The sequence below is a fragment of the Haemaphysalis longicornis genome, unplaced genomic scaffold, assembly GCF_048455015.1.
Source record: "Haemaphysalis longicornis isolate Haplotype H1 unplaced genomic scaffold, Haemaphysalis longicornis Haplotype H1 scaffold_8, whole genome shotgun sequence".
Classification (NCBI taxonomy): Eukaryota; Metazoa; Arthropoda; class Arachnida; order Ixodida; family Ixodidae; genus Haemaphysalis; species Haemaphysalis longicornis.
Genome location: NW_027526445.1, coordinates 26242061 through 26386239, shown reverse-complemented (window position 1 = coordinate 26386239; position 144179 = coordinate 26242061). Strand labels below are relative to the sequence as shown.

Genomic DNA, 144179 nt, shown 5'->3' with positions numbered 1-144179 from the left:
CAGCCACAAGTTGCTAGTCCGCGTACTGTTGGATTCCGGCAGTCAGCGCACGTTTACTCAGCGGGACCTGTCACGCACATTGCGCTCCCAGTTCGGGGTGTAGAGGACTTGTCGCTAGTTACTTTCGCAGACTCCCGTCCGAGGTCATCCGTGCGATGCAATCGCGTTGCAATCAATCTGAAGAGTCAGCATGACGGGAGACGCACCACCATCGAGGCTTTGGAGGTCCCCGAAATCTGCGTGGTGACAACTCCAACTGTAAACGCAGAAGTCCTAAGTAAGATGGCAGGACGCAACCTGACTGCTGCAGAAGTTCGCCTGGTAGACACCCACATGGAGGATCGAGTCAGCATCCTCACTGGCTCCGACTCGTACTGGAAGGTGTCGCCGGGAAGAATGTCTCGCCTCACCCCTCACCTCACGGCAGCCGAAACAATCTTCGGGTGGACTGTACAGGGAGCCGACCTTGACAACGGCAGCCATGTCGGCACCGAACCATCCTGCGCAATGTTCATCACTCTCGCAGACTAATCGGGAACCAATTCCGATGAGGTGGACCCGTCAGATCTGTGGCGCTTAGAAGCCATTGGCATCAAGGAAACGCCAGACGGTCTTGGGCTAGACGCTGACGCGAAGAAGTTTGAACGGGAAATCCGCAAGCAGGACGGGCGCTACGAAGTCTCACTCCTGATTCAAGAGCCAGGACTGGAGGCCCAACAAGACAACTATGCACCATCGGAGCAGCGATTGCGCATGCAGCTCAGGCGTTTCCGCAGGCGACCGGACTTGTTGTCACAACAGGACAAGACAGTACGTGACTATTTCAACGAGGGCCAGGCTGAGCGAGTACCCACTCAAGGAACACGCGGGACGCCGAATACATATTACACGCCGCAGCATGGAGTGGTCCGACAAGATGCAGTCACTACTATACTTCACGTCGTCTTCGACGCCTCCTCGCACGCACCGGGCCATGCTTCAATAAATAACGTGCTCCTAAAGGGAGCCATGTTGGATGCGGACCTTCTACGACTTCTGGCTTTTCGAGGTCAGCGCGGGGCGCTAGTAGCGACATAAAGAAGGCATACTTGCAAATGGTCATACGGGAAGAAGACAGACGCGGCCAGCGGTTCCTGCGGATTGAGCGCCTTCCAACTGAGGATGAACCATGTCGACCTATTGCAAGGTGGCAAATGACAAGAGTGCCATTAGGCGCCTTCTCCAGCCCGTTCCTGTTGCCAGCCACCCTTCATCATCATCTGCTGGCGTTCAAAGAGCGGTTCCCGGACACCGTGGCAAGCCGTTCCAAACGTTTCCGTTTCCGTGGCGTGGAAATCTTAGGCGAGAGCGACGAGGGGCAAGCCGTTCCAAACGCTGCTTGTGCAATCGGCAGCATACATCCTGTTCCTTTGCTTCAAATTAACCGGTACAGCAAACACTCCTCATTGCTCTGGGGTAACTGCCTGGGTTCGCCGCTTCACCAACAACTCGACTACAGGCAGACAGTCGACAGCCCGGCCGCTGACGATGGAAGAGTTGGCTCAAGCAGAGAACTAATGGATTCGCCATGTTCAGAGAGAAACCCTTTTCTGAGGAGTTGGAGGCGTTGGCAAGTAACCAACCCCGTACGGCGACGACCTGCCTATCGCTGCTTCGCCCATTAATTGACGAAGATGGGTTTATCCGCGTCGGGGACCGCCTGCAAGAACTGCAGGCGCCTATGAACGTCCGTCATCCAATCGTTTTGCCGAACAGAAGGAACTTCACGCGTCTCGTAATAGCAGCCACGCATGAGCGGTTGATCCACTCCGGTGTAGATCTAACACTCGCTGAACATCGGGAGAACTTTTGGATATTGAAGGGCCGTCAGGTTGTGAAAAGTGTTCTCCATGCTTGCCTGCCATGCCGCCGACGTAGGCTCAAGGCCGAAACAGCGCCTGCCGCCCCTATAAGCAGCGATCGGATTACCAAAGCTGACCCCTTTTCCGTAGTTGGCATTGACTTCTGTGGACCCTTATACTACCAGTCGTCGCATCCGGAATATGAGAAATCTTACATCATCTTGTTCTCTTGCGCCGTCAAACGGGCCATCCACCTGGAGCTCTCATCTGGTATGACAGTATCAAGGTTTCTTCTGGCTCTGAGACGCTTTATATCTCGGCGTGGAGTTCCAACAACGATATACTCCGACCACGCCCTTACATTCCACCACTGCGCCACGTCTCTCCACACCATATCTGAGGCCGTGGTCCTCGACTTCCGCAGCGGCCACCGTATTCAGTGGAAGGTTAGCGCCGAAAGGGCACCGTTTTGGTGCGGATGGTGGGAACGCCTCATAAGGATCACAAAAGAAACACTCCGGAGAGCTCTTGGACGTAGTCGACTGTCCTCGGAAGAGATTGAGACGGTTCTCTGCGAAGTGGAGGCGGCCGTCAACAGCCGTTCGTTGACGCCGTTAGCAAGAGATGGTGAAGAGCACTCTCCTCTGACCCCGGCTCACTTCCTAATTGGCAGGCGCACAACCTCTTTGCCACAAAGACTGGGACTGTACGAGCCGCCGTCCGCCAGCGGAGAGATACAACGTCGTGCACGACATCGACGGGTAATCATGGTTGTGCTCTGCTTCTGTTGTGCTGCACATGAAGCTGCATCTCCATACGGACCCGAGGTGCAGACCGACGACGTGGTGGTCATCCAGGACGACACCTCGTCCCCAATGCTGTGGCAACTAGGTCGAGTGTAGGAAACTTTTCCAGGCCATGACGGGATCGTACGGTCATGTCGTCTGCCCGTCTCATCCGGACAAGACATCAGACGTCCAGTTCAGCGCCTCTATATTCTTGAGGCTAACCCGCCAAGGTCATCAGAATTGGTGGCGGTGGAGGGTGTTGAGGAACGACAATGATGGCGGCAATAACAAGGCCGCTGCACGAGCACAGCGGCACGGCCTAGCTTGCGCCTCGTGCTTGGGGCAGTTGGTCCTGATCAGCACATCGAACGGGTGACCGGCTGTCGGGCTCTTTTCTTACGTCGTGATCCGCGACATTCCCTTCGTCGGAAATGAAACGGGCACACTCGTACTTCCTTTAGCTCCCTTTCTCGTCCGTTTGCAAAGTTCACAAAACGTAGCCGCTTGCTTCGCCGAGGTTCATCGTTGGGCAGCGCATGAAAGGAGATCTCTCCACCGGCGGGGATGCCGCACTCGTTCGACAATTTACCCATTCTACATGGACATTTCAGGACGCAACAACGAAATTTCGTTGTAAAGCATTCGAAGAAACTGAAGTTTTTAGTGGTTTTAAACTGAAAACGAGCTCGTAACGACCACAGCAAGCCAACACGACACACATAACGAAACTTCTGCGACGAGTGGCACTATCTCATCCCTGCTTCCTGTTTCTTACTCCAGTCGTTTCTATTTTTACCTTTTCTGGTTGGCGATATGACGCCAACTTCCTGTCAAGGGATTCAGATACCAAGCAAAGTAGCTGTGCGTGCTAGAATGGTTCGTTGGCCCCAAAGAGCCTCGAACCCGAAAATTTATCTGCGCGATGGCGAGATGTCCAGCTTGGCCGGCACTAGTTTGGTACGCGTTGGCGTACATGTTTGCGTGTTCATTCGGAACTTAAACCATCTACTCCACCGTTGTTAGTGTCATAAAAGAAAGGAATATCCAGTATGTTTCACGGGCATATAGCTCAGTATGCAAACTGGTAAGCCATGCTTAACTTGCGTTTGGTTTTGCCGGCCTCCTCCAATCGCAGAGCATTCTAGTATGACATCATACGTTCTGTTGCGGGAAATGAACTAGTGGGTCGCATGGTCGTTCCCTTTTTCCTAATTATGTCGCTTATTTGACCGAAGTTTTTGTTAAAGTGGTGTCAGTATGGTTCTAACGAGGCAATCTTTTGAATTAACCAAACTTGTGTTTTCTCTTCATGGCTCCTTTAATCAGTTCTGCTACAAAACATTTCCAAAACGCCGCAAGCTCGATGCTGCTCATTTAAAAGCTATGATTGTGGCACCTAAAACTGAGAGTGACCAAACGCTGACAGCGACCCCTTCGCCAAATCTACAACCTTCCTAGATGATTGAGAGTGCTCGCTGCAACTGAAACGTGCTCAAATAAATAAATAGCGCATACTCATCTCGGTACGAATTATAGTCTGGCAAACCTCGCGATCGCTTTATCATTGTTCTTCATGGGCCTGCCCTTCAATAAATTATACGCGTTTGGCCCAATATATTCTGCTATTTTTAGAATAAATTCTCGTGAAACATCTTGATACGCTTATCATGAATTTATCGTCAGCAAGTGCCTCGAGCTTCAGATGTTGCTTTCAGCGGGGCTGAGCGGGTGGTTACGGGCGGAATTGCAAAATTCAACAGCAACTTCAATAGCTGGTCAACAAAAGATCAATATGGCTTTCGCTTTTTAAATATTGGAAACTTGCAAACATACCCCATAACATTGAAGTCAACTTCGGGCTGAAAAAAGGACAGCTTTTGGGCAAACTACCAGACGCACTATATGGCTTCATTCGTCTTTGCTGCAAGAAAAGTGCCCTAATGGTTCTTTGAAAAGTTTACTGATTTTCTTCATTTTCTTACCGTCTTCTGGTGAACGGAAGTGAAACTACTCACCGAATCGTTCATTTTAAAAAGCGAAACCCTCCAAAGGATTCATTCGATGAGAATATAGAAAGTGTATCAATGTACAATCAAAATTACCTGGCTGTCAAGCGAGTATTCCCAGAAAAGGGACGGCGACGTGGTATCAGAAAAAGTAATGTCCGATTTTATGCTCCCGGCAAATCAAGCCAATCGTGTATATCTGAGGCTAGCATTATGGAATATATTTTCTCTGTAGCTTAAGTCTGCTTTCATGATTTCAAGGCGATAGGGTAGCGACTTTCAGGCTTCTCTATTGCTACATGACGTTTCAGCTTCTTTCTCCGCTTTCGCTTCTTCGTCTTTCGGTGCAAATTGGAAGCTTTTGTTTTGGAAGCTCAATGACACCTTACAGTAGGCGCATTCACTGCTGTTGAAAAAGACGGCGCTCAATTTAACAATGCGCAGCAAAAGATCTCAACAATCTTTGACCAAAGCATCGCTTCACTCCATACGATGTGGGTGCCACCCTGTTGATAGGTATAGGGACTCTGCAACACTGCCGATAAACGCTTTAAATTATTCCTTCGCGTCCGGAAGCACCGCGGAAGCTAGTTATCGCCAGCACGGAGCGGCATTGACTGGTTAGCTCGCCGCACCAGATACGCTTTCAGTTTCGGCTTTGCTTTTGCGGCTGTTTCCTCAAGTGGCAATCGAATGAGTTTAGTGCTGAAACGCCTGCCGGCCTTTAGATGAAATGAAATGAAATGAAATTACTCCGACAAGAAGACTAGCCCCGTAACAGAAGCAGATCTCCTAACAGTCTTCGACCTTGGGGCCTCTCTGTGTGTATAACTCTCAAGTACAATTTCTCCGGTAACAATAAATTGATTGATTGATTGATTGATTGATTGATTGATTGATTGATTGGTTGATTGATTGATTGGTTTATTGATTGATTGATTGATTGATTGATTGATTGATTGATTGATTGATTGATTGATTGATTGATTGATTGATTGATTGATTGATTGATTGATTGATTGACTGATTGATTGATTGATTGATTGATTGATTGATTGATTGATTGATTGATTGATTGATTTAATTGATTAATTGATTCATTGATTCATTGAATTCACGCGGCGGATCCCCTACAGGCACAGCTCTCCTCCGTGTGCACCTGTTCTTCGCACATGCTGCCACGTCTGCTTTTCTCGGGGCATACTTCAGGCTAGTTCCAGTTGCACTTGGCATGCTGCCGAATTGGAGCTGTGGTTAGAGCACTTGGTTGCTGCGCCGGCCACCACCGTTCCAATCCCACGCGAACAGAAATGTGTCTTTATTTTGTTATTTTTTTCTTTACCGAGGTAGCCGGGTTTCTACCATAAGGCCTGACATCCGGGACAACTACTGTCACTTTCAGGTTTGATAAGGCATCTGAGGCTTTCGCCTTAAAAATAATTACCTCGCGTGCAAATCATTAGCTGCCGCTTCTATAGGCAGCATGTTAACGCCTTTGCGTGGCAGACAGGGTCTTGTGTAACCCTTTTTGCATATGTTGCCTTCCAGAGTGAGCAGGACCGTTCCCTCAAAGACGCGTTGAAACAGGCGTTCGTTCTAGCCCCTCATCCGTGCATATTCGAAGGGTAAATTGTGCGAGATTACTCAAAAAACGACATCCTCTGCAGTTTCCTCGGAGGCAGCGCAAAAAGGCCAACTGGATACTGGGTCCCACGTGACGAGTGGTTAAAAAAATCCTCCAACAGTTTTTTTTATCTTTAGTGCTAAATGCTAAATGCGTTCAGAATGTAGTCAACAAGCACATCCAGTACTTAGAATAGGAGGTCAACTTGTGCATCATCCGAAAATTGCTGCTCTGTGCCCATTAGATAATTTAAAAATTGCTAACAGGGATTTTTATTCTTTCCCGGTCTTGACGTTCATCAAGCGCTCGAACTATGTCTTTAGAACGGTGCACCGTCTAAAGGCCGGCAGTCGTTTCAGCACTAAACTCATTCGATTGCCACTTGAGGAAACAGCCGCAAAAGCAAAGCCGAAACTGAAAGCGTATCTGGTGCGGCGAGCTAACCAGTCAATGCCGCTCCGTGCTGGCGATAACTAGCTTCCGCCGTGCTTCCGGACGCGAAGGAAAGATTTAAAGCGTTTATCGGCAGTGTTGCAGAGTCCCTATAACTATCAACAGGGTGGCACCCACATCGTATGGAGTGAAGCGATGCTTTGGTCAAAGATTGTTGAGATCTTTTGCTGCGCATTGTTAAATTGAGCGCCGTCTTTTTCAACAGCAGTGAATGCGCCTACTGTAAGGTGTCATTGAGCTTCCAAAACATTCGCTGGAGGAGATGACAGTCGCGACGAAGAAGACGGTCAGTCTGAAAGAAGTTTGAGGAGTTGTATCCAACGTCCACTGGCCGCAGAAGGAAATTTGGTCGGTGACGGATGCAGCCCTAAATGTACATGCGATAACAATTAGTTTTCGATATCCGGGAAGGGGAATAAATGGATTTTGTTTGTACTGAACACGTTATTTAGGTTTCTTACGGTCAAGATGGCTTCCCGTAAGCGGGGAACTTTACTCGGCATTATTCTCGGGTCTTTGACCTCCTGACAATGCATCGTCACTGGTTTAAATAATCCATAAAAAGGCACGCCCGTTCTTAATTCTTAGTTTACTTTGAATTTGTTCCAAGCCGTCTAGCCTACTGCGCCACAAGTTGGGGTTATATATGCACAACCTTTTTCAATCGCTGTGCAACATCTGCAACCCCAAGTCATTCGTAATATTACTTTCAGCCTATACCTCAAACATAGGTGTCATTTCTACTTACAAAATATCGTATACTCACGGCCGCAAATCTGCTAAAATTCAGCCTTTAGTTTACCAGTACATAACTGCAAATAACCATACTTTGCAAAAATATTCAGCCACAATTCACTCAAAATATGTGTCCGGCAAGCTTTTCTTAGGTAAGCAACTTACTTCTACCAAAATACGCCCCTAATACGTCCAACAAAATTTTACTGCTTCCGCCACTAACTAGTATTTTCTCCCAAAACGTGGAAAGCAATCCCTATCTTCGTCAATGTTACCATATTCTTGTGAGAGTTCGGATAAACTAAAGTAATCATTTCTAAAACTTCTTGAGTTTTGTGTTTCTGCCGTCTTTGTTATTACACTCCTCGCCTGTTCTTCCCGTTAATTGCTTTTTGTACACTGTTACACGATTGGTATTTATTTAATGTTGTATGGTGGTCATGTTTAAATGCGCAACAAAATTCGCTTGAAGTGTCCGATACTAAAATAAGGCGCATTTATCACTGCTAGTACTGCGACGGCATTGATTCTATTTTTATGTTTCATCTGTAATAGCAAGCACCTCTCCAGCCTCGTGCTCCGGGACCTTCTTCTGTATATTTAATATAAGTGATTGTGTTCGCAAAATAATCTTGCGCTTCTCCTTCTGTTGCTTAAAATACAAGTTTGCTTCAATAACAAGCCTGCCCTGTCCGATAACGACGACATCAATTCTATAGGAAACTTTATACAAATAATGGAGATATTGCCGTGAACCATGCACTGGGTTTGTTTATTTGTGTTTTGGATTTGCCGCCTGGCTACGCCGGCCTGTGTTATCGCTGTTGTCTCTGTGCCAAGGTAGTGTTCTGTTCTCTCTTTTTGGGCCGCATGTGTTATCTCTTCCGATAGGAAGAGCGTTCCGAACGAATTAAACAGCCTAGAATAATCTTAGTTGATCTAAGTGTTCTAGCTACAATTCGACTATTCCAGAAATCCTAAATAAATTTTTTATTTAGTGATAAATTTCCCGAGTGATAAATTTCAGCTGAGCAGAAGCTGCGGCTCTCTAATCGCCGACACCAGTCTACGCACGTCACTTTGTTGACTGCTGTTTCGCCGCCTGAGTATTCTTTGAGTTGTTAGGGGAGCACACGTTCGCTAAAATAAACTTGTTTTTTTTTTTCTCCAAGACAGCTGCGTCGTCTTTGGCTACGTGACATCTGGTAGAGGTGCTGGGTACGCACCCTTTATGCTAACAACAACCTCTGGAAACCACCAAGCCAGTCCAACTAGAGCCAGCCGCCGCCTGCAAGGCCTCCCACCCGAGTTTGGACTACTGCCAGATAAATTGAAGGCGGAACACGTCACGACGGGTGCAATGAACAACGCATCCACGATGACCAACGCATCGAGAACCCCCGTAGTTCTGCAGCAACCCTGGGAACCACCATCATCCATGGGTCATCTACGAAAGATTCTGAGGAATGCCTAGAGCATCTTGAGAGGGTCCGAACGTTTAACCGAAGGGATTACGACGAAACACTCAGGCAAGTGTTTTTCTTCCTTGAAGACTCCGCACGGATTTGGTTCGAGAACCACAAACGTGCGCTGACAACCTGGGAGTTATTCAAGACCGAACTCTCGAAAACGTTCAGACACTGGTACGGTGTGGGATTGTGTATGTCCATTGTGAAAATGTGACCTGGTTCCACCTTTGTATTGAAGTTCTCCACTCAAATTTTAAATTTGGCATGCCTTCTACGGTTTTTAGGTTAAAAACCGTATTTCGCGCCGTGAAAGGAGCTTAGTGTGTTACCAAAGGCTAGTTGTTTCAAACCGAACAAAGTTTTATTTTCTCTGCATGGCCCGTTGAAGCTGCAAATTCGGACCGACAGCGTAAGAAGTGCGCCAAAACTTCTCACTCATCGCGTGTGGCATTGAAAAGCTACGGAAAATTCTACTCAAATGCTAAGCCTCAAGGGGAGTGCAAAATGGATCGGTTAGTTAAGCCTAGACTTCCCGAGAGGGCACTCCAGCAAAGGAACTTCTCCATCCAGGACGTTCAGAGGGGCCATAGGGCACTAGTTGGAGGTGATGGTGATTATAAGGGTTTGTGGCGGCCCGCCCATGTATTCTGAGCGGCTTCACATTTCAAGCTCATTTCCCGGATTGCACAGCGGGTGGTAAAGACTGCTCTAGCGGACCTGATATTACAACTAAGCGCATGTAACTGTGCCTGACTATTACATTGACTTTTTTCCAGCCTTATAGGCCTTCATCCTAAACAGTGACACTACTCCGGACTTAACTCTCTCCACTCCAAGTCCCCTCCAAACATGGAAGACACTTAACTGCACCTGGGGTAGTGATCACTATCCCATCTTTCGCTGTCTCGACAGTAAGAAATTTCGTACCCATTACACTGCGGATCACGCAAACTGGACTTCATTTAGAGAACATTTTTCTGCCGATTCCTGCTATGACTTTGTTGATTTTGTTAGATTCATTACCTCCGCCCGCAACACGGCGACCGAGTGCATCACCTGTACGGTGGATGTCGGGCAACCTGACGCGCACATATTTCTGCTTCTCAAAAAAGCAGAGCGCCTTGCCCATCGTTATCGCAGGGGTGGTAAGCAATAATATTACTTAATGCAGCTCAAACACCATTATAACATAAACAATATCAGGTCAACCTTCAACGTGAACATTGGCACGATCTCTGTTAGCAACTTGGCCATGAATCGGGTCTCTGGTCTATGGCGTGTTTTCCGTAGACTTAATGGCCGCGCCAATGAAAAGCTTCCCATTATTGATGACACGTGCCTCAACAAAGATTACTCTCAAGTAGAACATAATCTCATTCTCGTCTTCTTCCATCATGCTGTGAAGGATCCATCGGTTCTCCCTGACATTCCCGTTATTGACGTTATTGACCCCCTTCGAGAGTTAGATTCTCACTTCACTACGGGAGAGCTTCAGACAACTATCTCACAGGGCCGCACAAAAGCACCACCAGGGCATGATCATGTCAATCGGCAGATCTACGCAATTTTCACCAGCATGCTCTGGACATTTCATAACCTTGTGAACGATCATTACACCTCAAAGGCGGTAGCTTCCCATCTTAAAACTGCCATCATTCGTCCAGTATCTAAGCCTGGTAAGGACACAAATCCCCACAGAACTTGCGCCACGTAGCATTAATTCTGGTCCTATGTAAACTGATTGAGAGAATGATAAACAATAGACTAATGCCCCATCTTGAGAGCACAGGATGGCATTACCCCGCTCTCACAGGCTTTCTACCCCATCTTAGCACTCGTGACTACCTATGGCTCCTACGTCACGTCATTAACAGAACTACTCGCACGGATTTTCCAGATTATGTGATTGCACTGAACTGCGCTATGGGAGAACGTTTCGTGTGTAGTTCAGAAATATTGAGATGCTTATAACGGGATCGTGAGCAAGTAGCATGAAAGCGATGCGCTTCCTTATTATGTTGGCGCACGAACGGCGCCAGGCAGCCTGAATTGTTCAACTAACACCTACTTAAACACAGGGATTGGTTTTTTTTCGCAGCCACATCTGATATATTACCAGAACAGTAGGTGAAGGACTTTTCGCGACCTTTTCTTTTTGCCGCCTATGAGCTATGGTACTGTTTATTTTTGTTGCCCGTCAACAAATCTTGTGTGAGAGGACGTAGCTTCTGAACCTGATCGGGCGTTGGGGTGTTTGCTTGTCTTTGAAGCACGGGGCATTCCGTAGTGCGTCGTGGGTTTTTGTTATTCCGTCTGTCTGTATCTCTGTTTGTTTGTTTTTTGTTTTTGTTTGCTTGTTTGTTTGTTTGTTCTTTCGTTTGTTCCTTTCTTTCTTTCTTCCTTTGTTTGTGTGTTTGTTTTATTTGACTCCGCCCTTTCTCTTATGTTTGCTTGTTTATTTGCAAGCTTGCCCGTTTTCCTTTGGCCACGCACTTTCTCTGATTCAGCAAGTTACCATTTCCCAGTCTGAATTTCCCTTCTCTTCTGCCGTCGTCATGTAGAAGCCGCGTATACATCCGGAAACCCGGACGCAGGGGATTCCCACAATCACCAAGCATGCGGAACGTGCAAAAGCGTTCCTTACTTCCTTCCGATGTGGTGTAATTTATATCAGGCAGATCTGACGACTTCCCCATGTCCCACTTGTGCCCAAAATTGTATCTGTCAGGCATACCTCACTTGTTTTTGTCGATTCTCTAATCCTCGGAGAAGGCTGCGGGAAACTTTGCTGCGACACCTGGTGCCGGCATTTCCTCTTCCTGTGCTTTGCTTCATTAAGCTAGGCTAGTGTTTAACGCCGCCCACTCACTGGTTACAGAGACGGCTCGTCTGCCGTAAACGCTATTCCGATCACGGGGATTTTTCTTGCATTCCTACTCTTCTGTTCTTTTTTTTCTCTTTACCAAATTAATAAATCATTTCTTGTACTCTCTATTTTCGTATCATCTCATTAGTTTTCCGTAATAAACAAGTTCTTCCGTGGTATCCCTCATCAAGAGGCTGTGCGGCATTTTTTTATTGGCCATCACCACCAACCCCGCCTGGAGGTCTTTAGCTTTAAGGTTTGTCCTTGAGGCTTACGGAGACCTGTCGTCTGGGCGGCCTGAACCGAGGTGCCCTGCGGGTGTCGTCAAGACTCGAAGACTCCATGTCGCCATGGCCACTGGAACCGCCATGCCGTGGCAAATCTTTCTTGCCCCGAACACCTACCGTCCTTGGCGTGGCGTTTAACGCAAACTTATTCAACTGCTGCCTCATCGCTGTTACTCCGACCTCTGAGAATGCAACCCTACCAAGAAGTTGAGCAGTCCTCCGGACACATGCTCGAAAACAAAATCTCTCCCTCTCTCTCTCTCTCTCTCTCTCTCTATATATATATATATATATATATATATATATATATATATATATAGATATAGACTGAAAAGATAAAAACTCACACAGAGCGCGAAAAAAATAAGGTTAGTAGAGACAGAGACAAACGAGAAAGACGTAGAAAATAAAAAAGACTTTACTGACGTTTCAGGGAGAGGACTCCCTTTCTTCAGAGTACTCTGAAGAAAGGGAGTCCTCTCCCTGAAACGTCAGTAAAGTCTTCTTTATTTTCTACGTCTTTCTCGTTTGTCTCTGTCTCTACTAACCTTATATATATATATATATATATATATATATATATTGTAGACTACCAAATATATATATATATATATAAATATATATATATATATATATATATATACATATCAAGGTTGCAGTCGTCATTGCCAGTGCTATTCGGCTTTTTTTTTTTTTTTTTTTTTCGAAATATATAATAGGGCCGAATGACGTGTGCTTGTCACGTTTCTTTGATTCATTGATAAATAAGCGAAAATATAAGTCGAGAAAAAATCCGCCGTTTTCCGGGAGCGGGACTCCCGCTCCCGAAAAACGGCGGATTTTTTCTCGACTTATATTTTCGCTTATTTATCAATGAATCAAAGAAACGTGACAAGCACACGTCATTCGGCCCTATTATATATTTCGAAAAAAAAAAAAAAAAAAGCCGAATAGCACTGGCAATGACGACTGCAACCTTGATATGTATCTTTACCGAGTCCCTCGTCCCGTATCTCTCTGTTCTGCTATATATATATATATATTTATATATATATAAATATATATATATATATATATATATATATATATATATATATATATATATATATATATATATATATATATATATATATATATATATATATATACATATTGTAGACTGCCGACCTATCTTTCTGTATTTCCTGAACGAGCCCCTCATTTCCTTAATATATTATTCTGCGAAAGCCTAGCGAGGGTCTCGGTTCTGGCAGCCTTGATGCCTAGGTAGCATAAGAGGGCTTCCCGCCAGTAACCCGCTCATGACAGGCTGTAGACGATCGCGTCACGCCCCGGGGGTTGAAAAGAAGGTCCCCTTCTCCCCGTGTAGTCAGAGTGGCCCTGGCTACCACCCTCAAGAGTCAAATACACTTCTAGTAAATATAATTAGCCCAGAAAGTGAAGGAGAACACAGTCGCCCAGATAGCCGAATTGGTAAGGCATTCGACATGTAATCGAAAGGCGTGGGTTCGGTCTCCACTCTGGGCGCGTGTTTTTCTTTCTTTCTTCTGTATCTTTAAAAAAAATGTTTACTTAATTAACCGTAGTGAAAAAGAAAAGAGCCTAACCCCACCCCTCTGCCTCCTTTGGCATTGTAGACTGCCGACCTATCTTTCTGTATTTCCTCAACGAGCCCCTCATTTCCTTACTATATTATTCTGCGAAAGCCTAGCGAGGGTCTCGGTTCTGGCAGCCTTGATGCCTAGGTAGCATAAGAGGGCTTCCCGCCAGTAACCCGCTCATGACAGGCTGTAGACGATCGCGTCACGCCCCGGGGGTTGAAAAGAAGGTCCCCTTCTCCCCGTGTAGTCAGAGTGGCGCTGGCTACCACCCTCAAGAGTCAGATACACTTCTAGTAAATATAATTAGCCCAGAAAGTGAAGGAGAACACAGTCGCCCAGATAGCCGAATTGGTAAGGCATTCGACATGTAATCGAAAGGCGTGGGTTCCGTCCCCACTCTGGGCGCGTGTTTTTCTTTCTTTCTTCTGTATATTTAAAAAAAATGTGTACTTAATTAACCGTAGTGAAAAAGAAAAGAGCCTAACCACACCCCTATGCCTCCTTTGGCATTGTAGACTGCCGACCTATCTTTCTGTATTTCCTCAACGAGCCCCTCATTTCCTTACTATATTATTCTGCGAAAGCTTAGCGAGGGTCTCGGTTCTGGCAGCCTTGATGCCTAGGTTGCATAAGAGGGCTTCCCGCCAGTAACCCGCTCATGACAGGCTGTAGACGATCGCGTCACGCCCCGGGGGTTGAAAAGAAGGTCCCCTTCTCCCCGTGTAGTCAGAGTGGCGCTGGCTACCACCCTCAAGAGTCAGATACACTTCTAGTAAATATAATTAGCCCAGAAAGTGAAGGAGAACACAGTCGCCCAGATAGCCGAATTGGTAAGGCATTCGACATGTAATCGAAAGGCGTGGGTTCGGTCCTCACTCTGGGCGCGTGTTTTTCTTTCTTTCTTCTGTATATTTAAAAAAATGTTTACTTAATTAACCGTAGTGAAAAAGAAAAGAGCCTAACCCCACCCCTCTGCCTCCTTTGGCATTGTAGACTGCCGACCTATCTTTCTGTATTTCCTCAACGAGCCCCTCATTTCCTTACTATATTATTCTGCGAAAGCCTAGCGAGGGTCTCGGTTCTGGCAGCCTTGATGCCTAGGTAGCATAAGAGGGCTTCCCGCCAGTAACCCGCTCATGACAGGCTGTAGACGATCGCGTCACGCCCCGGGGGTTGAAAAGAAGGTCCCCTTCTCCCCGTGTAGTCAGAGTGGCGCTGGCTACCACCCTCAAGAGTCAGATACACTTCTAGTAAATATAATTAGCCCAGAAAGTGAAGGAGAACACAGTCGCCCAGATAGCCGAATTGGTAAGGCATTCGACATGTAATCGAAAGGCGTGGGTTCGGTCCCCACTCTGGGCGCGTGTTTTTCTTTCTTCTGTATATTTAAAAAAAATGTTTACCTAATTAACCGTAGTGAAAAAGAAAAGAGCCTAACCACACCCCTATGCCTCCTTTGGCATTGTAGACTGCCGACCTATCTTTCTGTATATATATATATATATATATATATATATATATATATATATATATATATATATATATATATATATATATATATATTAATATATTGTAGTGGGGTTCATTTAGACAGCCAAGGAACCCACGGGATCAAGCGGCGGCGGCCGAAGAAGCTCGAGCAGCAGAAAAAGCAGGGCAGTCAGAACTGAACACAATCACGCTGCGCATGCTGCGCGCTTGATGCGTGGGGATTGTCCGTGGGGATTGTCCTGCTTCAGTTTGAATTTCAGCCTGAGCTTTAATCCCGTGACCTGGACCTCTCTTCTTCGTTACAATATATATATATATATCTATCTATCTATCTATCTATCTATCTATCTATCTATCTATCTATCTATCCATCTACCTATCTATCTGAGAATGTCTCCGTTGGTCACCAACGGCTTACCCTATCCAGTGCTGTACGGAGCAGCATTCCAATCAACGCCGTTCCTGAAACTAGTTCCTTTTGGGAGCAACGAAGGAACGCCACCGTTCGATTAAGAGTGGGTGGAACTATAACGGTAACTCATAACGGTTACGAAGTAACGGCAGAGGGAACGGCGTTCCTTGTGGAAACGTTGCATCGCTAGGATTTCACTGTCTTTGATGTCAAGGGTTTAGGGTGTTGATGCTAGTACAAAAACCACAGGCCGCCCGCTACTGTGTTTATCTCCCAGTAAGCTGCCCGATTTGCCCGTCCTTCGGCAGAACGTGCTTTCTCGAAAGCGAAAGACAGAAGAAAAACCACGCAACGGGGCCGCAGCCTATCGAGCAGGCTGCAACGAGTGCGCACGGCCTTGCCGCCACGTCGGGTGCAGATACGCATGAGACAGGTGTTTCGGCGCCCCTTTGATTTGTCTTCTGCCGTGACCTCTTTTTTTGTGCATAACAGTGGAACGCGAAAGCAGAGCAGGAGAAGACCCTACTTTACAGTATTCATCGCACACGTGTTATCTACAGTGGAGGCAGCCGTGCCAGCCGAAGGGACGGTCCGAGTCATTTTGCTGTCTGTCAATGAGCAGGGTCGCCGGCGTGCTCTCACAGCGTGTAAAATGAAGGCGTCAAGTTTTCAGCCTCAGAATCTTGAATTATTGCCGCTGCCACCCAAAGCATCAACCACCCCTGATAGCATCAAGCCGAATCTGACCTCGGATGTTCTACCACTCTACGGCACGACCATGGCGCGCGAACCCGTCGCCGTAAACTTTCTCATGGACCAAGAGGACCATCAGTTTCGTGGTGTGCCCCACTGCCAGGTTTTCTTTGACGATTGTTTTTGGAATTTGGCTGGGAATTCTTGCGACACCTTTCCTTCGCATCCCAGCAGTGCGACGACTGTGGTATATTGTTACGCACCGGTACCGACCAGTGATTCAGCCGGGCACCGATGGCGAGCCGAGTAGCGTACTATGACATAGGGTTACTAACCATCCCGGATTTTCCTAGACTGTCCCGACTTTTCTTACAACGTCCCGAGGCCCCCACCGTCCCTGCCGGGACAGCTATATGTCCCGCATTTGTTTCCGACCGCCCAGTTAGGAACAGTTTTCGAACCAAAGCACGCTCAACAATTAAGGCGCGTCACACTCAGGAACACAAAGTTAGTGAAAACTTGTCCCGGCAGAGCTTCAGGTAATGTTGAACTTCCACGTGAAGTGCGACAACATTTACGAGTACATTCTCCAGCAAGTGCAATTGTTGCGAGCAGCATGTAGCCAGATGAAGTACCACTTCAAGAGGCCGCAACCATAAACAAGCAATGAAGTTGTCTGGATGATACAGCCACAAAGAAAATTTATTTCGTTGCTTCCCTGTGTTCGAGTAAGCCACCGCCCCCTTCCCGACTTACTTCTTTGAAGAGTTGGTAACCCTAAGCTGGTGACTGTTGCCGCGCGCAGAGTTCCTCCATTCCGACAACGAGAAGCCGGAAGCCAAACTTAAAAACTCTAGCATAAAGGTACAGCAAACAAGGTTGCGGCAAAAAGGCGATGATGAACACTGACCCTATCAACCTGTACAACCGTTCTTACTCTGGTAGCTGGTATGAGGCTAACGTTAGGAAACTTTGCCGTTCAGATCTTGTCGCTTGTTTTACTCCGGCCCTATTAGCCGTTTTCAGTTTATCTTGTTTATCTTTGTTTATTTGGCGTGCCTTCCGTTCTTTCGTCTTCTTTAAAATGAATATGAATTTTACTCCCGCCACCACGCCCCTGCGCTATTTCTGAATGCTGCATCCCGCTTTCGTGTCGTAAGAACTCCCGTAATATTAAGAACATCATAGATATTATCCAAATCAGAATGTATCGTCAAATTAATAATGTCACAAATACACAATCCTAATCATATTTTCTGCTCACATCCCGATCGACACAGTTTCGATGAAAAGCAACAACTAACGACACGGTCGTCACCAGCAAATGTGTCTACGAGCTCACGTGAGCCGCCTTTTCGTGTATTTAATGACACGCCGTCTACAGAAACCTGGCGTTCTTGCAAGGGCGACCTCAGCGGTAGAGCAACACTTGCGTAATCACATACGCATCCGTACAACGTGTGTGATCTTTTTTTTTTTTTGCATTGCACGTACGCTGCATTATGACGTGGGAAGCCGTTAGTGGCAGACTTTTCCTTGTTTCCCAAGGAGTAAACATCAGTGCCACTCGCTGTGTGTCCTCCAAGACAGTTTCGTCCAAGGCACTCACAAAATATTCCCACCGGCGGTTCCCCAAGTGTTGCGTGCTCGCAAATGTTAGGCGTGTTCTTGCAGTCACGCTGACGTAGCTCAACACGGTCGGTCAATGCAAAGAGCATTTTGATCTGCGTGCTCGGAGTTGTTTACAGTCACAGCTGAGTTCCTGGCGTGTACAGGAAAATACTGCGCAATTTTGAACTTCTCATGCGTGCGATTGTACGAGGCGTACCTGAACAAGCAAAGAGGTTGTAACCTGTGCAAGATCGCACGAACGCGGTTTTCAGCGCTTGCAGTTTGTTAACTGCGCCGAATGTAAAAAACATGCAAAAAGTGGCCTTCGGGATCACATTATGCATCACGCAAGAGGCACTGAAGAGCTATTTTTAGGTACGAAATGCCTTTAGCAGGGGCAACAGATTTTCAAGTATTCGCGCATGCGTGTGTGCAGCCGTGCGGAAACGCTTCCGACGCAAATTTTGACAACAAACCGCCTTTGTCTGTAGAACCAATTCAACCAACACTTGTTGAGATGTGCTAGTCATGAGCAGTCGAGCATGACTCCTCTGACATCTTCTAAGAATACAGGAGAATTTTTGCGCAAGTTTATGACTTTAGCGACTTCCAATGGCGCGCAGCGTAATACCGGATAATTTCCTTTTCCTGCGTTTAAATTCACACGGGATCCGGGCGTTTCGGTGTAGGATGTTTCGGTGCTGGAAGTTTCGGTGCGGACATTTCAGTGTACGGACATTCCGGTGCGCAGACATTTGGCTTCAGGACGTCTCGGTGTTGACATTTCGAGGCATGGGATGTGCAAGGCATTCTTTTCAGATTTTAGCTTTACTAATGTAATCTCGTTAGACGATAGGATTTACTGTTCGACAGTTGTATTTGGGCCGTACTGCGCTGAAACGAACAGTCAAACGGGGCGGAGCCTCCGCGCGTAAAACCCCACTTCGATAGTACACGTTAAAAATTAACGTTGTTAATTTACTTCCGTTCAAACTTTCTTTCATTTTAACATTCATGTTAACAGTCTAATCCTTTCAGCTGTGTTACTGGAGAGCTTTGATGCCACTCACCCAACGCTGCAAGACGCTGCTGCGTTTAGACCATTCCTATTTATCCCACTTTCACCTCCCCCCCCCCTTGACCTTCAAACCACGGTGAAAAAAAAACATGAAAAGAAAATGAGCTAGCTTCAGCACATGCGTAGTCCCTTTTCATTATTTTCTCTATCAACCTAGTCTCCGTTGCGTTCGGTGTTGTGTCCACTTGAAAACTAGCCAGTAATCGAACTTACACTGGCGTCGCAGAAGGAAGGGAAGGGGTGTAGCGAGCTGGAACCGAGTATCAGCCCCCTTGGTAGAGACGGAGGGCAGGATTTATCACTTTATCACGATTTATCACGATTTATCACGAGCGAGACCAGTGACGGCATGGAACAAAGAACGTTTAATGAAGAAGTATAAGTAGCACCCGCTCGCGCGAAGGAGCAGTCATTTTGCTCCTTGTCTTCAAGCGCCTTGATGACGGTATTTTACAAGTTCCCGCCCGGCAACTTGAATCGCGCTGCGCTTTGGCGGGTCATTTGAAGCAGCCCTCCAACGGATATATGTGATTCGCCGATCTTCTGAGTTCTGTGTTTCCCGCCCGAATGAAGCAAGCCCTTGTCACTCCATCGCGTCCAAGTCGATTCGGCACATTTTCCAAAACGCCCCTAGGGCCCGGTCTTCAAGTAGCACCATCTCCTACGAACAGTGGTTTAGCGTGGGGTGACTTGGCCTTGACAGTTGGTACTATTTCTTTATGCACTCTTGAGGCCATCCATTCCACCAAGCTCTTACAAGGCGTCATCGACTCCTCCATTCCTCTACAACACCTACTCCGTGTGTCTTCGCTTCTCCGTCGTGTGGCTGTTGCCGTCCGCCTATGATGTCTGCCGGCGTTGGTGGCATGGGCTCATTGGGCTCGCCAGGCACTCAACTCAAGGGGTGATTGTTGAGAGCTCTTTTAACTTCGGCGACAATTGTTCGCAGCTCCTCCACTGAAGTTGTCGTTCTTGATATTTTTCTCATCAACGTTTTCAGGCTTCGAATTAGGCGCTCATAAAAACGTCCCCAACACGTGGCGCACTCGGCTATCGTTTTCAACTGTGTGTTTTGAACACTACAGTAATCCTTCACTTGTTGCTGCCTAATAGTTTGGAGCATTCTGCTGATCTCCTCAGTTCTTTTAAAGGTTCTTGCGTTGTCCTAGTTGATTACGGCAGTAATACCCTGTCGGGCTGTGAACCGCCTGAATGCCTGCAGAAACCTGCTCGTGGACATGTCGTTTGCCACCTCCAAGTACACTCCTCTAGTTACCGCGCAGGTGAAAACTACCACGTATGGCCTTTTAATCTTGTCTTTGTACTTCGCATAAATCGTTCCTGCGAACTCAAGGCCCGTCACTTGAAACGGTAACGATTCGTTGACCCTGTCCGCCGGTAGTGGAGGCGCTGGTTGACTGGCAGGTTTGGTGTTGTGCTTCTTGCAGAACATGCATTTGTTTAGGGCTCGCTTCCCGGCCTGGCGACCTTGCAAAATCCAGAACTTGGTCCGTAGCTTCGCGAGTGTCGCTTGAACGCCGCCGTGTAATGCTAGTTAATGAGCGTGACGTATCAGTGATTCCGTGAACATTGCGTCCTTTGGGAGTACGATGACATGCTTGCTTGATACTTGGCTGTATTCCGAGCGTCCTGTTAGTCTGGTGAGTCCTTCACCATCCAAGTAGACTTCCTGTCCACCGATTTCAAAGGTCTTCGCGCTTGCCGCTATTGCAACTGGGTTTTGTGGTGCCAATTGATTACAGGCCCCAGAACTTCTGTAGGCCTTGTTGAACTTCTGTTTACGCAACTCAACTTTCAGAACCATGACTGATTGGGTTTGTGTTATTGATATTTTAGTTTTCTCCGAAGGACCTCGCACTACCCAACCTAAAGTTGTTTCAACTGCCGTTAGTCTACTTTCAAGTCGATGTGTTCTACCAGTAAGAAACTCCCAATAATAATTGTAGCAAACTTCCTATCGCTTCTGTGGCTGTCGTCTTGGTCCGGTCGTCCGCTACTTGTAGCTGCAGTTGTTCGATTTTTTCGTTGATGTTCTTATTCGGAGCAGGCAGCCTACTGTGCGAAATCACGTCAACCTTTGGAGCTTCGATTACTGTTTTTGTTTGCTTTTCTCGGGGTGCTATAGTCACTTGAACTACGTCCATGTACTTGATTTTATCGTCTCCTCCTAATCGACCGATTGTTAGCCTTTCCTGTCGTATTACGTTTGCGCCAATTTCTTTTGCCAATCCAGTGTCAATGAATGACCGCTGACTTTTGCTGTCAAACAGCCAACGGCAACGTCAGCCAGACGTGTTTCCTCTATAATAATGTCTAAACTGGGCCCCGAAGACTTGAACAAGACTGTCGCAGCTCTTGCCAAACCAGCCTATTCGATTTTTTTTTCTGAATGCTTATTTCTTCTCTTTGTAATTTAAGAAAGTGAGGTATGTCTTGAGTGCCAATCATACACGTGACTTCTAGAGTTTCGTGGAGAGGGGACACCGTCGGTATCACCACGACACGCGGAAGGGTGTAGCCTGTAAACTTGTTCTTCGAGGTGAGATAGAGGGGCCAACGATACTGGTCATTGTCTCCTCAGGGGCTTATTGGGGGTTTTTTGTTGCGCATTCGAAAGGTTGTGTGAGGTCATGGTGAATGTGTCCTTTTTTGTTCCATCAATGCGTTGACACTTCGGAGACCGTGAACTCCGCTAGGAATGTAAAAATTGAATATGACTGATCTAGGGGAGATTGAAACATGAAAACGGAGGGCATCAAGAATTTAAGTGAAAAACATATGTAAGCGGGTAAACACAACACGAAGGTTCTTTGGCCAGACCACGGAAATGAGGGTAGTTGCGCGCACAACCCGTACCTGCTTTAACATTTAGGAGATAATGCCGGGGAGATGTTTCAGTCGCGCCCCCTGACTCTGACGTTACCTTAGGGACTCGCGCCGCTGCTACACTCGCGCCGCTGTCGTCCACTTGTAAGGATCAGCCGTGCCCGTGCTAGAAATCACTCGCTTTGATGTCTTGGTGCACTGAAAACGCGTATTTCCAGTAATTCAGTTATTTTGCCAGCTTCTGACACCTGTGAATAATGTCAAGCTGTATCCCGCACAAGTTCTCAACACACAAAGACAGAGAGCAACTTTCTTCAGAGCATCGGTCGTGTGTAACTCATCCTTTCTAGCTTATTTGCGAGGTTCAGTGCACAGAGCTCCTCGATAAGTATTCAAAATGCGTAGGCTTCCTCTAATGAAGAAGTGACGTGACCTGCACACAGTGCACGTGTCGCATACTGCTGTTTAATACACGTTGCACAAATATATACATACACAAGGACACAGTGTTGCAAACCCAAACACTGAAACCGAAACTGAAACTACGTAACTATGTACACGATAGAACATATTTTCCTCCCTCAAACGTTTAGCAAATTGTGTTAATACGTTAGTACAGGTTAATCGTACTTAGTTTCTACATGGCAAGAGAATACACCGCAAGAAAGAAATATATACACCTAGTTACAAATACTCATAAAAATACTACATCAGAGAATACACTGAAAAATAGGCACAACAACACTGAGATAATCCCTGAACACATTCACAGCTCGTGTTCATACCTAACCGGGGGCAGTCTTTCCCGGTGCGGTTGAATACGACGGCCGGATGGGCACGACACAACTGGTTGTTGTCTCGTAGTGTTCACGGGCGGGTGTTACACAGTTTCCGATGCAGAACACTGTTCTGCGGCTGACCTCGTTGGGGAAGCGGGAGCGCATCCTGCACTAGGCACAGGTGGCGCTGCGGGAACATTCGCCTCTCGGCAGACGCTGGCGGACATGTTGCAGCGAGAAGTGTCGCATCGCCGGGGTCGTGATGAATGGACGAGTCACGCCAAACGGGAACGGGATGTTGCTGAAGGCCATTGCTGCCCGTGCGATGAGCAGGCACCTTGCTCAGCTCTGCCGCGTTCCATGTTCTGCCGTCGTCGAGGAGGAAGGATGCTGGACCACGTTGCTCGATTACTTCACTGGGCTTTGAAAAAGAAGTGTCACCCTTGAATGAAACCGATGGTTTTTTCACACCCACACAATTTCTCCTACCGCCACCACCGTCGGCTTTGCCGCTCGCCTCCTGTCAGTGTAGGCTTTGCTATACTGTTGCTTGTGCTTGACATGCTGCTGAAGCATGGCCAGTTCCTGGAAGGGAGTCTTCGTGAACCACTCGGGTGATAAGCCGAAGATGTCAAGCTTGGTTCTTGGCAGCCTTCCATGAAGCAACACTGCAGTGGCCACTCCTGTTGTGACGTGTAGTGTACACCTTTAACCGGCGAGATAATCCCGTACAGCAGTTCGCAGAGAACGCTTTTAAAGACGAGCCAGTTGGAGGTACGTCTTGAATGTGCGGTGGAACCGCTGAATCTGTCCATTTGCCTGCGGGTTATAAACAAATGAATGCGACAGGTTGTTCGCTCGTTCTTTTAGGAAGTGGAAAAATTCTTTTGAAAAGAACTGGGGCCCATTATCGCAGACCATCTCTTCAGGATATCCTTCCCTCGCGAACATATTGAGCAGGAACTTGTTCACGGCTCTTGTAGAACGTCTCTGCACAACTGCACCTCAGGTCATTTTGAGAAGTAGTCCGCGAGCGTCAGTGCAAACTTGCAATCTGAAGGCGCCCTCTCCTAGGGACCAACGATATCAATCGCAAGTTTCTGCCATGGTCTCTCCGGCAGCTCGACAGGTTGCAGAGGGGCAGGGGACGTCTTGGCCGATTTATCCACTTCTTGACAGATGCTGCAATTGTGGACTGCTTCTTCCACGTGACTGTCCATGCGGGGCCACCAGAACTGCTCCCTAAGTCTCGCTTTGGTGCGTCCGATACCCTGGTGGGTTTCATGCGCTGTTGCCACCAGTTGAGCCACGAGAGATAAAGGAACGACGAGCCTCTCCGCACGCAACAATAATTCTTCTACGACTGAAAATTCCTCTCGAACTATCAAATATGGTTTCAGCTCTTCAGGCAAGTTATTATGCAAGGTCCAAGACCCATGCACGTACGCCTTCACCTTTAGAACAGTGGCGTCAGCAAGAACTGCTTGTTGAAACTGCTCTTTCGTCAGACAAGTGGGTTAGACCATGCAAACAATTTCTTCCTCAAAAGTTAGCTCCGAATCTGCCATATGAACTAGTAACCACGGAAGAGCATCGGCTGCTCTGTTTGACGAGCCTTTCTGGTACTCTCCCGTAAAATTAGAACGGAGTTACCTTGCACAACAACGTGCAATTCTGAGTGGGCGGTGGCCTCAGCCCTGCGAAGACAGAAGTAAAACGAGTGCCTGGTGATCTGTTCGGAGAGCAAAGCTACGCCCCCACAGGTAAGCGTGCCAATGTTCGCATGCCCAAATGCATGCAAGTGCCTCTCTTTCGCCAACTGCGTACTTCCTTTCAGCCGACGAGAGCGTGCGCGAAGTAAAAGCGACAGTACGAAGTTTATGACCGGCGTGCTGCTGAAGGACTGCTCCGAGTAAACATTCAGACGCATCAGTGGAAATCACAATTGGAAGTGCAGGATCAAAAATCTCCAAGACGAGATCTGAGGACCATAGAGACTTTACCGCGTGAGAACGTTTATCCACCTCAGCAGACCAGGCGATCGCTTGGTCTTCCCTAAGTAGAGCTCTCATTGGCTCCACCATCTCGGCTAAGTGGGGCACGGACTTTTCGTGGTATTCTACTAACCCAAGAAACGCACGGCGTTCGGTGGCATTGTTTGGAACTCGAGTTTCCACAATTGCGTCGACTTTCCCTGGCAGTAGCGAAATACCCGAAGGAGTCACCTTGTGGCCCAAAAATTCAAGCTCTTGAACTCCGAACACACATTTACTGTTCAGCTTCAGACCTGAGTCTTTGATACGCTGTAGAACTGTCTCAAGGTTCTTTAAGTGCTCCCCAGCCGAGTCACCAAAACACAATGACGTCGTCACTGTAAAAGAGAACACCAGCACAATTGCAAAGAATGAGAGACGTCATACTCTGGAAAGCCGCAGGTGTAGACGCTAGCCCAAAGCAAACGCGTTTGAACCGGTATGGCCCTTCATGTGTAATGAAAGCCGTCAAGTCCCTACTCTCAAAATCCAGGAGAACTTGGTGATAGGCAGAAGCTAAGTCTTGCTTCGAAAATGCGTTGCCTTAACCAAAGCATGAAGCAACTCATCCATGTGCGGCAGCGGGAAGCTGTCCGGAAATGGTCGCCTTGTTAGGTTCGCGTAAGTCTACACAAAGCCTAATACTGCCATATTTCTTCTCAATGACTACAATGGGGGACACGCATCCTGACGCATTGATACGTTCACTGACGTCCAAGCTTTCCACGCTCTGCAGTTCAGAAGACACGCGTGGTCGTAACACCAAAGGAAGACGGCGAAGCTTTGATGCTACCGGCTGAACACCCGCACGTGTCTTAATCTTGTGAACAAAACATTTTGCAAGACCCAGCTCATTTGTGAAGACGGAGCCAAACTTTTGCAGAAGTGCTGGTGGCAACTGTGTGGACGGCTCGAAAGGACATCACACAGCTACTTCGGCATTCGGTACCACGCTGGTCTGAAAGCACTGCAGTTGAGACCCTTCTATGCGCAGCTTCAATTCCTTAATGCCATCCAAGCCTATGAGAGAATCCCATCCTCGTCGCCATTGTAATGAAGGAGTGACGTGACCTGCACACAGCTGCACGTGTCGCATACTGCTGTTTAATAGACGTTGCACAAATATATACATACACAAGGACACAGTGTTGCAAACCCAAACACTGAAACCGAAACTATAACTACGTAACTATGTACAGGATACAACAATTCCCTAAAGTATTTTCAGATGCTCTTATGAAGACTCAACAGTCTAATGATACGTACAAACCAGCGGTCCCCTGCATGCGCATCGCATAGCAGGAAATAAAACGGCTGTCTTCTATTTCATCCGTTGTTGTTGACTTGTATCAGGTACATGCTTTTTTCTATTCCCAACGCATTAATTTTTCCGCACCGCCACAAACATCTTATAAGGAGGCTTCGGGGTGTTTGGGAGGCTCACAAAGTTCATGTGGATATTTTCCTCAGGCTGTAAGGCATACAGTACCTTCTTGAGAAATTCTCTTTTGTTCTGGCTACGTACAAGAAGGTGCATATCCCCAGGGCGCGTTGTTTATTCACGTGCAAATACAATAAGAAGGCGCGTTCTATGCTACCGCAAAACGGCGCAGACAACGTTGTCGAGAGTACTCAAAGGCATCTTTTCCGCCGTGAATTTCTGTTTTAACTAATGAACTGTTTGTCAACCCGAACATTTATGGCATGATTACGGTGTTGAAGGCTTGAAATACTTGCTAAAAAACGCAATAAATAGCATTCGTGCCGGTTGTCAGTACAGTCTGTATAGCGAGAATCGAAACCGATGGACATGTCCAAGCAGCTCTTTATTGCTTTTAACCCCTTCAGCCGTAATAATAAATTCTGGATTACTCGGGATGACGTTCACGAACTGAAGAGAATTATACTTACTCTCGAGACCTGGACCGAGTTGCCCGCCCGCTAACCTGCTCGATTTTACTGTTAAATAACATTTTCTCCTCCGCTCCGCTCTTGAGTGCAGTTTTCCTATAACGCTATTCGAATATTGGGAAGACCTGGCTGTCGGAAATGTACCGAATATCCCTTCAGGTTTGAACAAACATAGTGTTATCGTTATTTGAAGTGTCTGTTGGTTTGCGATGGTGCATATGTGTTTGCATGCATTATGTGAAGATACTTTGTGTGTGTACATTTGTGTACCTACATACACGCACCCTATGTAAATAGTCGAGCACATCCACATATACGACGCGTGTACAACCGACGGAAATGTATTGTGTCCACAACGTGCTCATATACGTTCCCGTGCATACATGCATGTGTGCTAACGTACATGCACACAACGCGCATATGCGAATGCACTTGCGTCCATACAGGTGCGCACAAGTGCACATGCTTGGCAGGCAATCCATGCACATGGCCCCTGGCGCCTTTTCAGCTTGCCAGGTCAAGGTGCTAGGTGCCAAGCCGTTAGGCAATAGGCCCCCTTTGGGGAACAAGAAAGCGCGGGGGAAGCGTTGCCGCTCTCCTCGCGCGTTCTATGCACATTCCATGCTAGGCCTCTACAGCGTTGTTCCAGGTTCCAAATTTTGCCTGGTCCGGCATATAACGTTGCCGCATACCACGGGAAGCTGTACTAGGTAGTTTCAACCATGCTACGTGAAGCTCTCCCTGGAACACAAACAGCGTTTCCTCCCCAGGCAAGGGTTTAGCAACCCTGGTTGAGCACATTTGCTAAAAACATCCCAGCCATTATACAATCACACTTTCTGATTTAAAGCACTCGATATGCGTGGCTGCAGATCCTTGGGAGAGGCCTTCGCCCTGCAGTAGACATAACAAGGCTTAAGATCAAAATAAAGACAAAGTGTTTCTGTATTTTTAACCTACACGTTACTAGTTTTTCTCAGTAAGCCTCTATACTGGTTTCAAGCCTGCACCAATGCACACCGTAGGTTATTTGAAACTCAACCTACATTTTTGTTCGAACCATTATGCATGTCGGCACACTTTCATACCATGACAACGTAAAGTCATGTGACACAATACTTTCGAGAGTGCGGCAAGGTTGCAAAAACTGTTTTACCTTACATACGATTACCGGGAATCGCATGCCTTCTGCCAAAGCCGAGAGCTCCGAAGGCCGGAAATTTACTGCGGTCTTGCATTTTCACTGTTGTTGGTTATTAAACCCTAGCTGTTCCCTTGCTTTAAAGATTTCTGAATACATAACCTGAAGACTAACTCCGACTCTCCGCGCTCCGTATAGAACCGGCTTCGCAGGAATGGGGCGACGCCAGCAATGTTTCGTCCGAAGCAGTATGAAAACTATTATTTATATCACGGATTGAGCTAGTGTATGAGGTTTCATGTCTTTTCTTAAAACAAAAGTTGCACATACGCAAAATCTTGTGCGGACAAAAATCAAAAGTCAACCGATCGCAAAGAAACAACAGGGAGAGTGAGCCCGAGTGAAGCAGCCGACAAATACGAGAATCCCTAAGCCGATGTTACGGAGATGCGCTTCGCAGCGCCACCCGAGGTCGCGCTCACCACCAACGGAAGCTGCAGCTGTTTTCAATAACGCCCATTCATTCTCTACGGCAATATTCTAAACGGGTGAGTAAAGAAGCGGTGGCACTCTCTGTGTTTTCAAATTCATTTTAACATGACAGCCATCGCTCTAGCAGCGACCATGGCTTCCTCTAACTACGTGGCAATCGTCACAGATTCGCAACAGGCTTGTCGCAACTACTGTACAGGCCGCATCTCTCCCTCAGCACTGAAGATATTATCCTCAATCAATGATGCCCCCACATCCAGATTTTGTGGACACCAGGCCATTCTTCCCTCGAGGGAAACAAGGCGGCATCCACCGCTGCCCGCGCTCTTACATTCCGGGAGTTTTCGTGGACGGAAGAGAACCTTTCTGAACACTCCATCTGTCCCCCGGTCCCTCCCCGATACACTGAAATCTTATATCATTATCGCCTACTGCGGCTTCAATACCCTCCTCCTGACCCATCCCTCAGCACACAGGCGGCTCGCATTTGGCGTCGACTGCAGACCAACACGTTCTACAACACGACGATACTCCACTACATCGCTCCCTCAACCTACCCCGACAACTGCCCCTCTTGCTCCGTCCCGAACACTACCTACCACCTGGTCTGGGAATGCCCCTACGCGCCAAACCCCCTCCCTTCCCCATCCTCTGAGGAGTGGGAGCGCGAGCTGGACAGCTCATGGTGCGAGGACTAAGAACGCCTCATCACTCGCGCCCAAGCAGCTGCGCTAGCTTGTGGCCATCTAGACTAAAAACGCCAACCACTTTTCTGCTCAATAAACGTTTTCCAATCAATGACAGCGTAGCCTAAATAAAACTCTTCAAAACTCTCCATTTTGGGTGCAAACTGAATGTTTGTAAACCAGCCTTCTTTGCACAGTGAGAGCCTGCATTTTATTTAAAGAAAATTGCACAAGCACTACGTCATCGTCACCATCGGGTACTTGCCCTCGATTATTTGCATGCCTCAAAAAAGGGAGAATGTGAAACAACGTGTTGTCCTAAATTTAAAAAAAACATATGGTAAAGCACTGAATCAGTTGGCTGCATAATGGTCGTTTCCTCAACGAGGTAATAAATAAAAATATACAAATGATCAATTTCTATAAATGTCTGGCAAGAATCAAACAGGGCATCAATCTAAAAATGCAACCACTGCGTTATATTGTTTCCTGTAACCTACGTTATTCAGAAATAAAAATATAATGGCTGCTTCAAACAAACATACACCGATAATTCGGTGGCCGAAGTGATTCCTGTCGTAATGACCGTACACCGCAATGTCCGTCATCCAAATGTCCGTACACCGATATGTTCATACACCGATATCTCCGTGCACCCATATGTCCCCACGGAAACGTCCTGAACTAATATGTCGTAGATTCAATTTACTCGAAGTCTTCTTAGCTGACCCTACAAATGCTGACTCTACCATGCACGCTCTCTCCACCTGGCCCTTACTCTCTCATTCAAAAATACTGTGATTGAATCATGGTAAGGAAATAAACACACTAGCAAAAGACGAGAAAGAGACAAATACACCAACCACGGGCGTTCATCGAAAGCGGTCCAAGCCTTTCTGAGCCTACTCGGCTCCTTCATTAGGGGTGATTGTGTAAGACCAGAAGCAGCATTTTTTAAAAGGTGTCTTCTTTTTTTAACAGGAACGTGTTTTATGCCGGGATACACCAAAATATTACTGACGTCATATCCGTCGCAAAATTTATATCTCCAGAAATGTTTAATTGAGGTGTATGCGCCCAGATTCGAGCCAACGAATTCTCTCGCCGCGACGTGAGGGTACAAAGAGCTATCCTAACTGCGCCATGACCCGACGCCCAAACATGTCTACGAATTCGCCTTATATCATTTCCTATGACCTCCATTTTTAGAAGGACCTGCCGTGTAGGAGAGGCGAAGCGAAGTAGTGCATTATGACGCTAATGAACGCTACAGTTTGTGCCTCGATGCCAGTGCCTTTGTGTACGAGAGACGAAGCTGGATAAAGGCACCCTCCGCCGATTACATCTTCGGGTGTGATGGCCTTGTGTTAGAATACTGTTGCATTAAGCGCCGAAGAAGGGCAACGACGCCAACTGGCAAATGTCGTGCTAGTGACTGCTTTGGTGCGACGAGACACACGCCAGCGGGAAGCGGAACGCATTCATGCATTCTCGGTACAAGGCACGAACTCTGCCTGTTGCGTTCCACAAGCTGAGCTCGTCGCAACGCAATCGTCTGCGGTACACATCACGGAGAACGCCCGAAGTGGCCGCACCTTTGCCGAAACGAACCGCCAGCAGGACGTCGCTCGCCAAGCACACCCACAAGACTGTCACCTACCCGGATGTCCTGCTTGTTTCGCTGCAGTGGACCGTGTGTTCACCAAACTATTCGCTGACATCTCGTTCGGTTTCGTTCTCACGGTTTTCAAGCGGCTGTGGTTTCATCCGGATTTACGCAATGCTCCGGTGCGTGCAGTCCAGTGTCTAACGCTGATGCGTGTAACGGTGACATGCCGACATAATTTAAATAGCTATTTGAAAGTTCATATCGATGCACAATTAACAATCTAATCATCCTGTGAAGGCACATTCACTCTTGTGTTTTACCGATTAGTATTGCGGTGAATCCTCACCCCTAACGGAGAATCCTAACGCACTCCCTCACCAGAGTAGGATTGGCCACCCTGGTGTAGTAACGGCCACAACCTCCTATGAATACGCCAATTAAACCACGGCCCTCAGTATCAAATGATACTGAGCAAATGACCACGGCGGCGGTCAGACCTGTGACGCAGCAGAGGGTGCTAAGAATACCTGGACCCGGACAGGCCGCCATTGGCATCTGAACCTGGCAACGTTTAATACGAGAACTTTATCTAGTGAAGCGAGTCTAGAGGTGTTGTTCGAGGAATTAAAAGGGCGTCAAATGGGATGTCACAGGGCTTAGTGAGGTTAGGAGAACAGGTGAAGCCTTTACTGTGCTGAAAAATAGACACTTTCAATGTTACCGCGGTCTAGAGGACAAAAGAGAACTGGGAGTGGGAATACTAGTCAATAAAGCATAGCTGCCAACATAGAAGAATGCTATAGCATTAACGAAAGGGCAGCAGGTCTTGTAATTAGGCTCAATAAGAGGTACAAGCTCAAGGTGGTACAGGGCTATGCCCCCACATCCAGCCATGACGACCAGGTAGTGGAACGCTTCTATGAAGATGTGGAATCGGGAATTGCTAAAATAAAAACACAGTATACCGTAGTTATGGGGGACTTCAATGCTAAAGTAGGCGAGAATCAGGCTGGAGACAAGGCAGTAGAGAACTATGGTCTGGCCTGTTGAAATAGCAGGGGGGACCTACTAGTTGAGTTTGCAGAAAGGATTAACGTACGCTCAATGAATATCTTCTTCTGTAAACGGGCGAGCCGGAAGTGGACGGGGAGGAGCCCGAATGGGGACCATAAAAATGAAATAGACTTCACATTATGCGATAACCATGGCGTCGTGAAGGATGTAGAAGTGCACAGAAGGGTAAGGTCTTACCATCACATGGTAAGATCTCGAATTAAGCTAGATTTCAGGGGGGACCGTAACAAGCTAGTACGAAAGAAGCCGATTAATGAGCTAATAGTAAGGCGTAAAGTAGAATAATTTATGATCGCACTGCAGAACCGATATTCAGGTCTTACCGATGAAGCCGAGCTTACGACACAGGAAGCAAGCTACATCCTTACACGCATTATCACGGAGTGTGCAGTAGAAGTCGGGGGCACGGTGGCTAGACAGGATACTGGTAAACTTTGCCAGGAGATGAAAGATCTAATTAGGAAACGGCAAACCATGACAATCTCCACCCCAGCTGACATTATAGAACTAGCGGAGCTTCCGAAGTAAATATATAAGCGTAAGACAGCTGACATACGGAAGTATAATATGGAGAGGATCGAATACACTGTAAAGAACGGAGGTAGCCCGAAAGCAGTGAAGAGGCGTCTTGGCGTGGGGAAAAATTCGATGTATGCACTTATAGATAAGCAAGGCAATGTCATCACAAATAGCGATAAAATAGTCACAGTGTCCGAGGAGTTCAATAGGGATCTGTACAGTATCCGGGACATCCAGGATAATGCCGAACGAGAAAGTAGTTCACAGGAGATAGACATCCCACCAGTAACGACCGAAGAAGAAGAAGGCTTTGAAAGAAATGAAAGGGGGTAAAGCACCTGGTGAGGATCAGATAACAGCAGACATCTTGAAGGCTGGCGGTCAAATTATACTTGAAAAGCTGGCAAACTTGTATACGCAATGCCTAATTACCGACAGCGTACTGGAATCTGGGAAGAACGCGAACATCATCCTAATCCATAAGAAAGGTGACATGAAGGACTTGAAAAATTATAGGCCGATCAGCTTACTCTCAGTCGTCTACAAAGTATTTACTAAGGTAATCGCTAACAGAATTTCTGCAACCTTAGATTTCAGTCAACCTAACGAACAAACAGGGTTCCGTGAAGGTTGTTCAAAAATTGACCATATTCACATGATTGACCAGGTGATAGAGAAGTGCGCTGAGTATACTGAACCCCTATATATAGCCTTCATAGAGTATGAGAAAGCGTTTGACTCGGTCGAAACCCTAGCAGTCATTCAGGCATTACGGATCCATGGGGTAGATGAGCAATATATAAAAATACTAGAGAATATCTACAATGGGTCCACAGCGACCATCATCCTCTATAAGGAGAGCAGTAAAATACCAATAAGGAACGCTGTCAGACAAGGAGACACAACATCTCCAATGTTACTCACAGCATATTTACACGAAGTATTCAGAACAATCGATTGGGAACAGGAGGGAGTCACGAATAATGGAGGATACTTCAGTAACCTCAGATTGGCTGATGACGTTGCCTTGCTAAGTAACTCGGGGGTGGAATTGCAAAGCATGATTTCCACACTAGACGAACAGAATAGAACCGTGGGCCTGAAAATTAATATGCAAAAATTACGCCCACCTCCCCTCGCGGGAAACCTGGTGTGATGCACCGCATCTCATGGGGGGTTCTATTGGCATTTTCCATCGTATTGATTACGCTTATAGCAGGGATACTCACGCGAAGGGGAGATGGGCGTAATTTTTCATTTTCACCATGCAATGCACATGCAGTACACGTATGCTCACGTAGGGTATTTATTGCAGACGAGAACGAGTGCCTTGTGGTCCGCAAAGTGCCCAGTTAGAGGCTCGACGATTGCATCAAGTGATCGTCGAGTACTGCGAGAGAGTGCAAGCGTAACGCGGACGACCGTCGACTGAGCCCGTCGGAGCGCGGCATGCCGCTTTATATTCACAGCGCCCGACGGAGAGGAGAGCGCGGAGAGAGAGAGAGTACTGCACATGCACAGCGCGCCTAGCGCCGAGCGCAGCGCCGCTCACCGGCGCTTAGCAACGGAGTGAGAGCGCGCTGCGGCAACCCGCAGCTGTTTGGGAGAGAGTGTTCGCTATCGGAGAGAGGAGAGGAGGAGAGGCGCAGCTGTGCGGACAACGCCGCACAGACGCATGAAGGACATTGGGGCGAGCATGAGAAGCGGTGCATCTAAAAACTAAAGTAATTATCAATAACCTCGGGACAGCCCAGCAGTTTGGGATAGGGGGCGAGGTAGTAGAAGTGGGAAAATAATATATCTACTTAGGTCAAGTTGTGACCCCGGATCCCAACCATGAGGCAGAGGCAATTAGAAGGATCAGAATTGGGTGGAGTGCATACGGCAGACATTCTCAGATAATGAATACCAGCCTACCATTGTCCCTGAAGAAGAAAGTGTGAGACAGCTGCATCTTAGCGGTAATCACCTACGGGACAGAAACTTGGAGGCTCACTAAGAGGGTTCAACTTAAATTGAGAACGACTCAGAGGGCAATGCAGCGGAAAATGATAGGTGCAATATTAAGAGGCAAGAAGAGAGCAGAGTTCGTCTGGGAACAAACGCGTGTTAAGGACATACTAGTAGAAATTAAGAAGAAGAAATGGACGTGGGCAGGGCATGTAATGCGCCGGCAAGATAACCGTTGGTCATTAAGGTTAACAGAGTGTATCCCTAAAGAAGACAAGCGTATCAGGGGGCGGCCGAAAGTTAGATTGGCAGATGACATCAAGAAGTTTGCGGGTAAAAATTGGGCACACTTATCACAGGACCGGGGTAATTGGATAATAATGGGAGAGGCCTTTGCCCTGCAGTGGGCGTAGATAGACTGGTGATGATGATGATTATGATGATGATGATTATGATGATGATTATGATGATGATTATGATGATGATGATGATGATGATGATGATGATGATGATGATGACACAGCAATCAACATTTTTTTCGAAAACCGTATTCGCTGTGCTTACGGAAATAGCAGCCCACATCACTTGGTTGAAATATTCCTGCTTGTAGCAGCAATATGTGTTCTGCAGTCAGAACTACGAAATTTGTGCTATTTCACTGACGCTGAATCCTCGAGCCCATGCTGTCGTCGTTCTCTAAGGCAGTTGGGGTTCTGAACTTAAAACCGACCGAACTTGAAACCAGATGAAGCCGCAGCAATCCGTATCCTACCAGATGATAATAATGCTGTGATCCTTTCTGCAGGCAAAGAAAACGTGTACCGTCATGCTTGACCGACAAGCCTACGAAAACAAATACCAAGACCTCCTCGATATCTCTACGTACAATAGACTGAGAAAGGGCCCAACCCCGCAAGTTCAAAGCGAGCTGAACAAACTCTTGGCTAACATTTTCATGAATTATCCCGATTTCCGAAGCCTGTATCTACGACTCATCAACAGGAATGGCTCAGCGCCCGGTTTTTATGGGCCACCCAAAAATCATAAGTCTGAAGTTCCCCTCCGGCCCATTGTGGACTTTAGGACTTCACCTCTTCGAGCCCTGTCCAACTTTATTTATCAGGTTCTCTCCCCTCTCGTCGGCAAAACACCCATCCACGTCAAGAATGCTAGCCGCATCGTCGAATTTCTTTCCGAAGAGCCGGTCGACCAAGATGACAGACTCGTCTCTTTTACGTCGTATCAATTTTCGCCTATGTTCCTGCTTCCGTAGCCGTGGCAACCGCCACAACTGCCCGAGAGAACGACGAGAGCCTTAGCTCCAGGACCTGCCTCAGCACCGGCGAAATAGCGCAACTTTCGCAGTTCTGCCTGCAGAGCACATATTTCTTCTACAAGCAGGAATATTTCAAGGAAGCGATTGCACCTTCAATGGGTGCTGCTATTTTCGTGGTCATAGCGCATCTGGTAATAGACGAAATTGGCATGACCGCTTCGTAAAATTTCCCCCAAAAGCCCAAGTTGTTTCTCCGGTTCGTGGACGACTGTTATTGTAGAGTCAAAAGAACAGCGGACAACTTCCTGTCACAGATAAACACGATCAAACCAGCCATCCAGTTCATTAGGAAAAAAGAAACGAATAGCCCATTACCATTTCTCGACGTTTTGATAAAAAGACAGCCAGATTGACTGAATTTCACAGTGTGCAGGACATTTTCCCATACCAGTAGCTACCTAGTGCCTACAATTTAATCCTTACCACCCAAATTCACACAAGTCTTTTGTAGTCTCAGCTTCCTTACTTAGAGCTAAAAGTGTATGCTCAACAGAAGACGACGGGAAGGACGAAGAAAAAGCCGCCGCCGCGGAACTGAAGAAAAATGAACGCACGAGCCACTTCATATGGCACGTCAAACACCATCTCCACCGATCGAGCTCCAATCATGAAAATTGCGCTCTATTGACGCCGCCGGACAACCCCCCCGCTGCTGCTTCCCCCGCCTACCCACCTCCCCTTCCCGCCCTACGACCGACCGGTATTTCCGCCCCCCCTATGTTAAAGGAAATGAGTGGAACATTATCCCGCATTCTTCTGAAGGAAGGCATTGTCGTCTCCCTCAAGCCAGTGTCAACGCTTGGACGGTTGCTTCTCCGACCGAAATAACGTCCGCCAAAAGCAAAAGCCCAAAACGTCATCAATAAAATTGCTTGCGCACAATTACCCGCGAGTTACGTTGCGCGACGAGGAGCTTCCCAGAACGCCTACCATAGCACAAAAATGACGTTCGCCAGTCTGAGATTCAGCGCAGTGCATTGGCCGAACACTGTGAAAAAGTTGACCATCCGGTTGACTTCGACGAGGCCCACGTGATTGGCACGAAATCAAATTACTCACAAAGAATACTCCTTGAGTCCTGGACACGTACAGGGGGCTTGGGGAGGCCTGCATAGATCACTCAGAGCCCTTCCCACCATCTACGCTCACGTCATGCAACGTGCAAGGGCAATGTGCAAGTAAAAAAAGGAAGACACCTTATATACCTGCTTTTTCTGGTCTTATACAGTCACACCGGATCAAGGAGCCGAGTAGGCTCCGAAACGTTGCGACCCCTTACAATAAACGCCGTTGGTTGGTGCATTTGCAGCTTCGTGAAGTTCGTGCGCTCCTGTGAAGGCACGTTTCCATTTTGTGTTTTACCGATTCGTATGAAAGAGCGATCAACATCTTATTATTATCAACTTTAACCTGCATAAACACCCTTGCATCTTTTCTTGTAAACAACAGCCCAAAAAGATATACTAATTTACTTCCATTCTTCGCACTTTTTCCGACATAATCACGCAATCGACCAGATTTAGGGGAAATCCCCAAGGTGGGGTAAGTTTTGATTTTTCAACTGCGAAGTTTATGAGGAAGCTATATAGCTTTCCTTTGTAGTCGTTTGGCTGCATTCAGGTGGATGTCGAACTTTATTTCGCATTATCGCGCAAGCAGCAATAAAGAAATGCTGTGCGCGGTTGCATCCACTTGCTTGTACCGAAATCTGCTTCGCGCCTAATCAATAGTCGTAAAAAGTGGGCAAACGATTATGCGAGCATGGGTGTAAGTTTAACATCCTTTATGAAACCTGCAGTACCAACATAAACATTCCAGCAGTGCGGTTGGCTGGTGGCGCCATCCGGTTGCAGGCACAATACCTCGAGGCTCAGAAGGTTATAGGTGGCCTCGCTGAAGCCGTAAAACACTATGTGACAGGCGTTATAAACTGCTTCGCCCTCGACGAAGCACCTTCGTGTCTCATCCGCAAAGAAAAAGATGGTCTAAAGAGATACTAATGGGCTGGGGCGGACTTTTCCTCCAGACGTGCGCGCGTACGCTACGTCCCGATCATCGTCCCGCCCTCCATCCTGGATAACATCGCGCCGACTATATTAGGGGCGAAGCTTTTCTTGTTCGGACCCTGTCCCGGCCGTACACGGCACATTGTACATGGCACATTGCTGATGGTTGTGGCAGGAAACCCCTAGGGATTGGCCAACCAAATATTGGCCGAAGAGGTCAAAACGTTCAACGCGTTCGTTGCTACCCAACAAGGAGGAGAGGAAGAAGAAGAGGTTGTCGTTCGTCGCCTGCGAACTGAAGACGCGTACCGGGGGTACGCGACACAAGAGGCTCTGCAGAAGGCGACGGCCAAGTGGCTAAAATATCACAAACCGAATTCGCCAACTTACCCATGGAGACTCCCACCGTCCCAAACAAGCCCTACATAATCACCCCAAATATTGACGTCGTCGACGGGCTTGTCAACGGAGCGGTGGAAAGCTTGACGTGTCGAGTCTTTATATAATGTGTGGGCGAATGTTTCACGGTTTTACCGATAAGCATTTTAGCTTCGCCCCTCTCATCATCATTCACTTCGTGGAGATGGCGGGATTTTTTCGCTGGAAAGTGCGCATACCGCAAGCCTTCGTGCGTCCGCTGGTACTGCGATCACTCAGTCAGACGCAGCAGATATGAGCCGTCACCCACAAGACTGTAGTTGGCCCTGTGCACAAATTTGGTATTAGGCAGTATCGTTATCATCAACCAATTTATTTTCAACCTGGCATCGCTGTTCGCAACCTTGCATGATGTCTACTGCTACGAAAACTTCCTATTAGGGCAAAACGGTTATTTAAAATTATTTCAACAAGGTGCAAAAGCACTCCGCTCCAGAATTGCACGTAGGGAATTTTTTGAACGCTGCACCCAACACGGACGAACATAAAGCCCGTGTTGCCTGTGTTCTCGTCACTCCTGCAGTCGCTTATTGGATCTCATTTCGCACTACTTGCCCCTTCGAGCACAAACTCCCTTCGAGATGTAGAACGGTTAAGGGTGCGTCGTCATTGCGCTTAGAGGTGTTGCACGCGGGAATACGAGCCCTGGCGCAGGCGCACATACCGCGCCACAAGTGAGTGAAAGTATTTGTGTCGGCAAGCGTGGCTCATTCCGTAGGGCGTTGTGCTTGGAGCCCAGTGCGCGTGTGTTCGATCCCAGCCGCTGTGATCGTTTCTAATGGAAGCAAAAAAAAACGAAAAGCGCGTCTGTAGAAATGTCGGAGCACGGCGAAAATTGCAAGGTTGTCACACTCAATCCTGACCCATCCGATAGGGTGTTCCTCATAGCTCGCTTGCCTGTTCGGCGCGTGAAAGCCTAATGTTTCAAATAGTCCTTCTACACCTTATCCAGAAGTTAGTCACAAGGAAGTGCTGGACAGTTATATGCTGTAATTATAAGAGGGAAGAAGGATGCACCCTGTTGACACATTTAGTAAGGTACAAGAAGTCACTTGTGAGCCGAGCACAGTCATGATTAAACACTTGAATCGCTCTGATCATGAATACACGACTGAACTTCAAACTTGCTCCTAATATATTTTAGAGTAAAACTCTATAGGCATATTGTATTCGCATTTACAGCTAATGACGATGCCATACATCTGTTAAAGCTGATTATCATGAATACATCCGCGGCCCACCTGAAAAACCCTGGCAATGTGTCTCTCATGGGAACACGCCGAACGTGCCCACATGTCAGGTTCGTGGAAGAATTTATTAGGCATTCGCGGAAGGTGGTATGAGTATTGGCTGTCTGAGAACTTTCTCGCTTGCATCCTTACTTATTCTTAGGTCCCGCGGTCGCCTGACACGCAATCGACATTTTTCTCAGGTAACGGTCGCACACCCCGCCCCCTGTGTCTGTTCATCGCCAGGCGACACGCCTAGACGAGCATTAGTATTTCCCACGAGGAAATGTTCTGTCAGCTTTGGAGAGATCTGCCTGTCTTCTACTTCCTCATAACCGCGGCCACGACTTTCAGCCGCTGCATGGCACTCGTCCAAGTTCCCACACGTGCACATAACGGGCTCGCCTGCTTCGGCATATGAAGGCAAGTTCTGGAAGTAGCGAAGCACGCTAAGCGTGAGCCCATACACGCACGCAATAGACCAAATCTTGGTTTGCGAGTGAATTACGCTGCATCAGAAAAGGTCCATTTTGCCTCCAATAACTGTATCCTTCTTTGCTTATTCGCATTTTGTCTTGGTGAAGTAACCCCCAAACGCCGAGCAGCCCCAACCTATATCCATCACGACGGAAATCCATTAGATGTATGTGCTACATTCAAGTGGCCGGGAGCCTTGGCTGAAACATGCTTATCCGTCCTCCGCCCATCTGTATGTACTTTGAATATCCACGAAATATATATTGTCATCTAAAAAGTAAACTCCAGGCATCTTGCGCATAAGGTTAGTGGACTTTTAATTCAAAAAGGTTTAACAAGATATCAAGTTGGGCGAGTTGGTGTTGATTCATCTTGAAAATTGGCTCGGAAAGACGTTGACAAAGAAGAGAAATACACAGGATGACGCGCTACTAGCAACTGGCAACATTTATTAAGAAACAGAAATATATAGGGCGCCCAAACGACATAATTCAACTGATTAAAACTTAGACAGAGATTATCAATAAACATCACCCCGAGAATAAAAAATACAACCCATAATATGCTATCAGCGCACGTGTCGTCCGAGAAACGCCAACTCTGCTTCGTGCAGACTGACTGAAGGATGACTCACGCAAATCGACCCCTCCCGGCTGATATTCCAAGCTTCTATTACCTCCCAGTGTGTCCTGCCCCCGTGCCTAAACAACACGGTTGTTTTTTTAAAAATGGGTTTACACCCCCCCCCCTGTACCTTGCACTCTTTATAGTGCGAAGGCAGGTGCGTGTAAGGCCTTCCCACCAGCGAACTGTGGTGTTCCTTTAACCATATGTTCAGGCATCTGCCTGTTTGCCCGATGTAGGCCTTGTCACAAGCTAGCGGCAGTCGATACATCACTGACTGGGTGCAAGCAACGAACTGCTTTCCGTGTTCTACGTGGCAGCCTTTTTTGTGCCGCCCCGGCGTATCAATGCGTCTGCCAACGGCAGAGCATATCTGGCCTACCTTTTTCTCGGCAGAAAACACAACTTTCACGCCGTATCGGAAAGCCACTCTCTTGAAGCCATGAGAGAGCCAATGGACATGCGGTATTTTTTCCAGTCTTTTTCTTTCTTGTGGGGCAGTTTCGAAACAACCATGTCATTGGCTTGCTTGCTTGCTTTCTTAATAAATGTTGCCAGTAGCTAGTAGCGCGTAGTCCTTTGTATCTCTCTTCTTAGTGAACGTCTTTCCGCAGCAATTTTCAAGATGAACCAAAAAGGTCCCCAAATACTTATGTTGAGTAAACGAGGGTGCTGGTTTGTGCCTGTTCGTAGAACATGACAAAGAATTGTAGCGCTGGGACAACGGGACAAGCGAGTCAACACATGCAAGGCGCTACTTCCAACAGCTTTATTAGCAGGCGATTACACACATATGTACATGAACACTGAACCACGTCATACAACAATTCCACACTGTCACACTCGACACAAGAAATCACGCTCTTTCTTTAATGACGCGACAGACGCAGTACTAACACACTAATGGTCCGGTTTTGCAATCATGTGCGCTTCCAGCGCGTAGTCCTTTGTATCTCTCTTCTTAGTAAACGTCTTTCTGCGGCAATTTTCAAGATGAACCAAAAAGGTCCCCAAATACTTATGCCGCACTTATCGAATAGGGGCTTGCTTGCAACCATGCTTCTTGCAGTGTGACGCAAGCAAGCCATCCGCCGGTGTTGTTGTTTACATTATTGCTGTGCTCACGGAGACGATCGTCGAGGCACCGCCCTGTTTGGCCTATGTACCTTTTTTCACAATCCAACGGAAGGCGGTAAACAGCGCCTTTAGCGGAAGCTACGAAGCAGTTTTTGAGTTTTTCGTTGCACATCGGTTTAGTAGGAAGGCTAGGGTCTGTCAACCTGCATAGCTTACACAATTTGTTGTGACCCGGAAAGCAACCCTGTGGGGATCCTGACGCCCAAGCCATTGCGCGATCACTGGGTTTGTGGCGTTGCGCGGCGCTTTTCCCCTCTCTCCCCGAAATGCCGGCTCATCTCGGCGCCACTGTGCACAGCCGAGCCGTCTTAAACTCCTGCCTGAGGTGAAGGCTGCCGTTGCGGCTATAAAACACTGTCACGCACCGTGCGCTCCGCCCTGGTAGTCGAGCTAACCTCACCTCATTGGTCCGTTTGAACGATTCCTGAACCCCCCTCTCGCCGGGACGCGAACGCGCGCCCTGCGCGGGGGTCCGTTCGGGGAGACGCTTCCAGGACGCCGAAGGCGTTGGCCGAAGGTATGTGACGCTTTCTTTACCAGCCGGCTGCAACTCTGTTGCGCCGGCGAAAGCCCACCAGCCCTTCAGGCTGCGGCCCGTGCCTAAGGCTGCTCCTGTTGCCCCTACGCTTGCATATAGTACGGCTGTACCTACCACTCGACGATCATGCCGTGCGGTACGCTACGCGCCTGTGAGCGAATGGGGCCCGTCTCCCTCGCTGCTGCGAGCCGATCTGGCCAGCACAGCGATGCGCGCGCGCACAACGTGCGCGCACACCGGAATTTTGCCCTGACCGAAGAGCCCACTGGCTTTGCGCCGACGACGCGCACACTTACGCGTGGTGCCCCACCGCCCCTTTCACCTAACGGGAAGTACGTACCTGTACTGTAAAGTATGTAATTGGGTCTGTAAAATATGTGACTAGTACGTTAGTATGAAATAAACGTCTTCCCTCCGTCCCTGGGCATATTCCTTTGTCGCCCCCTTCTCCACCTACCCAACAGAGGCGGTGTTAAGTTGGCGCGACGGCGTTTCAGTATCGTGAGCGTGTTCAAATAGCTCGAACCCGAGGTGGTTCCTCGCAGTGTGCATGAGTGCTGCATGCCTTGTGCAACGCTAGGGTTATGCATATTGTGAGGTAGAGAGACCACAACCCTTACCTTGTACCACCGGGCTATTTTTTTTTTTTCAAATTGTGGGAAAGTTTGTGAACGTGCACCACCGTTTTCTTTTTTTTTTTTTTGCTTTTTAAAGGGCGCTGCCTAGATCTCATTATTTCCACCTTTTTTTCGAAGCTGTGGTTTATTAAATGGGGACGCGATTAATTTCAGGCATTTTGGAAGCATAATTTTATGATCCCCCTTTTCACACGCTTTGAATGCGCAGGGTTGTACGGGAGAAGTGCCTCATTTGCTCGTGCTTGCGTCGAACCAGAAGACATGGTTATCGTTGAATGAAAGACATAAATCTAAAAACCGTATTGACCCATCGTCAGAAAGTTTATATGTTAATTCAAGCGGTGCGATTCACTGCTTAACTTTTGTTAGTACATTAAAAGCCTCCGCATCAAACATAATCCTTCCTAATTGTTTAATTAATTAAATCATTAATTATTCTTTAATTGGTATTAACTTCAAGTGCGACATGTTTGATACAGACGCTTTCATTACATGTTTGAGACGGAGACAGAGACCCCATGGTGAGGCACCCGGTCGTCGAGTGCCCCACCATGTCTTGCGCGCTGTGCGCACGAGGAGACGGGGTGAGCCTGTTAAAGGGGCCGTAAAGACAAAATACAAGTTTGGTTCGTAGAAACACTGCTTGGTCCCGATAAGAATGACGCCAATTTTATCGCAAACTTCGGACGATTATTTGATATAACAAAGAAAACATGTAAAGCAGTGGAGACTCCCTAGCACTGTCCGGCAACATTTCTTTGACGTCACCGAATCTATGTGTGTGCGATTCGCGACAATCGAACTGTCTTATCGTATACATACATGACTGGGTGATTGTAGTGGAGCATCTAGTTCAGTTTTATTGCATCACTACTACGATAACGTGCAGTTAATGCACTGGAAATTTGGTTGTAGCATTGCCTGATATGACCGCGCTCCATCCCAGAAACGTCACTGTAGCGCGAAATTTGAATGTTTTTCTACACTTCTTGCGTTATCTCGCCTAAGACACGATTTTCGTGGCTGTAATGAAGCTGAGTGAGGTACTGAAGCTTAGTTGTTTCATATTAAACAAGATTGTATTTTGTCTTTATGGCCCATTAAAGGAGAACGTCTCAGTGCAATAGCAATAAAGTAGGCATAAAGGGGCACGAACAAAAGCGACTTTCCAAAGCCAATTAATTCCACAGATCCATTGGCTACAGTAACCCGTATATGATGTCACTCGACTTCCACCAAGCCTTGCCGGCCAGACACACAACGATAGAAACTCTGCTTTGGGACCTTGTTTGAAGCTGTGTGATCGAAGCTGCCGGAAAACGATAATTCAGTTAGTATAGAAACAATTAAATAGTAAGAGCTTCACCATCATTTCTGTGGTCCTTCTGTTCCTTCAGAGCGCCTGTCTCGCACGGCCATTCTTAGCGTCAAAATGACTGAGCCCCGGGAGTGCAAGTAAGGCAGGTGTGACATCTGCGAAGAGGCGTCGTTGAAGCCTCAACCATGAGGCTTCGACTGACCAATTAATGCTCTTCATTCAACACAAGAGCATTACTTGATCAGTTGAAGCCTCATCGTTGAACTGCTATCCACTCAACAATCGTATTTATTATTTGTCAAGGCGGATTGCCAAGCCGTATATAAATACCCAGGCCTCGTCAATTTTTCCGAGAAATAAACCGAAAAAAATTCGCACAGCGAGGTAGCAACATAGCTCACAAGGAATATATATTTTATTTAATCTGTAAACGACAGATGAGACCATTACAGTTGCAGAAGAATGGACACCATAAGTCACTCGCTATGTGAATGTAGCGATTGTAGGTCCTTGAATTGAACCTGCTGAACACGAAGCCATTTCTCCACAATGCGGTCGATCTTCAGGACATGTTTTTATGGCGCCACCATTAGTTTTCGCCGCTATGAGTGCTGGCCAACAATACTAGGTTAGATGCTGGCAGCTTACTGGACAACAGTGCATATTCATTGGAGGATGTGCAGCCATGCACTATGCGCGTCACAAATTGTCACAAATGGGGCTGTAACCAGCGCTGCGCCTGTGAACGTACTTGGCGGCGGCGGAGCATGATGATGATTATGATGATCAGTGGATCTCCCTTTGAATCGAGTCGCCGGTTGTCAGCAACCGACTTGCCTGTTTTATTACGCTTTATTAGCAACGGTGAGCTAGCAGCGCACCCCACTCCAACTTGCGGCGGCAGGCAGCAAGACGCCCCAATCCGAAGGGTAAGGGGAGCGTGGGAGGAGCAGAGTCGAGTCCGGCCGTGCTCCGCCGGCGTTGGTCAGTGAGTCTCGCCATGGATGGCGCGCTACCTGAACCGTCTGCGCGTTCACTTTGTTACAAGCGACAGGCTGAATTCAAAAACCTAGTAGCCTAACGTTTATGAAACACTGGGGGCATAGCCTTTGCGAAGCCAAGGCAGACAGACTCTTCTCTTGCCATAACTAGGTTTGAAAGTGCTGAACTGACCCGTTGTTGTCTTTTTTGTTTCATATGTGGCTCTCGGCGCGCTACTGGGTACTCTGTTTTTTTTTTTTTTTTTTAAGGTGGCAACCCTACCAGTGGTGCGCACATATACCCCGGCGAATAAGAAAACTTTATAAACAGTGTGTACATGCACTCATGTACCACACCGGAAATTCCATATACGTCTATGCAATGTATTCTGTCGCCTTTCTTCCTGCTCAGTATTAATCATTTCACTGTTTTAGAAAGCGAAACTCCTGACATTAAAGCACAGGCTGACTTGACTATAAATTTCAAGGTTTAGGCTGTTTTAGAGTAATCGCATTAAACTTATAACACAGGTAAATACAATTTAAAGTACGGGTAGCACAAGTACAAGTGCCGGATTGAGGAAACGTAAACAATTCTTCCGATCGGTTTGTGGTTCGCTGTGTTCTCTGGTTGAACGAACGTCGCTTGCACCATAAACACGAACTGAATCATTAAGGTTGCCCGTTCGATAACCTGATGCGTGTGCGTGTGGGTGTGTGTGGGGGGTGACGCGGGGAGGGGGGGGGGCGAAGAGTACACACGAATGTATGAGGGTAAACTTCTACACTTTTTCACAGGATGCGAAGACCCGTCCGCCATCCCATCACCCTTTCACGCTCCTTCGTCTTGTTCTTATGCATGGTACTCATACCGAGCAATTCCACAAAACATTTAACTCGGTTCGTACGTTTGAAACTGCAGAGACAAACGACGACGTGGCGGGGATACCAGAATAATCCCGGCCTCGAAAGTTACCGTTCCTGAAGGGAGCCTTCGACTGTACCTTGCTACAATAATGATCAAGGGGAGAGTTTAATGTACTCAAATCCGGACAGATGTTTACTTTGAGCCACTGCACCCCCCTTTATATGGTCAAAACACTTTCAACCTACTGTCGCATACTGGGTCGCTAGAAGACGTCAGAGTGTTTAGGCGATATTTTCAAAGAGGACCTACATGTAAAACAATGGTACTTGCAGTGAGGAAGAAGGAATTAAGAGGTGAAAGCAACGACCCACGGGAAGCCAGGTTTCTGAAGACTTTTTCCTGGAAAAGGCTGCGCAAATGTCTGGAGAGCTGCTTGAAATGACCGAGAGTAAATTTCTCCACCGGCGTCCTCGCAGACACGTGTGCCGTGCGAGCTTCCTCGAAGTCACGTAGACGCTCGGTTTCTCAGCGCGTGTGGAGGCATTCATTCATTTTCCCACGGCATCTCGATAGGTAACACGCGGAATCGGCATCCGCCTTTTGGCAGGTATACCACCAGGAAATCTTGCTTTGGGATAACGTTGCTGTCCACGTTCACTATAGAAGCTAGGTGTCTCATCAAACGCAAAAAAAAATACCGCACGTCGTCGTTGTCGCCGGTGGCGTCAACCCGATGTTCACCAAAATGGCCACCGCTGTACAGTCAATACTCGGTTTAAAAAAAGCTCGGTCTTAACAATTTCCCGGTGTAACGAACCAAATCGGATTGCCCCACCGGTGCCTTTACGGCTCAACGTTTTCATGAACCCCAACTAACGAAACAGATTCAGCGCCATTCCAGAGTTAACGAAGTATTTTGAGAAACAGACACATTTAAGAAAAGAACATTTTGGAAAATTTTAGTATCAAGACTATATCAGCGCCGATGCACACGCAGACGCCGACACGACAGGGGTTTTCAACGATGAAAAAATATTAGCAGTGGCTTAGCTCGGCTATGCCAGGATATACGTAGCGTGAGCGTGTAGCGTGGGATATACGTTCCGCTGGTTATCCTTAGCTTTCCTGGTTGTCTAGAAGTGGCTTGATTATCATGCTTGCTTGCTGCTTCAGGACACACACGGTGTACGCATTATGTGATACATGTATATTTATCAAGCGGCTCCGGCGCGGCGTCACCAATCGCCCCAGAGCTAAGCTAGTTCCACGGGCCCACGCCGGTGTTGCTGCGACGCACGAACCATCGGTTCCACACCCGCCACCCCTCGCATGATCATCAAGTGGACCGGGCCGCCAGGTGCGGAACGGAGGTCGGCGAAGACGCTGGTGCCGTGTGGTGTGTGAGAGACGCCGGCGAGCGAGCAATGTTTTGTGCGCCGGGTGACGTCGCTGCTCCTCGCGCATGCGCAGCACGGCTCTACATGAGCCACGCGAAAGTGGTCAACCTCGGCCAGTGTAGCTCACGCTAGAGAAATCGCTAAGCTAGTTTCCGGCGCACGAGAGGTGTCGGAGGATGTTGACAACCCGGAAACCATGCCGGAAACTACTGAAGCGCCTGTGCCCGCTCAAGGCCAGGTGATGAACGCTACTGACTTGCTCAAACGCTTTGCTGGGGCTCACGAAGCAGCCGAGGAGACGTTGAATGAGCTCGCCTGCTACAAAATGTCTGTCTGACTCACCACGGTGGCTCAGTGGCTAAGGGCGCGGGTTCGATTCCCGGCAGCGGCGGCAGCTTTCCTGATGGAGGTGACGCCTGTGTGAACGAGATTTAGGCGCACGCTAAAGATACCCTGGTGGCCAAAACTAACCCGAAGCCCTCCACTATGGCGCGCCTCATCGCCTGCGTTGCGTCGGTGCGTGAAACCATAGAATCAATAAATCAAAACGTATGTTTGCCCGACGCTAACATGCGCATGCAGGCCCAAATCATAGCCCTTTTTCCCAGGAAAGCTATTCGTTTCCCCGGAACCTCTAGCGTATTGTTATTATTTTCTCCGTGCACATTTAGCGCATTGCTAAATTGTCGGCAGGCGAGCACCGCGGCCGCCGCAATTACGATGTCATGGTAGCTGAGGGATGCGCTAACCTCTAGGCAGCACATTTATGGAATCAACTGATTGTAAAATTAGGGTCCTCATTTTACGAAGTTCTCGATTTAACGAAATATTTCGCCGTTTTTGTTGACTTCGTTAGATGGGGTTTTAACTGTAAACAGAAAATGAATTTGTGTAACTGGCGGCTGCCGACAGAAACCACGGTCAAGAAACATGATTGGCGGATCGTAGTGGTGTCTCTCTATAGATGTGAAAGAGAAAGTGAAAGTTTAATTCATAAAACACCATACAAACATATTATAAAGACGAAGGTCCCAGAGTCAACAGACTGGGACTCTAGTTCAGCTGGGATCTCTACTTCCGTTTGATCCGTTATGAATGCTAACGTGCAGCCAACGCGCCGAAAACTGTTGTTTTTGTGATTGCCCATATTACGCCATTGTTGCAGATATTAGTGTAGAGCGGAACTTGAAAGTTTTTCGGTGTTTCTTGCTTTTTGTTTTTTGTTTAAAGATGTCTTTTGTGGCTAGAACGACCAAAAGCAAGTTCTTCCAAATTGTATAAAATTGTATTGTCTTTATGGCCCATTAAGAAGGAGGCTTAAGTGAGTCATCAAAATCCCCCCCGCCCCCCCCCCTTCTGCGGTGGCTGAATTGCTAAGGCGTTGTGCTGCTCAGCTCAAGGACACGGGTTCGGTCCCTGCCGCGGCGGCTGCTTTTCAGATAGACGCGAACAGTGAGAACACGCGTGTGTAGAGATTTCGGCGCAGGTTAAAGATACCCAGGTGGTCAAAAATAATCCGGAGCCCTCCACTACGGCGCCCCTCATAACCCATGGGTAGCTTCGGCGCGTTCAATGCCATAACTAAATTAATTATGATTGGTTGATAACTATTGTCCAATTTTCCGGCTAAAATAACTTCTACAACTAATGAGCCACTCTTACAGTCGTTTTTACTAGATTCATAGGGTTTTTTTGTGAGAAAACTGCTTTCGAAAGTTCGTTTTCATTACACAATCTTGCTTGCTGATACGCTGACGTTGCGAGTGACAAACCACAGCCCGGAGCTCCACGTTTACCTCTTCAGAGCATGCACAGCGTTCAGATTCGGTCCACACACCAATAAACGGTCCGCAGCCACGGCGAAATAACTCAGAATAAAAGTGGTCGCAGAGACCGATTGCAACTTTGTTCACTTCGAGAGCACTAGGTTTTAGTAACTCACTCAGCTCCGCTTCACCCATTACAGGCGTTTTTGTTGCCCAACAACAAGGAAGATATATTGACTGAATTCAAATTTCGCGCTACAGTGACCCAATATGGGCAGGAGGAACGTGATGTTGGCCAGTACCGAAACCAGAGTGACCAATGCTAACAACGCATTAGCATTTAATTATCCGATGACACAGGAATATATGAGCGACAGTCGCTGTCATATTCCTTTGTAGTGACTTAGTTCGCTGGTTGTCAAGTGGGCCAACATTATTCTGTAACTTCATAAAAATTTTTTAGGAAAGTGACTGTGGAGTAGCCACTTCTTCATGTGCTTTCCTTATCATATCTCGATTATTTGTTTGAGGTTTGTGATAAAATTGGCATCACCATTACTATTTGCGAAAAGCAGTACTGTATTAAACAGATACAACGTAGCTTCTATTGTATTGTATTGTATTGCATTTTATTGAATTGTATTAAAAAGATACACCAAGCTTGCATTTTGTATTCATGGCTCCATTATTGCTGACGACGCATGAAAACACATCGCAAACTAGTGTGCCGCCCTGTCGGTACTTGGTGCTGTGGCCGCGACTGGTTAACTACAGAACTGAAGCTCTCTACTTGCGCCGAACAGGGCCGTAATAATTTACGAGGGTACATAGTACCGATAACAACGAGACGCAGTCATTTCAATAAACCTTCAGGGATATGTCTGATCATGGCACCTGAAAATTTCAACTAGGTGCGTAATCCCTTGAGCGGCATTACCCAATTTTATGCGTGCATGTGAGCGTTAACCCCTTTCGCAAAAATCAAAATTACCACATGGTTTTTTGCAATTTACAAGCCCAAGAGGTAGAACTCAGGTCATCGTTTTCCCGAGTGGGAATCATTACCGAAGTCCCCAGTTTATGCTAATCAAGCGGTTAAAGTGACTTAACTACGGTATAAAAAGGGTTTAAACTTCGCTTTCTCTGCAGTTTTCGTAATCTCATAAGCTTCAAAAACTTCAAAAACGATTCTCTATGACTGCTAGATGTCGGTTTTACAGCAAAAAAAAAGCAAAACATGGAACATAATCTTGCCTTCCCATGAAGATACTTTCATCCTCGCGCATCACACGTACCATTCACACCCAAAAAAATGTTGACGATTCCCACGCATAGGTGGAAATCTACGTGCAGCGTAGGTTCAGTTACATGCAGTTCGGAATTCGTTCTCCTCAAAGGGGTTTTCCACAAGTATTTTTCGGCATCGCCAAACGAGATGCACTGCTCTCGCAAGGCCACGAGACGTTGTTGACGCTTCCGTCGGCGCCACGATAGAGCACGATGCTCACGCAGCTTGACGCTCAAAGGAACGTTAGCAGGTGTTTCCTGAGTTTTTACCTGGACCATTAGCCTCAATCAAAATTTCCTTCATTCCATGGCAGGCGGTTAATCGGATAGTCCACCGAGTAATCGATGAATACATTGTTCGGGGTTATTATTTTTAACCAATTAATCAGTTTGACTCACGTTAGGTGAGTAGACCAGATATCAAGCCCCACAAAACTCTGCGTAAGCATACTTGGGGGCATCGCTTTACGTAACAACCCGTTCCGCCTAAACTTCATTGAAGCGGACCTCATACGAATACGCGGCACCTACGGCGACTTGCATTGCTGTGTCTCCAGTAACCGAGGAGTACCACAGGGTCCCATACTCTGATCTACTCTGTTTAGCTCAGTGTTCTACGGAACGGCGTTCCTGGAACTAGTTCCTTTTGGAAGGAACGGAGGAACGCCACCGTTTCATTAAGGGTCGGTGGAACTGTATCGGTAACTCGTTAGGTTTATTAATGAACGGCAGCAACGGCGTTCCTTCTGCAAACGTTACATCACTAAGATTTGGCTGTTTTTGGTGCAAGGCTCGAGTACAAAAATACAGATGTTACTAAGGTGTTTCTCTTTCTGTGCGCTGGGCAAATGGTCCGCCCTACAGCGGAACATGGTTCCTCGAATGTCAAGGGCAGAAGAATAGCCCTGCAGCGGGCCGCAGCTTGCGCTTGTTTAATGACGGTGTAGCTTACGCGGCGCCGTTCGACGGGTGAAGGGCGCAGCCACGAGAATGCTTTTCACCTTTCGTCGTTTGTTTGGGGAGGCCAGGATGCGCGTCTAGCCGATAGAATTGTTCCTTGCCGGGGAAGTACAAGCGGCGCTGCAAGTCCCTCGTGAAACACCGTATCTGTATTATTTCTGGGGTAATTACAGCATTAGTGCGCGCAAGGCACGGGTGCTTTGTTGTCGGGGGAGTTGCGCTCGCTGTGGGGTAATTCGAAGGATCACTGACTATCAATAGCGCCATGGGCGCGCCGCAGTGTTTTGGGATGTTGTACTTCTCTGAGTTACAGAGTACGCCCGCCGTCCACCACGGCGCTGTCTATCGCGGATGTGGAGGAAATGGGTCGACGGGAGTGCCACGTCCGCACGCGTCGTTTTGACAAAGGACAGGAATTTCGTCATTGTTCGGCATAATTTCGTCGCGCGCCGTATGGACAATACCTAAAAGAAGCTGCCAGAAGGTCGACGGCCAGCATTCATAGTTGATTTATTTCGTCGGTTTCAAACTCTGTTATACATGTGATTTCATGAATACCTCGGAGTGAGAGTAAGAGTGTTAATCGCGTGATTGTTTCTGTACAAATCTTTGGGTTTTGTTGACTTGGCCAATCAGCGGACCAGTGTGTGTTAGTTACCAGGTCCTTGAGGCGTGGTTTTGTGTAGTAAAACCGAAATGTTCGGTGTTCTTGGACAGTCATAGCGAGAGCTATAAAGTCGGGAAGCTTGAGTCCGGTCAGTTGAATGAATGAGAGTGAACGTGGAGCCCCTCGAGAGTTAGATATGTTTAGCTGGGATCATTTAAGCATTTCTCTGGTTTTTTTTATCTGAACTTGGTATATCAGGGGCGCAGTTAGACATATCTGTAGTTTGTCCGGTGCTCCCTGAACAAATTCGTCAGGGAGCGTTTCTTTGGATTCTTTTTATCTCTAGATAATCTGCTGCAGTATAATATATTCTTATAATGTATTGTATATATAATATTTGTATAATATACGTTGTTCCATGTGAGTTAATTTTCTCACTGTATTTCGCCTCAGGATTATCCGACACCGTATTTTAATTTTTTTAAATATAACGTTAATGTAACCACACGTTCAAAGATTCGAAGTGGAACTGGAACGCGTTCCTTTCGCAATAAAAGAACTTGTAACGGGAACTCGTTTCAAAATTGGGAAGGAACGAGGAACGAGCTTTCATTCCCGTTTTAGAGGAGCGTGTACAACACTGGTTTAGCTTGGCCATAAATCGAATTTCCAGAGAATTTGTTTAGCTTGGCAATAAATCTAATTTCCAGACGAATGGACAATATGTAGAGCGCATGCGTGAGCATATACGTTCAGGGTAACGCTGCGTGGACAGATACAACCACTACCGAAATTGAAACAGCATAACCAATATTCACTGCTTAATGCCACCAGTCAAAAAACTTGAGCTCAACTGCGCTTGTCTCTTGCTCCTCAGAAAAGAGAATTCCTCACTGCCATCACTCGTAACACGCCTCCCCCCTCATCCTGCATAAGTACCACCCCTGGTCACTGCCGCCTTGATTCGCACCTCGCCTATATCAGTGCCTCCACGAGCCCCACAATGTGGTGCAATCAATTCAAACAAATTATTGTTTCCCCCAAAATACCATCCGACTGCTGCCAAAGAAGCGTGGGAGGCCAAAATTACGCCCATCTTCCCGCGAGGGAACCCTGGTGTATTGCGACGCATCGGGGGGTTCTATTGGCGTTTCTATTGGGTTGATTCTCTTGCGCTGACGCTGGTATTGGATTGTGTCAGCCCACTCGCTGAAGGGACTATCGCTTCCATCACATCTTCATCGGAAGAATCAAGCCAAGCAGGAAGTCGTCAAGCAAGTCACGCGAAGTCGAACGAGAGCGAGCTCTGACTGAACCGCGGCAGCGCGCTACCCGCTTTATAGTCACAGCGCCTGAAGGAGAGGAGACAGCGCAGGAGGGTCGCGCATGCGCGCACTTGCGCGACGGGAGCGGATCGAAGCGCGCGCACGCAGCTGTTGTTTATGATAATGAGACGGAGTGAGAGTGTTGCGCACAGCTGTCGGAGATAAGAGCGGAGGAGAGTCGCGCATGCGCAGGTGGCGTGCGGACGCCGCCGACGCCGACGCAGGAGGGACATGCCTCAGAGCAAGAGATGCGTCGCATTTAAGGTGGCGGTCCCACACCCGCCATGTTGGAATTAGTTCAGAGTTTGCCACCAGACTACGCCACCCACCCGTGGCGGACGAAAATACCGGCACAGGCTTTCAGGGCACGATGTTCCCCGTACCGGCGTCCCCTCCCCTCCGCCTGCGATTCGCGAGGGGAGACGCTTCTTTTGTCCGAACCTGAACCATGACCAACCGATTCTGTTCGCCGCCGTGCCCGGGGGGGGGGGGGGGGGGGGGGGGTTGCTGGATTGGCCCTGCCTTCTTTCTCGCCGCGAGTTGCTCGGCGCTCGGCCTCCGATATCGCGCTGAAGAGCTTTTTCTCTGTACACGCGCGTAGCACAAATAAAACAGAATAATCAACTAAACGTTTCACTGTTGTTGGGGTGAAACGTTGGACGAATGAGCAATACATATGTCGCCAAGCTTGCCAGCGCACATTACTAAAAGAGCAGAAAGAAAGCTCGGTGTAAAGGAATGAAGAAAGAGATATTGTGTAAATTATCGGCGTCTCTTGATATATTTCAGGCGGTTTTTCTCAATGAACCACCGCTAAATCGTCGGCACGGGCCTTGCGTATTTCCTTCTATCCTCGTCTTTCCCGCTGTGCAATAATGTCCTCTGTGTTGATGTCATGGCAACTTTAGCCGGAATCAGAACACCTTTGGACCCTAGTATGGGTTGCAAGCTAAGTCTGGCACAAAAGTTTTTTTATCGTATTACATACATAATACTGCAAATATAATAGACTGCGCCATATGCGCAAGTATCAGATGGCCTGTCTTCTATTCTTGCCTTCCCGCACCAAACGTAATTCATCATGCATGTTCAAGATAGAGGTCAAGAGATGCCGAAAGCATTTTGTCCGGTCAAAGGAAGCGACAGGTGCGCTGTTGAATTTATCCTGGTGCTACTGTTCGAAATTTATTTTCCGACATCACATGTCTTTGTGGCATCCCACGTGATCGCCTCGAAAATATAACCAACATCTCACTGCGGCAGTCAACATTTCGTAGAACCTTTCAGCCCACATGCTTTGCACTGCAATCACGGCTTTACACCGGATGAAACTGAGCATAGCACGCCGAGTCAGAGGAAATATTTATTTAGCTTCCAACATAAATATTGCAGCTGGTGGTATGAGATGGGGGGGTGGGGGCGAAGTGCGAAGACCATATCAGCTTCAGCATATACGTCGCTCAGCGGCTTCAGCTCCCTCAGGCAAGCGCAGGAGATCGCAGGAAATTGCTTTTCAACCCACCCTTGCTTCCCGGTGGGAGTTGGCCGTGGCCGAACTCCGCTGTAAAAAAGGAAAAAAAGAATGGGTGAGATATGTGCACGCTATGAGCAAAAACAAATGATCTATAAGAAGAGCCAAGCTAACCTGCAATGGGGCAGTGATGCTAGTGCAATAGCAAAACGCGCGTTATAAAATATCACGGGAATGTTTCGTCAATACAATGGGGTGTTCTCGGGACTAATTTTGATTATTTATAACTACGCTTGAAATAACCATGCCGGATGCGGCCAGCAAAACGAAATGGTGAAACGGCGGTCAGGACACTTAGTTCAGCTATAAAAATATTTTTTCTACGTACTAAGGAAGTTTATGCATACCTGAAGGGGAAAAAGGGCATAGAAGTGAAATTGAAAAAAAATCACTAGGTAAAGGATAAAATAAACAAACAAATTTCGAGTCTACGTGCTTTTGCAACGGAAATTGAGTCCTAAATGTATGGTCGGTGTGAAATTACGTATGAACAGATTGCGAAATAATCGAGTTCTTTTGAAAGCAGTGCAACTAATACTTATCCGTTTTTTTTTTTTTTTGCTGAGAAGAGGAGGAGGGTGTGTTCAGGCGCCGATCACGTCCCTCAGCACCATCGTCACACGACCCATCGCCTCTTCGTTCCAGTGCACCATGTCCAGTCCAGCCGCCGGTCCGACCCCATCCGCCTGTAAATGTGTCAGTGTTGATTACACTACAACCAATGTAGCCGGGACAACTTACCGCTCGTACAGGCAATAGCGGACACGACGTCTGCCCAGCACAAAGAGGCGATGGATTTCAAGAGCAACAACTCCGTCTGCGTGAAAGTAGCGCAACGAACAGGTTATTCTCTGCCGCAAACTGTCGTAAAGAGAGACATAGTACCCATAGTCAGCCCGAGGATCAACGCGTTCACGGCATTCAGAATTCGCCAGTGGGAGCTGGACCGCGCAACGCGGGCCACCGGCGGCAGCGTCATCACAACACCACATCCGCGTCCGAGTAACAGCGCCAATACGACCTCCAAATCCGCAATCAATTGGTACGCGTCGTCCATGGTTCTGGCCTGTCAAAAAAAGAAGAATGAAAATGACAGTGTTGATGCAGAAATTCTGAGCATACCCTTAGCTCAGAGGCAGAATTGCATCTGTTGTGCATACCAGACGCAGGTCGTTGGTGCCGATCATCAGGACGACCCTGGGCTCCATGTGGCGGAGGTTTCTCAGGCAACTAATTACGCGGGACCCGGACACTTCCGTGTACTGACTATTCGGTGCCATTTATATTTTTGTGATGGGTATAAATTTGTCTCCACAAATCCTTCGATTCTGTTCTTCGCGTTTCCGTTGATTTCGTTCTCGTTCATGGCGTTTTTTGTTCTGTTCACAGTAAGTCACTATACGGCAGGTTGCTTCGTTTTTACCTCTGTTCATCACTTTGCACCTCAGCATGTCACGGGTTTTCGGTCCACGCGCTTCCATGTTATAGATTTATTATGATTATTATTTTTGTGAGGCCACCTGTCTTTTCTTTTTTTACCAGTGAAATCTCTATTCACGGTGCTGTCGCTGCCCTACACCTGTGTCAGGCTGAACTTCCAAAGGCAGCTGGCTATCCCTCTTGTTCTTGTGTTCCTCTCCCTTGCTTCTGGTTCCACTTATCCTAACCTTTCAACAGGATGTTGGTGCTGGAGGAGCGAACTAACTTGCTTCCAGATGTAGAGAACAATAGCGCCGTCTGAGTAAAGAGTTCTGCCAAAACGCTAGCTTTGGTCACGCCGGGTGAAACGAATCGGCCAAGATTGAGGGTGGGACTCTTGGCGACACGCGACGATGTTTTCTTGTTTCATTTTTATTTGGCGGGGGGAAGGTAAATATACGCTGCTGTTAGGTTGTATGGGGGTTGTTTTCCACGGCGGTTTTCCACTTGCTCATTCACCAACAACACCCTCGACGAATGCACGGCGGCAATGTTGGCTTCTCTGTCGACGCCAGAACATGCTGCTCAGAATTATTATACATATAAAAAAAAAGATCGAAACACGCGACACCATCAACTAAAGCCTTTCTGCGTTTGTTTGGCCTGCTTGCACTATGTAGTTTCTCTCTTGGTCGGAAGGCAGAATACTAACCCATTAGCGGGAACACCGAACAGATTTTTTTTTTCCATTTTCAAATGCGAATATAACTACTTATAAGCTCCCGTTTCGAGTCAGTGCTCACCCTTGTTGCGTTCTTCCTTAGCTCGTGCGTGGTAGCTCATACCAGAAGCTGCGTACAGCATTGTGGAGGCTACATCGTTGTGAACAGTCCGCCTAATGCACCGTGAAGGGGGCTTAGGGCAAGGTGGAACCGCCAGGCCCCTGCGGCTTTCCTTCACGGTGAGTTAGGCGCACGCAGCTTCTTGTATGAACTCTAGGCAGGACACCGCGAGTCAACACGGTAAACAGTGTTTTCTTTTACTTCAAGAAAAAAAGAATTCTCGCTGCACATAAATTGGAGAAAAGCTGAACCTGCCGAGCCTACAAGCACCCCCCACCCTCCCTTCCACAATACCGTAGCGAATTCACCTCCGCAACCCACGACACCCCTCCCTATCTGAGGAAGTCCCTCTGAATGGGAGCCTGGTCGCGGCTCTTTGTAGTTGTTTGCTGATGGCGTTTTGAAAGTGTTTGAGAGGAGAAGGATGACTTTATTTGAGAAAGGAGGCCAAGCGGCCCTGTTGTGGGATCTGGGAATATGGGCAGGGGAAGATGGTTCGAATAAAGCGTTGTTATGGCACTTCGATTGTTCACTTCACCACAATATGTCTGTGGTACCATAGCTATGAGAATAGCTATGGCATATAGCGAATCGTTTGGGCCGCTCGGCGTTCTTCCTTCCACTTTCTACAGGGTTGCCTTTTATTCAAAAAGAAAAAAAAACACTGTATAGGAAGACTGCTACGTCGTAGCTTCACTCTCCAGGTAGAAATCAAAGCCTAAATTTAGGAAAGTATTGTTGTATTTTATGTTGATACCGTTGTTCAGAGTTTATTTTACCGAGCATATATACACTTGCGGAGAAGCTAATTTCCAATTTCCATTTTGTTTTGAATGAATCGTTTCATTGAACAAGACAACTGATAGTATCTCCCAAACAGCTTGTTGACATTGCCACATCGATGTGGGTGGGGGGGGGGGGGGGCTTTTCTATTTTAGATGCGAAGCATCTCTTGCTCGGGTCTATGTCCCGCGGCGTCGGCGTCCGCACTCTACTATAAAAAAAATACTTAGGCCATGCCCGGTTTCGAACCCACGACTCTCTGGCCGCAACGGGAGGTACGCGGCGCTCTACGGCGCTCCACGGCCGCAGAGCGCTCTACGGCGCTCTGCGGCCGTGGCGGCTCAGTGGACGGGGCCGGGCTTTCCCGTTTCACCTTGTAGTGAGTAAGATCTAATTAGTCGTGGTGCAAGGGACGCGTGTGGGACTGGACGGGCATACCCTAGCATAGGTTCAAATCGTGCACCTAACCTTAGTTTTCGTAACATTTATTTTCTTTGCGCAAACGTTTTTACCACCCCCAGTGGCGTAGCCAGGGGGGGGGAGGTTTGGGGGGTTCAAACCCCCAGAAATTTTTATTGCTGGATGTTTTCTTGTCTTTCAAATGTTTTAAAATGTAATGTTGAATGTTGTCCTGTAAAAACTACCAATTATATATATATATATATATATATATATATATATATATATATATATATATATATATATATATATATATATATGTATATATACACACACGCATTAGGGTTGGGGCGCAACCCCCCCCACCCCCCCCCCCTGAAATAAATTTCTGGCTACGCCACTGACCACCACCATCGGCTATTTATGGTGCCATCACCCAGTCACCAAATTTTCCAGAGATTGCATTCGATCTGACAGGAATGAGCTAATCAGTAATTATATTGCATGTGCTTGGCTGAATGAAAATTTTCCGTCCAGCAACGGGGTCATTACAGCGCCAAGATCATTGCATAATTTTGCTCTGCCAACAAAGTTAGATGCCACCTTTCCCAGCAAACTGAGGTCACACGTTTTGAGGTCACACGTGAGGTACAACTGCAACAGTACAGGCACTGACACAGCTGTTTATTGGAGACAAAACTTCCAACGCCGCTGCCTCCATACAAACTTTGCTGCGCTTGGAATGTGAATAAAAAAAAGAAACCTGGCATACTCGGATGCAGGAGGCAGAGATTCACCAAAGCTGCTGCGAAGGAACTTTTATTGACCCTTGAAATACTCTCGGCTATGTAATGTTACAATAAGTTCATCAGAAGAAAGATGTGCTTGCCAATCAACGCGCAATGGTACACAAATTTCTTCACTTGCTTGAAATGAACAAGGTTACTGAACATGCTAACTACATGAAGGTTTTGCACGAAATAGGAACCAGTTTCGTTGACAATGGCTTTCGGCTGGTAAATGTTCCTCTCGCGGTTGCATGTTGTTTCCTGGCATACCGAACTCAGCTGCTTTTCCTGAAAACTTTGCAAAACAAAAATTAACAAGCAAGGGTAACAACAAAGGCCTTTATTTGCACTAAGCAAAAGTCATGAGCCCTACAGAGGCACACAAACTGGCAAAAGACCTTTGTATCTTACAGTAAGCTGAAAAGACAAAAATATAACATAATGGTTATCAAATACAGGGATGGGACAACAGGGTGACAAAGCCGTGATGATGGAATCAGCCGTGATGGTTGCCGTGTTGGTGTTCATCAGAGGCACTGCTTTGCGCATATTTTCAGCACGTTTTCTGTAAAACACAATGTCTCTTTACTACATGTGCACCAGCAAAATGCATCGCAAGAAAAAACAAAATGTCAGGAAACATATAAATGTGCAAATGTACATAAAACCCCAGACGCAACCCCATAATTGGGCAAAAAACCTGTATCGCCTAGTTCCCAGATAAAGAAAGGAGGAGCTTATGGATAAGGTGAACAAAAGAGCACTACAAAAAAGGCATTGTCTAGCGTTCCGTCCAGACGGAACGATAAGGAATGCTAATGTTGCGGAACGGCAGCTGTCACTAAAGTTCTGTTCAGGAGGAACGCAACTCTCCGTGAGAGCAATCTGTTGATTTTTATCCAACCGAACACACCGCTTCCTCACACCGCCAGGTTCGTTGTTAATTAGTAATCACTACTTAGTAATTATAAATGCTCGGACTACCTCTAGCTAAGTACGGAAGGAACTCCAAGCTGCTACCCCAAGCCTGCTTGGCAACATGAACAGAAAACAGTCTTTCTTGATGTTTATGCAAAGGCAAAACCGCTTGTTTTAAAGTTGATTCATCAAAGGCAAAACCGCTTGAAAGTTAAAGTTAATTCATCAAAAGTAAACGGTTACAAAAACATTTACAGACTAGCTTTGTGCAGCCATAGTCACTTATAATAATTACAGATTATCGGACGTAACCCTAGCGTTGGCTGCGTCGGCCTTGGCTTCAGTGAGCCGTAGCGGTTCAGCCGGTTGGGCAATACCAAAATCGACTGCTCTAGCCAACTGAGTTGTAAGGCGGGCGTGAAGCATAGTTATTACAAAAGTTCTAAATGCGTCAAAAAAAAAACAGAGCTCGGCAAGATTTCAACACCCAACTACAACGTCCGTAAGCAGAGGCGTAAGTACGACTATTTCACAACGCGTAGCTTTTACGGGTACGGCAGGAGCGAGTACGGCTATTTCACGACGCCTAGATGTTACGGCTACGGCAGCGACGACGGAGAGTTTTCAGGGCACGCCGGGGCGCGCGCCGGCGAGCGAGCCAGGTTAGTTCACGACGGGTAGGGGGGGGATTTCACGACGCCAGCGAGACGCCAACCATATATGGCTACCTTCTGCATTTTTACGGCCAGGCATTGGTGGCCGGGCCACATGCAATGGGAAGGGGCCGCGAATAAAAGTGCAAGCGGTGGCAGCAAGCGGTGGCTAGGCTCCGAATAACAAACCACCCAGAGCTTTTAGCGTTGAAAGGTAAAACTAGCAGCCCCACGCCGGTCAAAATCGTGGTAAGAACTAAGCGCGCTTTTTCACATCCCCAACACATGCGAACCCTCATGCGGACCCTCATATTCCGCCAGAACACAACAAAGGCTGAACAGAAATAACACTCGCAGCGCGTTAGCGCGAGATTGCGTGCAATGAACACAAAAAGAAAATCCTTACTTGCATGAGGAAGCTGCGGCCGCTGTCGCTTGCGCTCGGCGACTTTGTGATGCATTTTTACGCCTTATCAAACGTTTTGGCGTTTTACGGGTGTTACCCATCGCAGATCACAAAACGTCGCACCGCTGTACTCCACCGGACAACGGCGGTGCAGAATGCCCAGAGATACCGAGCAAATTTGCTACCACCGAAGTTCGCACAGACCGCACGGCGTGGCGACAAAAACTGAACGAGTATCGGCAGTATCGGGTATCGGCACCACGACAAAGAAGAGGCGAAAAGTCTGGGAAGCCTGAATAGGCTCCCTCGAATAGTGCGTTTGGCCGCGCCATCGGTAGCAGAAAGCTGAAACGTAACAAAGTAGCTTTACAGTTTCGACACTGGATGGCGCCACATAAAACTGCAACGTTGTTATGGCTGTAAAATTGTCGCTACAGGAATAAAAAAGGGTTAATTGTACATTTACTTGGTAATGTTATAAAGATATGACATCGACGTATATTCCATGTAACGCACTTTTTGGAGTTCCGTGTGTGTACGTAAATAGGCGCGTTTGAGCGCTTCGGCCGGCGTGATGAAAATCAGCCAATTTCAGTAACAGTTTATACGTGTTATATTTATCACAGCGCAAACATTGAACGTAACTAAGTAAAGGAGGTCTTCAAGTTTGATGTGTAAAAATATTGAAACTTCGTCTTCAGCAGCAACGCAGAAAAGTTACACCAGAAAACCCATGTGTACGTGTAAACTGAGATATGTAGACCAAAATAACTTTAAAACCGCTGAACGAAATTCAGCGAAATTTCGGCAGTATACAAATACATATGCTGGCAACGCGCACACGAAAACACATTGCTCTGCATTCATCCATGTAAAAGTTTAGCGTGAGTAAAGTTGCGCTATTTTAGCTATTTTCAAACGGCCGTATAGCAAAATCTATTCGCTGAAACGGAACTTCCAAACGTAAATAACTGCGTAGACATCTATTCTATGCACATACCAAACTACATGTAATTACGTCGCATAGTTTTCTCAAATTCTTACACCGCCCGAAGCAAAAAAAGCAAAAATACAATTTTTCTCTCTTGCAAATTGGCTTCTCCTTCTAAAGCCAAATTAGCTGGAATAGACCGGTAAGCGAGTTCGGAATCTAGAAGACTTCTGCTTTCTAATGATACATTAGCCATGAATGTGGTGCCAACTGGGGCGCAACAGCGCCTACGCAAACATCGTCCAAAACCGGCAGCGCGGGCCGATCGAGTGGGACCGCCACCTTAAAAAAGTGCTTTCACCGCATTTATTAACTGAGATTTTAAACGGTAATTTATTAACTGGGAAATTTGGCAATTTCAGCCACAGTTTCAGTTCTGCTGCTTGGTATAGAGGTTCCGCGACGTCAGTACGGATGTATCCAGGAGGGGTACGGGAAACAAAAGACAGGATGCTGACCATGGCTTCCACTCCCTCTTCAATGACGCCCGCTTTGGTGCCTTGTTTATTGCCAGGGCTCTTAGGTGGCGCAGCAATACAACTCATCAATCGCTCTTCGCACACATCATCTGGCCGTGGGATTGTATACCTGCCCCGTTTTTGTTACGGTCGATAGTATAACCGTTTCGTGAAAGATGATGTATGATTCAACAAACAGGCTCACGTAAATGGCCGTGCCGCTTATGTCAGTTCACCAGCATCGTGTCAGACAAGTCCAATACGCCCGACGGACATGTGCCGCTGCCTTTACGCCGACCAACGACACCGGTTTGGGTGAGCAACCACATAGGCACCGCAACGCGCGCAAATGCGACGCACAGTGCTGCTATAGACTATACTCGGGCTCAGCTTTGTGGCGGACAGTTCAACTACATTTTAACTGAAATAAAAGAAACAGTGCCGATTCTCGCAAAATTATGAATATTTAGTGCACAAGCAGCTAAAACAGTACTTGCGACATTAAGAAACGTTAAGAATTATATAGTACGACATGGCAGGCACAAAACCCTCCGCAATATTTGGCGTAAAGTGCCTTGTTCTCATATGATTGTTGCTCTTTGCTTCGCGTGTTTTCCCCCACTCTCTGCTCTCCTATTTTACAAATTACTTAGTTTCATCGCGTAATTAATAGGAAAGTTAGCTAATTTATCCATCAGCTTTACTTGCTAGCGACCTGAGCGCCAGGTAACATCACCGCCAGAGGTCGACATCAACACCGTGCGCTCAAAGTTTGGGCCGATGTCTGGCTGGCTCGGACTTTGGCATAGCAAGCACAAATAAATGTATTCGGCGTACGTTGGACTACGCCGAATAGATGTGCGCTTACGCCGAGGTACGTCGTATCGCGCGTACGTCGATTTTAGCCGAGCATGTGGTTGAGTAATTACGGTGTGTCGGACTAACTGTTTCTATGACGCACTACCTGACGCACTAACTGCTTCTATGTTTTTGTGTTCGTTTTTAAATTTTAGCCTTTACCCCGGCACTATTACCGCTATAAAAAGTGGGCTTAATAAATTAAAGCGCAAAAAGCTGGTTTGGCAAGCTTATAATTATTGTTTAATTTGCGTTGGATTTTGTCGGCCCCATCCAGCCGGAACGAGCTGCCCATACTACGTCACGAGTTCAGTGTGGAAAAGCAGTGAGTGTGGTGCATGCCCATTCTCTATTTTACTTAAGATACATCTTATCTGAGAGAGGTTTATTTTAAAAGTAGCTTCAATGTTATTTTAGCAAACCAGTGTTTCGAAGGAATCATTACGTCTTCGTGGTCCCTTTAGGCAGAGGATGAATCGACAAGGAGAAAGAAGGAAGATAGTCAGTGTTACTGCGGCAGACGCTTTGTTTGTTTTAAAGGCAAAGCACCTTAGCGGCTCGGGCTGGGGCGTCTCCTGTCGTCGTTTCCTGTAGTCACGGTACTAAAACGGTCATTGTGCAGAGCAAGCACGATCTTCAGACCTCGCTTCGCCCGGGTAACTTTGGGCAATGCTTGGCGCGGCATTTACAGAGTTGTTCACTACTGCTGGTAACGAATGCATTTCAGTAAGATGGGCGACGGAAAGAAAGAAACAAAATTTCACCCCCCACCTGTGACCTGTTGATCGAGGCCGCACTTCACCATAACATTGCGCGTTCCTTTGAGGCTTGTTCCATTACAGTCTTGAACGTGAGTTAACACTGACGTCGCGACATTCCCGCCTTATATCCTGCTGCAATTTTCTGATAAAAGCAATATGCCTTGAATCATGTGCCAGCGCCTTATTCAATAACTTGCGCTGTTATTACTAAACAAATGAGTTTTATTTGTTGATATATTCGGTGCGCACAAAAAAATGAAGAAAGCACAAAAAATTTTGTGTTCGCAAAAAATGTATAACTTGTAACGTTAATGCATTTAATCGTTACAATGGCTACAAATACACGTTCCTTCCGAAGAGGAAAAAAATGAAGACATGCCGGATAGGAAGGCTTACGCATTAGCTGACAACTGTGGGAACTCCTCTAAATATTTGAAGCGAAAGCGTTAGATGCGTCATCAAAAGCTAACAGTCACCGTTTACGTTCTCCCAGGCGGGCACGGTTTATGAAATTTTTAGGGCTAGCTTAACCATAGAGCGTGGCGTGATTAGCTACGCCACGTTTCCTAAACGCGCGAATTTTTCAAGTATAAATGGCATCTTATCAACATGGAAGCCATCTAAAGAGGAAGGACAAGCTTATTCATCTGCAAAAATTCTGAAATCTCTCTGCAATGGCTCGAAGCATCATCATCCTTGATGAGAACCGCCTCTGTCGCGGCCTGTATGACTGTAAAATCGTATGTACTTTGCACATGCGCCACGCCGCCGGCCTGATATGCTTTGAATGTTCCAACGAGAAAGGCGTTGGCGTGTTCCATGTCATTGCAAAAGGTCTATTTTTGGCATCGATGCCGTCATATTCTCCAAGCCTGTCCTCAGGTGCCTGGCGATAGCGCGTGACCTGTGAAAATGACATGGCGTCAGTGGCGAGAAGGCAACATAACCGGTATAATACAGGAGGGTGTGGACATCTCATGGAAATTGCCTGCAGGAAATCTAAGACACCTAATGCAGAGAATGCGAAATCACCATTGTTGTAACTGGTATGCCGGCATCCCGTGCGCCGCCATGTGTAACAGCTGCAGTTGACACGGATTGCTCCAGGTGCACCGCTGCATACACAGATCTAATGACCTTTAATTGTAGAGCCAGTGTCGCGTCAACTGTAGCCTGTTCCTTCCACACCCGGTACTGACGTGGTGTCTACCGTGGAATGTGTCCAGCATTCGCATATTACCTCTCATTATCATCATCATGCTCTTCCCTTTGCCGCTTTTCCCTCTTTCTGTTGCTATGATTAAGAGGTTCGGACCACCGCCCTTGTTAGGCTTAAATATACGCCGTGTAACGGGAGCGTGCTTTCCTAATCTCACAGTGGCTACTTGTGCAATTACTATGTTCACCTTCTCCTTTAATAACGAGTATATGTATGGCATTCTTACACCATTGTGGGTGTACGTGTGCGCGTGTGCGTGTGCGTGCGCGTATGCGTGTGTGAGAGAGAATGAGAGGCACTTCTAGAGGCAGATTTCGTTATGAGTAGCCAAATACGCTGGGTTATTTTATTGCGTTGAAGTGGGATTGAGTGAGTGTCGTAACTTTGCCAATGCATGTTAAATTTGTTCCGATACAAATCGTGGTGCACGGTCGGTTCTCTTTGGCTATTTTTTATTTGCGTTTCCGTCGTTATTTTGGGGACCTCATTTGTCTATATACAGCTTGTGAAAGATATGCGAAATTTATATTTGTATTATTTCCTTTTAATCTAATTAGAGAAATTTACTGTATCTAATTAGCGCAATTCACGTTATTTTTTTGCAATTGCAGTTTTGCATTACTCCCCTGTAATCAGTTTCTTATTCGTGTGTCCCCGCTCTCTTTACGGGTTATTTTTTCTTTCGCTTTGGGGGCGGTGTTTACGTTGCACTTTTTTTTATTTCTCTAACTCATTTCCGATCTTTCTTTTTTTAAAATCGTTATTCAAAATTCTTTCCCACGAATCATCTCCATTTACGCGGTATGAGGATTAAACTTATCTCCGCCAACAATCCATTTTTGTTTCAAACGTAGGTCGTTACACGGTTCGGGCTGCGGGGGTAGTCGGCAAATAATGTTACGCAATGAGAAGAAATACGAGTCCACTTAAGCAATTCGGCAATGGTCTAAATATTGTCGCATCATGGCGGCGGTGGAAGCAGTCTGTATTGTTTTTACCCAACCGGCCAAAACGCTTTCCGGTTTCCAGTCACTGACTAGCCAGCGTAGCTATCAATAATTAACAGTGACTCTGGCTAGTCAGCGAGCGAAAGCATGTTGCCCTGTTGGGTAAAATCAACAAGAACTGCTCCCATCGCTGCCTTGATTCGACACTAATTTGACCGCTACCTGCAATTTTGTGCTTTGCAATTGCGATAACATTACTTGTTGGGCATCCTAGTGAGTAATGACGCAGAGCTTACGGTTACGTCGAAATGTTTCCGCGCTAATTGCGGCTCCAGCTCTTTCCGCTCGCGCCTTACCGGTACTCCAGTGACTCGTATAGCTCACCAGGCAGGTCCGCACATTTCACAGCGTCGCGGATGGCTTGTACTTCGTAAACACTGAAATGGCGTCTCCTGCTATGCGAGCATTACTACGAAATCAATTGGTCTAGCATTGTACGCAGGATAGAAAGAATAAATGGCGTAATCCGGGCTCCACTGGCAATGGCGTCTGCGCTGGTCCTGTGTATTAAGTCAATAATTGACCCCTAGGCAGGTGCTCGCTCGGCTGCGCCCTATGATTCCATAAAGACTGGTGAGAGAGTGGAGTTTTTGCGCGCCTTACCTCATAGGTGACGGCAAGCCAGCCGCTGCAACTAGTAGATCGCCCTATGGAGCCCCATGACTCGTCGCCGACAAGGGAAATGGACATTGCCGTTTCCTTGCAACGGTATCCTAAGGGCGACGGCATTTTCCCGCAATGAGCCAAGTTTTTCTACGGTAATTCTCCGCATTAGAAAGTTAACCGTGCTCAGTGCGCACACCGGTATGTACGCGAAGAAATGAGCCAGCATTGTAACTCACTTTCTCGACTCCCCGCTGTCGCTGTACCTATAGCGTCGTGCTTCTTTCGCCAGCAATAAATATGTGCTTGGTTACGCGTTAATTCCAAGGGTATTATTAAAGAAAAATATTTCTTTACTCAGGAGGAACGCCGTATTTTTAAATCTACAAAACAAGAACGGATTCAACACAAAACTGCGAAAGCTTCCCAATATTCCAGATCTTTCGTTGGCCTGAATCATCCTGTGATTCTCCGGTGACTATGCTATGGGATCATCGTCACCTTCAGCAAATTTAAGTTCACTACAGGACTAAGGTGTTTCGCTTCGACCTCTAACCGCTGCTATCGTGCTCTTTTCGAGCCCATTCTTTCCCTCCAGATCCTTATTTCGACTTTCCATCGAGTTAATGTTCTTCTCTTTATAGTACCGTGTGCACTTTATAACCCTGGTAAACCATTGGTCGTCATTTTGCCTCTATATACATAGCCAGGCCAGGTCCATTTCATTTTCTTTGCTTGCACTGTGATATCAACTCGAGTTTGTTAACTTATCCGTGAAGCTCGTTTGCTGTCCCTAAGCGTTACTCATATCACTCATTGCGCCATGGGCAGGTAAAACGAAGTTATTTTTCTTTTTTGCGGTTGTTCAGTAAGGCACCAAGTTTCCACCACTTCTATCATCGGCAGATGCATTGGTTATAGACTATTAGGTTCTATGGCAGACGTAGCTCACTTTTTTTTACTTTTTGGAACTGCTTTCCAAGTGTACTTCAGCCCATAGCTATACAGGAGCCGGATTTGTTTTTTATCGTGGTTTGAATCAGCCCAGACAACTTGTACAAGGTAGTTACCCTTTACAACTACTTCTGGCGTTGAGTTACGTAAGCTGAAGAGGGTGTTTTTAGCATGCTTGTTCATCTTTCCTTGACTTATTTGTATTTATTTGTAGCTCCACGGCCAAGCTATCGGGTTGCAAAGCTGCTTTTAAGGTTTCACCAGAGAAGGTGTTAACGCCACATAGAAAATTCAAACCCTAACTGCCAGAAAATAGCACCGATGAAGAAATGAGGGAAATTGTGAAGTAAAAAATTATGCGGAGTACCGACGGTGTTTTCGCAACAGAAACAGCACTAGTGGACCCTATAACCTGCGCATAGTATACCTTGATAACATCGAGGTTAGGGGTTCTTTGTGCTTGCAATTCCTGGTGGTACCAACGCGTTCCATTGTGCGTTGAGTTGAGGTAACGAAACAAAATGCTACAGGGCTTTAATTTGTTTGTCCTCCGGCGATGTAGCGCAGGCGCCAAGAATACACGGTGTAAATGGCGTCCTTGTGGGCTGTGACCGTGACTTAGTTTATACCGAACGCAGTGATGGCGGTAGATTAGACAAAGCTCCTGGCAGAATGAACTCAAGGGCAATAGCTGAACAAGGTTGAAGCTGATGCAAATCTTGATGATTGAGATTACGGCATACGACTTCGAAAAAGAACCCCTAGCTTCCAGATTTCTTGCGATACCTGATAATTATCGCCAAACATGCAAGTTGTTCTGCTTAATCGATTTAAAGGAAAATAAACCTTGTTGCATAACGTCATAGAAACAATAGTCTCCATACAATCCTAAAACTATTCCTTTATGCATAACTTTCTTGCAATTATGCATCTGCATCTGCAAACAAAACATTAGCAGTTTTGATGACACCGGTACCAAGAAAAGCTTTTCAAACATCTTTATGCAGTATACAAGCCGCTGTCCACAATAATAAAACCAAATACTTATATTTAGGAAAGGCGACTAACACTTCTCTTGCTTCGGATAACCAGTGGCGCCTGCGTCCTTGTGCGACAATCTTGAACTTCAAGAGTACACAGCCTCGACAGTTCATCGCAGTGCAACACACCATCAGCACGTTGCGACATATTTTAATCACAGGGAAGCAAAACTGCTGCGCCAAAACTCTGAAAGGTCTCTTCGTTTGACCTTTGAGTCACCGTACTCACTCGTCCTGCCTCAGGTCAGATCGGACCGTAGCGCGATCCAAAGTCGCTCCACAATTCCATGTATGACCCTACGGCGTTATGCTTGAGATGCAAGCCAAAGGCGATCCGTTTGCTCGCTGCTGGTAAATAATGTTGAGCCCCGCCACAAAGGAAGGAATGGTACAGGGCACAAAAAGACTATCAGGAGAATTTTTATAATTTTTACCCCACTGTGAGGCACCGTAAGTACTGTCCACCTGCACCATTGGCGACCTTAGCGCTGAACTCCGCACAGTCCATGACGGATACACGCGGAAACACCTGGGATGACGCTCGAACTGTCCGCTTCACAGGCGTCGCACCGATCCGATGTAAAGGATCACGTCCGGATCACAGCTACGGATGAGAAACATAAAGGGTCGGTTTACATTGTAGTTGAAGCTCACCCCAGCGTAGCACATCATGATCAGCGGCGTGAGGAACAGGCCCTCCACGCCGTCCTCGTCCACTTCCACCACGGCCTTGTGCTCGATAGCCGTGACTCGGACGCCGGCTGTCTTGCTAAGTTCCCCGACGTCAGCACGGTCGCTGAACAGATCCGTCACTCCTAGGGTCTCGAGAGTGCCCTTGAAGCTCGAGGTGTGCTCGAGCTTAAACTTGGGCAGGTAGATCTCGACGTCGTGGTCTTCTCCGAGACTCTTGAGCAAGTTCTCGAGCAGATGTGGCGTCAGTTTCTTCTCGAGGCGATCGAGGCCGTCGACTTTCTGCGGTCGAAGAATGACCATGGACAGCTTCTTGCCCACGAATGGCATTTCGAGAGCGTCCACTTCCAGCTTATCACAGCAGCTTGTTTTGTAGTTTTTCCGCTGGTACATCATCTCGACCATGGAAGTCTTGTCCTTGGTCTCGTGGAATGGTCGCAGCGCTGTGTATTGCGGATTGAAGTGCGAGTCCCAAAAGCCAGTAAAGTACATGGCATTCACCAGGAGCAAGGAAGTACGCGAGTCGACCCTCCCGGACTGGATGATGTCTGTCACCTTGCACTTGGTCTTCTCTTCGACCCAAGCGTTAATGGCAGCCCGCGCGCCATTAGGGTCACTTCGGAAGTCCACCTGCTTGACCGCGCCGTCGTATGCAGTCTCGACGAGGTCGCTGAAGTTTTCAGGAACGTCGACGCTCCGGTCAGCAAAGATCGCGTTCGCGATGTAGATCCGGAAGTCCGGCCCACAGTCGGCGAGGCGATGAGTCATTTCTGTGAACTCCTGGCGCACCTGCAAAAGGAAAAGAAACAAACAACTCAGACACAAGACCTAACATAAAGGATCGTATTTACAGACTGAACTCCACAAGGATTAGGCGAATTCCCGGCGGAGTTCATACGTCCCCATATGCCGATGTACTCATCAGCCGTACATTCTTTCTTGGTGGTAAAAGTACCTTTGCTCCACTCTCAAAACATGGTATAGTCAGTAACGGCATAACAAATGTACATTTTGGAACGAGTTCACAGTCTCGGCTGCTACCACTTAAAACATTTCTGTTAAACGAATTCAGAAATGGACTTCAGCAATGTCTTGGACTGCGTTGCATCCACAATTACTGCATTATACAGCAGGACAGTCCCTCAATACTTTTCTGGCGATTCATCTCCTCTGCAACATTGTGGGAGAGAACCATGCGTCGCGCAGAAGCCGCACCGCGCTGCTAATCGTAGCTCACCCGCAGAAGGAGTCGGGAAGACGTAAAGAACGGAAAGGTCTTTCGCCGCGTTGTTAGCAGGGTGCGTGCCTCGTTCGTGCTTCTGATGAGCAAACAATTTCTGCCGAATTCTGGTTTATATCTTCGGATTGGTCATGCCGGTAACTCAGTGCGATTACTAGCAGTTGTCACCTGCCCCGTTTGTTACCGCTTTCCCTGTCCAGTTTTATATACACTAGGCAGTTGACGGTGTTTGGTACTCTTATACCGCAAACATTGGTGTGTTGGTTTTATAAACGTAAACTTAAAAACTCCTAGAGTTATATTTGTCGAAGAAAACGTGCTTTAAAATGTACCAGTAGCAAAAGGACAAGCAAGCATTTCTTCATGGGAGGCACGAGGAGGTAGGAAGTGAGGCAACAACGCAGAACTAAAGCAACAGGGGCGCGGTCGGAAGCAGGAAGCATCGCCTTTTGCAGAGTACAGATTACAACAATCGACACGACGACCACCCCCAATGCAGTTACGAACGCGGTCGAAGAGTAAAGGGGTACTAAATGGCACTGGTTTTTTCATGACGAAATTGAAGGAAATATTAGTTTCCCTTGCTATCACAAATGACATTTGCATGTCAAAAGCGTAAGTATTTTCAAACAGAAACTAAGCCATCAATAACCGCCCCCCCTCCCCTCCCCAAAAAGGCCGTTTTTTTTTCGGGGATAGATATGTGGTAACCGTAATTGCGATTCTGAATAGAGAGCGCCAAGGCATACTCTCGTCATTTCGCTTCGCTTTCTTTCTGACGCAGAGGTGCTCCGAATACGGACACTTTATATTCCCCGAGGGCTGTTGGATCTCACTTAAATTCAACGCATGCCTTAAAACATTCTGCTATCAGGCAAATTAAAACTGCCTGCGTTTCTTGCACGTCGCATTTTTTTAGGGCACAATACCCGACATCATCCACATTTGAGAATGGCTGATTCTATATCTTACTGTGAAGGAATACGGTTTAGAAAACAAAGGTGCGGTCAAAGTGCTCGGCGACGGAGAGAAAAGAGCAAAGCCTTGTTTGGGTATTAGAAGTAGTTTACTCGCAAATGAGAAAGCCATTCCAAGAGCCTGCCTGTCTGTGCCGTGAAACTTATTTTTGTGGTTAGAAGCTAGCCGCACCTTGGCAAGTGTACAAACAGCGCAAAGTTAAACGTTTAAATAAAAAAACTACTACGAAACCCAAACTACCATGAATCTTCCACGCAGGGAGCTTTTGTGAAACTCATAATGCATCACATCCGGATTGTTCAAATTCTCAGCGTGCGTTCCCTATTACACCGGTCTCACACACGGCTTCAATTACCTCCCCTGCTATTTTTGGCTTTGCAACAACTTTGAGTGCTTAAAGGGCTGCTGAAGAGCTAATAAAGTTGATTGGGGCGTTGCTATAATGGTTTTCTTGACGCTCATCTCAAAAAACATGTGCATTTCTTGTGTGAATACACCCAAACAACCTTTTCTCAAAACAAACGACCCCTGCCCGGGACCGCGGTCTGAGCCCTGGCTGCCTTTCGAGATTGGCCAGCGGCAGATGAAGTCATATTCGGAAGTGCGGGTTCTGCGGCACCAGCTTGGCCTGAAGATGATGATGTTAGGTTTTCTCGGCGCAAGGGCATCAAGGCCAAAGAGCGCCAGTACTATGGTGAGGATATTCAAGTGAGAATATATAGTACAGAATATATAATAAAAGGTATCTCAGATTTCTGCTAAAAAAAAAGAATTGGTGTAGAGGGCCAAGTAAAAACATTTGACAATATGACAGGCATTTTTTACGTGCACCCCTTGCCACCGTCTTTGCGGTAGCAATGAGTGGCCCTACCGGGTTCTAGCGTGCGATGGTGGCTCGGCTCACGGGTGATACGATACATACTTAAAAAAATCTACGTCTGAGAGGCACTTAAAAACACGGTTAGTAGAGAAAATTGGCTCGTCTGATAAAAACAGCAATGGGTGTTGAGGGATCATGCGCGTGTACAATTCTGGAAAATGAAGCTTTTTTTGCGGTTCAAGTAGTTTGCATTCTACCAGTAGGTGAATGACTGATAGCGACCCTCCACACCTCAAGCAGCGTGGCTGTTCTGTTCCTTTCAATAGGTACTAATGTGTAGCATGGGTATGGCCTATGCGCAGTCTACAGAGAGTAACCTCTGTGATCCTGTCTCGTTTCTCACAGATCGATCTACCTAACTTGGGTTTTACCGTGTGCAATTTGTTTGCTGAAAAACTGTGTTAATTTGGGCTTGTTGGTACATACTTAGTTTGATAACAGCGCTAAGACAGGACGCAGAGAAGGCGACACGAGACTCAGCGCCCAGTCTCGTGTCGCCTTCTCTGTGTCCTGTCTTAGCGCTGGTATCAAACTAAATTTCTTTGCTGTGTGCCCATTCCAATCTTCCTGCCATTGGCCGCGCAGCCTCTTACGTACGTACGCTTTAAGATCCTCGTACGGGACGCTTTGAATATCTAGGTCACTCCGAAGAGCTGCAGTTACAGCATTCCTGTCTGCTTGCTCATTTCCGGCTATGCCGCAGTGACCTGGGACCCAACAGACAGTGATTTCAAGTTTTTGTTTGTGGGCTGAGCACAGTAGTTTTAGCAATTGATTAAAGACTGGATTTTTTTGCAACTTTCCTGACGCTAAATCCTGCACAGCACTTTGAGAATCAGTGAATATCACTGACTTTTGGACATTGTTCTCAATTATATATTCTACAGCCAATACAAGGCCGTGTGTTTCAGCCGTGAATATAGATGTGGCTTCAGGCATAGTATTTGACGTGGAAAAGTTTGGACCATGTGCAGCACATGATACTGCACCAGCTTACTTGGAAGCATCTGTGTAGAACTCAGATGCTTTGTACTTGTTCTGCAAAAACAAAAAATGCTGCATAATTAATTCCTTTGGGGCGGTTCTTTTGTCAATCTTCATAAAAGAGAGATCATAAGAGATAGGGAAGAGATCCCATGGAGGGACAAAGTCAGCAAAGCTGGTTTTCTGAGCGTCAGCGAAGGATATTCCCAGGCCTGCGGCCAGTGCCCTCACCGACAGAGGGAATGGCTCAGCCATGGCAGGTCGCTTTTCAAAAAGCTTGATTGCCTGGTTACCTAGAGTGCTGTTCGGGTGTCCGGTCAAGGATGTCCCTTTTAGAGCATAATTCAACCCAGTGTACTTCCGCTGTGTTTCAAGAGACCACTGATTGGCTTCCACATACAGGCTTAAAACAGGGCTTGTTCGGAAAGCGCCTGTAGCCAGACGAAGGCCAAGATGCTAGACAGGGTCTAACATCTTTAGTGCTGCTCTCGCGGCAGATTGATAAACAAGACACCCGTAGTCGATGCGGGACCTCACAAGGCTATTGAATAAGGCCAATAGGCACTTTGTGTCAGTACCCCAAGACTGGTGTGAGAGGACTTTAAGGATCCTCACTGTATCCAAACATTTAACTTTAAGGCGTTTGAGGTGTGCAATGAATGAAAGTTTGTCATCAAGCACAACCCCAAGGAACTTGTGCTCCTTTTTTACTGCTATGGGTGTTTCATTGAGTTTAATAACAGGATATAGGCGGATACCACGCTGCCTAGAAAAGACCACACACGTGCTTTTTTCTGGGTTAAAACAGAAGCCATTCTCATCTGCCCATTTTGTAAGTTTGTTTGAGCTAGTTGGATTTTCCTCTCACAAATGGACATATTACATGATTTAAACGCAATGTGCACATCATCAACATATAGCGAGTAGGATATGGAGCGAGGCAGTGCAGTTCCTAAGGAATTCATTTTAACAATAAAAAGGGTGCAGCTGAGCACACCACCCTGCGGCACTCCATTTTCTTGGACGAACATCTTCGAGAGAACATTTCCAACCCTAACCTGAAAGGTGCGCTCCGAAAGGTAATCTTTCAAACTGTTCAGCATGTTTCCACAAACTCCAAGGCGGCGCAGATCGCAAAGAATACCGTAACGCTAGGCTGTGTCGTAAGCTTTCTGTAGGTCAAAGAAAACTGATAAACAATGCTGCTTATGAACAAATGCATTCTTGATGTAGGATTCAATAGCCACTAGGTGGTCTGCTGTCGATCTACCAGAGCGAAAACCCGCCTGGCGATTGTCTATAATACCATGGTACTCAAGATAAGGCGACGGTTAATCATTTTTTCGAAGACCTTGCATAAGCAACTCGTTAAAGCAACCGGTCTGAAACTAGTTGCAAGTGATGGATCTTTCCCCTCCTTTAGAATCGGCACCACAATAGCTTCTTTCCACACTTTTGGAAATTGCCCTGCACGCCAGATCTTGTTAAACAACAGTAAGAGCGCTTCTAGCGTGTCGTCGTGCAGGTGCCTAATCATGGTGTATGTTATTCGGTCTCGACCTGGTGATGATCTACCACAAGTAGTGAGCGCCACTTTAAGCTCCTGCATAGTGAAGGGGCAATTATACCCTACCTCAGACTGCCGTTTTTCACGTACAATCTTCCGTTCCTCTGCATTCTTGTGTCTCAGGAAGTTATTTGTATAGTGAGCTGAGCTTGATACATACTCAAAATGCTTGCCTAGGGCATTCGCTTGGTCTTGTAAAGTGTCTCCACTTGTGCTGACCAAAGGGTACGTAGAGTGTTACTTTCTCGGAGTGCTTTAATTCTGCTCCATACTTTCCGCGTGTCAGTATAGGATGTGATTGATGACACAAAACGATTCCAGCTTCCTTTTTTCGCAATACGCCGAATCCGTCTGCCATTGGCCTTTGCCCGCTTGAAAAGTACCAAGTTTTCAGTCGTTGGGCACCTACGCAAGACACCCCATGCCGTATTCTGTTCCTTACGGGCCTGCCTGCAATCATCATTCCACCAAGGTTTTGGCTTAGCAACCCTACTAGAAGAAGTTTGGGGGATGGACTTCAGCGCAGCTTCAATTATATGGGTGGTCAGAGTCTCAGCAGCTTGATCAATACCAAGGTTGTCTATAAGTGTATAGTGACACTCAGAGAGCTCTTTGAATTTTTTCCAGTCTGCGGCCTCCTCCTTGAACTTTTGTGGGCATGGAGTGTTGTCTTGTTTATTAGAGAGTTTTAGTATAGCGGAAAGCACCACTTTAGCGCGCCCATAGCGTTAGCGGGCACGCTAACCGTAGCATAACGAGGCGCTATCCGTTCGCGATTGCGGCCCGCAAAACGTTAACGCTACAGCTAAAACGCTATACTAAAACTCCCTATTGTCTACAAGCTTGAGGCTTACTAGAAAGTGGTGACTTCCGTACAGGTTATTAATGACCTTCCACTGGAGTGCTGGAAACAGAACTGGAGAGGCTATGGCGAGATCTATGCAGGAGTACGTGGCATGTGTTGTGTTAGAATATGTTGGGTCTTTCTTGTTAAGTATGCATGCTCCAGATGATAGCAGAAACTTTTCAACGAGGCGTCCTCTAGCATCCGTGCGTGCAGAACACCAAAGTGGGTGGTGAGCATTACAATCCCCAACTAGCAGATACGGCTCTGGCAGCTGATCAACTAATGTTTCAAACTCCATACTGCAGAGCCCGTGGTCTGGAGGTATGTACAGTGAGCATACTGTTACCAGTTTATTAAAGATAATCGCTCGTATGGCTACAGCCTCTAAACTGGTCTGTAGCGGTAAGAACTGGCATGCCACTGATTTTTGCACGATAATCGCAACTCCTCCACAGGGATGCATGCAGCCATCCCTGTCTTTCCTAAATACAGAGTAGTTCTTTAAGAAGTTAGTTTGGTTCGTCCTCAAGTGTGTCTCCTGGAGACACATAATACTTATTTGGTGTTGTGACAGCAATTCATAGATATCGTCCAAGTTTTTCAGGAGGCCTCTGCAGTTCCATTGGACTACATTATCAGTTACCACCAGCTTATGCTGAACAAGGATTAAGGAAGTTCCATGCTGTCACCCTCCCAGGCTCAAGACACCTTCCCAGGAGCCGTGACCCTAGGTGTCTTGCTTTGAACGGTCGAGCGACGTGCCGCGCCCTATCGGCGTACCGCGCAACGAAGGGCTTGGCGTTGTGTCCATGGCTTCTTGCGAAGCCTCGTCAGCAGGGCTAGGCTGGCTGGTTGCGGCAGCCTGCCTCTCAGCAAGGACCAGCACTGCAGTGCCAGCAAGGGGCCTAGCGTTGGCATCAAGGGGTGCTGAGGCAGCCCTTGACGCTTCTTTTGTGGCATGTGCAGTGGCCTTAGCCACCGGCACTGAGGGGGCTTGGGGTGTCTCTTGGGGCCTCACTGGGAGGGTTCCAAGCGGAACTCGAACCGAGTGTAGCGCCGCCCCCCGTCGCGCTACATCGGCAAAGCTAGTGTGTGTCAGGAACAGTCTTTGTCGTGCTTCCCTAAAGGTAATGTTTTCTTTATACTTCAGAGCAATTACTTTTTTTCTTTCTTCTATTGCGGGCACAAGCGCGAGTACGCGGCGTGCTCTCCCATGCAGTTTATACAGTGGAGTGGAGCTTCACAGGTGTCAGACGAGTGGTCGGGGAGGCTACATTTTGGACATGCTGCCTTGCCTCGGCAGCTCAATGAACCATGGCCAAATCTTTGGCATTTATAGCAGCGTCGGGGGTTTGGAATATACAAACGCACAGGGATTTTAACGTAGCCTGCCTCGACAGACTCGGGCAGTACACTGGTCCAGAATGTGAGGATTACATGCTTGGTCGAAATTTCCTTCCCATCTCTACGTATTTTGATTCGTTGAAAATTCACAACATTCTGGCCCTCGAACCCTTCCAGGAGTTCTTGCTCAGACAAGTTCAGAAAGTCTTCATCAGAGATAACACCTCTGGTAGTGTTCATGGATCGGTGGGGACTGATGCTCACAGGATTGTCGCCAACAGTGGTTATTTTCGTCAACTTGGCACACTGAGCTGCATCTTGTACTTCTAGGAGAAGGTCACCGCTTCCCAACTTGCGTACTTTATAACCGCCGCCTAGCTCATTCGTTAGAACTTTGGCTACCAAGAATGGTGACAGACGTCTCATTGACAAGCCTTCTTTTTCACAGTGCATGGCGTGGAACTTTAGGAAATTTTCTGACTTTTTTGGAGTGAAAAACTGCTGGACTGCTTTGTTGCGTCCCCGTTTTGGAGGACGATCATGGGATGCAGAAAATCTTGTTGTCATAACAAGTGAAATCAATTCAGCAGCTATGCTGGCCGCCCACCACCGAGCCCAACCTGGGAACGCGCTAGATGCGCGTTAGCCATAAATAGCTTCTATGACCCTGTTTAAGTCCTCAAGGTTGATTCCTTACCCAGGGTTAACCCTCGCCGCCTGGAAATGTGTGGAAATGAGGAAAAGAAGAGATGACAGGATAGGGGTAGAAAAGAAGACAGGAAGGTGAAAGAGCTGAGAGGGAGGCAGGAAAAGGCGACTGGCTGGTTCCCCCCGGCCGGGTCAGACCGGGGGCACCGTCTGTGAGAAGCAGGGGCCAAAGTGGTGTGTTGCCTCGACCGGGGGGCCATGAAGGTCCAAAACAACCCCGGCTTTGGCTCAGCCACCAGGATTCCCTTTTCCCCGGACACGGCTCAGCCACGCACAGCCGGGGCGTGGGTGGGTCCGACCCACGTGTGCTCGGGTCCGTGGTGTTGCAAGTCACCAAGTGCCTACGGCAGTAGGCACCCCTGCGGAGCTCGGGCCCGTGGTGGCGCTACTCACCAAAACACCTTGAGTACACAAGGTGCCCCCTGCGGGGAGCTTGGCCAGAAGAGCTCATTCTGTTCACTTTCAGATGCTGACCAGAAAGTCCTGTGGTGAATAGAAGCCTTACACAATCTTTCCTTAGAATAGGACAGCATGAGGGAAGCATAAACGCAGCAAGTTCGCTCGGGGCGAGCTCTATAAACGGGTTCTCCCCTCGACGGCTCATGGCCGACTTCTGTTTCTCGGATGCAGAGAAGTTGCGCAGATATTGGTTCGCTGCTTTCACGATCAGCGCTAGTCACAATTACTAGCACCATTTTTTCAACACACCATTATCACTTTCCTCGCATGTGTAACTTTGCTTTCACATTCGTGCAGGCAGTAACAAGCTTTGTGCAGCGGCTTGCGATGTGCGCACGCAGCAGCGAGCGATGCAGCCGCTGCCGGTCGCCGCGTCGGGCGGAGGTGCTGGTGCCGGGTCGCTGCACGGCCGGTCAGCGGAGCGTAGCATTGCTGCGCATACGCAGTTATAGAATAAGGGAACTGAACTTTGGTGGCCCCCCCAAAAGGTAGGGGAACCCAAGCAAAACACGCTAGCGCAAGACGAGTTATAGAAGAGAGTCTTTCCAACAGCTCAAATGTTCGGAACTTTAGGCATAGCACCAAGGCAGATATTTCGTCGTTGCATTCTTTACAATTTCAAATGACAATCTTTAACAGTTTTTCCCGCACTGTCATCCACTTTCACTCATGTGGAACTTCATTGTCACTTTGATAGTCATTTTAGCGATCGGCGCGGCGTTCATACTTGCGCGCCCGTAGCGCCATCCATTGGCCTCTCGCCGCATCTCGTGCTCGGGCAGGTGCATTTGCTCCCGTCGACGAGCCTCGCGTGCTGTCGGCACTTCGCATCGCCGTACTAATTCCATCATCTCTTTCAAAATAAACTCGGATGACAATCCTCAGCACATTTTTTTAACCACACAATCATCCACTCTCTTGCACGTTTATCTTGCTTTTCGCGATCGCCTTGATTCTGGACTGCAGCGAAGAGGGTTGCTGCCGCTTCATGCGCGGCTCGAGCCGCTTCGTAGCTGTACGGGCATGCATGACCGCGCCGTGTGTGCGGAGCGCTTCCGCTTGCAGAAAACGCTTCATGCTTTCCAGCTTGCTTCCTTTCTTGTTAACGGCACGGCCGGCCCCGACTAGTGAAGGCAACGTAGTAGCCATGGGCGCTCGGGTAGGAAATATCTGGTATGTAGCGGTCGCTTTAGGGATTCACTAAAAACAGAGCGTTATGGTTAAAAATTGATGCGGACGCAACTCTAGACAATAAATATTAATAGAGTGCTGATTACATGCCCGCTTACTTCGGAACTTTGCCTGGAAATTAGGACACAGCGAAGCGGTGGCGCATGTCACTGGAAGTCTTCCGAATATGACGCTACTTTGGGTCACTGCCTCTGTTTCTCGCTCTCCAGGCGATGCGGGAGGGAGCAGTGGGCGAAGTGCAGGGTCAACTTTATGGACGACTACCGCTGTCTGCAACTAAGAAGTGGAACTGATTCCACGCTATATTTTCCTTTCCCCGAAACCCCAACCACCCCCTCATTGTAGTCGGCCTTCCGTCCAATAAAAGCTGCTAGGAACTAACTTCCGACCGCTACCGCCAGCGATATCTGAAGGAGTGGACTCACCTCCTCGATGAGTTCCTCCGGCAAGTGCAGAGCCTTGGCGATCTGCGCCGCCGTGGCCTGGCCGCTGCCGGCGTGGGCGGTGGTTAGGGCCAGAGCGAGGGCGAACGGCGCGCTGAGCACGTTCTCGTGTGAGAGGCCCTCCTGCTGGAGCAGCTGTTGTTTGTGCAGCTCGACGGAGAAGTTCAGAAGGACTTCGCGCAGCCGGTTGGGTGGCGCGGGAGTCCTCCAGAACAGGTAGCGTAGGAATCTGGACACAGGAAGAAGAGAGAAAACACGCTCGGAAAATGGCTGTGCAAGGCGACTTCGGTATGGACGTTTTATTACAAGCATAACAGTTTAGGCCAAGCTCTTTTCGTCCGTAGCACGAAAAAATTGAATCCTAAAAGAAAATGCTTAGAGGAATGGCAGCATGTCTGCTCCGTGGATGATGGCGAGGGTGCGGAGTACGGGGACTGTAAATTACATCCAAGTTGCGCCCCGAGTAACATCCGATTTGCGCCCCGACCGTCATTCGATTTGAGCCGTGAGTTGCACCTTGATTATTCCCTCAATGAAACTGCAACTCACGGCTCAAATCGAATTTCGCTTATTTCCGCTTGATGGGGGTGTGCGCACGGATGGACGCGGACGGACATTGGGAGGTCCTAAGCTACTCCGCACCGTTACAGGCGAGGGATAATCCGTTTGGCACTCGGGTACTAACTCACGGTCGTAGCCCAACGGGTAAGACGACTGACATTAACTCTATCTGATCTACCAGGCACAGGCTCGAATCCTGTCGGTGCCTGTGGGATTTTTCGCGATTGTAAATGCTATGCGCACGGACGCGGACGGACACTGTGGGGTCCTAAAGTACTCCGCACCTAAAAGGTCCCGGGAATCCGACCCGCACCTTTACGTTGGAAAACCGGCCACCTAGCAACTGGACCACCCCAAATGCCCGAGGGATACCGGTTTAGCAGCGGCAGGGAATAATACCCAGTGCAGCCAAATGAAAAGGAGGGAGAACAACGCTTCCCGTGGTCGGAATTGAGCCTGGGTCCCCCCGTAACCGGCATTTGATCGATTGAGCTATCATCGCATTCAGGGAGGACACCATTTCATTTGGGTTCGTAAGGCGGGCATTGGCTTTGGACTTGGCCGATGACCACTTTGGGAGAGATGCGAATGCCTGCGGACGAAACGATCCGGGCCTGTCAGTTATGTAGACCTTTCAGCGGCCACGTCGGAAATTCCTGTGAGGTGCAACAGGCTGGTCTCCAGCGAAGGGAGAGGGTCCACCAGCATTCCGTTTCTCCAGCCTTTCAGGACTAGGGCAGGCTGCGCCATTTTTTCTTGCTTGGAGTTAACTTGAAAACTTTGCTAATTTTCCTTTCTTTTGCTATTTCCTTCCTGACGCATGGTCGATAGAGCCACACGACGCGTCGCCACCAAAGGGACTTTAGATGCCCATTGGCTGCTGCAGACAACGGGAACGCTCCCTTATTCGTTTAATGGGCATGCTTATGCTGATGCATTAAAATGGTGAACGTGCATAATAAGGTTTGTTTCGCTGAAGCTTGGAGTTGTTTTTTATGCATTTTTAAACATAAATGATATAAAAAGTCAATTCTACAACGGTCGAGAAATAGTAAGCAAGATTGTCGAAGTTCAGAAGCAAAGGAACGCTGCGCACTCAAGAATTCAGGAGCGACGAGTCCGTGGAAATACATGTTAAGGGCCAACACCTTAGGGGCTCGAACTGTAGGAGTCTCCTGTCATCGTCGTCGTCGTGTGCTGTAGTCACGGCACTAAAGGCCGGATACCCTCGTTTTCCAACGCCTCGAGCTACGTTTCCTCTCCGTGGCGAAAAACGCGTACTCAAACAACACACAGGGACACCCGTTTTCTAACGCCTCGCGCTAGAACTTTCGGGCTTCAAAGATACGGGACTTTTACAGCAAAGCTGCTGTATACCTCTACACCCAGTGGTTTCATCTACGTGGGCAAATCCACCAAGGTGCCAAGAATACACTTATACACTGCATGCTTCGCCCCTCCTTGGGTTTCACGTTAGTGGAGATGTCCCGGGATTTTTTCAATGAAAGCAGACCAGTGTATTGATGCGTCCCAAAAGTTTGACTTCTGTCACATTGAAACATTGGTACCAGACCCTAGGGGATACTCTCGTATCCCTAAATTAATCAAAACTTGCGGTAAACCCGCGCAGTAGTAGCCAAAACAGCGTCTTGACCACGGTGTTGGTACTGACAAAGTGAACATCGACAGCAGTAGCCCGGTGTGGTGGCACCCTCCTTTATTGCTAATCTTTCGAAAGGTTGTGCGCGTATCAAAATCTGCGATAATGTGGCGAGAATAAGGTGTTCTGTGTTGCCTTTGAAGTGATTTTTGGGGACATATCTAATCGAACAGATAGCGCGAATCGAATAGAGAGATCTTTGTTAGTTTAAGGGGCATGAATGTTCTGGTGTGGAAGGAGAGGGACACGCTCCGAATGAAGGAATAACCAAAAGATAACACGGTTCAACGTTACGCAGTTTGTGCAAGGTTCGTGAGGTTTATAATTCCGTGATGCTAATATTTTAGTTCGCAGGTTTCGCGAAGGAGCAGGTCCGCAAGATTGTTTTGACAGGAGTCGGCCCTGCAAAAGAAAAAATCGACTTAAACAATCTCGCCCCCCCCCTCCCCCATTTACCGTGCAGCAGCTGTCTGCAAGCAATATTGAAGCGCAACAACTAATAAGCGCGCGACAGCTCGCACACCAGTTTTGCCGTGTACAGCTGAAGTCCACCCAAGCATGCCTGCATGCTGATAGAAATGCAAGCATGGTTACGCAAAGAAGTCTTACGTATCTTAAGAGCAGCCGGAAGACGGCACAAAACTACTCCGTTAATGTAACCCGTCCTTTCCGCGAAACAACTTCAATAGCATTCAGACCCCTTATGCCACGCACGTCAGCTTAGTTGGGCACATCGCCAGAAGTTCAGGTAGATAAGAGACATTTAGGCTGGTGTTTAATGCACCTTGCAATATCTGTGTGCATGGATGCTTTTTCTTATTCCGCCTTTTTTTCGTTGCATTAGTATGTCGTCGACGGCTTAGCGAGTGAATAGGCAAAATTGCTTCTAGGAAGCGTCCAACGCGTTCCACCCTCGGGCCCTTATTAACGTACACCAAATGAGAGCACCTATGGAAGCGGCAAGCAGATCCAACGTTGCTCGGACTTTTTCCTTATCGAGTCTTAACGTTTTTATGGAACGCGGTTCTTAGAGTCGTCATTCGCCTGCCCTGCATTAGAGTGAATGGGGGAGGTGTGGCTCATCCGCTTATGGCTTAGGAATATTACTAAGCACGCGGTCATGCAAATTTCTTTTCCAGCAACGCAAGAACGGAAGACCTGCTTAATCATGGCTTTTGAATGGACACTCATAAAAAAAAAGGTGGTGCGTTGACTAACAGAACACTAACCAGTTACTTGTCACAGCATCCGCTAGGTACTTAGCGCTTTTACTAAGTGACTACGCATGACCTTGTAAAACACTACGCGTGACAGTCTGGATCGGCTGAGCACGAAGGACATAGAAACACATTCAACAGGCACTTATAACACTCAGACAACATATAAATTGAGCAAGAAAACCAACGGGTATGCACGGTGAGAGCGCAGTACTTGAAACTACATCTGCTTTTTTTGTTTCCATATTCAGAAGTTGAAAGTACTGATAGAGTCGGTAGGCCTGTCGCAAAAATCAAATATTTTCACGAGCATTGTAGAATCATGCATTTTAGTGTGAGCATATACAAATTAGCATGTGGAATTGCAAAAACATTTTTATCGTAGGGTGGAGTGGGAAAGGATCTGTAGTTATGTTCAATACGTCATAGACTTTTGTTACTATCAATGAATGTTAGTATCAAACAAGCAACAGCTGCTAAGCGCATGGTCGAGACTAGCAGAGATAGCATTTGGTGTTCGTGGTTAGTGCTTAGTGCAGGACCTACGTACCGTTCGGCCGGGTAGTAAAGTTTGTAAGTAGTTAGTACATGCAACCCGCTACCACCTTTTTACCAGCCATTTTATTAAGAGTGACTGGAAGGAACAAGCACAAAACCTCCCCTCGCGGGAACCCCTGTGTAGATGCGACGCATAGGCGGAGCGGCGAAGGGACCGCGTTTTATAGCGCGCATAACGTTGAGGGGGCTGCGTAAGCCGGTCCCAGTCGATGACGACGTTGGCGTACTTGTAAAGCGGCGTGGACTCTAGGTGTTTGAGCCAAGCGTGAATGTTGCTTCGCCGGAGAACGGCACACCGGTTATATGCGCAGCGCGCCCGAAGGAGAGGAAACCGCGGAAGAGAGTACTGCACATGCGCCGGCTCCAGCGCGTCTGCCGCGGCTATGACGCAACGTGTTGCGGCTATGACGCAACACAATCCAACACAATCCACTTTAATCCAATCCAATCCAAATCCAATCCAATCCAATCCAATCGAATCCAATCCAATGCCCCTCGCGAGAGAGTGTTCGCTATCAGAGAGGAGAGGGGGTGAGCGGCGGAGAGCGCAGCTGGCACGGCGAGGAGAATGGGGGAGGGGTGGACAACGCCGACGACAACGACGACGACGACGCCGGAGGGACAAGGCGAGTGAATCAGATGCTCTGCATCTAAAACTGGATGGCTTCTTTCCTTACTCATCGTTGCAGTTTATCATAGATGATAATCTCGAGCTCCACTCTTCCCTGGCCGGCGACTGAATTTCTGCCCATTGAAGATCAAAACTGTCTACTTCCGCCAAAACCGTGTGCCTGGGAAACTAAACGCAGCAAGCATTGCCGAGACGAACCTTCGCTGAGCTCACAACGATCCCTTGCGTGACGTGGTGGGGAAAAACACATTTCCAATACCTTATAGCAACTAGGCAAAAAAAAGTTTGTTTTGTGCGTGCTGGTTATGACATGTTTAGCATGCGCCGCGCAGTGTTTCCACACCGACACGGCGAAGCGAAGGTCAGCGCGGATTGCCTCAACGCTGCGATTGACGGAAAGAAGCTGTTTTTTTTTTATGTCTTCTATGGTTGCTTAACCGCCGTCTCTGGGCGTCTTTATAACTAGGTGGGCGTTCTGTGCAGCCCCTCTCAATTTAGTGTTATCTCTGCACCCGCGGAGTGCAAGGTCTCCGCGAGTACAGTCCTACCGGTAGCTGAATCCCTGATGTGAGAACTGCGGCCACTTGCTGTCTTTTCATAGATTCCGCAAATGCACGCACGCTGCCTCCAGTTTCTTAGGGCCAGGCATCATGATTGCGCCACAGTTACGACACAGCGTAAAATAAGGGATGCGGTAAAAACTAGGCGCTGTCTAGAGACAGTCGGTGTCTCGCATCAGGAATTATTCGGGAACATTTAGACGAAACGTAAAGCATATAAAAATCGCGCCCGCGAACACACGCACACACAGAGAGACACAGACGAAAGAAGAATTGATTGATTTGATTGATTGATTGAGGGGTTTAACGCGCCGACGCAACGCAGGCGATGAGGCGCGCCGTAGTGGAGGGCTCCGGATTAATTTTGACCACCTGGGGATCTTTATCGTGCGCCGAAATCTCGTCACACGGGCGTTTTTGCTTTTCGCCTCCATCAGAAAAGCGGCCGCCGCGGCCGGGAATCGAACCCGCGACCTCGTGCTCAGCAGCGCAACGCCTTAGCCACTGAGCCACCGTGGCGGGTACACGAAAAAATAATCCCCGGAAGTTTCTCCACTTTGTTACAAACGCCGGCTGTCCAGGAAGGATATCTCTGCCTATGTCAATAGGATTTCACGGTGGATTAAGCAAGCGCTTAATTCTGCCCTTTGTTATACCTACAGCCTCGGCGGTTTTTCATCTGCGCTGGCTGGAAAACCTTTACGATAAATTTTTTGCCACAAAAAATAGGCGGGGTGCGCCTGGATCCGCGCTCGATGCTGCTTCCAAATGATCGCTGAAACGATTGAACCGAGAATAGCAAAACGTGGCCTGGATGCAGCCACAGTGCATTATTATCAGCACAGGAAAAGTGGCATTATTCCCTTGCCTGCATTATCTGTCACCGCCTGAAAAGACGCGCAGAACGTCATCTTTTGACGTTCTGCGCAGAAAGGACGCGCAGACGCGCAGAACGTCATGTTTTGAGCTTGCAAGAAGCTGGGAGGTTTGTGCGCAAGAATGGCGCAGATTAGGGATAAGCAACCCTTGAAACGCGTTCTAAAAATTGGCCGCGTATCTGCTCCTTTCGTTGCAAATGTCCACAAAAGACGATAGTCTTCGTCGACTTTTGCAAGTAAATGCCCCCCTTCCCTTTCCCGCTCACCTCTCATGTTCCTGCGTCGCGCTCCTCTCAAGATAAAAACTTAAAGGTTTGCTCAAGTCCATTTAAATTTACCGCATTTCACTGCTCCAGGCCGGGTGCTTCGATGCCAGCGCTGCCGTACGGCGGAGACGCGCGTGAATCAAGTCGCCCTACTTCGACGTTTCCTTAGTCTACGTGCGTTCGAAGCAGAACGTGGAACCTGTCCAGTGGAACCTTTCGTAGCTGTTGCCGCTTGATTTCTTAAAATGACGCCAAAAGCTATAGTGGCGCTAGCGACAGCAGGCGACAGTGTGCTTTTTTTTTTTTGTGCAGGGGATGTAGCATTTCATTTCGGAAAAGGAACAGTGTAAATACCCTTGTGGATAAGTTCTCTGTCATATTTGCGTAATGTCTTGTTCTTGTTCAACAATGTTGACAAGTATGAAAAAAGTATGGAAATATAAACCGGAGTCAGACGTTTAGATTTGTCCCACTTTGGCTGGCTGGCTGAATCGAGTCACAGGCAGACAGACATACAGACAGAAAAAAAATTCTGGGCTTAAGTAGCCTAAGCCTATAAAAGCGCTCTTCCGTCCACGTTTCCATCCCTTTGACGTGCGGTGTAAAGTACATTGACGGGACAGGGGGACGTCGGAACGCTCGCAGGAGAGAGCATCGTAACATTTTGAAATCCGCGTGTCGTCGCACCTCTCCTTGCACAGTCGCCAGTGCAGCTGCGCAAACGAGCTCAAAGGCGCAAGCGCTGTGAGCAGGCAAAATCCAGTGAATCCTCAATATCCCTGAAGCGTTAAAAAAGAACACGGACTGGGAATTTTCAGTCGCATTAACAAGTGTCTTTCATGGACCACTCATGATTGCGAAGGAATGCGTGAAATAACTTTCGAGGGTTTTGGTGTGGGCGTTCTGTTTTATAACTGCCTTCTCAGTTTTCATCGGCTATCACATCGCCAAACAATAAAAAAACAAAAAATATGCATTGCGTGACTGTCGCCATATATAAGCAAAGCTTGTGACGGGCATAAATTGGTTGCAGCAAAATCAATGTCTTAATCTGGTCGTTAAAGACGGGTTAAAAAAAAAAAAAAAAAACCTTCGATGCAATTAGGTGTACTTACAAGGCCCGAATTCGAAAGCATGGCGACTTAGCACACCCGATGGCAGCCCACTAATTTGCAGACTATATAAATTTCGCCGCATTTCACACAGAACGGCTTTTTGTTAAAGGGAAGGTGAAGCGGTTTTAGAATTAAAAGAAAAGTTGACTAGCAGCAAGTACACATTGAATAGTTCATGTGTACGAAATATTTTCGCAATACATGCAATAGAAGCGGCGCAATGAGCAAACAAAAGTGGCCCGATGCCCCGCCCCCATCTCGCCGCGCGATGCCGGAAGACCGAAGAGCGCGGGCGAAAACCGGCTGAAAAACGTCATACCTGGACTTCCGGCCGGATCGGCCGCCTCGGCCATGCTCTTTTCGCCGTGTTTCCTTGCGAATTATACTTGTTGTTGTGGTTGATAGCACTCATTTGTACAATTTTCGTGTTCAAAAAGTATGCACGAACGCCAAACGAGGCATACGTTATCATGTCGTATTCCTAAGCAGAATAATGCCACGCCGGGATGCTTGATAACATACGGAAGCGACAGCCGAGGTGGCTGTGCTTGACAGAGAATATGCTACACTACGTTAAATACTTTGTAAACCGCTCCAATGCGTTTTTTTTTTTTGATGCGACGGACGTGAATGTTCACATTAGATTCTAGATTTAAGAAGGATGGGGAATACTGCTGTATTTTGGCCGGGGATGTTTCGTTCCATTCCAGAAACCAAGTCACATTTGTTCAGGAAATACTTGTTTCGTTAAACGCGTCGGTTTTCTTTCCCTATGGGCTCAGGACAGTGTTCAAAAAAACAATTTTTTGGCGAAACTAAAACAAGGGGCCAATCCTGATAGAAGTTCTCTCCCGGCTAAGAGGTAAACAGTATTCCTACAAAGTAAAAGAACCAAGACAACCAGATTACTTATTTTGCAAGTATACATGTCACGATAAGGCGATGTTTGTCTGGAATTAAAAAAAAAAACACCACTCCGAACCACCACCGTGCCATAATTTGTGTTGACTGCGGGGGCCTAATTTTTTTGCCCAAGACTTGGTGTGGCTGCATATTATAACCTGGCAAGCACTTGTTGTCACTGAACCTCAAGTGTGCTCCAGTGACAGTCGGTGATATATATAACGATGATACTAAAAAAATTAGGAGCGAAGAGTAAATATACGGCCTCTGTCCGACTAGCGCGGTAAATGCTTAAATCTAGAAATGCTGAAACAGGTCAACGATTCATTATCACAAACGTTTGGTGATTGTTACCTAAAGTAACGTAACTACAACGTAACTGCCTTGTCCGACTGGTCTGTTAATTATAACGAGGTGGCCGTAATATTGTAGCAGAATGCGCAACGCACAAGCCAAAATCAAGCCCTACTACAGCCAATAATGCTTAGCAAGCACTAGTATGCTGCAGTGTTTTTAGAATAAATGCATGTGAAGCAGTAAGACGCCACTCATCGAAGTGCAGCTAGCAATCGCGGAGGCCCCGTAGCGCCGCTGCCGAAATGGCGCGCGCGTGTAGGTCTGTGTACGGGGATGAGTAACGGGGCTGGGGTGGGCGACAACGAACAAAGGAAATTCAGAAGCAAAGTCTGCTTGTTGGTTTATGCGTGTACGAGATGGCAAGATGTGTCTCGCATATACGTTTACAGCGCATGAACGCTATTTTTTCGCGCAGTGCACGTACGTGCTTTTCGCTGGTAGATTGTTTATAAAACGCCCATTAATCTTCGGCATAAATGGTTTTGTGCATAATAAGAAACAGTTAAGGCAGTACCTAGTATTAACATAAGGTATAAAATCCCCCTATTCTGGTTGCCTAATTCAAAAATATTTTGATGGAACCCACTAGTCGACGTCACAGTCACTGCTTTGGGGTTCTCTGTCGTTTAAAGCAAATTTAAGCTCCAAGATAATTGAACCAACAGCACGGGAAATTATAAAACAAACTTCCAGTCATGTGCGAAAATTAAACTGCAAGCTAAATTGCCGCAAAGGCAACCGTGCGATTGTTCGCAATGCTTCCGACAACCCGCGCGGCCGAAGGGTGTCCTCCTTTGACGTCATGACGGGCGCAACCAATCAGGGGCGTCAAAAGACGAAAAGCGCGCGTCTTTCAAACGGGGCCGCGCTTTTTGCAAGATAAATGCCACTTGGACTCATGTACGATGAATTTCAATGTGATATTCGGAATCAGCGCGCAAGAAACTATAGAACTGTTAATCTAACTCAATTTTTATGGAAAGCGCTTCAGCTTCCCTTTAACTTACCGACGTCTAAATGCGACAACATACATGTACACGCCGTCCCATTTTTTTAAATCTACCTCGTTCTCATGTCCGTGCTCCACATTTCGTACCCTTGGCACGAATTCGTTGAAACTGCAGATAATGCTCGCTTTTTCACCTTGGCTCACAGTCAAGGATCAGCGGCGGTCTCACCGTCTTTAGTACAGATACAGAAGCCCCTTATCTGCTTCTCACGCAACTATAGCTGGCATTCTGGCGCTGCTCGATTTTTTTAATCGTGTCGTGTAAGCAGCACAGGCATCAGGCGCTGATGCAAAATCCATTAGCATAAGTAATTCCACATTATTACCACGCGTCCTTGCCCGCAAGCGGGGCTTCGTAGCTTGAACGCATCCCACGCGCCATCGGGAATGACCAGGTCAGCCTGCCACCGCCAGATGTCCTTCTGTACACAGATGTCCTTCTGTACACAAAACAAGGCATTTCTCTGCACTTGCTATACGTTCCGCACAAAGCTATAGCGTCGGAGAAAGAGTACATCTAAGCGGCATTCATCTTAGCGCTAGTATTTCTACGAGATTCCCTTAAGTTATTTCCAACCTGTCGAACCCTAAATCCTTGTAGAGAAGGAACATCTAATTTAAGATATACCTTGCAGGTACAAAGTCACCCCATTGTGTTTTAAAGTAGCTTTCAGAAGACTCAGGGGAGTCGTCCCCCTTCATACGATTATATTCCCTAATACCGCTGTATACTATACCGACTCCACAGTTCATTATACATTCCCGAGATCGCCCTGCATCTGACTCCCGCAACACCCCTCCGCACATCCTCTGGGGATGTCCTAAAGATCCTTTCCCCTTAACTCTCTGTCGTGAGCAGTGCGAAGCTCAGACTTACAAGTACAAACCACCAAGGTCATCAGGGCTGCCGACATCACCTAGCTGGACAAGCTAGCGGCCACAACCGCGCCATGGGCCACTAAACCTCAATAAAACGCTTTCTCTCTTTGTCATTTGTTTATCAGGAAACCTTATTGAATTGAGACCTAGACGGAAAAAAGACCAAAAGATACGGAATGTTTACAAGAACCGCCACCAAAAAAATCCGCCGCGTGTAGCAATTGCTACCCTGTGGATGATCGGAGACGACAGTATTGTGCTGTCCCTGTAATATAGGAGACGCTCCTCTGTGCCTTGAAACAACCCACCCTATCCCCTCCTCCTCCAGGTCCTCCCTTGATGAATGCAATGGATGTTTGTGCAATTCAATTATCCCGCCTCCGTACTGCTCGCGTCGTCGGTTGGGAGAGTGACCGTCTTTTACGTTCGAAGCACAATGTCCGTCATGTGGCGTGCACAGCATTATGGACGAACGGCTCAAACGGAGTCGCAGAAAAAAAAAAAAGGAACCTAGCACTGGCAAGATTTGAACCACCGACTCCCGTAAAAACACGCAAGGAATACAATACGCCACCACTGGAATTCGCCGCCAGGCGGAAATTTGAATAGAAAATAGGTACCGAAGTGTACAGCGACCTCGCAATGTCCGTTGGCGTCCGTTGGCGTCCGTGCGCGTAGCATTATAATCGATAAATATGCGAGCCAAGCCACCTAAAAGGATACTAACCAAAAAAAAAAATATATCACATCTCCAAGCCGTGAACGATGCCCAGGGTGCGAAGTACTGGGACGCAAATTTTCTTTCGTGTGGCGCTTGTCATGTACACTGCATTTACTGCACCGCAGAATCATTTATAACTCATACTGCATCAGCCCGCACGGACGGTGACGCTCATCGCACAGGCAATACACAACTTGCGTCCCAGTGCTTCGTACCCTCGGCATCGTTCACGGCGTGGAGATGGGAGATTTTTTTTTCTTGATTTCGTTCCCATTGTGGCTGGAAGGGCTCATGCCGTCATCATTTGTGTTGGCGTTTGGTTTTATTTCGCCTCTGTTCGACGCAGTTTCTAGCCTATTTTTTATCAATTTGCTTTCGTAGAAGCCAATGCAACCTGTATTCTCAACTGAAAGAACGCTGGTACTGTATGTAATATAATTACACCCTGCCTTAAATGCGCCTGAGACTCCCTCCGCGCTGAATGATGTGCAAGTGTGTTAGCCATACGAGCAAAATGCCGTTCAAGCGTTATTCTAATCAGGCCGGACGTGTTAATAAAGTGGCAGGCACGAAGGCCTAAACTTCCGCGCAAGGTTGGGTTGGAAAAAAATTGGCTCCAATCCACACTGTGAATGTGGTTGGAAAGCAAATCTATAAATGACACCCACAACAATTGCCCATGCGAATTCACACACGTGGCTCTAGAAGGAATGAAACCAGACATTCTTCCAGCCGTTGCCTGGAATTCGCGGGGGCGGAGTCCCGCACGCAGCAGCAGCTTCGGCCACGGCAGGGCTAGAGCGGCGGACGCCGCCGCTGTAGCCCGCCCGTTAGGAGCGTCTTTCGAAGGGTGAGACAGCGGAACGTAGCCATCTCGATGTGCTAGCTCGGGGCTACACCACCGCGCGACACAAGCGCAAACACGGAAACAATGCGTCATGTGAGCTTATTGATTCCCATTTATATCGATATAAACTAGTTAGCGTAGTAAGTATGAGAATTGCGAGGAAGCTGAGGGAACTTTTCTAATCGCTTTTTATCAGAACCAGTTGCTACTTTCGCCTTTTGTAACACCTCTTAAAACACAACCGAATTGGTAATCATCAATTTAGAAAACGGAGTCCCATTTGTGGCAAGCAGTGCGCAAAAGGTAGCGTTTTTCTAGCAGCAAGATGTCTTTATGGGGATTTTACATTTCGTTTTCCCGCCCTGCAAACCAATCCTTAAAGGGAAGCTGAAGCGCTTTCCAAAAAACTTGAGTTAGATTAACAGTTATATAGTTTCTCGCGAGCTGATTCCGAATATCACATTGAAATTTATCGTACATGAGTCCAAGTGGCATTTATCTTGCAAAAAGCGCGGCCCCGTTTCAAAAACGCGCGCTTTTCGTCTTTTGACGCCCCTGATTGGTTGCGCCCGTCATGACGTCAAAGGAGGACACCCTTCGGCCCCGCGGTTTGTCGGAAGCATTGCGAACGATCGCACGGTTGCCTTTGCGGCAATTTAGCTTGCAGTTTAATTTTCGCACATGACTGGAAGTTTGTTTAAATAATTTCCCGTGCTGTTGGTTCAATTAGCTTGGACCTTAAATTTGCTTTGTACACGACAGAGAACCCCAAAGCAGTGACTGACGTCGACTAGTGGGTTCCATCAAAATATTTTTGAATTAGGCAACCAGCATTGGGGGATTTTATACCTTATGTTAATATTAGGTACTGCCTTAACTGTTTCTTATTAGACACAAAACCATTTATGCCGAAGATTAATGGGCGTTTTATAAACAATCTACCAGCGAAAAGCACGTACGTGCACTGCGCGAAAAAAATAGCGTTCATGGGTTGTAAACGTATATGCAAGACACATCTTGCCGGTACACACATAAACCAACAAGCAGACTCTGCTTCCGCATTTCCTTTGTTCGTTGTCGCCCACTCCAGCCCCGTTACTCATCCCCGTACACAGACCCACACGCGCGCGCCATTTCGGCAGCGGCGCTACGGCGCGATTGCTAGCTGCTCTTCGATAAGTGGCGTCTTACTGCTTCACATGCATTTATTCTGAAAACACTGCAGCATACTAGTGCCTGCTCAGCATTATTGGCTGTAGTAGGGCTTGATTTTCGCTTGGGCGTTGCGCATTCTGCTACAATATTACGGCCACCTCGTTATAATTAACAGACCAGTCGGACAAGGCAGTTACGTTGTAGTTACGTTACTTTAGGTAACAATCACCAAACGTTTGTGATAATGAATCGTTGGCCTGCTTCAGCATTTCTAGATTTAAGCATTTACCGCGCTCGTCGGACAGAGGCAGTATATTTACTCTTCGCTCCTAATTTTTTTAGTATCATCATTATATATATATATCACCGACTATCACTGGAGCACACTTGAGGTTCAGTGACAACAAGTGCTTGCCAGGTTATAATATGCAGCCACACGGAATCTTGGGCAAAAAATTACGGCCCTGCAGTCAACACAAATTATGGCACGGCGGTGGTTCGGAGTGGTGTTTTTTTTTTAATTCCACACAAACATCACCTTATCGTGACATGTATACTTGCAAAATAAGTAATCTGGTTGTCTTGGTTCTTTGTAGGAATACTGCTTACCTGTTAGCCGAGAGAACTTCCATCAGGATTGGCCCCTTGTTTTAGTTTCGCCAAAAAATTGTTTTTTGAACACTGTCCTGAGCCCATAGGGAAAGAAAACCGACGCGTTTAACGAAACAAGTATTTCCTGAACAAATTTCACTTGGTTTCTGGAATGGAACGAAACATCCCCGGCCAAAGTACAGCAGTATTCCCCATCCTTCCTAAATCTAGTATCTAATGCGAACATTCACGTCCGTCGCATAAAAAAAAAACCGCATTGGAGCGGTTTACAAAGTATTTAACGTAGTGTAGTATATTCTCTGTCATCAAGCACAGCTACCTCGGCTGTCGCTTCCGTATTTTATCAAGCATCCCGGCTTGGCATTATTCTGCTTAGGAATACGGCATGATAACGTATGCCTCGTTTGGCGTTCGTGCATACTTTTTGAACACGAAAATTGTACAAATGAGTGCTATCAACCACAACAAGTATCATTCACAAGGAAACACGGCTAAAAGAGCATGGCCGAGGCGGCCGATCCGGCCGGAAGTCCAGGTATGCCGTTTTTCAGTCGCCCGCGCTCTTCGGTCTTCCGGCATCGCGCGGCGAGATGGGGGCGGGGCATCGGGCCACTTTTGTTTGCTCATTGCGCCGCTTCTATTGCATGTATTGCGAAAATATTTCGTACACATGAACTATTTAATGTGTACTTGCTGCTAGTCAACTTTTCTTTTAATTCTGAAACCGCTTCCCCTTCCCTTTAAGGTATGTTAGCCGCACGACCACTTAATTCCGTCGGGTGTGGGTTACCCAGGAGGTGCTGTCGAACACGTTAATCAAGCCGTGCGAACGCACTGCGCGACGGGCACGAAGCTGCACTGAAACAGGGCCAAAACAACCACCGCTGAAGCAGATGACAAAGCCTTACCGCCGCCGACCCCGCCGGCGAGGAGGCACCTCCGCGCTACTAACGCTGGGTCAATTCGCCGCGCCGTCTCTAGTGTTCTCCGTGACTGAAACTATCCGCCCCCCATCTCCCCCCCCCCCCCGCCACCCCCTCTGCCATGTTGGGAGTTCGCTGTCCCACACGCCACGAAACAGCCATGGGCTGGTAAAGCTAGAAAGCTTTGCTTTAAAAAATATCCAGTTTTACGGGGGGCATATGTTTGGCTTGTCGGTCGCCTTTGTTTATAGTATATTTGCCGTCAGCCGGTGTTCATGGTTTCCATTTAATATATGACAGTCGCGATTAATGCGACTGTCATGTAGTGAAGTTCAACGCACGATTACTGTAGCAATTGCTTTATTTGAGCAAACTTGTGCTCAGCAAATTTAGGTGGTTCACATTGATCGCCTCACGCAGGGCTGCTTTGCACGGCACGTACAGAGGCTGGCAGGCAGTGTTTAGCTCTTCATGGCTCACGTCGCAAACGCTTTTTAAAAGAAGATATCTGTTATACAGGAAGCTTTTCCTTTCTTTGGGGCGCACTCCGAATCATTTGTGTAGACAGTTCCTGCCAAACTACGCACAGTAATCGCTCGTTAACTCGAAGTCGTAAAATGCGCAGCAAAATTTCAACTTAAACGGAGTTTTGAATGAAGCGAAATGCCGAGAATTCGTGGCTAGGTCACTGAAATATGAGCTAATGCTGGAGAGAAGCTTCACTGCACACGGGAGCTTTCGCAATAAAGGCCAACTAATTTGCGGGAAAAACGCTTTTTCTTGTTATATGGGAAGAAAGAACGGCGTGATGCTCGCATGTTCCGCGGTCGTATCTGGCCCCAGAAAAGCGTTCCGGAGCTTCTTAATGCATCGCATTAGTTGCTGGTCGCCACCGCTACATTCTACATTGTTCTGCAGCAGGTGCAGCATCCTTGATGTTTCTACCATAATAGGCATTTCTCGAGGCTCTTCTTTGTCCTCATATAAAGCTGCGTGTCCACAGCACAGCTCTCTCAACGATGTAGGCGCTAAATACCAATCCGGTAACGGTAACATCAGCCCAGCGTTAATTGGCCGTTCACAACCGTCTTTGGCGCCTAGTTGGAGCTAAGCTTTAGAACGGAGACCTTATCAGCTTCCTGTAGAGGCCTTTGTCTTGTGTCCTCTCTGTCAACATTCCGAGGTATCCGTGCCCTCCCGAAAAAAAAAACGTTTCGAAATAAAGGGGGGCAAATACGCGGCGCCTATGGAAGGTGAATGCATGGCGAAGATAAGTTTCGACTTAACCGATATTTCTAGATATCCGAGTTAACGAGGGATTCATGTAGTGGTAATAGCTACGCGCTTTTACTATAGGAGGACATAGATAACTACATCTGTTTTGTTTTGTGTCCAGAAACTTTCTCATATTCTACCGTTTGTAAAGACAATTTCAAGTAGCACACGAAAACTCACGGTATTTTGGCGATCACTTCGATGCACGGTGTGCATGAAAAAGAGGTCGCGGTTCGACTCTTATCTGGTGCTGCACTTGTGTGGCATGGGACCCTCTGCCCACGGCTCAAAACTGAGAAGACGAGTCCTATGTCAACGCCAAGACGGATGAGGACCATAGAGTTTCGCACTATTATACATATATTAGAGAAAGTATGGCGCCAGTGTCAAGGCGAGCGGCATTTCACCTAGCGTGCAGTCATTCACTGAGGAGAAACGCTCTGTCGCTACTTGGCATGGCTTCTAAATGAGGTGAAAAGTGGCCAGTTGGTGCCAAAAAGCAAAAATACTGCATAATAATAAAATTGTTTCCCAAATCTAAAAGTGTAGCGCCAGAAAACCGACTTTTTAGGGAATGTTGAGAAGCTTCGTACAAGACGAAGAAAAAAAAATGTTATTCTTTATTGATTTTGACTTGAAACAGAAAAGAAGCCATGTGGCCATCCAGGCCAAGTAGGAGAGGAACGTTGCTACTTGCTATGGAGACGCCCGCGACGGCACCCGATAGCAGCTATGCATTTCCCTCCGGTAAATGCTTGTATGAAACTCTAATTGTGGTTCGTCACACGCGCTTACCTCCACACGATGGTTTTTTTTTTAGTAGCTATCTGCACTTGCCTCGAGATAGCGCAAGGGTAAGTGCCAGGTCGCCACTGCGGTTGGTGGTTTACAAATTACCACTCTGAAGAAAGGCAGACTGCACCTCATTAAGATGGAAATTGGCCATTTATATCCCGAAACCGGCCTCGACCATTCAGTTGACCCAAAATGGAACGGGAAAACCACTGTTGCGGGTCGAGCAGCAGCGCGAAGGCCGTTTAAAAACAGTGACGAAGGAGATTGGCTGCTTACAAAAGCTCGATGTTTACCTCGCGATCCTCGATGATAAACTACGAGCATCAAACAGCTTTCCAATCTCATAGGCGCCGTACCATCTTTAAAAAGTGTGCACGAAACGTCAAACAAAGATTCCGGAAAACTGCCCCACGAACGTGTCGGATCGCCTACAAAGGTAAGCTATTCGTGACAACGTAATCACAGCAGAAGAGCTGAGGAAATCCCGCTTCTATCTCTGAACAGCCCCAGTCAAAACGCGTGGATTACAGACCTTGAAGGCGGCCGATCACTTCACTCGAGGAGGAAAAAAAGGAGGAAGATGCGCATTCTTCGCGGCTTATCGTAATCCCGTCTCATTCTAAGAAGTGTCTCTCCCATGTTACCTGTCGTCCGCAGCTGGACGCACGAGACACTGGGAGCTAGCCGTATAGCGCTGCACGTGCACCGGCCCTTGTCCGCTACAGAAAGCCTATTAGCATGGCAGAAGTCCTTCAAGGCATTAAAGCAGCCTCTTCTTCGGCCACTTTAAACATACCAATGAACCATACCCCTCCCCATTCTGAAAGGAGAGCTGCTCCAGCGGACAACGAGGAAGACAGTGAAGGGTCCCACAATGGCACCGCAGTCTTTCCCCGGACTTTCCGTCCCCCTTTTCGTCGAGGGTCTGTGTACAGCACGCACCGAATACCTCCGCTGGTTTCTCGTTGCCAGACAAAAGGCTTTCCCCGTCGTTCCGTACGCACGACAAACCGGTATTCGGGCAGCTCTTGAAGAGAACAACACGCATTGACGTTTGTCCAGCTCTTCTGAGAGTTTGTGGACTTCCCGCAAGTGCCCACACGGCGTTTATTCCCGTCGACGCTGTCAAAGGCCCGCCGCGTAATGTCGCGCGTGCGCAAACGCCCGTTGCGAACGCGGGTGTATTTGAGAGTACGTCCGCTGAAGCGATCCTGTGGCGCTCGCCTTATCCCAATGAGTTTTCGGTGTACGCGAAGGCGGGCTTGCTCACGGAGCAATTTTCGTCTTCTGCCGACGAAAATACTCGCGGCTAACGCCGTAGAAGCAGGTCACTTGTCCTGAAGGCCGAGTGCAGAGCGCCTCCGGTGCGCAGTAGCCAAGTCTGACGCTGCGCAGGAGCCGCTAGATAGCCGTTTCGCATGGCCCTGGAGAGCCGCGCTACGCATGCGCGAGGAGCAGTGACTGGAGTGGACTGGACCGGACCGGATTGCTGAACCTTAGCTCATGCTGCGTATATCCTGGCATAGCCGAACTAAGCCACAGCTATTTTTTTTATATATACAGGCGATACTTATGCGTTGTCGAGAGTATCGGGATTTCTTTTTGGATTCTGCCACAGCTTCAGTGTTTCGACTAGACTTAACGACTACACATTGTAGAAGGCGGATGTTTCTCTGATGCGACGTGTAAAGCCCGTTCTACATTCAGCGAATTTCGCCTGCGAATCCGCTGGAACGAACATTCGTTTTTGCGAAGTTCGCAATGCCAGTGATGCTACCGGCTTAGGCTGCTTTGGAGCAGCTTTTGGAGGAGGTAAAAATGCGTTTCGGAGCAGCAAAATCAGCTTTCGGAGCAGGTGTTGATAGAAGCAATTTTAACACACGTATTGCATTCATGAGATAGATAATCGCTAAAAGCACACCCTTCAAGGATAATAAAAAATAAAAGAACTCAGAACATGAATATTTTGTCCCCATTTTCATCAGTCTCCTGAAGAAAATATGCATTGAACTTTTTTCGGCAGTCTGCACAACAAAAATAAAAAAAACAAGCTTTCATTTTTACACAATAGAAGATTTACTATGAACAAACTAAAAATTGCTCATCACAACGAACATGCTGTGTAAAATCGAGCACTATTGGAAGGCTATCGTAGGAAGGCTGCATCAGTAGCGCCACGGCTTTGACTGCATACTTGAACATCACGCTCCTCCCCGTGTTGCACATGAGTCACTATTTAGCAGCGTCAGCGCTGCCACCGTAAGGGTCTAAAACGAAAAGCCACCGATAGCAGCGCTATGTTAACAAAGGCAGCGGGCTGAATCTTGCCCCTCCACGACAAGTTTGCCGCAGGTAGCCCATTAGTCCCCCCCCCCCCATAATTCCGAGACTATGTTAATTCCCTGCGAGGCCACATGCACGCATTTCACCTTCAATTTCCACGTATGTGAATTCTATGCCTCTGTGAACTCTACGTGAAATCTAAGACGGGCGTCGTCATATGCGTGCCGTACTCGTTAAGCTCGGAAACGTCAGGCGTCGTGAAATTGCCGTACTTGCTAGCCGGTGCGCAGCCCGAACTCTGTCACCGTTTCCTGCCTTTGCATACTATTTTCTCCCCCCTGAACTTTCTATTTTCTCATCTGTTTACAGTAAAATCTCGATTATATGAATTTCGCGGCACCGCGAAAAATATTCGTATCATCCGAAATTCGTGTGAACAACACAGACCAAAAAATTAAGCACTAAAACAAGATTTCGATTATTTTTTTTACTTTCGCGTGATGAAATCCCTGAAGTTTTTCTGCTTTTTTTAAACCTCCATGTCGCCGAGCGGTCCTTTCTGGACTCATCTCCGCACTCGCGCTGCCCAAGCTCACTCACTACAGGAGCGTTTTTGCATGCGATTCGTGCGCGTCGGCGCCCGCGGTCAGAAAATTACGCGCGACGCGCGTGGCAGCGGGAGGGGCCTGACGAATTGCGCCAATGGGAAGGCGTGCGAACTCATGGCGGCAGTTACAAAGCCCCCGAGACAGCCGGAAGGCTCCGGCGGAGATGTTTAGGCTTAGCACACCGACAGATATTCCATGGGCGCTTTCACTAGCGGCGCGGATGTTTTTTATAGCACCGTTTTCGCTCACATTATTAGCTCATTTACCGCACAAGAAACTTCGCGTGTGCTTTGAGCGGCATTTTAAAGAGCGATTAGAAGCGGTCTCTTGAGCGTCCCGCACCACTTCGCGACCGAAACCGCCGCCATGATGCCGCGGCCAGCCACGCCCCGCGCAGCGTGCGGGTGGTTTCGCGGCGGCGCCAGCGTGCCTGTGGAGTGCGCGGCGCGTTTTCGCTAGCAGAAAACAGCTTGACCGTTCCTGGAGAAAGTGCGACAAAGAGGGCAGAGAGCCCGTACGTCGCCGTAGCTTGCTCGATCGGCAGTCGGGCGCCTCGCCGACTCGTTCTTATCCGCCGGGCACTGCAGGTCCGTTCGTAAGAGCCCAAATTCTTCCCATTTCAAACAGTGCAATTTCGCCGGGACTAATCAGAAATTCGTATCACCCAGAATCACATCATCCAGATTCCACTGTAACTACAACTCCTGCGTCCTCATCTCTTGCCTACTTTTCTACCAGCAAAACTCCGCATGCCCCCGGTCGACGCGTACGCTGTCGGGGCGCGTTGGCGAGCGAGTACGGCAATTTCACGAAGCCTGACATTGTTGGCGAGCTTCACGGGTACGGCACGCACATCACGACGCATATCGCGGCCCGAAGACCGCGAGGCGGACGGTCGCGACGGCGGCAGCCGGTCTCGCGCGCCCAATAGGTGCGAAGCGCACTGTACAAAATTAACAGTCTCGGGTATACCCGAGACGGTTAATTCCGTGAGATGGGGAGACTTAATCTCCCCATCTACCCCTCTATAGAGGGGGAGATTTGACAACGCCTACGAGGCGCCAGCCGCAAAACGCATCATCGCCGTTATCGCAAGATTCGCAACAACGGCCAGTTTGCCTTGGCTTGGCTCGGATTGCGTCCTGAAAACAGGTACACCGCGATGTCGCTTTCAATGGGGAACCTCAAGTAGTTAGTTTCGTTTCTGAAAGGGGGGCGTACACCCTTTGGCGCAGGTTGGGCGCAGAAGCGCCAAATTTAGAGGAAATGTAGCAGGATGTAGCAGCCAGAGCACTTTGGCGCAGTTTGGCGCAATTGGCGCAGCGGTAGCATCACTGCAATGCCTGGAATTGTCGTGTATATGGGGCCTGCGAACGCCGCGATTTTCGCATTTCAGATGTGCCTTGTTTGCAGACTGAATTAAGTTTGCCACCAGCAAAGGTTGTGATTTTGACAAGGGTGGTTTTATTTTACTTTCTTGGCAAGTTGTATCTACCTGGTTTGCAGTGAATATAAGTTTATTTGCGGTTTTATATAAGAATCGCCAATTCTTTATCAATATACGCACACACAGCAGAAAAGACAAACTTTTTGGTGTGCCGCGCTTTTGTCGCGCTAATACAAGCAACGCCATCTGGTTTCCAAGCGTGCAAGTGGTGCCGAGCTGTGCTCCTATTGGCCGCAGGTCCGGCCCCTCTACGCCGCTTCAAATGTTTGGCACTTCGCCGCAGCAACGAAAAAAGGTGGTTTTGCCGCACGAGCAGCGCCGCATCAGTGAATTCGCAGGCGAAATCGCTCCATGTAGTACGGGCTTAAGGCGACGTTTTAAGCAATGTGGGGCATCATTACCATAAATTTAATGGCCTATGCACGTTGGAAATTATTTCAATTTAACGCAAAATTATGTACACTCAGTAGAGTACTCAGCATAAAATTCCGATGTTGGTGGGACTTCAAAAAGAAAAAAAGAAGGGCGGGGTGATGAGCCCCAAAGGAACAATAGCAAACTGAACCAGCAAGGAAGGGATGCCTAAACAAAGAATCATTTTAAAGCGAGATAATTTAATAATTAATTTTAGGAACGGCAAGCGCTATCAAACTAAGTGGATGGTTTAGGGTGCCGTCAGCGTATTCCACAAGACACTCCCAGTGTCTCGTTCGTTTGTCTTGTTTGTTTGTTTTGGCCAAGGTCAATGAAACTTGCTCAATGTAGTGGTGAGAGAACACGCTGCAGCCGCGAACGCTTAGAGCCCAGCTGGCGAACCAGCTATATTTTCCAGTATTCCTGAAGCCATTATAGGCAGAGTTAGCGTCATCGCGCATACGTTTCCCCCCTCTGAAGCTAGATATATTTTTAGAGCACCCGGCAGCTAATCTCACGCGCTTCGTGCATTTCAGCCTCTATTTAGACTCGAGTCGTGCGAGATAACGTTAGCGGACGAACGGTGTGAGCGCCAACGCCCTGTAAACACCAGAAATCCCCACGTACCACTTTCATCCGCCATTTTTTTCCTCTATTGGACTGCCGACGTAGGCGTTGTTATCGACAACGAAGAGCAGCATGCCCGTGCGCTGGCACGCACTGAACGACGTTTATTATCTGGGCGGAGTAACAGTAGATATAATAGTATGATGATCGGAGTCTGTAAAAACACGCGATTTCAGTCTACTTTCATCGTGACGTCTTTACGTGCGCACGTATGCCTGGAGAAAGGCTCCTTAACACTGCCTTAATGCGCGGCCGTATGGGCGTACGCGCGGGCATTGAGGGACAGAACCAAGCCACAAACAGGAACGAGTGATTGAGGCGAAGTGCAGCTTAAGCCTAGCTTCTTGTCGCCAAAGGCCTTCCAAGACGCCTGCTGTGGAGGTAGGGTAGTAATAACCGAGACCAGCCGGCTATTATCTTACAGAGGAGTATCATTTGTAGCTCGGCGCGCACGTCACGCTTGGGCGCCTCGGCTGCCGGGAAAACGGGTTTTGGCCCTTACGGTCCCCTTCGCCGCTGACGGCCTTAAATAACTGCGCAGATGATGGGGACATTCGTCTTGGTCATTCACAGTGAAACTGATTTGCGGGCGTGTCACTGATAAACAGCGTAATTCGGCCGACCGATTTTATAAATTGCTGGGCTGCGATTCTTAGCACTGTTTTCAAAATGACTTCACAGCAGCGTCAAGTTATGTTTCATTTACATAGCTAGAATGCGAGTGATCTGAAATCGGCGCCGCGCGTGTTTTATTTACTCTAGTTACTGGCAAAACAAAACTATCCTCCAAGTGTTGCTGGCACATTCAGCGGTCTACGTGAATAAGAAAAAAATATATTATCCTGCTTACTGGACTGTTAAACGATTGAGCTCACATACAAATACGCAAATAAACATGAATAGTAGCACAGGTGATGCGGTTTCTGTAGGAAACAGTTGCATTTGGGTTCGTTTTCACTGCTCATTACCTTAATCATTTATCATTAGATTTATGGATCGTAGAGTTTAATTCGCCGACGCAACGCAGGCGATGAGGCGCACCGGGCTGCGGATTAATTTTGACTACCTGGGGATCTTTAACAATCATTTATTATTACGATCGGCGCTAAAGACACAAGATGAACAAAGGCGAAAGCGCCGCAGTGTGTATAAAGACAAAAGCGACACGTTGGCTTCCCCGTCCTAAGCACGCCGGCTCGCCCAAAAGCCGCAAGAACAAAGGGCTCACGCTCGTAACGGTAAAGTGTCGGCCCGCCGAGAAACCAACTTCCTCAAACGCCACGCCTGATCGCCTGTCAGTCGCGCATAATGTACGCCGCCAACGTAACGCGAGCCACGCGTGACTGACGCCGCGTGATGGCACAAAGACGGGAAGAATGACAAAAAAAACGGTAATGAACCTGCCAGCGGTGCCATTGGTGGGCTAAACGACACGCGAGACGTCGATTAGTTTTTGCTTCCGCTGTTATACAACGGTTTGTCTTTTCGTTATTGCCTCGAGTGAGCCCGCGTGGCCGTGGATTTGTGAAGCCATTTCCGACGCCGAGAGGGCGAAATACGGCGGCTAATTAATTCATTCGCGACAAAGCCTTATCACGCGGCGGTAGTGACGTCACGGCCACGCATCGCACTTCACGCGGCCGCCCGGGGGTTGGTCGCAAAAGGAGGGCTTTCTGATTGTGCCATTTTTGTTCTTCCACGCCCTGTGTTCGATTGTGAAAACCATGAAGGAAAGGTTCGGCGAGGCCTTGACGGCACGTTTGTGAAGCCGCACCCGTCGATGAGCCTACTGAGCCCAGAACTTCTTCCCATTCCCCTCTGCTGTCTCCAGTTTGACAACAGCTTCGCGGTATGGGCGGCTCGCGAAAGCAGACGAGAGCAGTGTTTGGGTTCGTACAGCACGACGGTCTTTGGGAACTACTTCTCAGCTGGGATGAATTTCACTTCACGTGGATAAGAAAGCGGCTGCAGTGGTTTGCAAGACGCGTCACTGTTGTGTGCTGGGTTTCCAAAACTTGCCGAATCTACCAACGCGCACCTTCTCATCGGCACACCGATAAGGATGGAAAACCACTAGGCGGAATCGACGAAATAGAGAGTTTTAGCTGACCGTTTTCGGTGCTCCGCTCCGGTTTCGGCGGCCCGCTCAGCGCAACCGGAGCCAATAGAGAGTTTTAGCTGACCGTTTTCGACTCTCCGCTCCGGTTTCAGCGGCCCGCTCAGCGCAACCGGAGCTAATGCCGTTCGCGGCCAAGCGCGCCACGCATGCGCAATAGCGCTTCCGCTTGCTATCGGAGCGGAGCGGACCGTGAAAGACGGTCAGCTAAAACTCCCTAATATCACCGCTAGAAAGCGGCATCTATGCTCACCGACGACGCCAATGATTTACCATCGGACGTCGCCTTCAGAGGAACACTAAACCACAAAGGGATCGGCAGTCAAAGAAACGCTGCGAAGTCAGCAGCTGTAGTGCGCAGGTTGCAGACGACGACGACGCAGTAGCGACTGCGCTGTGTATCAAGCGTAGCGAGGCAGCCACAGTGAAAGGGCTGTAAAAAAAATTCCCCCGCATTTCCCCGAGGGGGAGAATGTGAAAGGGCGAATGCACGGTTGTCGGCCCGCTTGCGGCGCTTGCGCTCGGCCCCCGCAGCCCACCGCCTCGCCGCCTTCTCTTCCATCTCTTCCATCGGGTTTGTAGTATCACGTGTACACCACGCAGTTATCAAGCCGCTATAACGCCGCCGAGTCGCCAACGCACGCCGCTGACGACGTAGTTTGAATGCGTTAAAGATATAAGGCGCGTCACTAACGCTGATATCACGTCGCGTCCGTGGCTTGGTCGGTAGAGCGTCGCGCTGCGGCCGCAAAGTCCGCGGATCGAAACCTGGCGCCGGATGCTGTTTCTTTTCTTTATAGAGGAGCACTGCGGACGCCGACGCCGCCGACGCCGGCGGTGGATGGTTTGGGGTTTGCTTATAAAGTGCATTCGCACTTAAAATTGTCCGTGGCATTTACCCAGATTTTGTCGCCGCAGCTGCAAAAAAAAAATAGGCAACACCGTCTAAGGGCTCATTAAAAATCAGATCACTTTCTCCATACTTTTTGAAATGCATTGGGCTGCTAGGGGCCTCTCCTGGGTATTCTTTCCTCCATGGCGAAAACAAACGTGTTCTTGAATGTCGCAGTTTTTATTTTTCTTTTGCAGTTACACATGCCTACGTGGCGTAGCGCATTTCTGGCTTTGTGTTTTTTTTTTGTACTTGCTGCGTGTCTTGAATAATTATGCATTATTCAAGGAGAAGGAGGCATCGCATAGAAGTGAACCAAATTAGCTTCTTGCCCCTTTCCTCTTACTTCACTTTGGGTGGAAAAGACAAGCATTGCAACATTGGGAAGGGAGAGCGGCGGCTGCATAGCATATGCGCTTAAGTACAGTTCTTTATGCGGTGGCTTTTGCAATGCCCGTGAACTGTTCGGCCGTAGCCCGCGAAAACTGTGGGAGCGAAAGCAGCGGCAACATATTCTTTCGCTGCCCAAGGAATGAAATGAAGCGGGTAGTGTGGCCGTCTGTTTACCATCTAAGACTTGTGCCGGGAAGCAACGACAAGGTTTGCTCTCGCTCTGTGCGAGAATTTCCTGTCTTCGAAATTCTGTTTCTCTGAACGCAGGCGGGGCGCCTGCATTGTATCCGGAATAGATAGCGTGTTTGTGGTGAAGAAAAAAGGAATACAAAAAGAGACGCAAATGCCAGAGTTTCTTTACAGCTAGCCACGAAACGCAGACAGTGTTCAAATACAGTGTGTCGGATTTGAGGGCGCTGCTTGTGAATTACGCAACACACTTGTCTATAAGAGGGAGTTTGTCTTCAACTAGCTAACTCTGAAAACTGCGAAAGCAAACTTTTTACAAGAACTGTAGGGACAAAAGTGACGTTTATGAATTCAGAGCGCCGTAGTTGTTTTCTTTGTATTCTTTTTGGGCGAGGCAGAATAAGGCTTGAAGTACGAAAGCTGTGTTATGTATAAAAACAAGTGTGTTACCCTCTGTACATCAATTTTGGCGCTGTTACACTATAAGCCCCACGAGAAGTGTTTGTGAAGGGAAGCGGGATAGTATTATAAGTCCGCAGAAAGTGGTACCGAGAGGTGAGGGGGATTTTGTGCAAGGGGTTGCGGAATGTTTGCGTTTTGACGAAATGGCGTACAACATTTACATTTTTCCTGGATGTCTAACAAACTGCCTGTACGGCACGCAGTAACTATTTCAATGAACGAGTCGATATCGCACGGAAACAGATAGAATCTGGCCCACAGAAACGCGTGCCTATAAATGCAGCGCTTTTATTTATTATGCCATCAATTAATAAGTTTTGAAGTGGTGGTGAAGCAGATACTTGGAGTAAAAATGTTTAGCGTCCTGCGTAGATGTATCCAGATGCGTCACGCTCCCGCGTCTCTGTCGCTAGGCGACGCACTAACATGAAAAATAGGGAACTAAGAGGAGAAAGTGAATGCACTCCACAATTGTGGTCTTCGGGCGGCGCAAGCAGACCGGACACACGCAGCGCGCGCGTTCCCTGACGGAACCAGTTGCGTAACCGGTACAATAGCGTTTCAAACTAGAGGGAAATCTCGCGCCACTGTCTAGGGTAGCCGCGCTTGAGCGAGCGTTCCATCATATACCGGGCAGGCATGTTCCACTTGTCCTTGGCATAGTTCAACGGGTTCAAAAGTTGCCTATGGTTGCAAAAAAGCAACATCACCGCAGAAGATTAACCGAAATTGGTCTGTTATAAGGTTCAAGCCGATTGATTGATTGTCGGGTTTAACGCGCCGACCCAACGCACGCGATGAAGCGCGCCATAGTGGAGGGCTCCGGATTACTTTGATCACCTGGGGATCTTTAACGTGCGCCAAAATTTCGCACACACGGACGTTTTTGCTTTTCGCCTCCAGAACGACTTTTTTGACAGGTATTACATGGAATATGCCTGCAAGATGAACAAGAAAAAGATGCTAGCCTTTTTTTGTTGATTTCGACTTTGAGACAGAACAGAAGCAACGTGGCCAGCCATGCCTGTCCATTTTCAGAATGACTTTCGGGCTTTTGGACCGCCGCTATTAGTTTAATGGGATGAAAAACCAGCTGTGAACACAGGGCACAGAAGACAACGACGGGACAAACTCTTGTATTCACCGCTGGTTCTTCATCCAATCACACATGTACCAACTCAACCAGTCCAACGGCTTGGTATCGCTATTATTAAATAGTACGCGATACGCCACACGGAAGGCGACCATATCGTATACGCAGTGGTGTTGTGGCGCTTAATTGTAGGTGCAGCTAACGGAGTCATGGACATTCGGTTGCGGCAGCTTCGGAGCTTCCCCCTGCAATAAGGGCGGCCAGTGAAGGCCCGATACGCCGGCAAATGGTTCCTTGCGGGCGTCCCGCCGCCGGGTAGACGAGCGTAATGGCCGTCGTCCCATTTCGCGGCGCACAGTATAGGCGCCGCAGTCACGCAAGTGCGTTTCGTGAACCCAGGATGTTTGCAAACACGCCGCGATCCATTAAAGGTCGGCAGTAAGCTCATTCTACGTTTAGAATAGACACGATTCCGGCAAGGCTGCTAGTACGATGTCAGACATGATTTTTATACTTACATGTGAACCGGTTGTTGCTCCGTAGGCCGGGCTTTGCAAGGTCACCGCTATGCGAACGTTTTTTTTTTTTTTTTTTTTTTTTTTTTTTTTTTTTTTTTTTTTTAACATGTCCCGTCGTTCGGACTAAGCTACAATCGCCAGCAGGTTGCTCGGGCTACAAAAATACAAGCAGCGATCTGAAAAGCACCTTGCACCGTACGGGACTGAACCGTACAAAAAAGGGCGGTTCCTCGGACTCCACCATACCACACAATGCCCCTTTTGTAAGGCCTTTACGATTGTACAAATGCCGAAACACCGATGTGAACGGCTATTTCCGAATGCATTATTTATGCTTTGTGGGTGAAGGGATAGTGACTAGGTCCATAGGTTTAAGATGGGCTGGGGAGTGGGGGGGACTCGTAGTAACAAGCATACCGTGAGGCCATTTTACCTGGCCTGGTCCTCTGATCCCCGGTATGTGCGACTTCTGGCCGGTATTACTACCTGCTGCATGCATGGTCTGCTAAAAATGTTCTCTATGATGCGGTTCTCCGCTGCGAATCTGGGAAAGCGAATACTTCCGTCGTTCCGAAATCCTAACGGCCCGTTTCATCGAACGCTTGCGGGACGGCTTTTTTTTTTCCTTTTTTCAGTTTTTTTGTCCCAGCCGCGCATGCGAACGATGGTTTTTGACCGTTCCGAATTAGTGGACAGCTTGGCGCACTTGGGAAAATCTGTTGCTCCGCCGCAGTACCGAACGAAAAGGTAAATCCGCGCCATGTAGAACACGCTTAATTCTGCGAGCGAGAATATCATGAGGTTTCGTTGCACGAAAACATCGCAGCGCGACGTCAATCGTTCTTTGAAGCAGGCACCCAGTAATTACCCGCAAAAATATAGTTACGTAATCACGGCCCTTGATTTTCGCATAAACCGTACGCCCGTATTTGGAGATACGCAACCGCTCGCGAAGTGCAAGGTTTATTTAATGCTCCAAAGGCGTGCTATAATATCAGGTGCTCCTAATTATTGAAGCCCGATGTCATCCGGAACCGGAACTATGAAGCCCAGCCCTTGCAGCTCTACAGTCACCCTTTCATTTCTATTGGGAATGCGTTAGGATCTGTGCGGGCCCATATGGGCGCACCCCCATGCAACACAGTCGTTACTAGGCGACCGTACCAAGACGTACACTTGTACGGTACCGACGTCGTACTGCATCGTAGCAACTCACGCGGCGCCGATGACGGACAGTGGTCGTCGCAAAGCGAATATTTCCAGTGACGGTAAAAGTTACTGAACGGGTGCTGTAATGCTTCCGAATCGGAAGCATGTAAACCTAGGAATATAACAGATAACAGATATTTTCCCTTCAGCCATTGTGAGCCGTTTTTAGGTCACGTAGCACATACGTGCTTACGGTACACAGCCGCTGCGGATGTACTTAACTGACCTTGAACTTCAGGAATCCCCCCACCGTCGGGCCTGTTATGAAGTGCAGAGCATAGTTGTCCCCCGCGCATTTGTCACTGCCTACACTGACTCTTTGAGTGATTTGCTATATTTTCCCCCTAACCGTCGTGGCTGTCAAACGGTCAGTAGCTTGCAACGGTCGCGTGTTTTTACGTTGACGGTTCTACCCTTTCCTGGTGTGGCCTAATCGGAGGACAAAATCTGGAATTACAAGGAAAAGCGGGCTATTATGGCGGACTTATCGTATGGGCGAACTTCGGCGTCGAATATAACGCTCACAACATAGGAGAGTGCGAAGGACGTCGGCGGGGGTATTTTTAGAACCCGATGCGCTCATGAAGTCTCCTGCATTCGAAATCGCACCGAGGCGTTTCTGTGTAATTTTACACAGAGGCTTCCAGCGGCGTTCAAGGAGCTCAAGTTTGAGCGTTAAATTAGGTGAGGAGAGCACCTTAGGACCGCACAATGTCCGTCCGCGCCCCCGCGCATAGCGTTTAGAATCGCAAAAATCACGCAGGCACCGGCAGGATTCGAGCCTGTGTCTGGTAGACCTTAGTGTCAGTCGTCTTACCCAGTGGGCTGTGACCGTTAGTTAATCCCCGAAAGTCAAACGGCTTACTCCCTCCCCTGTAACGGTGCGACGTACCTTAGGACCGACCTCCCAGTGTCCGTCCGCGTCCATCGCATGCGCACACCACCATCAAGCACAAATCAAGCGAAATTCGATTTGAGCCGACAGTTGCAGTTTCATTTAGGGACTAATGAAGGTGAAACTCGCGGCTCAAATCGAATGACAGTCGGGGCGCCAATGGGAAGTGACTCGGGCGCAACTTGGATGTCATTTCGAGTCCCCGTACTCCGCACCCTCGCAATTATCTACGCAGTGGAGATGCTGCCATTTTTTATGTAATACTCATAAATCCGTCGTTACTGCGACAATGGCTAATGTACAGAGCGGATGACATTAGAATGTGTTCATCAGAAAGCTTTTGAAAGCGGAGCTCCCTATGCTTCACTGATGGCGATGCATTTACGCCAGAACGTACTGCAGAAAAGCCCCCTTTACAAAACAGGTTTCCTCAAAGGCACATGAAGTATACCACTCACGTGAGCAATGGCAGGTCTTTACGCCCCAAACACGATACGATATAGCACTGGAAGACATTCGCATTGTAATAAAATCGCTGATTATTATGAACGTCCAGTCATCGCGTTCAGGTCACTCAGCATTTCGGGAGGTTTCGTTGCGCGGGCGTTGGCTTTGGATGAGTTGGACTGGTAGTTTAGATTTTGGACTTTAGGAGCGTGGGGCTTAGACTGAGTTAAATTAGGTTGCACGGAGAGAGCTGCGCGTTTAAACAAACCTTTCTTTTAAGGAAGGGACTGATGTCTGTGTTCATGTAATTCGTGTAACAAATCAACGACACTCGGCGGAGATTGCACTCCGGGCGTAAAACACTCCCCTAGGCAGTATTTTTCAGAGTGGTAAGGACCTTTATAGCATATATTTTGAAATCAACTGTATTGAAAAGCACCGACTAGGACACCCGATTTAAAGCCCTGACCGGTTCCCGACTAACTGAAATTTCCTGACATGTTGGCGTGCAAGTTTATCACGTGTTGTGTTCCCACTGAACAAGAGGTAAGAGAGCTGACGTTCGACTCCCCCTCCCGAAAAAAAAAAATGCAAGGAGTGAAAACTACGCCTTTGTAATGTAAAGCCCTTAGTTGTCGAACAGCAGCCGAGAACACATAAGAACAATTAGGAATAATATTCAGATTACGAATGCGCACATTCAATGCGCTATCAGTGGTTCCTTCCCTACTATGCGCCCTTGAAGCAAAGGTCTAATTTAGGCGGACGTTACATTCCCTTCCACACATCTTTAAAAATATCGAAAAAAATGTTTTCAGAGTCACAAGTTCAGCACTTGGTCGCGCAGTTTTCTAGACCAATTCAACTGCTTTACGTCAAACAGACGAATTCGAGATTCGCTAAAATAACTTTTTCCCGGTATGGACATTCGTTGCATGATTCAGTGACGTCACAGAAGCCATATAGCTGCTTTTGGCCGGCTTCCTTTCAGACAGAGGGACAGACGTAACCGATATCCACTAAACGGAAACTTAAAGGGACTCTGCAACACTTCCCATAAACGCTTTCACCCTTTCCTTCGAGTCTGGAAGCGTTGTCAAAGCTCAAGTTATTAACAGCACGCAGTGGAACTCCATTTATTCTTTTCTTTGTGGCTTTTTTCTAAATCGGCCATCGAATGCGTTTACTACTGCAGCGGAACGGAAGCGGCCAAGAGCAGCTACATCGCTGTAATGTCGTAATTTAAGCGCTCAAAGAAGACAAGGACCCGAGAACCAGGAAAATATTTTGAGCAGGTTTTAAAGTTATCTAATGGGCATAGAGGCGCAATTTTGGGCGGAGGTTGTTTGCGAAGCCTAATCTAAGTACTGAATGTATTTGTTGACTACGTTCTGAAAGCATTCTCGAGTTTTTGCTGCAGTGTCCCTTGAAAGAGGCATATCTGCTGCAGCGCTTGTAGCTGGTAATATCTAAGCCTTCAAAGTTTCCCCAAGCGTGACGGAAGGGCCGATAGCGTTTATCTCGCGTGTTGCAGTGGGCCTTCAACGCCAAGGAAGCATGCGCGCAGAAACAAGGTCGAATTATCTTCTATCTGCCAGAAGGGCTTCAACCAGCAGCCAAACGCAACGTTCTCCGAGACAAGCGTAGAATGCCAAAAGCACGCGTCATGACCTCAATTTCGGCGAGTGTAGATCGCATCGCTGCGGCCTAGCCTATCAGGATCCCTCCGTCGTCCAAAACTCGAGATACTGGGAAGGCACATTACCATTAGCAGTCGCTATAAGCGCCAGTGGCATTAATCGCCGCGGCATAAGACTGCCATTCTAAATACAGCGACGCACGCTGAAGGAAGCTTCCATCAAGAGTGTGTTGACTTGGGCGAAATAACGTTTATGTGCAGGTGAGCGACCTGCATCCACGCGCGCTTTACGACCAAGGAAAAACCGTCGCTTTGGCGCCAAATGGTATTCCCGATAACGAATAGAAAATGATACCAAAAACAACGCGCTTCATCACCGAATGAGGCCACAAACTTTTTCCGCAATTTGAGTAGTTCAAAAAAAACTGCTTCGTCATGCCCTGGTTAATGTGGGCCGGTAACAGCTGAAGCGGACCCGCCGCGGTGGCTCAGTGGCTAAGGCGTTGCGCTGCTGAGCACGAGGTCGCGGGTTCGATTCCCGGCCGCGGCGGCCGCTTTTCTGATGGAGGCGAAAAGCAAAAACGCCCGTGTGTACGAGATTTCGGCGCACGATAAAGATCCCCAGTTGGTCAAAATTAATCCGGAGCCCTCCACTACGGCGCGCCTCATCGCCTGCGTTGCGTCGGCGCGTTAAAACCCCACAATCAATCAACAGCTGAAGCGGGAGTCTACGCACCCAATGGAGAGAAGTAAGCAATAGGCAGCGTGTCTTTGCAAGCTGGTTTTTGGACGAAGACAATGCTCTCAAAGTAGAGTGGACGACGAAATGAATACAAACTGCGGTCTACCGAAATGACCTGGGGGACATTTTCCTTGCGAATGCGCCAGCGCACCGTTTCAGCGAGACGGTCATCCGGGCACGAGAGCTACTCCGAAGCCGCCTGCATAGGGCAGGTCAAAGGAAACGAAGCAAACTGGGTCGCTTCCCACAGCAATCGCGTTGAATGGGCGCCGAACGAAAAAAGAACGCGCAGGGTGCTCACAGGTCCAGTTGAGATGAAAAAGTGCCGATCACGCCTCGTGCAATGACCACTAGATACAAGGAGCAGTAAAATCATGAGGACACGTTGGCAGACGAGGCGACCGAGGAGGCTTACCTGGAAATTATTTCCATTTTGTCGTATGTTACACGTCCCCTTCCGCTGGCGTGGTTGATGGCCGAGGCTACGTAGTCCTTTTTCCTGCGCGCGCTGCCGTTCCCACACACGCACCCACAAGCACACGCACACTCCGGCCGAGAAGGAATTGGCTCGCGGCAGATGCCGAGTGTGCGACCTCTTCGGCCGACGGCGAGGCGCGCTTTTCCTCGAGCTCTCGGGACTGTCCCGCTTTCCGGCCGCCCAAAGGGGTGAGGGCGAAAACTGGTTTCGGATGCAACCGCAGTGAGGCAAGTAAGGGGGAAGTACTGGGAGGACGACGTCGCCCTGCGAAAAGGGAGAGAGAAGACGACCGCCGTGTAAGATGGCCATATTGTGAATGCAAGTGCGAATGGAAAGGGTAACTGAGAGGGGGGTTTGTCTTTATAAATGCGGTCGCGGGCGCTATCGCGTGCCCGATTGGGTTGATTTGAAGAAACCTTCCGCCTCGTGCATGCACCGAGAGCTAATACAAACAGCTAGGGTATTCTGTACCACAGGCCTTGAGAGTGATTCGTTAGTTCGGGATTTTCAAAAACCAGTAAATACGAGAGCAAACGATGGCCGAGATTTGAAGGCACGGGTCGGGCGCAGAACTTCCGGCAGCTTTCTTCCCCCAGTGCACTACATTGATTTGCGTGGCTTTCACATTGCATCGCCGATCTGTCTCATCGCTGCTTGAGATAATAGCGGCAGATAAATTCACAGCCTTCCACCGTACACGCTGTACACGGTATCCACAGTCACGTCAGTGAAGCCAGGCTATATATCGCTGTCCGTAAGGAAACGATCCGCGTACCCTAATCAACCATCAGAAACATTTTCTTTCTGGTGTAGCGTATATGGCGTATTTTCGAAGAGGACGACGAAAAAAGAACGCGGATAGCAATAAAAAGAGCCAAACAGAACACTGATAACAAAGAATAAAAGAAACAGAACATACGTAACGCCAGAACCCATGCAAGTGTCATGCGGAAAAATTATTGACAGCGAGAACATCAATAGCCCAGCAAAAAGGGTGTCTCTGAAAGGCTAGAACAGAACAAAGGCGTTAAGTTCAATGGCTAAATCTATGAAGCGGATGGTCATGGTAACAAAAAGCGAACATACAAAACATCTTAATAACACCTCTGCCCAAGAGGCAAATTTAAGGGCATTGGCGCCTGGTGCACAAACGCACCCCAAATACGACTTCGGCGGCGCGCCACTACACAGCGAAGTAAAGTGTCTTTGTCTGCGACTGCAGTGACGGCAGCTGGCATAAGTGTACCAAAGATATTATCATTACTGTACATTATTTCAAATCACCGTATTTGTTGGGTGCAAAATAAGGTAAACACTTTTTGTATTAACCAAACGTTCCCTCTTAAAGGGAAGGTGAAGCGGTTTTAGAATTAAAAGAAAAGTTGACTAGCAGCAAGTACACATTGAATAGTTCATGTGTACGAAATATTTTCGCAATACATGCAATAGAAGCGGCGCAATGAGCAAACAAAAGTGGCCCGATGCCCCGCCCCCATCTCGCCGCGCGATGCCGGAAGACCGAAGAGCGCGGGCGAAAACCGGCTGAAAAACGTCATACCTGGACTTCCGGCCGGATCGGCCGCCTCGGCCATGCTCTTTTCGCCGTGTTTCCTTGTGAATGATACTTGTTGTTGTTGTGGTTGATAGCACTAATTTGTGCAATTTTCGTGTTCAAAAAGTATGCACGAACGCCAAACGAGGCATACGTTATCATGCCGTATTCCTAAGCAGAATAATGCCACGCCGGGATGCTTGATAACATACGGAAGCGACAGCCGAGGTGGCTGTGCTTGATGACAGAGAATATACTACACTACGTTAAATACTTTGTAAACCGCTCCAATGCGTTTTTTTTATGCGACGGACGTGAATGTTCACATTAGATTCTAGATTTAGGAAGGATGGGGAATACTGCTGTACTTTGGCCGAGGATGTTTCGTTCCATTCCAGAAACCAAGTCACATTTGTTCAGGAAATACTTGTTTCGTTAAACGCGTCGGTTTTCTTTCCCTATGGGCTCAGGACAGTGTTAAAAAAAACCATTTTTTGGCGAAAATAAAACAAGGGGCCAATCCTGATAGAAGTTCTCTCCCGGCTAAGAGGTAAACAGTATTCCTACAAAGTAAAAGATCCAAGACAACCAGATTACTTATTTTGCAAGTATACATGTCACGATAAGGTGATGTTTGTCTGGAATTAAAAAAAAAAAAACACCACTCCGAACCACCACCGTGCCATAATTTGTGTTGACTGCGGGGGCCTAATTTTTTGCCCAAGATTCCGTGTGGCTGCATATTATAACCTGTCAAGCACTTGTTGTCACTGAACCTCAAGTGTGCTCCAGAGATAGTCGGTGATATATATAATGATGATACTAAAACAATTAGGAGCGAAGAGTAAATATACGGCCTCTGTCCGACTAGCGCGGTAAATGCTTAAATCCAGAAATGCTGAAACAGGCCAACGATTCATAATCACAAACTTTGGTGATTGTTACCTTATGTAACGTAACTACAACGTAACTGCCTTGTCCGACTGGTCTGTTAATTATAACGAGGTGGCCGTAATATTGTAGCAGAATGCGCAACGCACAAGCGAAAATCAAGCCCTACTACAGCCAATAATGCTGAGCAGGCACTAGTATGCTGCAGTGTTTTTAGAATAAATGCATGTGAAGCAGTAAGACGCCACTCATCGAAGTGCAGCTAGCAATCGCGGAGGCGCAGTAGCGCCGCTGCCGAAATGGCGCGCGCGTGTGGGTCTGTGTACGGGGATGAGTAACGGGGCTGGGGTGGGCGACAACGAACAAAGGAAATGCGGAAGCAGAGTCTGCTTGTTGGTTTATGCCTGTACCGGCAAGATGTGTCGCGCATATACGTTTACAGCGCATGAACGCTATTTTTTCGCGCAGTGCACGTACGTGCTTTTCGCTGGTAGATTGTTTATAAAACGCCCATCAATCTTCGGCATAAACGGTTTTGTGTATAATAAGAAACAGTTAAGGCAGTACCTAATATTAACATAAGGTATAAAATCCCCCTATGCTGGTTACCTAATTCAAAAATATTTTGATGGAACCCACTAGTCGACGTCACAGCTCACTGCTTTGGGGTTTTCTGTCGTGTAAAGCAAATTTAAGCTCCAAGATAATTGAACCAACAGCACGGGAAATTATAAAACAAACTTCCAGTCATGTGCGAAAATTAAACTGCAAGCTAAATTGCCGCAAAGGCAACCGTGCGATCGTTCGCAATGCTTCCGTTAACCCGCGCGGCCGAAGGGTGTCCTCCTTTGACGTCATGACGGGCGCAACCAATCAGGGGCGTCAAAAGACGAAAAGCGCGCGTCTTTCAAACGGGGCCGCGCTTTTTGCAAGATAAATGCCACTTGGACTCATGTACGATAAATTTCAATGTGATATTCGGAATCAGCGCGCAAGAAACTATATAACTGTTAATCTAACTCAATTTTTTTGGAAAGCGCTTCAGCTTCCCTTTAAGTTACAGTGGAAGATAATGTACAGCCTCCCAATTTTTTTACAATATAGCGGGAGCGACGATCGATCGGCATGTCAGCGCCTTATCGCGGTGTTCACCGGCAAAATAGGCCAAGGTACGCGCATGCGCATAGAAATGTATCTGGTATGGGAGCGCCGTCTGCTCCGCTGTTCTTCTCCTTGTTTTTCTTATCTTGCAGTGCCGTTTCGCTACCGTCAAAAGTAGCTACGCAGCGTGGGCACAGAGTCATTCAGATGCAGTGGCAGGGGGTGTACCACGCTCAAGGAAACAGAGTAGCCGACGACACTCATACAGCCGATAGCCCTATGCCCGTGCGCGTACATTGCTTATTTCGCTGCTGAGCACCGTGATAAGACGCTGACATGCCCGTCGATCGCCGCTCCCGCTATATTGTTAAAAATTTGGGAGGCTGTACAGTCGCGTGCGATTTGAAGGTGATCGCACGATCTTCGACCGATAAACACGATGGCTCCCCCGCGCGGCCTTTTCCGGCGCGCGTGGGACCTAGTTTACACATTCTTCTCTCCCTCGCTCACTGTTCCTTCAAGCAGTCATCACTTCCGCGGCTAGTAAACCACCCTTTCGATTTTGTAGTGATTTTTGGTGGTCGTAATCACGTGCGCACTTTGTTCTTTGTTATCCTGAGCAGTGATAGCACCCGTTGTTATAAATGCCCAGTATTTCCCGACAATGTGTTTGTGCGCACTTTTTCCAGAACTGCTGCAAGATACGACAAGTGCACGTCGGCACTACGTGCGCGATAAAAAAAGAAGGGGTTACTGGTTTTGCCGAGGAAGTGATGGCCGCTTGAATCAACAGTGACCAAGGGAGAGAAGAATGCGTAAACTAGGAACCAGGCGCAGTAAAACAAGCCGTGCGGGAGCGTTATCGTAGTGGTCGGTCGACCTTCGCGCGATTACCTTCAAATAGCATGTGATTGTACTGCAAGCAGAGGCGAGTGGGTTGCTACGCGCTCCGAAAGACAAAGAACTTTTTAACTGCCCGGCCATTTTCGTATTTATGCGCACTATCCCTGCAACTGCAGGAACAACAAGATATGGTCATTTAAGTTCTGCAAGAAAGTTGGTCGTAACTGCAGCAGCTAAGAGCGGACTCGCTAGAGAAATAGTATAACATTGGCTCAAATACAACATACCTCAATGGACAGAATTCACATGCACAGCCACAGAGGTTTCGCCCAGCCACAAGATAGCATACTTTATCTTAACAATACAGTGCAAAAGAAACAAAGACTTCTTCAAGAAAATTTATTAATATCCGATACAAAGACCCGCTGTGCTCAATACTACACGGGTCGCCTAAACCATACACACTACATGTATCACTTCCCTCACTACACCACTCACTACACACACAATTCACTCCGCAGCTCTCCACAGTTCACTAGTACTCACACTAAGAAGCACAATTACTCTGAAAGACCACTGTAGATCCCATCCTAGAAAGTTCACGACAACACGTCAAGATTAATACAACATTCAATTAATATGGTAGAATAGACACTTCTATTTGTTTGTTTACCACAAGGATAAACCGTGTGGACCACCGCTGAAGGAACTGCTCTTCCCCCAGCGCGGCGAGCTCAGCCTCCAGGTGATCGAATTCATAGACGCGAGCGCATTTTCCGAAGCATTGGAAACATGTACTTTTGCGGCCGCGCTCTGAGAGCCTCAAAGCCGCGCCTTTTCCAGATGATCTGGGCAACAACGCACAGTAAAAACAGAACAAATACGTCGCGCGACTTTGTGCGTGCGTCTAGTTTGTGTCCAAACGTCCGAGCTAACAATTTCCAGTAGGTCTTTGCAATCTGGCAATCGAACATCGCATGTTAGAAACAAAGACTTAAGCTGAGGCACACAAGACGAGCGGTGACTTCCAACTGAACTTTTATTACAGAAACAAGCCATATTTATAAACATGGATGCACACAGCTACGATGAAACATTCGACCCAATAAGTAATCTACAACAAGTGTTGCGCTGTATTGTTAAGATGAATCACCAACTCGCCCAATAGTACACTCTGCAGCATACTTTAATTTATAATGGTACATTCGTCCCAAGTACCGCGTGTAAGTTTCATTAAACTGGACGCTGTTTCTGTCGTCTGTTCACGCTGGGCACTCCTTCATTTTCCGAGAATTCGTGCCCTCAGCACTCACTGAAGTTTCCGAAGCACGACCATGCACAACAAAACGTTGGCTGTACACTAAAAGGCTCCATCCCTTGCATGATTTTCTTCCACCGAGTGACAAAGTAAAACAAAAAATCAGATAAAGTGAAAGTTAACCACCAAGTAAAAAAGTAGAGACCACACTATCACAGCAAATGGCAGCTCACCCTATTCCACAAAAAAATACTGCATAGACCCCGACTGAAAAGCCGCAGCCATTGCTTCTTCGTTATCAGCTGCCCACCGAATCACGACGGGATAAACAATGAGGGAAAATTATTCAACAGCCTGGAGTATAAAAGAAAGGCAGAAATGGGAAACATTTCCAGAGAGGCACAACGAACAACCGGCGGAGGTCATCACAGAGAATGGTTGCCACCAACCAACTCCGCCCGCTGACTGGTAGGCTTGTTGGGCGCAAGGGTATTAAATAGAAAAAAACTTGCGTTTCTAATCAAAGGCGAAAAGTGGTCGTCGAAGTCGTCCGTCCACATGACTGCTGTGAACATGGCCGCCGCTGTAAAGAGGAAATAAATAAACAGAAGCACACCTAGTTCGTTGGAGATTTAGAACCTTGTCGTCAGAGGCGGAGTCAAATAACCAACGCCCGCGCTAACCCTAACGCTAACCCGTGTGTCGAGATTTAATTCACATGAAAGATGCTCAAATGGCCTAACTACGTTTCCTGCCGCTGCGTTTCCTACCTATAGCTTCGACGCATTGATCGTCTAAAATTTGGATTTGATTTCATGGGATGAAGGTGAGTTTGTTTCCGGGGCGTTTTCTCGTGGGTTTTGCTTGTTTTTATATATTTTACACTTTGCAATTTTGTGTACTCTTATTTACGTACAGTTATATAGATTTTGAATGGAAGCACGTGCTTCCATTGAAAATCCAGATTCTCCTAAATTGAGTTCCCTGTTAGAACTTATAGTTGCATGGAACTTGTGCGCCTTAGTTGACGACCGAATAGCAAAACAGTTTCTTTTTTATTGCCGACGGAGCTTAACCTCACACTGCAAAGTCGTAAAGTTCGCTGTGTCCCTCGTTTTCAGAAACATCATAGGCAAGTAAAAATGTCATAGTGGACACCCGAAGGATGCTTGCTAGAGTCACCAATACTGGCTTTGCAAATGGTTACATAGAAATTGAAAAACACTCTAAATTACTGAGGAAACCCCAAGAAGGCCCGTTTTTTACGGCGCAGAGCTCTCTATGTCTTCACAATGCTTGATGCAGTCTCAATACTTCCCCGAAGCATAAAGAATTGCACCGGCTATGACGGCATTCCTCTGCTAATCAGGAAGCAACAGGCGCCATATTTTCGTTTGTCATACGGCAGTGTTTCCGCAAGGATTGCCAGGAAAGCCTCTTGGCGGGTGCTGAGTTTTATGGCCATCGTTTGTAGTGTGCCATGCCCCTCCTTCGCAGAAGGTTGGATTTGCAAGACCCTTGCCTAGATGCGCCAGCGGGACGCAGACGTACTAAGATGGCCTTAAAAAGACCTCTTTATTGAATTCCAATGTCTGCCACGAAAGCGAAAGTCAATAAATAGGAGCTCAGGAAGGTCGTGATGATCGTGTGAAGAAGGGCCCCAGCTTGCTCTGCGCACTTTGAGACTTGCTCTAACTATTCGCTGAGCTGCTTACCCGAGCTGCAGTTCCTGATCACCACTAGAGCTCAAGATGGCGCGCCTTCCACACCCAAATGACACTCGCTAGGACTGAGACTCGCCAGAAATAGTTTTTTCTCTCTATATGAAAAAAGCAAAACATATTAGCCCGTCAAACAAAAGCCTGAAGATCTAGGAAAACCGTTTTCCTTTAAACAGAACAAAAGGTTATTCATACTTCAGCGTACCTTTACACTCGCCAACTATATTGTTCTTGTCCATGCAACGTGCTTATACGTGATGATGTCAATGTCTGTCTCCAATTTTGCAGGGGTGATAAAGGTTGTAGAACTCAGTAGTTCGTCCCTGGTAGCACAGGCATCCGCACGGGAGATGGAATCGTACTATCGATCCAGTATCAACGAATATGTGCGTTTAATGCTATGTTGTTTACGTTTAGGGCTCGCACAAAACCGAAAACCCAGGGGAAAGCGTTTGCCAATACACCACTGGGGGCATGTTCTGCTCTGTTAGTACGTAAATCTCTCAGCTCTAGAGCTGCCACAAAATGAAAAAAAGAAAATGCGGCCATTTTAAATGCGAAGACTGAGCAAACAGCAAAGTTGGTGGTCTTCACTAGCTTCAACATGACTTGTCTTATGTGTGCCCATCTTATCGGTAGATCGCACACTGATGCCACCGAGCGCACGCCGTCTCTCTAAAGTACACCTGCACGTCAAAACATACGCCCTCACATGGTGCAGCCTAGCGTCACTAAATAAAGGCTTTTGGAGTATCGGCGCTCTTTTCTCTCGTTGTTAATGCCGCCAGAATTTTCATTCGCCGGTCGGCACCACGTGATATTTGTTTACATATGGACGCAGCCATTTTGTTTCTGGGCACCTCTCCTCTCCTCTCTCTCTCTTTCTCATTCTCTCACTGTGCTGCGGACGCTAGAGCGGAAGGTCGCACTCTAACCGTCACAACTGGCGGCGGTTTCGTTGGGAGATATGGCAACACTGCAAGCCAGAAACAAAATGCCCCCCCCCCCCCGCTTCCGGTTGCAAAAGTGGCGGTACTCTTAAGCACAGCTTATTTAGTGACGTCTGTGCAGCCTATCCACGACGCACGCTCTCCCCACCTGCTCGTCGGCAACTTGCCTCCTTGCTACTTCCCTTCACACCTCCTGGCCTAGCATTTTCCTTCTCTCAACTGTGCTACGCCAGGCACGAATGCATCTGAAGCTTAAACAGCTTCGCTGTTAAAATTGGGGGTAAGCGTTACGTAATTCGGAGAGCGGAGAGCTGACAGTCGCTGGACCACGAATGTAGCGGAGCGTCTATCGAAACATAGAACTACAAGAAGAAAAGGACGAAAAATTCATCGTGGCACGTAGGACCACTTACGTGCCCCGAAGGCGAAAATCTAGCGATTCTTATTAGAGAGTTTTAGTGAGCCATTTTCGGCGGCCCGCTCCGGTATCGGCGGTCCGCTCGGCGCAACCGGAGCCAATGCAGTCTGCGGCCAAGCGCGCCACGCATGCGTAATGGCGCTCAGGCTTGGTATCTGAGCGTAGCGGAGCAGACCGTTGAAACGGTCAGCTAAAACTCGCTAATAGAGAGTTTTAGTTTGGCGTTTTTACGCTACGCTCCGCTCCGGGTATCCCCGCTAAGCTGCAGCGGAGCGGCGAGAGGTTTTCTAGTTTTAGTTACGCGTAATGCGCAGCGGACCGGTCCTTTCGGACTAGCAGCGCCGTCTGACCAAGTTTGGCGTCATGTTCCCGGAACAGTACTCGGCCGAATGCAAATTTTGTAAAAAACCAGGATCACTCCGCCACATAATTGGGGAGTGCGACTTCAGCTCAGAAAATCCACCCCTCCTCCATCCCCCCGCCCCCTCTTTTAGAGAGCAATGGGAGATTTTGATGTCCAGCTCCTCACTCGCGACCCAGCTAGCGCTGGTCGACCGTGCGCAGGCGGCCATGACATCATATGGGCTTCAGTGAATAAGGAACCACTCCCAATTTAGACGCTCAATAAATGTATTCTCTCTCTCTCTCTCTCTTTGGCGTAATGAAACAGAACCGAAAACCATTCCCCCACTTCAACAATGTAAAACCAGTACGTATAGCTTATTTGTTTATTACGTATTGACACGTGCAATCGTATTGCGTTACTGGTCAATTACAATGAATGATAATAAATTTTCGACTTGACGGTAGCCACACAATAGACAACAAAGTTGCGTTCCAGATCCAATCGAATCCTTTTCGACGGCAACGATCCAACGCGGCGTTTTGTCGCAGTGAACTTGAATAGTTCTGTGTAGTTTTTAAATCGGTTCGCAGTCGCCACTTCTCGCAGCAAGCACAAGCCCTCGTCGATGCAGAACCGCTTTCGCGGTTTGCGCGTCAAACAAGAGCCTGAAGCCGCGGCGCTCGTCGCAGGCGTGGCAGCCATCTTAGAATAGGCAAAGTCGTCGCACGCGCGCGAGAGGGCGCCCGCATCGCCCCGCCGCGCTAGCGGAGCGGGCCGCGACGGTCCGCTGAGGCTGCGTTTTAGCGGACCGTGCTTCTCGCTCTGCTAGCCCGCTTAGCCACTAAGCGGAGAGCGCATGCGCAGTCGCACTCCCGCTCCGCTTAGCTGCTGAGCGGAGCGTAAAAACGCCAAACTAAAACTCTCTAATGACAACTTGTTTGCTCATACATGGCATTTGCCCCCGTTTCTGAAAATTCGTTTCCTTTTGTCGTCTGTCATGAATGACTTCAACCAGCTTTTTTTTTTCTGCTACACGTGTTGCGTCTCTTTCTTCGCTTTCGTGCCTTCGACTTGCGGCGCAAATTACGCAGCTAGCAAAGAGAGAGAGATGAAACTTTATTCTGCAGCTCAAGTCCGAACCGCGGAGTTATGAGTCCTCGGAGTAAGGGGGTGTCCCATGGTCCTCCGACGGTAACGGGCTTGGCGGAGGTGCACAAAGAGTTCCAATGTGGGCAGCCAAGCGGGACCACAGGGCTGCCCGTAGGTTTTCAGGGGGAGCAGCCCAGCTAGACCACGAGTAGGGAATATCAGGGGGGAAGGGGTTGGTCGAAAGAAATGTGGAAGTCGAGGTCGCCCGTACACAGCGCCAATATGTATGTTCATTGTCCGGATAGCCACCGCATACCTGACAGTGCGGACGGCCTGGTGACTTTTGTATGTAGTGGAGGAACAGATCACAGGGGAGGGACAATGTCTGCGCCTGTCTAATATATGTAGCGTGTCTCCGTGACATGAATTTAGATGGGGAGGGAAGTACCATTCTTGCTTTGCGGAGGTTGCCGATATGTTCGCGGCGCCTTTTATGGTGCATTGCTCTATCCTCTTTTGGATTGTACTCCTCAGGCCACGGCTGAGGGCTGCCCGGGAAATGAGCGTCGCGGGCCAGAGCGTGAGCTCGTTCATTACTCTATGCTTGGTGGCCAGGGATCCATTCGAGGAAAACGTGTAGGTGGGGATGAGCGTGCATGTATGTTGTCAGGCTAGTGTGGACAGGGTATGGAATGTCATTCGAGGCGAAGCTTCGTAGTGCTCCCTGACTTTCCGTGCGGACTGTAATGGGGGCGGTCTCTGCAGCTGTCTCTGCATTCTCTGCAGCTGTGGGCGATGGGACGTTGACGTGATGCCGTACGTGAGCTGTGCAGGGGCCAACCGATGCCGTAGTCGTTGTATGGTCCACAAAACGGGCGTCCGTGTAGTAGGTGTCATGGATTGGTTCGGGCAGATGTTGAGCGCGAGATGCTCTACGTTCTTGATCTGTGGCTCGACTCATGTGTTTTGGTATGGGTAGCACAGTGATTCTTGGTATGCTTTCCCAGGGTGGCGGCGAGGGTGTGATGGGTGGGAGGTGGTCGGTGGGATACCCGAGGGCGCGGAGAATCTCCCGCGCTTGCATTGAAGTTGTTAGTCGGTGGTGCTGAGCTTCATGATAAACTGAGGCCGGAACTCTCAACAGCTACCACATGCAGAATTAAAGTACTGCGTGGTTGGTGTGCACGTGCGCTACTCACGTGCCTTTACGTTCGGCTGTCACAAGCCACGAACTACTCTACAACTTTTACGTTTACCCGCCGTGGTGGCTCAGTGGCTAAGGCGTTCCGCTGCTGAGCACGAGGTCGCGGGTTCGGTTCCCGGCCGCGGCGGCCACTTTTCTGGTGAAGGCGAAAAGCAAAAACGCCCGTGTGTACGAGATTTCGGCGCACGTTAAAAGATCTCCAGGTAGTCGAAATTAATTCAGAGCCTTCCACTACGGCACGCCTCATCGCCTGCGTTGCGTCGGCGTATTAAACCCTACAATCAATCAAGTCAAACTTTTACGTTTACAATACTCTTTGTCAATTTTGTGAAGCGGATGCATTAGCCCTACATAATCCCAGGTTCCTGGCCAATCCCAAAGCGCGTATGTGTTTCAAAGAAAGGAGCAAATGTAACGACAACTTTTGTTCAGCGCTGGCGACGTGCGCCGAGATAATACTTCGTAGACGGTAGACCACGGGGCTGATACTGCGCTGACTTCGGTTCAAGTACGATCGGATCACGCAAGTGTTAAAGCGAAACTTTTAGCGTCTCACTAACGGCGTATGTCACGCCGAAAACGTACTGCAGGTAAGCCGACTTTATCTGCGATGATGATGATAGCGGGTGGAGTGAAGAAAAACTAAAACGTTTCCCATGGTCGAACTCGACCCGGTGTCCATCGCTTTATGAGGCCAACAGATATCCGATTGAGGCATTCCGGTACGGTTGAAGCATTTTGGATTTCGATAGGGGTGCATGGGAATTCAAAAGTTGACAGAAAACGCACCCCCTGTCTAACGAGGACGATGGGTGAACGCTAGGGACAGTCATGGAATGTCCGCATCACCAAAGCGTTAGAGAGCACAATTCTAAGGCCGTAAAACACCCAGATATTAAACAGGTGTTCGCATACACTTTACACAACGCACAACAACACTTACACAACTATACAACCCGCTTGTGGGCTTGTTTGTTTGGTGTTAGACGTGATTTTGACAAGTTTCGAACTCCCCCATCATTCTTGTTTCGACAGAGGGGTAGTTGATCGTTTTTTACTCTGTAGAGAATCGGCCATCATCTTGACTGTACAACAGCACTTTTTTGTAAAATGGACCCAAAGGATTTTTTCTGAGTAACTCTATGGAGCGATGAGATAAGGAAATTGTGAGCTATGACCAAAAGTCTTCTAATTGCTGGGTGTCAAATCCAGGACGTTAGGATCGAAGCCCCCACTCTACCCCTAGGCCACTGAGGCCGCACAGCGGCGCCGTATTAGCAGTTCAATATAATAGGTGACCGGCAAAACGCGCTAAGGAACATGGGTACATAGGCCAGCTCCCGTACGCCGACGGCTTTCACGCGTGCGTGTGCTTGTTGTTTATCTGTTCCCACCGAAAAAAAAGCGCTCACGCATCGCGCCCTCAATCTATAACGATGATGAATCCTACTAGGGGCTTCTCTGAAAGGTAAGCACCCTGTGACAAATAAACAACATGAACACACGGGCGTGAAAGCCAACGGATTACGGGAGGACAAGCGAGACTCGAACTGGAAGTGGCGGAAGCTGACGACGTACCCATGAGCCTACGCGCTTTTTACTGGTCCCCAATTGCAGTATTCCAAGTGAACCAGAGACCTGCTGGGAGTGCGACTACGCGGCGGAGAAAGGTTCTCACAAGATGTGCTGTGCCTGCGCAGGGAACAGTGGGGGTGAATTCAAGTGCATGAAATGACTAATTACTAGGACACGTTTTTCGCACACAAGGCTGGCATCTCCGTGATTATGATACTGTTTTCCATGGGTTTGGCACTACCTGCTTCCGAGTGGCCATAAGGTTATTAGACTTCTGGTGGTATCTGTCATGGTCATTGGTGTCTGTGCCTTCATACGCTCCCGCGGTACATGTTTCTTCGGCCATAAAGTCTAACTGGTAACGTAGGCTTTCCGTCATCTCAGATTGAAGCTCTGTTATCTATTTAAAATCAGTTTAGGGTATATTGTCACATACAATAGAAGACGTTTATCAGGCAAGGAAATTCATCAGCGGTGAACTTGTCACCGACCAGGAGGAGGCAGCCGAAAAAATACCAGGCCATCTCCACTAACGTGAAATCTGGGAAGTGGCGAAGCCTGCAATGCATAAGTGTATTCTTGGCGCCTTGACGTTTTTGCACACGGAGGTGAAACAGTTGGGAGGGTAGAAATATACAGCTTCGCTGTAAAAGTCTCGCGTCTTTGAAGCACGAAGCTCACAAGCGTGACGCGTAAACGAGTTTCCCGGTCTTTTAGTACTGCTACAACGTGAGACGAAGATAACAGGAGACGGCGAAAATCCCCAGCCTCTCAGGGGCATCGCCTCTAAAACTACGCGTCGCCATTTGGCCTTTCAGAAAAATTGCGCCCACCTCCCATCGCGGGAACCCTGGTGTGATGCGACGTTGAGGGGGGTTCAAGCGCAAGCGGAGAGCAACCGTAGACCGAAAGGCCGCCGGAGAGCGGCACACCGGTTATATGCGCAGCGCGCCCGAAGGAGAGGAGACCACGGAGAGAGAGAGTACTGCACTTGCGCAGCACCGCGCGCAGCGCCACCCAACGGCGGAGTGAGATCGCGCTGGGCCGCACATCCGCAGATGTTGAGAGAGAGTGTTCGCTCTCACCTGGGCACGAGCCGGCGGCAGTGCGTCTGCCGCGGCTATGACGCAACACAACCCAACACAATCCACTTTAATCCAGTCCACCCAATCCAAATTCAATCCAAGCCAAGCCAAGCCAAGCCAATCGAATCCAATCCAATGCCCCTCGCGAGAGAGTGTTCGCTATAGGAGGGGAGAGGGGGTGAGCGGAGGAGAGTGCGGACGCCGACGACGACGACGGACGCACGAGAGAAGGACAGGGCCGCCGACAAGAGATGCTCTCAGCGTCGCATCTAAAATTTATCAGCACTTCAAGCGATCTCCTCTTCACCACTGCACGAGCGCTCGCGCCTCGAGTGGCGATCCCACAACAGCCCGTGTTCAAACCGCCCAGTTAAGCGGGATTCACACGACGGAGCAGGAGGCGCGGGGAGGCGGACGGATATGTGGCGTCAACAGCACGTGACCGGATAATCCGGCCTGGCGGCGCGTCCACACGTGCGGAGCTACGCGGAGTGACTAGCAGACGACAGCGCCGAGGAACAGGTTCCATTCCCCGCCGAGGGCCACCGCCGTCGAGCGAAAACATGCGGAGGCATTTTCTTTCCCGGAGCATCCGCGGGCGATCCCCTGCGAGGGGCGGAGCCTAAAACCGGTCACGTGAGCGGGTCCCGCGGGCCAAAAAGAGAGGGTTTCTCCGTCGTGTGAATCCCGCTTTAGCGCCGATGGGTTCGCCTTGCAGATTTTCCGCGGTTCTAGGACGTGGTAATGCTTGGACCTCTGGTGTCAACGAAAAAAAGAAATAGAGGGTCTACATTGACTACATCGCTTGTATGGGCTAATAAACACGTGCTTTTTAAGCTTGGCACTGCCACAACAAATACAAAGTTTGCAAAGACTAAGACCAATATTAATATAAACAGTTGCAAACACATCTGGCCAGCGGCGAATGTTGTCATATCGTTGCGAAGGGCCTCTACCGACGAAGTGAACCTTCGGTCACACGCTCGAGCCTCTCCTCAGAGCCGTGCGGATTGATCTTTCGCCTTTTACTAAAGATCACCGTGGGGAAAGGCTGTTGAACGAGCTTACACAGCGAATTTTTGTATGGCCTTAGCCGTTTGGCTGGGCCTCTTAACGAAAACCAAAATAAGACCATTTCAGCTCCGCTCTCTACGCTTCGGTGCCCAGAGCTCGCACTCACAAATATTGGCGATTTACCTCGTATACAGAAGAGGACTGCTTGTCCTCTGTTTCACGTTCAAGCATCGGCATTTCGTAGTGAGCACAGCCAAGTGGCACACATTGCGCCCTCTAGAGGCTCATTTATACATATACGGACGCTTCTAATGCTTCATTTAATCGAGATGGACCACCTGGTCTTGTAGTGTAGTAGTTCGGCTTATGGATAGCTAGCTTGTGAAGCCGTCTTCGAATTCCATAATTGTTTCAGGGGCAAAGCCCATGAGGGGCTCGGGCTGTCGGCTTTCCTGTGGTCATAAGATGTATTCACGGTACTAAAACACGGGTCACTCGTTTTCCAAGGCCTCGCGCTAGAACGTAACGCGAACTAAAAGAACACACAGGGACACTCGTTTTCCAACGCCTCGCGCAAAAACTCTTTCTGCTAAATGCCGATGCTTGAACGTGAAACAGAGGACAAGCAGTCCTCTTCTGTATACGAGGTAAATCGCCAATATACTTTTACAGCAAAGCTATATACCTCTACCCCACAACGGTTTCATCTCCGTGAGCAAGGTGCCAAGCATACACTTATACACCGCATGATTCGCCCCTCCCCAGGTTTCACGTTATTGGAGATGGCCCGGGATTTTTTAAAGCGAAGATCACAGTGATCGCGTCTGTCAAGGAAAAATGGGTGAAGTGAGAGAAAAAAAACGCTTCCGGTGGCCTGAATAAAACGTGGGTCCTTTGCTTTATGAAGCCGGCGTCTATCCGGTCGCTCCAGTTCCACATGGTAGAAGCGGGTTGGATTCTGACCGGGGGGCATGCACGTGCAGAATAAGACAGGAAAATCCTGCATGGCACCACGTAAGGACGACGGTGATCCGTCTCGACAAAGCTTGGCGTTCAACCTTTGTAGTCGTTAGACGGAGGGTTACTGGTTTTTAAAGACGATAGTCTTTCTTGGGCTACTTAAACCCAGAAAATTTGGTCTGTCTGTACGTGTGTCTGTCTGTCTGTCTGTCTGTCGCTCTGTGACTCGATTCAGCCACCCGCGGCCGCGTGTTTCCAAACGCTTCGCTCCACAGAGCACCCACGTGACTTGTGTGATGTCACTGCGCGCGCTATTCCTTTGAGCGCCTGGTAAAACGAGCCCACCATTCGGGCTTTGTAGCTTCAAAGTAAAGCACTGAGTACTGGCGCTGACGGCTTGGGTTTGAGCCCCAGCAGGGCTTCTTCGTTTTTTTTCATTGGGTAATTTTTTCTGATTTATTTTTTTTCCTAACCTCAAATCTACGCGTTGTTTTTGTTAGTAATGGTGATTTGGTACGTTTTAGATCTCTTTAGGTTTGGGTCGCAGCCAATGACCACATTTAATTATCGTTCTTCATCTTGCGAACAGACATACGTCACGTGGGTGCTCTGTGCAGCGAAGCGTTTGGAAATACGCCACCCGGCCAAAGTAAAACAATGCCTGCGCAATAGTCTTATATACTCACAGCTAAATCTACCCGTCTATTTCCGGTGTAATGTTAATTCTTGTCAACATTGTTGAAAAAGAACAAGACATCGCGCAAATATACGACAAAAAATTAATACATAGGTGATATTTGGAGTGTTCCTTTATAAAAAATTATACATGCTTGACTTTTGCGAAATTAAATACTTCATCAACTGCAGAAAAAAAAATGACTCCGCCCTCGCCTGCTGTCGTCCGCGCCACTATAGCCTTTGGCGCCATTTTAAAAAATCAACCGGCAACAGTTACGAAAGGTTCGACTAGATAGGTTACACGTTCTGCTTGCGACTCGCCACCAGGTGGCCGAGCTGTTCGAACGCCCTTCGTGTCAGCTCCGAACAAAAGCCATGTTTCTTCAATTAGTGAGCCTCTACACCGGCCAACTGAACCGCCTCGACGAACATTAACCTTTCGGGAACCTAAACAGTGAGTTTCTGGACTCTCCGGTGTTTTTTACGCCCGAAAGAAACATATTTCTCTCGCGACCACGCCGACGCGGAGCTAAGCCTGACCTTCAGCGCCAGGTCGGTTCCACCAGTTCCTCGCCGCACCGGCCTGATCACGTGCGCCTGGCTGTGCACGGGCGCGTGCTACTAGCACGCGCACCTCCGGCTCCGGCGCCCACCTCCTCCTCGTCGGCCTTCATGGCAGACGGTTCAAATTCTTTCGCTCCTGCCGATGCACGCGACTCGTCGGCTTCGCCTTCCCACCGAATGGAGTACGTGGTCGAGGGCGAGGACATTGACCCTCAGGTGCTCACGGAACCCGGATGGCTCAACATTCGCCGCAAGATCGCCGCAGCTGAAGCCACAGCAGCAACACGGACCTCCCAAGCCCCCACCGCTAGCGACCAGCCACGCAAGCGCTGCCAGAAACGGCACAAACGCAAGCCTACACCACCTGAAGACCCTCTACCGGACAATGACATTAAGGTGATCCTTCGTCCACAAGGAGGCCTTGACCTTACCAGCGTCAACGCAGCGACTCTAGCTGATGTCCTGCAAGACCAAGCCAAGCTACCTCGACACGCGGCAGACCAAGTACGCCTGCACTACAGATCTAACTTCATTGTCGTGAGCACCCCTTCGGAAACTCGGGCACAGTGCTACCTTGAACTCCCCTCCCTCCTCTGGAAGGAAGCCACTTACGCCCTAGCCAACCACATTCCTCCTCCCAGCGCCACTGTAGTAGGTGCCATCTTCACGGTACCGCCAGAAGATGATGCAAACACTATCCTTGAGAGCCTGTTGGATTACAACCAGTCGCTTCGAATCATCGACGCAAAGCGGCTGAACGGCTCTACAATTGTGCAAGTGCTCTTTCAAGGCAATGTAGTACTCTACTGGATCCGCTACAGGGCAGCCACTATGCGCTGCTACCCCTTCAAAAGAAAACAAGAGGCATGCTTTGCCTGCTGGCGCCCCGGCCACCGCAAAGACGTATGCCCTCATCCACCCACCGAGAACCGCTGCACCACCTGCGGCACGCTAGCACCCCAGCCAAACCACCCCTGCACGCCGTCGTGTATCCTATGTGGCGCGGCCCACCTCACTGGGTCGACTGGATGCACCAACCGCTTCAAACCACGGCGCAGGACCACTTCACAAGCCATGACTGGGCAACACCTCGCTTCCCTGAAGACAAGTAGCACGCCGCCTGCCGCTTCAGCACTCACCCGAACCATCACCGATACCACCGGCCAACCTTCCTACAGCCAAGTCACACAAGGATTCCCTTCTCGCTCACCCGGAGGCCCCGCATCACAGGTGAGCCCCCAGAGCCCTCCCAAACTATCCCCTCCCTCTCTATCCAATTCGACACACCTTACGCGCAGTGCACTAGACACTAAACACTTACTTCGCGAAATGCAAACAATGCGCGAAACAATCCTCCAACTTCGCCAAGAGAACGCGCGCCTCGCGCAGGAAAATCATGCTCTCCGCCAACGTCTCAACTCCCCCACCCTTAACTCCCCTGCTGCACCAACGCAGCCAGAAGCACAAGCTACCCTTGCATCGGACTCCCACCCTCCCCCTCTCAAACGAAAAGCAGAAACCGATCAACCTTCCCAAACTGCGGCCTCTGCCCCCACCACGCTGGAACTACGTGCCGAGTATCAAGAGCTTTTTCTATCATTTCAAAACAAAACGACTGAGCAAATAACTGCGCTCCAACAATCAATGCATGACCTTCACACAGAGGTACTTGAATGGATGCGCACCATCACCCAACAGCCACTGATCACAGCCCCTCCCTTACTAGCGCCCATCGACGCCCCCCTTCCTATTGATGCTGACGCCGACCAAGAACTCTAAATGCACTGTTTTCTGGCAATGGAACTGCCGTGGATACCGAAACAAGCGGTACACTCTGCAGGCGCTCCTCACCACATTGCCCAAAACCCCTGATATTATAGCTTTACAAGAGACTGGACCCAATGTAAAACTACTTAATTACACACCCTACCTCAACCCTAACTTTCCTCAAGTGGCCACGCTAATTCAACGCAACTATAGCGTTGAGCAGCACACTCTCTGTTCGGACATCCCCCACATTTTCACCGTTATACTGCCGAAGAAACTCGGACAGACCAGGCTCCACGTTCTCAATATATACAGTTCTCCGAACCAAACAAAACATGCCTTCCGCGACCTCTTCCACTCTGCTCTCACAATCACCAACCGTCATCCACTCGTCATCCTAGGTGATTTTAACGCCCCTCACATCGCCTGGGGTTATCACCGCACCACCAAGAAGGGTCGCCTCCTCTGGGACACTATTCAAGCCCTCCACATTACAGCACACAATGAGCCCGATCTAGCCACCCGAATTGGTACCAGCGTCCAACGCGACACGGCACCCGACCTTACACTCTCCCACTGCCTCGGTCCGGCCGCTTGGCAACCTACTCCACATACACTGGGAAGTGATCATTATATTACCGAGCTAAGCACCTGGCTACAGCTATCCCCCCATGAACATCCCACCCACACTACGATCACAGATTGGGACGCCTTTCGATTAGAAAGCCAACACATACCACCCCCACAAGGGAGCACAGAGGAGGACTTAGAGGAGTGGGTCTCTAACATTCTGCGTACAAAACAAGAGCACGATCGCCCAATCGACCCGGACATTCCTGCGGAGTATGTAGACTCCAAAATGCTTCACCTTTGGGAAGCATATTCCAGTCTCGAGCGACGGTGGAAGCGTCACAAACACCGCCATCGCCTCCGCCGAAAGTTAAATTTACTTCGGCAGGAAATCACGGAACATGCAACCTATCTGGCCAGAACCAGCTGGATCCAACTATGCGACGATATGAGGGGCAAGCTTTCCATGCGTCGCACATGGGCATTACTCCGTCATCTCCTCGATCCCACAAAATCCCGAACGCATCAACACACGCGTATAACCCAGCTTCTCCATGGTTTAAACCTGTCCCAAGAGGCCATCCTTCGACAGCTCCACACTACATACATCCCGAAGCCATTTCCTTCTGACTCCACCCCCCTTTTCTACACCGGCACCCCTAATTCGGAGCTAGATGCTGAAATTACGCGAGAGGAGGTAGAGGCAGCATTACGCGCCCTTCGACGGCAAACGGCTCCCGGCCCGGACAAAATCTCGAATAAAATTCTTCGCCATCTGGATGACACATCTATAGACCACCTCACCCAATTCTTCAATGCACACTGGAACGCTGGTACACTACCTCGTAGTTGGAAACACTCCGATATAACTTTGATTCCCAAGCCAGCCAAACCTCTCGCACTGCCCAATCTACGACCCATCTCGCTCACCTCCTGCCTCGGAAAACTTTTCGAACACGTCATTTATAATCGGCTATCCGCACACCTTGAAGAACATTCCCTCTTTCCCCCCAACCTCATAGGCTTCCGCCCCGGACTGTCCACACAGGACGCCCTTCTGCAAATCCACCATGATATTCTACAACACCCCCCCACCAGAGACTATGCGGCGATCCTCGCCTTAGATCTCCATAAGGCATTTGATCAGGTAGGGCACTCCGCCATTCTTAGCTCCATCAAGACACTGCACCTAGGCGATCGAACATACACCTACATACGCAATTTCCTCACTGATCGCACCGCCACTCTCCGACTGGGCACCGTCAAGTCAAACATTTTCGACATGCCCAATAGAGGCACCCCCCAAGGGGCCGTTCTTTCGCCTCTACTATTCAATCTCTCCATGCTCCCTCTCGCGAATGCTCTAGAAAATATACCGTCCCTCCACTCGACAATATACGCGGACGACATTACACTTTGGGTCACGCAAGGCAGCGACGCCCACATAGAGGCCACACTCTCAGCAGGGGCTGCCACAGTCTCCCGTCTTGCTGCACAAGCAGGCTTGACTTGCTCGGCGTCTAAATCAGCACTCTTACTCCTTCCTCCACCTAGAATTAGACCCACTCCCCTGACCACCATTCAGGTAATGCTGGACGGACAACCAATCCCCCGGGTCTCCCAGCTTCGCCTTCTCGGCATGCATCTCCAAGCCAACAGGAGCAGCACAGACACCATACATCTTTTGCGCACTCACACCATCCAGACTATTGGTCTCATTAAACGTATCACGTCTAGGAAACATGGGCTAACGGAATTAGAACGGCTGCGAATTGTGCAGTGCTTCCTGGTGAGCCGTTTTTGCTATCACCTCCCGTACGCACAGCTCACCCCATCTCAACGTACCTCCCTCGATGCCTTACTTCGGAGAGCCTATCGCTCCGTGCTGCTACTGCCCCCCCACGCACCCACCCAACGACTACTCGCGCTTGGTATACATAATACCATAGACGAACTAATCGAAGCCCATCGCCTGGCCCAGCTTACGCGCCTTTCCCAGACCCCGGCTGGTCGGCAGATCCTCGATCGAATTCATGCCAACCCCCCGCTTATACTAGATCCTCCAACGCACATCCCCCGGCTTCTCCGCGGGCGTCTCCTAATTAAGCCGATCCCGCGAAATATGCATCCAGCTTACCACCGCGGACGCCGTCTAGCCCGAGCCCAAGCACACCTCTCCCGCTACCCTTCCTCTGAGCATACTCTCTACGTAGACGCAGCGGCCTACCCCACCCATCCTGCCTTCGCACTCGCTGTAGTAGGCGCTTCTCCAACAATCCCTCAGGCTTCAGCTACAGTCGCCACCACCTCCTCGGTAACTGCGGAAGAGGCAGCCATTGCCCTTGCCCTAACTCAATTACCTACCCCCCAGATCATTTTATCTGACTCCCAAACTGCCATACGAAATTACACAAAGGGCGTCATTTCCACAGCTGCCCTCAAAATTCTTCTTCAGAATCCCCCTGCCCACCCCGTGATGCTGCTGTGGACTCCGGCCCACACCGGCGTAGGTTGTAATGAGACGGCACACCAACAAGCCCGAGCTTTGATATCCCGGGCTCCCGTTTCTTTTACGCCTACACACGGCATCCCCGAGATGTCCCACGCGTACCTACTTACGTACAGGGACATAACTCAACATTACCGCCTCCTCCGCAGGAACCTACCTCCCCCGCACCCTTCACTTACTCCGCCGGCAGCGCACATGTGGCGGCTCTTACAAACCCACACTTTCCCACACCGCACTCTCCTTGTGCACACTCACCCACACCAATTCACCTCCCCTCACTGCCCCTCATGTGGCGCGCTGGACACTCTCTTCCACTCGCTCTGTGAGTGTCCGCGCGACCCCTTCCCCCCTTTCCCCTCCCCTTCTCACTGGGAGCAGGCTCTGGGGAGCTCTGACCTCGCAACGCAAGAAGCCGTCACGGACAGAGCCCTGGACGTCGCGGGGGCCCTTTGGGCCTCCGCCACCCCCCTACCCTGAACCCAGTGTAAAATAAAGTGGCACTACTACTACTACTATTCTGCTTGCGACGCACGTGGAGTAGGGAAACGCGGTTCTATAAAAGTTGAAGTAGGGCGCCTCGATTCACGCGCGTCTTCGCCGTATGGCAGCGTTGGCATTGAGACAGCCGGTTTGGAGCAGTGGAACGCGGGAAATTTAAAGCGATTTAAGGAACCCTTTGGCGTCTTTGCCTCGGGAGGAGCGCGGCGCAAGAGCAACAACATAAGAGGCGAGCGGGAAAGCGAAGGGGGGCATTTACTTGGTAAAAGTCGATAAAGAATATCGTCTTTTGACGACATTTGTAACGAAAGGAGCAGATACGGGGCCAATTTTTATTGTTTGTTACACTTGAACCATGCAATTTGTGTCTTGCGCGCAAAGTATTTTTTGTCACATTTGTGGATCATAAATGGTATTTCGGGTGGCGTTGCTCCCTTTAATTAGGCTTCAGCTACAGTGTTCTGTACGTTTAAGTGTTTTTTTCCCCTCTGATGTCTGTTTCGGCTACCATCAGAAATATTTTCCCCCTAATGTGGCGTTATGCGGGTTGGTTGGATTAGGTTGACATTTTAACATTTTAACAGCAGATGGTTTAAGTTTGAGCTTGGTCTTTTGGGATTCGCAAAAATTACCAAGAAGAATTGGCGAAGCTTGCACTAATTCGCGCAATGCCTGAACACTAGGGAAGCTGGAGGATTTCTTTCTGTGTAAGCAATGGAGGACACACCACCACACATTGCATTGGGTTTGAAATTGTTTATTTACGTGTTCCGTCTTCGCTTTTCATCGTGGTGGTAGTGACCATCCTCATATCCACCCATATAGTCCTCTTCCTCATGCATGACTAAAGGGGTCAGATCGTTTTGTTTGCAGGCTTTGCAAATTCGCGAAGCCTGCTTGCAAATTTGCAAATTTTGCTTTGGGGAGTATAGTAATCGCAAGAGAATTTTTTGTTCTTTGTTTCAGTGGTTTTGTCTCTCCTATGTCGGTTTCGGCTACTTTTCTTGAACCTTTTCCCTCTTATGTGGTGTCGTCTGGGTTGGGTAGGGTTGGCTTGAAATTTTTTTGTAGTTTGGGTGGTTTTGGCTTCTTCATGTAGGTTTCGGCTTTTCCCATAGATCAACAAGGGCTGGCTTAGTTTGGCTCGCTAAGCATATATAAATGTTATTTTTTACAAATGTGGTGTTTGCGCAGTGCTAGTTTCGTTGTGGCTGTAATTCATGCCAGTTTCTCAGGTTGTCCGAATGAGTGTGTGCGCTCGAGATAGGTTTCTGCTGTGTTATAATCCCCTTGTAGCTGAGATGCCGGCTATCCATGTTAGCTATTGTGAGTGCTAAATCTGCTGCTTCTTTTCGTGGATGGATCCGCCGCGGTGGCTCAGTGGCTAAGGCGTTGTGCGGCTGAGCACGAGGACGCGGGTTCGACTCCTGTCCACGGCGGCTGCTTTTCTGGTCGAGGCGAAAAGCTAAAACGCCCGTGTGTACGAGATTTCGGCGCACGTTAAAGATCCTCAAGTGGTCAAAATTAATCCGGAGCCCTTCACTTCGGCGCGCCTCATCGCCTGCGTTGCGTCGGCGCGTTAAACCTTACAATCAATCAATCAATCAATCAATCAATCAATCAATCAATCAATCAATCAATCAATCAATCAATCAATCAATCAATCAATCAATCAATCAATCAATCGATCGATCGATCGATCGATCGATCAATCAATCAATCAATCAATCAATCAATCAATCAATCAATCAATCAATCAATCTTTCCTAGATGGCTGTGTCCTTTAATTAATATTGTAAGCGCCGCCTTCCTACCGATCGTTGCGGTGGTCATTCTCTCCACTCACATTGCCATTAAGAGCACTGCCATTAAGAGCATCATTCTATTCGATGCGCCACCGGCTGTCATTTGCACATACGCTGCCTCTCAAGACCATAGGCGGGTCTTCTGGGTTTCTCGGTTCACAGGGCCGGAATAAACGTCCTCTGCTTTCCTATGCCTCTGTCGCTCAATATTTCGGAGATAGCCGTGTCTAAGACTATATGTAAGCGCATGACCGGTTCAGGGCCCTGTCTACCTCCCAATTTGGTGGTTCAGATGCCCAGGCCACAAAAGTGCACTGCTCGAATTTATAATCGTAGTGTTACGCGCGGAAGATACGCCTGACTAAGAAGCGCTCTGTAGAATATTAGGGATCCATTCAGTCTCCGTGGGGCCTTTAGTCTACCGAAATCTCATACCCAGGGAGTTTTTATTTTTTCTGTATAGAAGAGGCTGCAGGCGTGTGTGTTGGTTAGCGCGAGGAAGTCGATTCAACGACCAGAAACACTTATAGGAGCTGCAGAACTCTCGTTAAAACGCTTTTCGTTGACGGGGTAATATTTTGATGCTTTAGCCGTTGGCACGGTATTAGGGGAATTACGAGGCAATAAAAAACAAACCTCCCAGCTTCGCCCGGACTTCGGAGCAGGCTTTTGGAACAGATCAGTAGGAGACAACTGGACGATTTTCATTTGGACAATCTCTGGACAATCTAATTTCGCTCATCTTGCCAGGAACCATGGTTCCCGAAGACGTTCAAAAAAAAAACGAGAAAATAAGAATAAATGATTATGTCGGGCTGCTAAGGTAAAACAGGGGGCTCATAATTTGGATAAATACCTTGCGGCTGAAAAAGCATTTTTGCTTGCTGTAGCGATGGCGCGGCCGATGGGCCTCGACGGGGCTGTGTTGCCCCTTTCATTGTGAGTGTTGTGTTTCGTTCACCTCCATCGCGGGAGGAGCGAAAAAAAATTGCCGCCACCGGCGCCAGGTATTGTTCCCTGAGCATGCACCCGGGAATGCCATTCTTTCCTCCTGACCGTCGGTAGGACAGAGAGGGCCCGGAGGTCAAGGCCCTGAAATAGTAAGCCCACTGCTTTTGAGTGAGAACCGGTCGAAGCGGACAGCCCGGCGGGGGAAGGTGCTAACTTCAACGAGTTTTTCCAGAGCTGCGACTGCGAGCGGTCACACGAAGACTAGCTCCCGTGGCGGTTTCTGGGGGCAGGAACCCAACGCACTTTTTCAGCCAACCGTGCGGCAGGGTTCTATGATATTTCGGTGCACGGACATTTCGGTGCGCAAAACTTTCGGCGACCCGATTATCGGTGCTTGCTTGTTTGAAAGAGCCGTTTTATACTGAAAGCTCATTCATTCGATTGATTGATTGATTGTAGGGGTTTAACGCGCCGACGCAACGCAGGCGATGAGGCGCGCCGTAGTGGAGGGCTCCGGATTAATTTTGACCACCTGGGGATTTTTAACGTGCGCCGAAATCTCGTACACACGGGCGTTTTTGCTTTTCGCCTCCATCAGAAAAGCGGCCGCCGCGGCCGGGAATCGAACCCGCGACCTTGTGCTCAGCAGCGCAGCGCCTTAGCCACTGAGCCACCGCGGCGGGTAGCTCATTCATTCGAACTCGGTTAATTCGAACTAATGGTTAATTCGAACTGACACCCTGGTACTGGCACAGCCCTGTGCATTTAAACGGGGTAAAACATTCCATAATTCGAACGCGTCGGTATCCAGAACGGTTAATTCGAACGGGGATCCCCTGGTTTCCATCACTGCTCGCAGAAGAAGTCCGCCCAGAGTGATTTCAACGTGTTAAAAATCTGAACCAAACCAAATTTTCTAGCGATGTAAAACATCAAAAGAGAGTAAAATTGACCGCGTATCTGCTGCTTTTGTTGGAGAAGTCGACAAACGCCGCTGGTATTTGCCGACATTTGCCAAGTAAATGTCTCCCTTCACTTTCCCGCGCATCTCTCATGTTGTTCCTCTTGGGTCGCGCTCCTCTCAAGGTAAACACGCTAAAGGTTTACGCAAAATAATTTAAATTTACCGCGTTCCACTGCCCCAGGCCGGGTACCTCGAGGCCAGCGCTGCCGTAAGGTGGAGACGCGCGTGAAAGGAGGCGCCTATATAGTGCAACGTTTATTGAGCCGTGTTGCCCTATTCCACGTGCGTTCCAAGGAGAACGTGAAACCTGCCTAGTGGGAACTTTCGTAACTGTTGCCACTTGATTTCTTAAAATGCCGCCAGACGTTTTAGTGGTGCGGGCGACAGCAGGAGAAAGTGTTTAGTTTTTCTTCTGCTGTGGACGTAGTATTTCATTTCGTAAAAATCAAACAACCATGAATTTCTTTATAAAGGAACACTGTAAATGTCCCTTGTGTATTAATTTTCTCTCTTGTATTTGCGTAATGTCTTGTTCTTGTTCAACAGTGTTGACAAGTATGAACATATAGACGTTTATATTTCGCTGTCAGTATATAAGACTTGCGCAACTTCGATTCCCTTTGGCCAAGTGGCTGAATCGAGTCAGAGACAAACAGACATACAGACAGATCAAAATGTCTGGGTTTAAGTAGCCGAAGAAAGACTACCGTCTTGAATACACCAGCGTAATGCGCGCGGTACCCTGCTGGAACCGCTTATTTTGCTACCAGAGGGGCACCGCGCCGCCGGCGCCACTGCTCGACCGCCTGCCGTCACAGGTTTTCTTTGTGCTGCGGTCGCTCGTCTCGGCCTGCGGTCACGTGCCGTGCGCAACAAGCTCAGCTGTAGCCTGCGCGGCGTACGTTGGTCGCCATAGTCCTGCTTTTGTTTCTGCGGCGGCGGGTAGACAGTTTCTTGTGTCACCTCTTTCGTTGCCTCGGCGCTTCGTCAGCGACGCCCCATCGCCTGTGCCAGCCATGGCGAGTCAGGAAAAATACTCGGCGAAGCGAAGGAAAGCGCCCAAGTCACGAGAACGAGTCCCAAGGCGGCTTCTGTGTTATCTGCCCGTGCAGTGTGGCGCGATGTCCATCCATTATAGCGCCCGCCCGCTAATTCAAACCTCGCTTAATTCCAGAAATTTTACGGTTTATTGAGCTTTCACATGTATTTTTATTTCTGTATAGCGTGAGTGATGGACCATAATATAGGGCAGGGATTGCCTTATTACATTTACATTGATGCGGTGTTTGATTATTGCCAGTTATTTTTAGAAATTGAACATTTTTATATTTTTGTTTACTACCTTGTTCAGACAACACCTGTTATGCAGCCAAGTTATTGAATTCTTTTGCACATGGTATTTTTTCTAATTTGCGACAAGGCGGTAATTTATATCCGTTTCTTTTTGCGGCACGCAAATCAGCTAGGACAATGGACCTTTTTCCAGTAGCGATCTCTGCATGCGCGGACTGCCGGTTCGCCATTCGTGGCAGTCGCCTCGGGCAAAATAAACAAAATGGGGCCCCCTCAGCTTGCTGCTTGGGGAGCGGCTATGCCTCCTAGGGCTGCACATTTTTAGATGCGACTGCATCTCATTCACTCGCCTTGTCCCTCCATACGGCGTTGTTGTTGTCCGTCCACACCCCTCCCCCATTCTTCTCGCCGCGCGAGCTGCGCTCTCCGCCGCTCACCCCCTCTCCTCTCCGATAGCGAACACTCTCTCGCGACTCGCGAGGGGCATTGGATTGGATTCGATTGGCTTGGGTTGGCTTAGATTGGATTGGATTAAAGTGGATTGTGTTGGATTGTGTAGCGTCATAGCCTCGCCACGTTGCATCATAGCCGCGGTCGTTCCAGCACCGGCGTTCCGATTTCCATCGATGCGTTGAATGAAGCCTAACAATTCTGCTATCACCCGCGCAAGCGTAACGAGCACCGATCACAGTGATAACAGGAATGCTAGCACCACTGAAGACAAGGCTGCGAAGCGGCGTGAACGTGATGCTGAACGCAAACGATTGAACTGAACAGCCGATACCGAACTTCGTCAACGTGAAGCCGCTGCCGTACGCGAGAAGCGAGCGGCCGATGCTGAACTTCGTCTGCGTGAACCCCCAAGATGCGTCGCATCTCCACAGGGTTCCCCTCGCGGGAAGGTGGGGTAATTTTTTTGTTTTCTTTTCGGGCCGTTTGCAGTGTGTTCGTACGTGCACACAAAAAAGGCTTTCTAAGGACAAGGGCAAATATGTTGGAGGCTGACCACGTTGCGCGCACTTGGCTACCAGAGAGGGCGCAATGAAAATGAAAGAAAGTGAAGGGAAAGGGGTGCTCCGGCCACTGCAGATTAGTCACGCGAGCGTGCGCTTGCTTCCGTCACATTCCTGTAAAAGGCACTGGGGACAAGTGCGTGCGGAAGGGACTGCAGGACGAGGATATTTCTTGCAGGCGTTCCCCGAAAACCAAACATTTTAAAGACGACAGTCTTTCTTGGGCTACTTAAACCCAGAAATTTTGGTCTGTCTTTGTGTCTGACTGTCCGTCTATGACTCGATTCAGCCACCCGGCCAAAGTAAAATTGATATTGCGCAATAGTCTTAGTATATACTCACAGCGACATGTAAACGTCAAAGCCCTGTTTATATGTTCATACTTGTCAACTTTGTTGAACAAGAACAAGACATTACGCAAATATAAGGCAGGAAATTTGTACACAAGGGATATTTACAGTGTTCCTTTATTAAAAAATTCATGGATGCCTGGTTTTCGATAGCAAATGATATTCTACATCTACTGCAGAAAATCGCCGCCTCCTGGCGGCAAATGAAAATTCACGCGGCAACAGAAACGAAAGGTTCCACTAGCTAGGTTCCACGTTCTGCTTGGAACTCACATGGAGCACGGTCATGCGGCTCTATGAACTTTCTAGTCGGCCGCCTTCGTTCACACGCGTCTCCGCCGTACTGCATCGCTGGCATCGAGGAACCCGGCCTGTAGCAGTGGAACGCGGTAAATTCAAATCGCCTTGAGCAAACCTTTAGTGTGTTTACCGTGGGATGAGCGCGACGGTACAGGAACAGCATGACAGGTGAGCGGGAAAGCAAAGTGGGGCATTTACATGGCAAATGTCTACAAAGACTATTGTCTTTTGACGACATTTGCAACGAAAGGAACAAATACGCGGCCAATTTTTGGGGGGTGTGCGTGACTGCTAGTTTAGGTTCGCCGTGGCGGCCGCTAAGAGGACCGGTACTGGAAAAAGGTCCATTAGCCGTTGTTTACGACGCTGTAATGAATTATTATGTGGTTTTCTCCAAATGAATGGCACGGTTTGGCTATCCAAAGAAAGCAGGTTCACAAATATTCGGTTGTACCCAAAAAACTCAGAAAATATTTTGAGAAGTTTTATGTAGGTCGTGCTGTCACGCTAAGGTGAATTTACCTACACTGTTGCTACTAGTTTTTTTACAGACACGTCTACAGGATATTGCCGCGCACCATGAATTGGGTTTGTTCATTTATGTTTTGCTTTTACCACCCCGGCTGCGACGGTCAATGTTATATGTGTGCCAAGGGAAGCCCGTGTTCCATTCTTTCTTTTCTATGCCGCATGTGTCACCTCTTGTGATAGGAAGAGCGTTCCGAAGTAACGTGAACAGCCTAGAATAATCTTCTTTGTTCTGGATGTAATTCGACGGTACCAGAAAGACTCGCGCCCAAAGATAAATTCATGAGGAGCCGACGCCGCACTATTCGGTTAGCCGAGATTCGCGTATACGCAGGTCACTTTGTTGACTGCTGCTTCGCCGCCTGTGTAATTCTTTGAGTTGTTTTGGGAGCGCAAGTTTGCTCCAATAAACCTGTTTGTCCTTTAAGACAGCTGCATTCTCTTTGTCTACGTAAAATCCGGTGGTGATAAGGGGTACATGCACCCTAAGCCCTCGCCCAGCCGACAAACAAACCCAATGCATGGTTCGCGGCAATATTGTCGTGGAGGAAGAACGGTCCTTCTTTGAAACAGTGGCAGCATCTACATCTTCTCAATGCTGATGAAACTCGTACGGGTTGTGCGTACAAATACCACTCATTTTCGTATTCGGGAAAACCAACTTTCATTTTATGTTGGCACGCCTACTTTCATCTCATTTTAATTCTTTGCCCAAGCCTCCACCCACCCTCTTCCCTCCCCCGTCTTCAGGTTTCAATACCCCCAAGATTTCTTTTTCAGCCATAATATTTTCGCTTTCCCCTGAAAACCTTACAGGCCTCCGGAGCATCACCGCATTGATGCAAGAAAAAAGGGTATATTAACCATGGGCTCACACAACCTTTCAAATGCACAGCAAAAAGCCACCCAAAAAGCCCCTGAGTACAGAATCACCAGTATCACTGGCGCCTGTGGTCCCTATCGAAGACCACGCTTGCTGCTACTTAGAAAAAACACCGCCAAAAAACAATACGATATGAAGTAAAAACAAACACCGGGCTGACTTGGAAAAAAACCAGCGCCAGAAACGATACAATAGGAAGTAAAGGCAAACACTGCGCTGAACTGCCAACTGAGTTCT

General features: G+C 48.2%; 1 protein-coding gene, 2 non-coding genes and 1 pseudogene across 3 annotated transcripts; 3 read left to right on the top strand and 1 right to left on the bottom strand.

Annotated features, from left to right (window-relative positions):
• The first annotated feature begins 14960 nt into the window (after nucleotides 1-14960).
• On the top strand, nucleotides 14961-15032 carry Trnat-ugu (transfer RNA threonine (anticodon UGU)). Its single transcript has one exon. It is a non-coding gene; the product is annotated as a tRNA-Thr (tRNA).
• A 53466-nt stretch (nucleotides 15033-68498) lies between these two features.
• On the bottom strand, nucleotides 68499-113526 carry LOC144150045 (iris-like). The gene is made up of 3 exons (XM_077681844.1): nucleotides 113200-113526; nucleotides 79871-80117; nucleotides 68499-70036 (listed from the first exon to the last, which is right to left on the bottom strand). Exons 1-3 carry the CDS (start codon nucleotides 113214-113216, stop codon nucleotides 69113-69115), a joined length of 1188 nt encoding a protein of 395 aa, XP_077537970.1. The 5' UTR covers nucleotides 113217-113526; the 3' UTR covers nucleotides 68499-69112.
• Nucleotides 113527-128274: 14748 nt separating this feature from the next.
• On the top strand, nucleotides 128275-128399 carry LOC144150349 (U5 spliceosomal RNA). The gene has a single exon (XR_013318505.1). It is a non-coding gene; the product is annotated as a U5 spliceosomal RNA (small nuclear RNA).
• A 2289-nt stretch (nucleotides 128400-130688) lies between these two features.
• LOC144148225 (uncharacterized) overlaps nucleotides 130689-144179 on the top strand; it is a 145854-nt pseudogene continuing 132363 nt past the window's right edge.

Excerpts from the sequence above, each read along its gene's own strand:
- LOC144150045 (XM_077681844.1), bottom strand. Across the intron at positions 70,037-79,870 it reads CGGAGGAACTCATCGAGGAG|GTGCGCCAGGAGTTCACAGA; the intron begins GTGAGTCCACTC and ends TTCCTTTTGCAG.